Here is a 144,179-nt window from a genome sequence, read left to right as displayed (position 1 = left end):
ACTCGGGAAGCAACTCAAGCAAATCATCATGGACATTTCTATCCAAGTAGTTTATTGCACCTGAAAATCCCTTCTTCGGAGGCATCTTGGGCTATCTTTTTAGAACTTAAAAGCTTACGAAGATTATGGTAGTATTACTTACTTGAATTCTGTCTCTATTTTCCTCTGTATTCCTGCAAATTTTCTGCGAACAGACAACTTGACAATTTTTATCAGACCTTGGCATGCTTTTCTTTCAGTAATGGCTTCTGCACAAGAATGGCTCCAAATCTTTGCTCGTGTGAGATGAAACTGATGAAATCTCTCTGTATTATACTCTGTTTTTCCTCACGGACGAAGCTTTCTTGTCTAATTAATACAGAGAGTGGCACTACATTTTTCATTTAAAACTGCGTTGTCGATCTTCAAAGATCCTACAATCATGTGGTGCAGAGAGAACAACTAGGAGTTGTATTTGCCATGTCAGTTATTTTACCCAATGAGAACTTGCCATGTACAAAATTCTTTCTTTGATGGCACTTATATTTGGACCCACTGACGACTGAGAACACGTGTCAGCATGTCGCTACTTCGTTATGCATAAAGAACGAGCACCTTGCCATAGCAAAGCGGCGACAATCGTTGATCTGATCCAAAAATGATCGAAAGATATGCTACAAGGCTTCTTAAGAAGGAAGGCGGTGGGCCCAACTTGCTATGTCGCTATAATTATCTCCCTTGCAACTCTTCATAGCGATGAGATGACAGTCGTTGATTACTTACCAAATCAAAGGTGAGGAAAAATCACAGGATCTCCTAATTTATATTTGCTATGTCGCATGGCTTAACAAGCATGCAACTTGTCATAGCAAGGTAGCGAGCTCCATTGATCCATTTCAAGCTGACGTTCAGGATTTTTTGTACATTCAGTTGGATAGGCATTAATGAGAATCGGATCTCTGCATAGTTGGCACATGTCAAAATTTACCATAGTCATTTATCATTCCACGTCACCAAAAATCTTGCCGATCTTTTACCATTTTACGGGGCCTCGCTAACTCACTAACGGTGAAGCACCTGAATTTTTCGATAGCGAGGTAGCGAGCTCCGGCACTTAAAAGGATTTCGTGCCAGAAAATGCAAGGGTTACCCAGTAATCACTTCTATCAATTAAAACTGATTCTGACAACGGTATTTATGACTGGTCATGCCACCTGGTGTAATTATGATACAAGCAAGATGCAATGTCATCATCTTCAGATTTTCACGTGGCCTCGCTACTTCGCTAACGGTGAAGTGCCTAATTTTTCCGATAGCGAGGTGGCAGAACGTCTGGAAAAACCATCATTCCGGCTCTGATGTCAGATATTCTAGTGGGTCCCTATCCTTTTTGGACGGTAACTTGCAAAGTGTACCTGCACAATAAATCATTTAATAAGAAAATCTCTGATCGCCGTATCTTCACTTTACGGTCCCGCCTCTTAAAATACTCAACACTTGTTACCTCGCCATACTTAATAAGCATGCAACTTGTCATAGCGAGGTAACGACAACGGTAGATCTAGTCGGATCTGACGGTTGGGACAAATAGGAAGAAAGGTAACCTGGGAGAAAGGAAAAGGAATATGACAGCATATTCGTCTCTTTTGAAAATTCAAAATTTCGCGCCCAACAATTTATGAATAGAGATGATATAGGGTTTACATGATGATTATTTCTTATGGATGGATTATCCAAAACCCTATGCTTCACTTAGGAATAGAACATTTGACTTTTCTATGATTTAACAGAAAACTTCTACTACACAAAAATTCAGACCAACAGGCTACTCTTGAATTATTTATTTTGAATCTAATGTCGATTAAAATTAAATAATCTTCAATCAACCAGGTATTTTAGCAATACATTTTTTTTAATGAAGTACAAAAACTTGAACCCTAGTTGTTTAAATCAAAATCACATGTTTTCAAAACCAAACAAAATCTATGAAACTACATTGCTTTGTGGACGGGGGCCACAACCACCCCCCCCCCCCCCCCCCCCCACCCTTCTCCTCTTACAACAACCTTTAATGAGCTTGCGCGACAGTCCTACTACGATAGCAACAAGCTGCCATTATAGATTTATGGTCGATGAGCCTTAAACACTTGTTTAAATTTTTTTTTTTTAATCAATAGTTTTTTCATATTTTTTCATAGCTTGTACATGTGATTCAACATCATGGAACCCTTGGGAGATGTAATCTATTTGGATGGTTGTATGTATGTGAGTTATTGCTTCTGCTATATTTTATCTATTGTTGTTTAATTGTTATCTTTTAAAAAAAAAATTGGCAAACTTAGTGAAACTTTAGGTTAATTTCTTCTAGGTTCCCTGGCGGGGTTTTACATTTGGTATCAGAGGCCATGTTTCAACATTGGGAGCTCTGGGTATATTGGAACACCAGTAATTTTCAACTAGTTAAACTGAAACAAAACTTAAATAGTTTTATGTATCTATTGCAACTTGAACACTTTGAACTTCAAACTTGATTTCTTGAAACATAGAAAAGGAAAAACTTGTATAACTCTTAAGTTGGATTTTAGACATATATTCTTATGATTGTGCTTTATGGTGGCATACCTTTGTTGACTTTGTTGGCATTTTTGTTTTATTCTTGCTTGGGTATTGTTGTGGTATTCACAACACACAACCCATTCCTCACTAGGAATAGGGACCCCCTAATTTTTTTTGACTCCCAGACGCTTAGTTCGAGAGTCGGGAGAAAGAAATTTCTTTAAAGCCACCATTATTATGCAATAAAATTATGCTTTTGGTGCTCACATTTGGAGTGTAGTTATTCTTGCCTAAATGTGTCATTTCTTTGTGAATTTTATTCAAGAGATTGTGATTGAGCCAAAGGTTTATTGTGTTGTTTCTGGTTGTGTGATCTTTTAGTTTTGATGTTTTCTACAGATATATGAATTTTTTTGACATAATAAGCTTGAGAAGAGATCACCCGATTGTGTCTACATAGCTTTTTATCTTGCATGAGTGCACTTTTTGTGGCCTTGGGATTTGATGAAGAGTGAAACATCATTCGATTTGTTAAAGATTCTCACTGACGATTGCATCAATGGATTCTAGGAAGCACTACTCCTATTTTCATTGGTTTCCTTTCTTCAAAGGTTTAACTCACAGCGTGTTGTGTTTTGTAGCTTATGTCTGTTTAGGAATTTCAATTTTCAAGTCATTTGATTTCATGTTATTTGCTTTCAGTTTCGTTATTTGCTTTACTAACCCCCTGTTAGAATAGGACCTCATCGTAGCTACATTATTAGAGTTACATTCATTGAAAAATAGAAAATACAAAATATTGTTCTCTTTTGGTGTGATATTTTGAGACAGCGAATAGATTTACTTCAATTCTAAGATAAAAGAGTTTTAGAACTAGCAAAGGCCTCCTTGTGAACACTCACATTTATCTTCTACTGAGCGGATTTTGGTATGTCGCAAGACAAATACTGAACCTTGGAGCAGATCCTTTAAAAGATTTGCTTTTCAAGAGAGGAATTATGCAATGGATTCCTACCGTTGGCCTCCTGCAAAACGAATGCCCAACAGAAGTGGTGCTAGAAGGAGGGCCACTTACTAAAGAACATACTCCCAGGAATGAGGAAAATTTGACAAAGTTTCAAAAAAAAAATTTGCACCCTTGCAATAAATTGCATTCCATACAAGTGCAAAAAATACTTCTAAATTTTTTAGAAATTTAGGTACGTAGCTCTGTAGGTACGTAGATCTGCAAAACTCTGTGGTGCACAAAATCCAGAATGGTGAGAAAGTGTACTTCTACAGAGGTGCACTTTTCTCAAAAATTTGATGCAAGTTGGAGGATATTGATCCAAAATCCCCATTTTAGTGAGCATTAAGATCTATGCCAAGTACACACGAATTTCTCAAGCTTACCCATGTCCATAAACCACGTAGTGACAAGAGAACATCCTGAGTTCAACCACTCCCTTTCAAACTTTCATCATCTTCTTCAACTCCACCTCCACTCTAGCCACCTAGTGAACCACCACATACTTCGATAGCTATTCCCCAACAACCACTGTTAGGTCCACCAAATCCTCTCATGGCCTTCTTCGCAAACATTGTAGACTCACCAATAAACTTGAGAGGTGCACTCCATGACCTCCCAAAGAATCCTAAGAATTTTTTCCCAAGATTCATCTATGGTGAAACACGAATTACCGAAGATCATGTCAAAGTTTTCAAATAAATTTGCAATTGAAAGCAAGTGGCTAATGAGGACGTGGTTCTTCATTTATTTTCCTACTCTTTGGGGGAAATTGCCTTCAATTGGTATGTCAATTTGCCACTCAAATGCATTGGGGATTGGGATACATTCAAAAAATTATTTTTGGAACAATTCAAAACATTCATCAATCCAACAGTGATACATCAATAATTCATATCAATAAAAAGGGACCCAGCTGAGACAGTTTCATGCTTCAACCATCGCTTTCATATGGCCTATCGCAAGTTGGAAATACCATACACAATACCGGTTGAAGCTGCCATCCAGATTTATTTGAATGCTATGGAGCCTTTTACTACGATCTTTCTGAGAAGACTTCCTACAACAAATATTCAAACATTGGACAAAGTCTTTGCAGAAGCAATCATGTTCATGAAGAAAGCTAATCGTAATGGAGGAGGAATGATGCTTCCAGGACAAGCAGCTCCTACGATACCAACATACCCCATGGGAGCACCCACCATGCCTAGCTAGTTCATACCTATGAACCCAGTCCTATTACAGTAGGCACCCACTCCACAAACTCAAGTGATAATGTATCTAGGGTATGAGCCCCTAAAAATAGCTTTCTTTGAACAGAAAGCAACAATTCCTATGGAAGCAGATAACAATCTTCTTTTGGAAGTTGGTCAAATGAAGAAAACCATGTTACAAATGAACAAAGAGTTGACATGTCTTAGATTGTCACAAGGACAAAATAACAACTTCCAAAGAAATAATGTTGGCCCCTACAACAATAATTTTGGTCAAAATTACAACAAGAACTTCAACAATAATAATAACAATAATGTAGGAAACAATGGCGGAGGAAACAACTTCAATCTTTCTAATCACAACAATGGCTTCCAAAGGCAAAATTGACAATGGAATACTTGACCGAAATAATGGAAGCATTCATGCTAATAAAAACAACAACAACATGCAGTATGTTGATATCAATTAGTATGATGATAGCCAAAATGTACCTATCAACGATGGTTTGTACTATAATGATAATTAGGAGGTGAATCAAAACTCACAAGTGAATGACAATCCTCCTCCTGTTCAATTCAATGTGATGGTATTGGAATCTTATGATTCTACACAAAATGTACAAGTGGAACAACAAGCAAGTGAGGAATTCTCATTCTCGTTTAGTCAAGAACCTAATCTTCAACATGATGAGATGTTTGCCTTTCAAAATGAAAATCGAAATACATATAATCTCATAAATAAAAAGAATCCCTTCACAAATGGAATTCCTCCTAGTTTGAAACCAACTCCACCTGATCCAAAAGCAAACAAAAATCCACCACCGGTAAGGCCAACCCAAGGAGGACAACAGTATCAGAATCAAGTGAACATACCAACAATACTAAAGAACCCCACTTGGTCTACCAAAAATTATAATGCAATAGAAGATCTGAAGAAAACTAAAGCCAATATGTCCACGTTCAACATGTTGCAAAATTGTCCACAACAAAAAGAAGTGCTCATGAAGACATTGGATAATACAAAGGTTTCCCACAATACCAATTCAGTCCCTCAAAAGATGATGCCACAACAAGTAAATGTTGTAGAAGCAATGCCCACTGTATTCAAGGACAAGGTTGAGGTACCCCCATTTTTTCTAACCATAAGGAAATGTGGAAAGAATCTTCACAATTGCCTCATTGACTCAAGAGCTTCATCTAATGTAATGCCATTATCAATAGCCCAAAAGTTAGGAGTTAACCCTCAACCCTCTAACCAAGTGGTGATATAGTTGGATAAAATAGAGGTAAAAGTCATTGGAGTATTGAAAGATGTGCAGATACAGTTAACAGTTGATCCTTAGATCTAGGATATTATTGATATACATGTGGTTGATATCCCAAAGACATATGGATTACTCCTGAGTAGAGAATGGACAAAATGTCTTAGAGGATGGTTCTCTACAGACTTCACTCAATTATGGTTGCCATGGAAAGGATTGAACAATCAAATCAAGATAGATGCTAAGCCCAAATTGAAAACAATGATCACAAATTATAATGCCCCGAACGAGATAGCATTCTTACAATCAGATTTGGGTTCATACAAAGTGATGGTATTGAATATGGTTCCAAACAATACATCTCAAGATCAAAATGAAGAACCTAAGGTTTTGATACCCAAAAGTGAAACCATGACACAATTCATAGAGATTATGGTGACTAATCTACATTGTTTAGGAGAAGTTGACCCCAGCATCCTCCTCCTTCCAGGATTTTGTCGATTACACAAAGTTAGTCACTCTAAATTTGAATGTTCATCATGTCAAGAAGTAGTTGTGAAGGTATTGACCCACATGATGGAGAAAAAGGATACAAATAACTCAAAAGATGAACTCGCAAAAAGTCAACATTTAGTGAATTCATCCAACCTTATTGAACAGATTGAAGAAGAAAGTGAAGATTTAAATGTATCATACAGTGATACCTCTTCAGATGGTGGAGGTTTATCTTCTCCTCCTCCAGGGATGATTAAAGTTCAAAGAAGATGATATGTGAAAGGTAAAGGATGGACTTAAGTAGTCATTCATCCTGAACCTAAAGTTGAGGAAATCAAAGAGTTGATAGGGGAAATTCAAGAGAAACAATAAAAACACACATTTCCTCTATCCATAGGATATGAAGGGGACTCATCAATCCCTACACAAGGAAAGTTACAATGGGTCCTTAAGAAACAATCATTCAAAGCTCAGGTGAAAGAAAAGTTAAGGACAAATAAGCATAAAGTCAGAAAACCCAAGGAAAATGCAATTTGGATACTCTGTTTCGATGGTTCCAGGTGCAAGATGGGAGCTGGTGTGGGTATCAAATTAATCAACCCAAAAGTTAGATCTTTCCATGCCGCATATTGATTGCAATTCAAATGTACCAACAATGGTGCAGAATATGAGGTGTTAATCCGAGGACTCCTCTTTGCACTCGAAAATGGAGTCACAGCTCTTAAAATCGAGGGGGATTCCCAATTGGTTATACGACAAGTAAAATCCATATATTCCTGCAATGAAAAAAGATTACTGGCTTATAGGAAAAGGGTATGGGACATAGTGGATGACTTTGAGACCTTAAACATCAAATCCATTCCAAGAAGAAAGAACATGGTAGCAGATGCCTTGGCCATCTCAGCTAGTGCATTGCAACCAATTGAAAGCACCAAGTTGAAAAGATTTTTGATAGAATGAGTCACTGTCCCATCCATCCCTAATAATATCACAAACTTTCAGGTCTTTCAAGATGATCAACATATACTTGAGTTTATCATGTGTATTCATCATTTTGAGGGACAAGGAATTGATGATACACCAGATGACAGACCTGAAGATGATGGACTTGAAGATGAAAATGGGATTTTGAATTTAAAAACTAACACCATTCCAAAGGGGATGGTCGAACTTGAATGCATCTTTGACCATGATGAATTGGCACTCAATAGAAGGGAAACTCAAGAAAAGGGAATCAAAGAATGTGATTCATACAATTTGGGTACAAACGAAGAACCAAAAATGGTACAGATAGGAAAAGCGTGTACTTCACAAGAAAGGGAGGACATGCTTAAATTACTAACCGAGTACAAGGATGTCATTTCCTGGAGCTATGAAGAGTTGAAGACTTATGATCCTATGATTATCACACATGACATCCCGCTAAAACATGATGCAAAGCCATTTTGACAAAGACAAAGACTAGTAAATCCGATTATTGAACCACTGATTATGAAAGAAGTAAAGAAACTTCTGGATGCTAAGATCATATTTCCTATCCATCATTCCACATGGGTGGAAAATTTGGTTCTTGTATGAAAGAAGACCAGAGAGATTCATCTTTGTGTTGACTTTTGTAACTTGAATTTAGCATCTCAGAAGGATAACTATCCTCTACCCTCACTAGATGAGGTATTGAAAATTGTTATTGGTTCAAAGATGATGTCATTCTTGGATGGTTACTTGGGATATAATCAGGTGATGGTCAATGAAGAAGATAGGCTAAAGAATACTTTCACAACCAAGTGGGGAACGTTTACTTATAGAAGGATGCCTTTTGGATTGATTAATGTGGGAGCTACATTTCAATGAGCAATGGATGAAGCTTTCAAAGGATTGATAAATAGGTATATAGTCATCTATATGGACGACCTTATTGTCTTTTCAAAAGATTGAAGTACCCATATTGCTGATTTAAAGCAGGAATTCAATAGATGTCGTAAATATGGCATATCCCTCAATCCCAAGAAATGTTCATTTGGTGTTACTAAAGGAAAGCTCCTAGGACATGTCATTTCTGAAGTCAAAATTTCAATTGATCCAGATAGATTTGAGTCTATTTTGAAGTTAGCACCTCTACACAATCGGAAGGAATTGAAATCTTTCTTTGGAAAGATAAACTTTGTACGTAAATTCATAAGTGGTTTTGTAGAGATAGTTTGTCCCCTCAATGATTTGCTCAAAAAAGGGGCTAAAACAGAATGGGTACCAGAGATAAAGAAATCATTCGAAGATATTAAGATTGCCATTTCCATAGCCCCAATTTTGGTGAGTCCAGATTATGAGTTACCGTTCAAGATCTATTCCTTTGCTTCTGAACACTCTTGCGCAGGGATCTTGACACAAAAAAGAGAGAAGGAAGATGAGTGACCAATTGCTTTTATAAGTTGTCCATTGAAGAACATTGAGTTGAAATATTCAAATCTTGATAAATAGTCCTTTGCATTAATCAAGGCAGTAAAGAAGTTATGTCACTACATACTCAGAAGTAAGGTGTATGCAATTGTACCTGATCTAGCAATAAAGATGCTTTTGATGCAGAATGAACTTGGTGAAAGGAGGGGAAAGTGGATGGCCATACTTTAGGAATTTGATCTCAAAATTCAACCTATGAGATTATTCAGAGGCCAAGGGTTATCAAAAATGATAGCTAAAAACCAAGATGGAAATCAAAAGGAATCCAAGTTTGACGATGAAATAGATGAAGATGATCAAAAGAAGATGGTTATGTCATAAGTTGATATCAACCAAGTTGTGGTAACAGATTTGTGGTACCAAGACATTGTTTATTATCTCTTACAAGACCAATGCCCTCACTGGATGAATAGTTCACAACATAGGGGATTTAAGATGAAATATGAATCTTACATGTTATTTGATAACAAGTTGTAAAAGGGGAACTATGAAGGGATCTATCTCAAATGTTTAGGATGTGAAGAAGCTAAGGATGTCTTGGAACATTTCTATGACAAATATGGTATAGGACATGGTTCAGCAGAAGCAACCGCTCACATGATTCTAAGATCAGGTTACTTTTGGCCATCGATATTCAAGGATACTTTTCAACATGTGCACTCTTGTCATTTATGCCAAAATAGTGCTAACAAGGAGAGGCACCCAGTAATGCCATTACAACTGGTGTATGAGGTGCACCCCTTCACAAAATGGGGACTGGATTTCATAGGTCCAATCAATCCATCGTCATCAACTGGACATACATTTATCCTTACAGCTACAGATTATTGTACACAATGGACAGAGGCTAAGACATTCAGGAATTGCACTGCTAAGGTGGTGACTGACTTCTTGGAAGAACAAATTGTCACCAAGTTTGGAATGCTATTCACTCTTGTATGTGATAATGGGTCTACTTTTGCATCTGCATTCTTGACCTAGTGGGCATTTGAAAACAAAGTCATTATCAAGTTCTCCTCGAATTACTACCCGCAAGGAAATGGGGTAGCAAAGTCTACAAACAAGAACTTGATCACTATGATAAAATGATTGTTGAAAGAGAATCCTAGGGACAGATCGAGTCAGAGTTTTAAATGCCTTGGGGACTTCTCCATATTTTCTTGTTTACGGACAAGAACCAATATTCCCACTTAATCTTAAGATTCCTGTTTTGAAATTCATGAGTGGGTATGTTGATGATTCTGATAGAGTACAAATCCGATTAATGAATCTTCTAGAAATGGATGAGAAATGAACAGCTGCATTGGATCACATGACCAAACATCAAGTTGTTGGTCAAAGATGGTTCGACAAGAGAGTCGTGATCAAATCATTCAAGATCTCTGACCTTGACCTACTTTGGGATAAGGCAAAAGAAAAGCCGAGGAGTCATACCAAGTTTCAATGCTTGTGGACAGGCCCTTATCAAATTGTGAAGATTCTGGGAGAGAACACTTTTAGGATAAGTTCCTTACAAGGGAAATTTCTTCCTTTTCCCATAAATGGGAAATTTCTTCCTTTTTATTTTGAGGCCTAAAAGAAAAAAGAAATTATATATATATATATATATATATATATATATATATATATAGATATATATATATATGTTAGTTAGATTTCATTTCCGCATTTATCTTAGATTTTCATTCTTGTAAGTGTGTTTCTTTCCGCAAGTGTGTTTGCTTTCATGTTGTGTGTTTTCTTTTAGTCATGTGTTTCCTTTCAAAATTGCATCAGTCCTAGGGGGAAAGGTGTACTTGAAATTTTCTCTTAAAATTTCACTAACCACTTTTTGGTTTCAATTTTAGGAAGAGGTGTTTCTTTGTCAAAACATTTGGATGATTGTGTGTCTTATACCAACCAATTAGCGAATATTTCTTGTGGAAATAGGGGACTCTGAATGACCACCAAGTTCTCAACACTCTGCAAATTTAAAGATTTGATTATTTTAGGTGTTGTCCAATTTGAAGCCAAAGGTGACGAGAATTGATCCAAGCTTTGACTAATTCAAATAGGAGGGATCTCCTCAAAGGGTTGTTGAATGTCATTGTTTGGCATGGGAGTTTCCAAAGAAGTTCTAAAAGAGGAACGCAAGGGATGTTCATAAGAGATCAAATCCAAGAAATGACACCGATGTTCTGGCTACATAGTCCAAGCGTAGCTAGGACACAACAACAAAAAAAAATAAAAAAGGACAGTGTTAAGACTAAAGGATTCCAGAATCTAAAATGGTAAAACATACTTTCCCAAAACAAAGTATCTTAAATTCAAACTATCGCTTCATTAAAAAAAGTAATGTTTTAAATGATATGGAGCAATTACTCAAAAGCTAGAAATTAAAAGAATGTGGCATCCTGCCAAGAGCCCTCAAACTAATTCTCTCATCTAGTCAAGCAATTGATTGACAAAAGCTGTCATGGAGTTTCTGAATGAATGAGCTAGTAGGAATGGAAGATTGTTTTGAGTCGTCAAAAAACTTTGATTGACTACATTTTGACATATCAAAGAGAATGAATACACTATGCACACGCTGAGCTTAAGGGTTTTGAGTTTTGAAATTATGATTGAAGAAGTCATCTGAAAGATGCTTGAGGTGTTCAAAGACTAGTTGGTGTTTGACACATGTCAGAGAATGTTTGCTGATGAAAAAATGCCTTTGTCATTTCTTCCTTTTTTCGGGGCTATTTGTTGTGGTATTCACAACACGCGCCCCATTTCTCACTAGGAATGGGGACCCTCTAATTTTTTCGACTCCCAGACACTTAATTCAAAAGTTGGGAGAAAGAAATTTCTTTAAAGATGCATCAAAAAAAAAAAAAAACAACTCCCCTCTCCCGCGCACATACGCATCGAGGTGCGGCGCGCTTTACATTTTGTAAGAGGGAGAGAGAGAGAGGGTTATAAAACCCTCCCTCCCCCTTTGTTTCATTCATTTCTTACAAGAGAGCAAGGAGGGAGAGGTAAGAACATCCCCCCCCCCCCCCCCCCCCCCGCTTTCATGGTTTTTTGCGCGGTGCACCGCTATGGCGTGTGGCGCTGCAAGTGGCACCCTTTTTTGGGCACACATGCGACTCTCGCACCAATGCCCTTGTGGTGCTGAGCACAGTGCCTTGTGCAGCCCCCTTTGGGGTGTCAATTCGGCACTCATGCCTACACCCTCACGGCACTATGCACGCGTGGCACCTACATCCGTGCCCGCGCCCGCCTCAGCATGGTGCTTGTGCAACGCGCCTGCGCCCGCATGTTGGCACTCACGCCCGCGTCCATCATTCAAATGTTTTTTTTTTAATTATTTTTCTTTGCAAAAGGGTGTTAAAAGAATTTGAAAAATATATATATATATATATATATATATAGAAAAAAAAAAGAAATTATTTTTTTCAAATAAAATGAATAAGTCTCGAAAGGGGGACCCCTTTTTTTTTTTTCCTTGCTTATGTTTTTTGCTATCTGTTGACTAATCATGTTTTCTTTCTCATGATGTGCAGGTAATACAATCAGATAGCGTCTACATATGGATTAGCAGCAAAACTAGTTGTTTACAAATTTCAAGGCGTGACCCCAAAATCACAGTTATATGATGAGTACACTGAGATTAAAGACATGAACCTTGAGCACACAGACTTGGGAGAATTCTTGAGAGTTTGCAATAGTTTGACGGAAAGGTCCACATTAATTTGTTCTGGATTAGTGAATGCAGCATCACATCCAGGGACTGTACAGTTAGCTGAGTTGATCATGACCTTATTCCAGCATTTTGTTCATGATGAAAGGGTAGTAAAGAGTGTTACTGGAGAGGTGGTCTTAGATCTGTGACCTGATAACATTGAGAGAGTTTTCCATCTACCTAGAGCCAATTAGTTCATCAGACTCTCATATGAAACAGCTGAGAGATGGTATAAAGATCACCACCAGGAGGCCATCGACATCATACACTCCTTATACTTTATTGAGAAGCCACCTTGGAGAAAGGTCAACCTTAAGGTCTACATTAATTCGTTTTGAATTAGTGAATACAACATCACATCCAAGGATTGTACAATTAGCCGAGTTGATCATGACCTTATCCTGGCATTTTATTCCTAATGAAAGGGTAGTAAAGAGCGATACTAGAGAGGTGGTCTTAGATCTACGACCTGATAACATTGAGAGAGTTTTCCATCTGCCTAGAGCCAATCAATTCATTAGACTCTCATATGAAACAGCTGAGAGATGGTATAAAGATAACCACCAGGAGGCCATCAACATCATACACTCCTTATACTTTATTGAGAAGCCACCTCAGGGAAAGACAATTAGCAAAGTGGATATGACTCGAGGATACATGAACGATGACATTGGATATTCAATCATTCTCCTGAGTAGAGTCATGGGTTTGCTTGTAGCAAGTCATCTCGCTCCATTCACGGTCAACTTCATTGAGACCATCAGACATGCAAAGACGCCACTGAATTGGGCCACCACACTTAGCGAGAACTTGTGTGATCAGTTGCAAATGGTAAAGGAAAAGAAAAAGTTCTAAATGACTTCTTATGTGGTGTATCTACTTGTAGCAAGGGCAACCAACTATCCCAGGTTGAACAAAAAGGGCAATATGCAAGACCCTAATGCATGGCCGTATATAGTTTATCCTCAGCTGGTGAAGAAGAAGCTCTCACCGTAGAGCAAGGAGTAAAGAATTGTAAATGATGCCTTCATCTTTGCCATCATTCGATTCGTCAAAGGGGATTATGGGAAGAGATTGCCCGATGAAGCCAAGGTGCAAATCATAGCTCTTAGTGTGTATTTCATCCAGTTTTGGACATTCACATACATTCGAGTAGGTGGTGCATCCATCAATCTGAAGAAACTCCCAAGGTACCCAAGTGACAAGTTGGTCCTGATGGAAATATCCTATTAGATTGAGTCAGCTTATGAGAGGATCAAAAGACAATGAAGGTCTTGTTGGGATTGGCCTTTTGTAATAGGAGCATATCAAGTAAAGAGAAAGCAGGATATCTCGACTTTCGAGTGGGAATGGGAGAATTATCCTCTTGAAGAGTATAACTCTCCTCGGCCATTCTTTGACAATGTTGGTAAAGTGAAAAACCTGGCAGGAAAGGAGTTCTATCATGAGGACACCATTGAAGATTATTGGATGAATGCCACAAATGAATACGATGTCTGAATCAGAGACTATTGTAGGATGACTTTGTATCTAGCAAAGAAGGCTCTCCATTTGACTATCCTTGATGAGATAAGGCTATAGGACTCAAAAGAACTACTGGGTCCTTTATTCAATATAGATAAAGTTGGCAAGAGACCCATTCTGAATGTAGAAGTTGATAGAGAGGAAGGAGATAATATTAATCATCGAGTGATACATGTCATTCAATGACAAAGAGTTGGATCAAGAAACTATTTCTACTTGATCCAGTTCCAGATACAGTGATCTTCCATGCACATGCTTGCCCAGAAAGGGGTAAGGGAAGGAAAGTCACAGTTCCTATCTTTGCGCTCCAATCTCCTATCAGGCCTGAAATAGTCTACCAGCTTGATCATCTAATGGGATACTACCACCCTTCAAAGAGGAAAGGAAAGAGGAAGAGAGCCTCTCCTCAGAGGTTTCAGGTAGAGCATGTTGAAGAACAGGTCCCTTCCCAGCAATAAGAATCAAGTCCCCAAGAGCCCCAAGATGGTGGAGCTTCTCATATCCAGGTTGAATTTCTATTGCCTCTTGTTTTGTCAAGTCAACAAGAAGAGGGAGAAATTCCAGAGACCTCCATTCCTCCGGTGCGTGAAGAGCCTACTTCTCCTATGGTTCCACAGAAACAAAAGAGGATCAAGGTTAGAATGAACAAGAGGAAAATAGTTCGTAAAAGATTAGTGCCTAATCCATCTATTCCTAACACCATTCCAAATGAAGAATCAGATGAGGGGGAAAGGGAATCAGATGAAGAGGAGGAGCAAGTGCCTCTACAAAGGAGAACTTGGTTGGAAAAAGCTACAAAATTGGAAAGAAGGAAGAGTGCCACAAATACCCTACCACCCACCCAAGCAGAAAGGGTAGAACTCTCTTCTTGGAAGACGAAGTACAACGATGGGTGAATGAGAAAAGGGAGCAAGGTGATGATGTTCTCTCCATCCCCAATTTTGATTTCATGCATGTGTGTATGGATTTAGTTGGAGGTAAGATCAGAGATACCCCTACAGGTGAACTTCAACAACAAGATTAGATGCAGATGTCACCTGAGACACAAGGTCCTCATCTCACTCCTCCATCTCCACCTCAAGTCATGATGGTAGATAAGGGTTCAATAACACCTCCACCTCTGAGTTTAGAAGAACATGTTCAAAAGGAACCGTCATTACAAGGGCAACCAGAACCAAGGGTTACTGATGAGCCATCAAAAGAGGCATAGATAGTAGAATGTGTACAACAACCTTCTCAGGAAGTTGAGGATCAAACTATAGGATCTATAGAAACCAAGACTACAGAAGAAGAATCCTCACAACAGGAGACTCCAAGCAAAAGTGATAAAGGGAAGGAGGTAGTTGAACACATCCCTTCATCATCTAGAGCCAAGGCTATAGAAAGACATATCCCAAGATGGTTTCAGAAGGAAATAATGAGAAGTGTCAAGCATCAATTCTATCCTTCAGAGGATGATATTTGTGATATTACAGAGATTTTGAACAAACCTGAGTCTCCATTACATGATGTAATGCCATTTACGTTCGTCACTACTACACAGAACCAAGACTTATTTGCACAAGTGGATCACCCTCCTGAAGGTATAGATGCAAAAGTTGTTAGTCTTGAGGACTATGAAGTGAAAGATATTATGTTAGGAAAGCCTATATGGGATACATCCTGACAGATGATGACTATGGGAGTCAAGGAGGTTCTCAGCCACAAGGAATAGGATGAAATTGAAATCAAAACACTTTGAAGGCAAGTTGATATCTTAAAGGGATATCTAGCTAAAGTTATTGGTTCTCTTGATTCTGAACGCCCTAAGAGACTTTGAATACCATTCTTAGAGAAGGGGAAGGTGTACAGCTCAGTCCATTTTTGAGAGCTTGTAAGGATTGGCGAGATAGCCTTGGGGATAAGGGTGTCACCATAATTATAGGAAGCTTGAAGTTGCTACATGCTACGCAGGAGAATCTGAACAAGGTTGTGGCAATTTTGAGGTAGGACTTTAGTATCGTGGATGAGGTACGGGCATGGAGCAAGGATTTACAAACTCTACAAGCCATAAAAGGGCAAAGATACCGCATTCAGATTGGTGTATATACCAGAGAAGAGTTAGACATGATAGATGATTAGATAGAAAAGATTGCAGATGGAAATAAAGTGATGGAAACATTGCATGATGAGATACATAGGCTCAAGGACCAAGCCTGAGAGCAAATTTTGGAAGCAAAAAAGTTGTACAGTGATGCATGCTTGGACATTTTTGAAGATCAAGAATGAGAGAAGCTATTGCCAGTTGAGGTAGTCGTGGAAAATTTTAGGAAGACTTTGGAGGAAGCATCTAGTGATGAAGACATCAGACAAGCCTTTAGGACGGAGGAAGCACTATTAGAGTTGGATACCAAACTCAGAGATTTTACAGAGACTCAAATTGAGGTGGATAGCTATAGATAGAAGGTCAAGGACAAGTATGAGGCTTTGGATCTTCCAGACACTGCTAAGATTATTGAGATGATAGAGAAATTCAAGGGCAAACATCCAAACATAGCTTTAGGATGAAGATGAACAAAACCCAAATGCTAGAATTTCAATTTTGACACTCAGTAAAATATTGAGATTTTGACCTAGTTGAGGTCCACAAGTTTGTAGCTCCACAATTCAGAGGTGCACTGATAGTTAGCTGCCAGTTCCAAAAATAGAGCTTTCCATGCAATGGGAACACATTCTGATGGCAAGTTAACTCCGACACACGCCTAGTCAAGGGGTAGCTTCTATTTTGGTGTCTCCATGCACTTCCACCTCAACTAATGGCTTCCTCCTACTTTCTCTCTCATGCTTTCTTTATTTTTGACATGTAAAGGGCTCATGCATCTAATTAATGAATAAAATATGTATGGAGTACCTCTAAGCACTAGTTAGATTGTTAGTTTGTATATATTTAGTTTGTTTTAATATTTTAAAAGCATTTTATTGCATGAGGATATCTCTCACTCTCAACACAAATTGAGGAGATGATTTCTTATAAATACCCCATTGTAAAATGTAAGAAAGGTCGTCGTTATTAAGCAATAAAATTATGCTTTTGGTGCTCACATTTGGAGTGTAGTTATTTTTTCTTGAATGTGTCATTGTTTTGTGAATTTTATTCATGAGATTGTGATTGAGCCAAAAGTTTATTGTGTTGTTTCTAGTTGTGTGATCTTTTAGTTCTGGTGTTTTCTACAGATATATGAATTCTATTAATGTAACGAGCTTGAGAAGAGATCACCTGATTGTGTCTATTTAGCTTTTTGTCTTGCATGAGTGCACTTTTCGTGGCCTTGCAATTTGATGAAGAGTGAAACATCATTCGATTTGTGAAAGATTCTCACCGACGATTGCATCAGTGGATTCTAGGAAGCACTACTCCTATTTTCATTAGTTTCCTAATGATTTCTTCAAAGGTTTGACTTGCAGTGTGTTGTGTTCTGTAGCTTATGTCCATTTAGGAATTTCAATTTCAAGTCATTTGATTTCATGTTTTTTGCTTTCAGTTTCATTATTTGATTTACTAACCCCCTATTAGAATAGGACCTCATCGTAGCTACATTATTAGAGTTGCAGTCATTGAAAAATAGAAAATAGAAAATATTGTTCTCTTTTGGTGTGATATTTTGAGATAGCGAACAAATTTACTTCGATTCTGAGATAAAAGAGTTTTAGAACCAGCAAAGGCCTTCTTGTGAACACTCACATTTATCTTCTATTGAGTGGATTTTGGTACATCACAAGACAAATACTGAACCTTGGAGCGGATCCTTAAAAAGATTTTCTTTTCAAGAGAGGAATTACACAATGGATTCCTACTGTTGACCTCGTGCAAAATGAATGCCCAATAGGTATTTGCAATGGAGTCTTATCCTCCTACAGGGGGAAAGGGTCCAAGGGCACTGGCACAATGAGTGTTAGAGTTTTATTTTTCTTATAGGCTTCTAGAAGTAAGCCTAAGTCTTCGGGGGGTGGATGTAATGCCTACCCCTAGTTTAATTTTCTTATTGGATCATCAAATTCTTTTAGGCAAGTTTTATGATTATGATTTATGATTAGTGGCACTTGGTTACCATATTTGTTTAGATGCTATTACATACTTAGTTGATATACTTGATGAGCTACACGATACATGATTATTTCAAGTGTTTATGTTTTGTTGGAATTATAGATGGAGTAACTGAGAGGGGGGGGTGAATCAGTTACCACAAAAACAAATCCACAAATCTCTTAGATGTCTTAAATAACTAGTTAATGTTGATACTCGGTAGACATTCACAAAAATGTTGTAACTCGATAGATTAACTTGTTACTGATCTTTAAGCATTCACTATTATTAACATGCATGCAAAAGTAAATAACATGAACACAAGAGACACTAGATTTAACGTGGAAATCCAAAATGAGAAAAACCACCAAGAAACTAGCTACCAATTTTCACTCTTCTAAAGTGAGCCCTGTTAGGAGCCAACCCTGTTAAAGGTTACAAAACACACTATTAGGTGTGATCCTATTACAAGATTTAATCACCCTATTAAGAGTGGCCTTGCAAGAGGTCTTTAAAACAATTCAACTAAACTATCGCCTTGTTAGAGGATTTACAAAATGGCTACTAAACCAACTTTATTAAGAGATTTTGGAATCACTGCTACAATGGTTAGAAAGTAACAATGAATTAACCTGACTAAGATGCAACTAAATTTGTTGAATACAAATCTCTATTCTATACCATTAGATCCTCCTTGATCAAATATAGCTTTATTGCTCCTTAATGATCTCTGATCATCCTTCAAAATTTGCTCTCACAATAATCAGTCCACCTTTACATTCACATCACATCAAATCCACACACTTAAAATTCAGAACTTGACCTTTTATTTATACATTACAAATTGTCAAATTGGCTCAATTACAAGTTACATTTACCAATAAACCATACATAAGTCAGCTACAAATATTAGATTAAACAAATAAACTTTATTTACGAAAATAATAAAATCCTTCATTAGTTGACCCTACTCGGGAAACACTACTCAAGAAATAATTTCTTGAGTTAACCATCTCAACTCGGTTAACACTACAAATTCTGTGAAATCCTTTGGCTATCGAGTGAACTTGGTAAGAACTATGTTTCCTTCGCTGAACATGAGAGCTCGGTAACAACTGTATTTCCTACCACATTTTCCTTTGATGATCAAGTAAGCTCGGTAGACACTAAATTTCCTTTTGGTAACCTTGAAAGGTCGGTAACAACTGTAAATCTTCTTGTAAACCAACTGAGCTTGGTAGGCTATATCTTTTGCCTTGCTAATCAACTGAGCTTGGTAAACTCTATCTTTTGTCTTGCTGACCAACTAAGCTCGATAGACTCTGACTGATAACTAATATAACATTTGTGTAACATCAAAGACAACACACAATTGAACAATTGTATCCAACAATCTCCCTCTTTGGCATTGATGGCAACACAACATGTCATAGCAGAATGAAATTTGAAAACAAGTCTTTTATGACAAAATGCTTCTCCCTCTTACATTTCATTCCAAAAACTCATCAAATACAATAATCTCCCTCTTTTATAGTAATCTCTCCCTCTTGCATACACTCTCTTTTTCTTGCAAATTTCAGAAAGATATGACAGCAAACTCTCCGACAACACATGCCAAAGACAACACAACTCAAATGAATTTCAATGTACCTTAAGTACTAATTCATAGACAATGTCTTCATTACTTTTTTGCTTCAACTGATAGATAGGGGAATGACCCCTAACTTACCTCTTAGATACAAGAATGCATCCTTAGGTAAAAGCTTTGTGAATATGTCAGCAATTTGTTCCTTTGTATGGACATATTCCAATATGATCTCCTTATCTTGCACCAGTTCTCTAACAAAATGATACTTTATAGCAATATGTTTGGTTTTTGAATGCATCACTAGATTCTTGGATATGTTAATTGCACTTGTATTGTCACAAAACATAACAATAGGTTCTTTGATTTCTTCCTTCATACCTTCCAATAACTATTTGAACCAAACAATATTTGAATAGTTTACTGCTGCTGCAACATATTATGCCTCTGCTATGGAATGGGATGTACAATTTTGCTTTTTACTTGTCCAAGAAACCAACCTCTTTCCAAGAAAGAAAGCTTCTCCACTTGTACTCTTTCTGTCATCAATGTTTCCTACCCAATCTGCATCAATAAATACTTTTAAATCCATATTTCCTCTAGGTTTATACCATAATCCATAATCTTCAGTTCCTTTCAAATATCTCATGATCCTTTTGATTGCCATCATGTGATTTTCTTTTGGTTTTGCTGAAAATCTTGCTACAATACCAACTACAAGTGCAATGTTTGGTCTTGTATGCACTACATACTGCAACTTTTCAATCATAGATCTATACGATATCTGATCCATTTCCTTTGATTCATCATCCTTGGTAAGTTTCAATCCAGTACACATAGGAGTCCCAACTAGTTTGTAGTCTTCCATACCAAAAATTTTTAGTATCTCTTTGATGTATTTAGATTGAGTGATGTAGATGGCATTCTTATTCTACTGAATTTGAAGACCAACAAAGAATTTGATCTCACCAAACATTGACATTTTAAATTCTTTGTTCATTTGTTCTAAAAATTCTTTGCAAAGATCGTCATTTACTATGAACAAAGTATCATCTACAAATATTTTTGCCAAAACAATCTTATTATCTGGTCCTTCCTTGATATACAAGCTACTATTATCATTAGTTCTTTGAAAACCAATCTGAATAAGATAGTTATGTAGTCTTTCATACCATGCTCTAGGGGCTTGCTTCAGACCATACAATGCTTGATGTAATTTGCAGACCATGTCCTTCTTGTCTGCATCAACAAAACCTTCAGGTTGTCCAATGTAAACCTCTTCATCTAATATACCATTGAGAAATGCTGACTTGACATCCATCTGATAAACTTTGAATGCTTTGTATGCAACATATGCAAGTAAGGTTCTGACACCTTCCAATCTTGCAACAGGAGCAAAAGTCTCTCCATAGTCTACACCTTCTTCTTGAGAGTATCATTTGCATACCAGTCTAGCTTTGTTCCTTAACATCTTACCATCTTCATCTAATTTGTTTCTAAATACCCACTTAGTTCCAATCACATTTTTGTCTTTAGGCCTAGGTACAAGAGCCCATGTTTTGTTTTTCTCTATCTACTCTGTCTCTTCATTCATAGCTTCAATCCAACTTTCATTTTCTAATGCATCTTTGACATTTCTAGGTTCAAAATCAGCAAGTAAACAAGTGCCTTTTAACTTACTTCTTGTCATATTTCCTTCAGATTTATCTCCAATAATCTGATCTGGTGCATGATGCCTCCTAACATACTTGGCTAGCATAGGCTCCTTGCCTTTTGAATGACTTGTATTGTTATCTTCTTGTGTTTCAACTTCTGGTTCTAGTTGCTTGGGCTTGGTGGCTATTGATTTGGTAGCTTTTGTTTGCAACTCGGTAGGTATTAGCTCAGTTTGAACTTCTTGCAACTCGATTATAGAAGACTCTAAAGTAGAAGATTCCTAATTGACAAATGTATCTAGCACTGTATTAGGTTCAATGAAAACAAATCTCCTGTAGTCTTCTAGTTCTCTTTTGTTCTCTTCTTTAGTTCTCTTTACAAACTCATCAACTTTCACATGTGCACTTTCTATGACTTTGTGAGTAGACAAATTCAAACATCTATATGCTTTACTCTTGCAAGAATATCCTAAAAATATTCCTTCGTCACCCTTCACATCAAATTTACCTTTTCTAGATTCTTTCTAAATGTAACATTTGCTTCCAAATACTTTTAGGTAACTTACATTGGGTTTGTAGCCATACCATAACTCATAGGGGGTTTTGAATGAGTCCTTCTTTAGCTGTACTCAGTTCAAGGTATGAACTGTAGTGCTGATAGCTTCCTTAAAGTATTTGATAGCAATGCTCTTTTCAATCATTAAGGTTCTTGCACAGTCCATGATAGATCTATTCCTTCTTTCAACTATTCCATTTTGTTTAGGAGTTCCAGGTGCTAAAACCTGCCTTTTGATTCCTCTTTCAATGCAAAAGTTATTGAATTCATGGGAGATGAATTCACCACCTCTATTTGACCTCAAGCATTTCAATCTTTTGCCTATTTCCTTCTCTACTCTGGCCAAATACCATTTGAACTTCTCAAATACTTCTAATTTCTCTCTTAGGTACATGACAGTTGTAACGCCCCGCTCGGGAACCTAAGAGAATTAAACCTAACATGTTACAATGTTTACTGAACTATTTTTTTTTAAGTTTAAACAACATCAAGATAACATTAATGCGGAAGCAATATGAACATACACATCAAATACACATATGCAAATATAGATACAGTTTCAATTCCTCAAGAGTTCCTTTACGTTGAGTCACATTTAATAATTTTAAATTAATTAGTTTAAGTTCCAAGTACAATGTCTCAAGATCATAAAGAAATAATAGATACATAATCGCATAAGCAAAGCGTAACTAATACAATGAAAGTACATCCAATAAATAACATCCACTACACATGTCATAGGGTATGTGAAAATAGATACAATAAATCAGAATACATGATAACGTATATACATCATCTGAAAAGAAGTCTCTGAGATAAGAAATAAGAATGATAAAGGTACATCTTCTGCAACAAACATCCAATAGCTAGCAACGTGAGGGGAACCCAAATGGTAAGAAGGCACTACCTCCCGACCGCGTGGTTACCTACTACCTCCCGACCGCGTGGTTACCTAGTCAGGCTTCCACTCCCACCGTGCAGGAAAGATAATGAACGATCCACATACGGTTGTCAAACATACAACATTCCTAGGCAAGGTACCCCTAATAGTCAAAACTACCTCAAAGGTAACACATGCTACTCAAGAAGATAAAATAATCCAAAAGTAAGACCACTCAATCCAATACCAACACCTCATAATCAAACATCAATCATAAACCAAGTATAAAGCAAATACCAAAATCACAAGATAAAGTCAACAAAAGACAACCACCTCAAGTCAAAAGCCACATGTCAAAAGTACATCATCCATGAATCACCAATCATCATCAATGAAAATAAATAACCATAATAAACACATCCAACAATAAGTACACCACCAACAATAAGTACACCACCAGAGGTACACAAATCTACAGAGATCTACAGAGGAGACTCAGGCTACATACTAGGGAGTGTCATCACATGGCTGCTTGAGTTACCCTAGACTGATCTCTAAATAGACCCCGGACCCTCAAGCGTTGAGTTACCCTGGATTGGTTACTCTAAACTCCGAACCCTCAACATCACACATATGGAAACTAGAAAGCCTCTCAAGAAGACGAGGCACTCATCTCATTCCCATCCTTAGTCTATACAAGCACTCAAGGCATGGGTAGATCAAAAATCTCTAACTTATCTTTTTAGTGTGTTTTCCCTCCGAAAGTTTTAATTACTAGATTATCACTTATTACATAACTTGCATTAGGTTACCCTGGCACTGACCACTTTGGGTCTCGGACCCCTATGCAAGCCACTCCCAAGTCACGTACCTGGACAACCTCTCCTAAGCACATAAAAACACAGTTGTGTCCCATACCACAACACCCATAAAGATCAAACTCGGTTCCTTAACAGGTAACCTGATAACAAGATGGTTCTCCCATCCAAGTACACATAATTTCTCCACAAGATAAACCTCATAAATATAATCTCCAATATGAATCACAAAACACATCACAAAATCTAGTCCCATAAATAGTATACAAGAAATCTAACAAAGCCTCTGGTGTACATCCTAGACTAGTCAACACCTCATCAACACCAAAATTCCAAAGCATAGACAGTATAAGCAAAACAATATAGTTTCATAGTTTGCGTTTGATTTACAATAATACATAATAAGGTAAAAAGTAAAGTTTCAGTTTTGTGTTCAATGTATGTTTCAAGTGAATGAATTCTCAGTTTATTCCACAAGTCAACTCTATAAAATTACCCCCATTTATTTATTTGACTTAAATATGTAAAATTACCTTCATAATAATAGTCATTTTCCCAAAAGCATTATCTAAAGATAATCGATTATTTATTTAAGTTATAAAAATAACAATTGCTAAATTTAATAAAATCATTACAATCTTATTAAATTTACACATTTAATAAAATTATACATTGTTATATAATTTTCGTATTGATCATTCCTAATTAAATCAAAATTTAATTAGCTTAATTAATAATCATTTACTATATCTGACTCATTAATAATCCTTAATTAGATCCAATTTAATTAAGTCAATTATTAATATTATTATTATTATTATTTTTATTTTAAACATCTTTTAGTTATTAATAATTAATTTAGTAATAAAAATTAATGATAATATAAAATTTAATAATTTAATAATTAAAGTTGTATATAATTTAAATTTAATAACTTAAAAAAATTTAACACAATTTAAATTTATTAAATTATAATTAAATTACAAAAAAAAAATGCATAAATTAAAAAAAAGGACGTTTAAAGCCCACCGGCTTTTGGCCGCAGCCTTTGCTGAGCCGGCAGCAGCTCTGTCGTAGCAGGCTGCTGCCACAGCAACAAATTGCCGCATACGGAGGACACAGGGGTAGGGGGTGGGTAAAACCCGCCCCTCCCTAGATTTTTTTTATATAAAGTTTTTTTCATAATAATTAAATCGCTAACTTCCAGTGATAAATCCTTTCAAATTATTATATTTGAAAAATTTAACAACTATTTTTATAATTTGATAATTTTCTATTTCATTAAAATTTATGATTTTCATTTCAAATAAACTTTACAATAAAATTATTTAAAAGAGAAATATATATATATATATATATATATATATATATATATATATATATATATATATATATATATATATATATATATATATATATATATATATATATATATATATATATATATATATATATAATAACATTTACATTATTCATCTGATAGGAAAACTAAGTTTGACCATTCAAATTTCTAATTCAAATTTTTTTTTTTCAAACTTTTTCCCAATTAATTTTTGTTCTTAAAATCTATTGAAAGAGGATGTTTATCTTTTAAATCTCAAGTTTGATTTCAATGTCCAATAGATTCACGTATTTAATTAATTTCTTATTCAAATACCATCATCTAAAATAAACTCAATGAAGTATTCATCTAAGCTATGTACAGATATTTCTTAAACAAGAACAATATTGTATACCAGAAAAACAACACATGCAGAAGACACGGAGCAAACAGAAACTTGAAGAGAGAAACCCACTATACAGTCAAGCCACGAGATCCTACCTGGATCTGATGCTAACCTCTAACAACTAGATGCAATTTCCTACTGCAAGCAAAATCTTTCAAGCTACGTAAAATTCTTTTCTTTCCAAACCCTTTGAGTTGCTCTCCATAAACCTGTGTCTGCCTTGAAACCTCTGTCTCTAACAATGACCCGAAAACCCCTAATATAGAATCTAATTACCTTTTAGGGTTTCTGTCTCCAAAACTCTAAATTAGAATAATTATTTAATTTAATTAATTCATTCATGCACAATTAATTTTCTTTTTAAATTAAAATATTCTTTTATTATTCCTTCATGCACTTTAAGTGAATTGTTAAATTACTTTATTTAACTTTCCACTTTACTTTACTTTAAATTAATTTATTAACTTTAATCTCATGCGCACTATAATAAAATATCTTAATCAAGTTCACATATTTTATCTTTTAAATTAATCTCTAAAATTTTAAACTCATTCATGCGAACTTAAATCTTTTTCATAATTTAATATCTTTTCACTTCTTAATTTATTTTTGAACGTTTAATTTGATGAATATTTATTAACTTACATAACAATAATATTTAGCATTTATTTAAAAATGAACTCTAAATATATTATTATTAAATTAAATAAATATTATCACGTTCTAAATTTATTCTTAAAACTTTTATCTTCAAATTCAATTCTTTATATTTAATTAATTAAATATAATTAAATATTAAAACGTCATAATAATCTTCATTAAATTAAATCATTAATTTAATCTTTTAATTAGACTTAATTAACAGAAAATTCACCAAAGACTCACAAAACAACATACGCACAAAATACTCACGAGTTTAAAAAGGGTAGACAGTCTGTTACGAGTCCTCCTTGCAGGACAAGTATTTTAGGCTATGGCTAGGATTGGACCTGATCATTATCTTCCCATTCTCACCATTTGAGTATTTGTAATAGGGCACGCTCATCCTGGCAATTCAAGGAAGTCAATGCCCGGTACTTGCATCCTGCATAAAAGACGAGCATGTACATGTATATAATATATCTAAACTAAACAAACAATGGCAGGGAGTGGTTCATCGTGTAGATCCCGACTAGCAGGTGACTATGACTCCCTCCCTTAACCACATCAAACACGTCACACAAAAAGATAAAATAAACACACACACCATACACATGCAAGTATGGGGTAAGTATAAAAATCACAAGTCTAACCTCAAATTCGTACATATAATAATGCATCTCTATCAATACAACATAATCATCATTAAAGACATCATGTTAACATTGTTACAAAAGAAACCACATTTACTAATTAGGAATCATCAAAACATCATTAACGTCATGTGAAATGAAATCAACTAAATAATTATAATCAATATATTTGTAATTCAAGACATGAAATAATATCATAATATTGTAAATCCAGTATCTCTAAAACTAATCAAAGCATAAAATCAACCTAAAGCAAATTGACAATGATAACAGACATGTGAACTAGGGGCAGGCACTACATCCAACCCCCCTAGAATTAGGCTTACTCCTGGAAGCCCATTACAAAGAAACATGAATCAAACTCAGAAAACTCAAAACTAAGGTCCACGATCGGGGAAATTGGTCGCTCTATGACCATATTGTCCACAAAAGTAGCAATCTCCACTAAAGCCTCCCTGAGCTCCAGTGCACACGACTAATCAAAACTACCAACACTAGCATCCTCACTGAGAGTCTGAGGAACTCGATCCAACCTGTTGCGCACACTACGCTTCCAGTTGCGATAGTTCCCTGACTGTGAACCACCACTGTTACCATGAAAGAACTTTCTTCCTGGCTTCTCCTGATTACCTTTAGAGAAGTTAGGAGAATTTCTAGAACTTCCAGCCCCTTGAGACTGGTTATCCCTCAATGCTCCTGAATAAAGTGCCCCTCTAGCCTGAAAACCTGGTAGGCCACCTTGACCTGAAACCACACTCAACTCAACCAAAGTAGCTCGCAATATAGAATCCTTAAGGGTTTTAGGTTGGAAAACCTTAACACCCCCAATGATGTTAGCATTAAGTCCTCTAATGAAATGTTGGACCATCAATGGTGAACTATCACTAACTCCTGCATAAGACATAAGCTCGAAGAACTTATGCTCATACTCCATCACAATCTTGGTACCCTGTCTTAAGTCATGAAACTCATCTGCCCTCTGAAGTTGCCACTGCTCTGATATAAATCACTCATGGAAGTGTTCAAGGAACAACTCCCATGTAACAGTCTACATATTTATCTCAAGTTTCTTCTCCTCCATATTCCACCAATTCGCTGCGAAGAGCTCTAAGTGGGTGATGGCATATCTTGCTTTGACGTTGGACTCAAAGTCTTGCATGGAAAAACATCTATCTAGAGCAATCAACCAATTCTCAGCATCATATCTAGTACCTTCTCCATTAAAAGGTTTGATCTTGACCCGTAATAGGTCCTTCATCTGGATGGACTGGCTAGACCGCCTTATGCTCTCTAGGCTCCTCCCTCTAGGACTCATGGACCTATCTCTATCTCCATGCTCTGAATGATGAGCTCTATCCTGCAACGGTAGGCGTGCTAGGATCTCCTTGACCAAGTCTCTAGTGACCGGTCCTTCAGTCTCAGCGTGTTGCTTAACACTATCATCCTCTCTAGCCTCTTCCTGAATAGGGTCCCCTGAATGGACCAAGGAAGGAATATGGGGACTAACTCTTCCACGACTTCTACCACGTCCTGAGCTACGACCCCTAGCAATGGATCTAGAACCAGAAGTCATCTCTCCTACAACACTCAAACACAACAACGCCATCCAAGAATCCATCATAACCATAGGGTCATAACTAACTGACATAAAGCAATAATCCAAAAAGTTTTAATAAGTTTTCTAGTTCCAAGTTTAGAATCTGTATCATTTCAAAGTTTAATGTTCAACAGTTTGGTTTCAAGTTTGATGTCAATATAAGTTTGTCATTTAAATAAGTTGTAAGTTTACTAATTTCTCAAGTGATGGTGCACATAATGCCCAGAGTTCCCAATGTTGAAACTCGGGCTCTGATACCATATGTAACGCCCCGCTCGTGAACCCAAGAGAATTAAACCTAACATGTTATAATGTTTACTGAACTATTTTTTTTAAATTTTAAACAACATCAAGATAACATTAATGCAGAAGCAATATGAACATACACATCAAATACACATATGCAAATATAGATACAGTTTCAATTCCTCAAGAGTTCCTTTACGTTGAGACACATTTAATAATTTTAAATTAATTAGTTTAAGTTCCAAGTACAATGTCTCAAGATCATAAAAAAATAACAGATACATAATCGCATAAGCAAAGCATAACTAATACAATGAAAGTACATCCAATAAATAACATCCACTGCACATGTCGCAAGGTATGTGAAAATAGATACAATAAATCAGAATACATGATAACATATATACATCATCTGAAAAGAAGTCTCTGAGATAAGAAATAAGAATGATAAAGGTACATCTTCTGCAACGAACATCCAATAGCTAGCAACGTGAGGGGAACCCAAATGGTAAGAAGGCACTACCTCCCGACCGCGTGGTTACCTAGTCAGGCTTCCACTCCCACCGTGCAGGGAAGATAATGAACGATCCACATACGGCTGTCAAACATACAACATTCCTAGGCAAGGTACCCCTAATAGTCAAAACTACCTCAAAGGTAACACATGCTACTCAAGAAGATAAAATAATCCAAAAGTAAAACCACTCAATCTAATACCAACACCTCATAATCAAACATCAATCATAAACCAAGTATAAAGCAAATACCAAAATCACAAGATAAAGTCAACAAAAGACAACCACCTCAAGTCAAAATCCACATGTCAAAAGTACATCATTCATGAATCACCAATCATCATCAATGAAAATAAATAACCATAATAAACACATCCAACAATAAGTACACCACCAGAGGTACACAAATCTACAGAGATCTACAGAGGAGACTCAGGCTACATACTAGGGAGTGTCATCACATGGCTGCTTGAGTTACCCTGGACTGATCTCTAAATAGATCCTGGACCCTCAAGCGTTGAGTTACCCTGGACTGGTTACTCTGAACCCTAGACCCTCAACATCACACATATGGAAACTAGAAAGCCCTCTCAAGAAGACGAGGCACTCATCTCATTCCCATCCTTAGTCTATACAAGCACTCAAGGCATGGGTAGATCAAAAATCTCTAACTTATCTTTTTAGTGTGTTTTCCCCCCAAAAGTTTTAATTACTAGATTATCACTTATTACATAACTTGCATTAGGTTACCCTGGCACTGACCACTTTGGGTCTCGAACCCCTATGCAAGCCACTCCCAAGTCACGTACCTAGACAACCTCTCCTAAGCACATAAAAACACAGTTGTGTCCCATACCACAACACCCATAAAGATCAAACTCGGTTCCTTAACATGCAACCTGATAACAAGATGGTTCTCCCATCCAAGTACACATAATTTCTCCACAAGATAAACCTCATAAATATAATCTCCAATATGAATCACAAAACACATCACAACATCTAGTCCCATAAATAGTATACAAGAAATCTGACAAAGCCTCTGGTGTACATCCTAGACTGGTCAACACCTAATCAACACCAAAATTCCAAAGCATAGACAGTATAAGCAAAACAGTATAGTTTCATAGTTTGCGTTTGATTTACAATAATACACAATAAGGTAAAAAGTAAAGTTTCAGTTTTGTGTTCAATGTATGTTTCAAGTGAATGAATTCTCAGTTTATTCCACAAGTCAACTCTATAAAATTACCCCCATTTATTTATTTGACTTAAATATGTAAAATTACCTTCATAATAATAGTCATTTTCCCAAAAGCATTATCTGAAGATAATCGATTATTTATTTAAATTATAATAATAAAAATTTCTAAATTTAATAAAATCATTACAATCTTATTAAATTTACACATTTAATAAAATTATACATTGTTATATAATTTTCGTATTAATCATTCCTAATTAAATCAAAATTTAATTAGCTTAATTAATAATCATTTACTATATCTGACTCATTAATAATCCTTAATTAGATCCAATTTAATTAAGTCAATTATTAATATTATTATTATTTTATTTTTTATTTTTAAACATCTTTTAGTTATTAATAATTAATTTAGTTATAAAAATTAATGATAATATAAAATTTTAAAATTTAATAATTAAAGTTTTATATAATTTAAATTTAATAACTTAAAAAAATTTAACACAATTTAAATTTATTAAATTATAATTAAATTACAAAAAAAAAATGCATAAATTATAAAAAAGGACGTTTAAAGCCCGCTGGCTTTTGGCCGCAATCTTTGCTGAGCCGGCGGCAGCTCTGTCGTAGCAGGCTGCTGCCGCAGCAACAGTCACTGCTGCGACAACAACAGACTGTCGCATACGGAGGACACGGGGGTAGGGGGTGGGTAAAACCCGCCCCTCCCCAGATTTTTTTTATATAAAGTTTTTTTCATAATAATTAAATCGCTAACTTTCAGCGATAAATCCTTTCAAATTATTATATTTGAAAAATTTAACAACTATTTTTATAATTTGATAATTTCCTATTTCATTAAAATTTATGATTTTTATTTCAAATAAACTTTACAATAAAATTATTTAAAAGAGAAATATATATATATATATATATATATATATATATATATATATATAAAATAATGTTTACATTATTAATTTGATAGGAAAACTAAGTTTGACCATTCAAATTTCTAATTCAAATTTTCTTTTTATTTTCAAACTTTTTTCCAATTAATTTTTGTTCTTAGAATCTATTGAAAGAGGACGTTTATCTTTTAAATCTCAAGTTTGATTTCAATGTCCAATAGATTCATGTATTTAATTAATTTCTTATTCAAATACCATCCTCTAAAATAAACTCAACGAAGTATTCATCTAAGCTATGTACAGATATTTCTCAAACAAGAACAATATTGTATACCAGAAAAACAACACATGCAGAAGACATGGAGCAAACAGAAACTTGAAGAGAGAAACCCATTATACAATCAAGCCACGAGATCCTACCTAGATCTGATGCTAACCTCTGACAACTAGATGCAATTTCCTACTGCAAGCAAAATCTTTCAAGCTACGTAAAATTCTTTTCTTTCCAAACCCTTCGAGTTGCTCTCCGTAAACCTGTGTCTGCCTTGAAACCTCTGTCCCTAACAATGACCCGAAAACCCCTAATATAGAATCTAATTACCTTTTAGGGTTTCTCTCTCCACAACTCTAAATTAGAATAATTATTTAATTTAATTAATTCATTCATGCACAATTAATTTTCTTTTTAAATTAAAATATTCTTTTATTATTCCTTCATGCATTTTAAGTGAATTGTTAAATTACTTTATTTAACTTTCCACTTTACTTTACTTTAAATTAATTTATTAATTTTAATCTCATGCGCACTATAATAAAATATCTTAATCAAGTTCACATATTTTATCTTTTAAATTAATCTCTAAAATTTTAAACTCATTCATGCGAACTTAAATCTTTTTCATAATTTAATATCTTTTCACTTCTTAATTTATTTTTGAACGTTTAATTTGACAAATATTTATTAACTTAAATAACAATAATATTTAGCATTTATTTAAAAATGAACTCTAAATATATTATTATTAAATTAAATAAATATTATCACGTTCTAAATTTATTCTTAAAACTTTTATCTTCAAATTCAATTCTTTATATTTAATTAATTAAATATAATTAAATATTAAAACGTCATAATAATCTTCATTAAATTAAATCATTAATTTAATCTTTTAATTAGACTTAATTAACAAAAAATTCACCAAAGACTCACAAAACAACATACGCACAAAATACTCATGGGTTTAAAAAGGGTAGACAGTCTGTTATGAGTCCTCCTTACAGGACAAGTATTTTAGGCTATGGCTAGGTTTGGACCTGATCATTATCTTCCCATTCTCACCATTTGAGTATTTGTAATAGGGCACGCTCATCCTGGCAATTCAGGGAAGTCGATGCCCGATACCTGCATCTTGCATAAAAGACGAGCATGTACATGTATATAATATATCTAAACTAAACAGACAATGGCAGGGAGTGGTTCATCGTGTAGATCCCGACTAGCAGGTGACTATGACTCCTTCCCTTAACCACATCAAACACGTCAGACAGAAAGATAAAATAAACACGCACACCATACACATGCAAGTATGGGGTAAGTATAAAAATCACAAGTCTAACCTCAAATTCGTACATATAATAATGCATCTCTATCAATACAACATAATCATCATTAAAGACATCATGTTAACATTGTTACAAAAGAAACCACATTTACTAATTAGGAATCATCAAAACATCATTAACGTCATGTGAAATGAAATCAACTAAACAATTATAATCAATATATTTGTAATTCAAGATATGAAATAATATCATAATATTGTAGATCCAGTATCTCTAAAACTAATCAAAGCATAAAATCAACCTAAAGCAAATTGACAATGATAACGGAAACGCAAACTAGGGGCAGGCACTACAACAGTCATCATTCTTGAGTAATCATCAACAAAAAGAATGAAGAACTCTTCACCAGTATAACTTTCAATTCCAATAGGTCCACACAAATCAGTATGCACAATTTTTAAAACTTCTTCAGACTTTTTACTTTTAAAGCTAGTCTTTCCCATCTTGCCAATTTGACAATTCTTGCATAGACCAACCTCGAGTTTCTTTATGTTAAGAATGCCTCTTACTTTCTTGAATTTACTTATTTTCACCAATTTATCAAAGTTCACATGACACAACCTCCTATGCCATAACCAACTTTCTTCAACTTGAGCAATAAAGCATGAACATTCACCAAGTTCAAGATAAAAACAAGTTACCTTTTGTTTGAGTGCTTGATCCAATCAACTTTCCTTTGCCATCCAACAGTCTTGCTTTTCCATGCATGAATTCCACTTTGAATCCATTATTGAGTAGTTGTGCCACACTTAACAGATTGTGTTTTAGTCCTTCTACCCAATATGCATTATCACATAAATTTTTTTTGGTTAATGAGATCCTTCCTTTTCCTTTTATGCAGCAAGGTTCATTATTACCAAACCTCACATTGCCAACATCATAGTCTTCAAAATGTTCAAACTTAGTTTTATCACCAGTCATGTGATGAGAACAACCACTATCTATAATCCATGTATCATTTTTGCTTACATGAGAAATAAGTGTCATTTCCTCATCATTATCAAAATCATCCTTTACAACAATGTAAACAATTTCATCTTCTTCTTCATCGTCAGAATCGTTAGAATCTTTAGCCATGAAACATGTTTTCTTACCTTTGTCCTTGCACGATTTGAAATCTTTCTTGCCATTGCACTTGTGACCTTTCTTCTCGTCCTTATTCTGCTTATTTGGGCACCTAGCAGCAATATGTCCAATTTCTTCACAAGAAAAACAGATTAGAGGAACCTTACCTTTGTATTTCCCTTTGCCTCTTGAATATTTCCTTGCTAGCAGAGTTTCAACCACCTCAAGATCATTGTCTAAACTCTGTTCTGATTCTTCATCACTATCTGACTGAGAATCCTTTATCTTCTTGCCTTTCTCCTTGAGTGAAAGTTTGGCTTCAAATGCTGATTCAATGTTCTTGGCAACTGGAACATAATTATCATAGTTGTCTAGCTCGAATGTAGTCAATCTTCCAACTATGGCCTCTAAATTTATCTTATGATTTGCTTCACATCTTCTTTCTTGAATTGCAAAAACTCTAATTGCATAAATGGGAAGTAGTGTTTTAAGAACTTTACTTATAACTGTTTCCTCCTTGATATCTCCTCCAGATGCTTTGATTGCATTGACGCTTGCTTTAACCCTTTCAACATATTTTGTTATGTTTTCATCCTCTCTCATCCTCATTTGACCAAATTGACCTCTTAAACTTTTTCCTTTGGCTGGCTCTTCTTACATTATCATCACCTCCATAGATCTCTTTTAGCTTGTTCCACATTTCAAAGGCAATTTTGCAATCCTTGATATCATCAAATTTTTCATAGCTTAGGGCAGATACAATATCTATCATCATGTTGTTGTGAGCCTTCTTTTCAGCAATATCATTGACAGATAATGTACCAATAGGTTCTGCATATTTTTCATCAAGGTATTTCAGCCCTGTATCACCAATAGAAGCTAGATGAAGTCTCATCAATCCCTGCCATGCTAAGAAGTTGTCCCTGTTAAGTCTTGAAATTTCCCTCTTGTAAGATATCCTGATCTTTAGCTTAGATCCTTGAAATCTTTCCTGCAAGCACGAAAAGCTCTAATACCAATTGTTGGAATTATAGATGGAGTAACTGAGAGGGGGGGGGGGGGTTGGGGTGAATTCACAAATCCCTTAGATGTCTTAAATAACTAGTTACTGCTGATACTTAGTAGACATTCACAAAAATGTTGTAACTCGATAGATTAACTTGTTACTGATCTTTAAGCATTCACTATTATTAATATGCATGCAAAAGTAAATAACATGAACACAAGAGACACCAAATTTAACATGGAAATCCAATATGGAAAAACCCATCAAGTAACTAGCTACCAATTTTCACTCTTTTGAAGTGAGCCCTGTTAGGAGCCAACCTTGTCAAAGGTTACAAAACCCATTGTTAGGTGTGACCTTGTTAGAGGATTTAATCACCCTATTAAGAGTGGCCTTGCTAGAGGTCTTTAGAACAATTCAACTGAACTATCACCTTGTTAGAGGATATACAAAATGGTTTCTAAACCAACTCTATTAAGAGATTTTGGAAACACTACTACAATGGTTAGAAAGTAACAGTGAATTGACTTGAATAAGATGCAACTGAATTTGCTGAATATAGATCTCTATTATGTACCATTAGATCCTCATTGATCAAATATAGCTTTGCTGCTCCTTAATGATCTTTGATAATCCTTCAAAATTCACTCTCACAATAATTAGTCCACCTTTACATTCACATCACATCAAATCCACACATGGGGTTGGGGTGAATTCACAAATCCCTTAGATGTCTTAAATAACTAGTTACTGCTGATACTTAGTAGACATTCACAAAAATGTTGTAACTCGATAGATTAACTTGTTACTGATCTTTAAGCATTCACTATTATTAATATGCATGCAAAAGTAAATAACATGAACACAAGAGACACCAAATTTAACATGGAAATCCAATATGGAAAAACCCATCAAGTAACTAGCTACCAATTTTCACTCTTTTGAAGTGAGCCCTGTTAGGAGCCAACCTTGTCAAAGGTTACAAAACCCATTGTTAGGTGTGACCTTGTTAGAGGATTTAATCACCCTATTAAGAGTGGCCTTGCTAGAGGTCTTTAGAACAATTCAACTGAACTATCACCTTGTTAGAGGATATACAAAATGGTTTCTAAACCAACTCTATTAAGAGATTTTGGAAACACTACTACAATGGTTAGAAAGTAACAGTGAATTGACTTGAATAAGATGCAACTGAATTTGCTGAATATAGATCTCTATTATGTACCATTAGATCCTCATTGATCAAATATAGCTTTGCTGCTCCTTAATGATCTTTGATAATCCTTCAAAATTCACTCTCACAATAATTAGTCCACCTTTACATTCACATCACATCAAATCCACACACTTAAAATTCACAACTTGACCTTTAATTTATACATCACAAATTGTCAAGTTGGCTCAATTACAAGTTACATTTACCAATAAACCATACCTCAGTTCGCTACAAATATTAGATTAAACAAATAAACTTTATTTCCCAAAATAATGAAATCCTTCATTGGCCGACCTGCTCAATAAACACTACTCCAAAAATAATTTCCTGAGTTAACCATCTCAACTTGGTTAACACTGCAAATTCTGCGAAATCCTTTGGCTGCCGAATGAACTTGGTAAGAACTCTGTTTCCTTCGCTCACCATGAGAGCTCGGTAACAACTGTATTTCCTGCCACATTTTCCTTTGATGATCGAGTAAGCTCGGTAGACACTAAATTTCCTTTTGCTAACCTTGAAAGCTTGGTAACAACTATAAATCTTCTTGTAAACCAACTAAGCTCAATAAACTCTACCTTTTACCTTGTTGACCAACTGAGCTCAGTAGAATCTGTCTTTTGTCCTGCTGACCAATTGAGCTCGGTAGATTCTAACTGATAACTGATATGACATTTGTGTAACATCAAAGACAACACACAATTGAACAATTATATCCAACAATGTTTATCATTTCGATGATGATATATGTATGTTCATATAGTGATTTCAATTATTTCATGATTATAGATAGATGAATGTTTTATATGTAGTTTCTATGGTTACTTACCCCATACTTGCATGTGTATGGTGTACTTGTGTGTTTTACTTTATGTTTGACATTTATAATGTGGTTGAGGGAGGGAGTCATAGTCACCTACTAGTTGGAATCTATACGATGCATCACTTCCCACCATTGCTTATTTAGTTTAGATTATATGTCTACGTACATGCTCAGATTTTTTTAATGCAGATTACAAGTATCGGGTATTGACTTCTTTGAAGTGCTAAAAAGAGGGGAGATAGTCCTTGAGTCCAAATCCTAATCTTAAGCCAATATCCATGTTTTAACCTTTTGAATTCATTAAGTGACATGAAATCATGATTTTGACCCTTGAGTTTGATCTTGTACTTTGTTCTTTCTAATGGGTTTTCATATTTAGTTTTGTGGGTTTGTTGTAATTTTCACTTATAATTAAATCAATTAAAATATAATTTAATGAAATTTTTATAAAGAAGATTCAATATTTAATTATATTTAATTAATTGAGAAATTAATTAAATAAAAGAATTGAATTTAAAAGATTTAATTAAAGTTCTAATTTTGGTGAAATTATATTTATGTAGTTTAATAATAATTTATTTAAGAGTGAGAAAAAAATTATTTAAGAGTTTCATTTTTTTAATAAACTCTAAATATTATTATTATTTTAATTAATAAATATTTTATTAAAGATGTCTTGTGATTTAATAAGAGAGGGAAATAATTAATTTAATAAAGCTATTTTAATTAAATTGTAAAAAGGTTGCACGTGAAAATTAAAATATAATTAAATAATTAAGAAAAAGGTTTCACATGATTGCAAAATCGAAGCCCTAATTGGAGAAAGCTCTTTATTAAGAAATTAGAGCTCATTTCTCCATACACAGGTTTGGAGGAGCCAATTTCTGAGAATAAGGTTTCGAAAGAAAAAGAAATTTCTTGCGAGTTCTATGCATTCGATTGTTTAGCATCAAATCCAGGTATGATCTTATGGGTTGTATGCAATAGTTTCTTCTTTTGAATTTATTGTCTTCTCTGTGTTTGTTGTGGATTTGTATTCAAAATTTCAATTGGATTGAAACCCTTATTTGTGTATTTATTGTTTTTCATTTTGAAAATGTCTATAAACAATTTTAGATTGGAAAACCTTTGTTTGGTAAATTGGGTGATTCATGATGGATTTGATTTTAATTGGAATAAGGGTTCTGAAAAAGAGAAAACCATAATTATTTTATAAGTTTCGACTGTTTAATCCAGGTTGTTATACCAAGTTTATATTGGAAAAATATCTAAAAATATATATGTTTATATAATTACCACAGCAATTTATAATTACTATGATAACTATAAAAATATAATTTTAAAAAAATGTAAAATAATCTTCTCGAGATATATGTATATATATTGGTGGGCGGGGGCCACCACCCCTACCCCCCTTCTCCTCTTACGACGACCTTTAATGGGGATGCGTGACAGTCCTACTAGGACAACAACAGGTACTGCTAATGCAATACCCTGCTGCTGCAGTAGCAAGCCGCCGCGACAAACTTATGGCCGGCAGGCCTTAAATGCTTTTTTAAAATAAAAAGATTTTTGATATTTTTTTTTAATTAATAAATTTTGTAATAAAGTTTATTTTAATATTAAATTAAATTAGTTTAATTTAAATTTATTAGTAATGTTAAATATTAAATATATATTATTAGTAATAGCAATTGTAATTATTAATAAATTAATATTATTCTAATAATTAATAACACTTATTTAATTCAAATATATATATATGTATATATACATATATATCTATATATATGTATATACATATATACATATATACATATATATGTATATATGGATATGTATACATACATACATACATATATATGTATATATATATACATACATATATATGTATATATACATATATATACATATATATATGTATATATACATATATACATATACATATATACATATATATGTATATATGTATATATATGTATATATACATATATACATATATATATGTATATATATGTATATACACATATATATGTATACATATATACATATATATGTATATATATGTATGTATGTATATACATATATATGTGTATATACATATATATATACATATATATGTATACATATATATGTATATATACATATATATGTATATACATACATACATATATATACATATATGTATATATGTATATATGTATGTATGTATATACATACATATACATATATACATATATATATATATATATATACATATATGTATATATATATATGTATGTATATATGTATATATGTATATATATGTATACATATATACATACATATATATATATACATATATGTATATATATATATATATATATATATATATATATATATTCAAATTGTGTTTAGTTAAATAAATTTCAAGTTTTTGGAAATAGATTCTAGTTTTAAATCAACTACATACTATTGACTTATTTATTTTGAATCTAATGTTGATTAAAATTAAATAATCTTCAATTTGTAAAAAGGGAAAATTGTACACTTTCATAAATGGACTTTAGGGATAAAATGAACTACGAAAACTTGAACCTAGTTGTTTAAATCAAAAGCGTATGTTTTCTTGTGTTGAGTTTCGGGTTTGACATAGTACTTTGACCAATCAGGATGTTTACCACAGGCTTGTGGGTTTTATTCTATAATGATGTTATGTATATGATCTTTTATACCTAACCATGGTGATGTGTCACGTGTTTTCTATGATGAGTTTTGATCAATGTTTATTAGTGATTTACAGTTTCTTGTATAGAACTGAGGTGATGATTGTGACTTTCTTCTTATAACCTTTAAGTTTTTGATTGATTCGTTTGGTGCTTTCCAGTTGCTTGTATGGGACTGAGGTGATTATTGTGATTTGGTCTTTAGGTGCTTTCTATTTGCTTGTAAAGGACTAGGGTGAATACTATGTTTTATCTATAGGTGCTTTCCAGTTGCTTGTAAAGGATTGAGGTGAAAAATTGTGATTTTATGAGTTGTACATTTATGAGCCGAGGGTTGGTAAATTGTGTGTATGTTGGGAAGTGGCTTGCAATGGAGGTTGGAGCCCTAAAGAGGTTGCTTAGGTAACCCATTGTATGTTGTTTTAATAAGTGATAACATTTCATTAAATGAGAGTAAAATAAATTACTAAGAGTCATTTTTTTCCTCGTCCATGCCTCAAGTGCTAGTACATGCTAGGATAGGAGTAGAAAGGATGCTTGGTTGCGACCTTGCTTTGTTAATATGTCTTGTCTGTGCGAAAGAATACTGGTGTCACATAGAGACACTAGGGAGCCGGAGTCTAGAGAGGCTGCCAGGGTAACCTTAGAGTTGGCTCATGCAATGATACATTCCCACTTGCATAGTGGATTTTCTACGTGTCTTTGTTACCTCTGGTATTAGATGATACTTGTATCTCAGTACCCTTTGAGATAGATTGCTATCAGGATTTCCTTGACCTAGATGTTGGTTAAGACTTATGGATTGATATTCATATGAGACTTTAGATTATCTCCTCAGCACAGTGGGAGTGGGCCATTTAGGTTCCATGAGGTTGGGTGGTAGTGCATTTTTCTTATACCATTGAGATCTAACAACTAGATACCATTGCTAGATGTACCTGTGTAGTTGTTTCTTTCTTTCTGATCTTGTATTTTTGTTGGATGGTAATACTCTATTATAGTCTACATGATGATATATTTATTTATAATGTATATTCTTTGAGCTTTTCATATCTTGTGACTTGTATAATGGATGATTATGCATTCTAGTTATGTCAAGTGGCATCATATGTAATCACATATATTTTAATTGAATTCATACTTGTGGTTATTCCATTATGTGGGTTTTAAAAATGTGTTACATCTAATGTTAATAAACTTATACATGTGATTCAATGTCATGGAACCCTTAGGAGATGTAATTTATTTGGATGGTTGTATGTATGTGAGTTATTGCTTCCACTATATTTTATCTGTTGTTGTTTAATTGTTATCTTTTTAAAAAAATGATTGGCAAACTTAGTGAAATTTTAGGTTAATTTCTTTTGGGTTCCCTCGTGGGGCATTATAGGTTACCTCAATGCCTTGATGCAAAAATTTGAGGCACTGATGACATGTAGATGGAACATCCTTCGTTAGATGATTCCAAGGTCGACCGAGGAGGATGTTAAATGGTAGATTTAGATCAACCACATGACACATTGTTTCCTGAATAACTAAACCAACTTTGATAGGTAATCTGATGGTTCCTTCTGATTTTATTTCAATGTTATCATATGCCTTGCTTGTGATTACTTTGTCCATGATGTTATCCTTGGTGTACCCTGCTTGTTTAATGAATTTTAGAGTACATAAGTTGAGGGTTGAACCATTATCTATCATGACTCTTTTGATGGTAAAATTAGAGACCATGATGGTTATGCGAAGTGGAAGAATATGATCTGGCTCTGCTATAGGAACGTCAAATGGCTTGAAAGAGAGTATACATGGTGCAGATAGGTGTCCTACAAGATTTATGAATTTGGTGGCATTTATGTCTGTAGGGACATGAGATTCATGGAGGGTATTATTTAGGATCTCTTGATGAAGTGGGCTTGTATGTAGAAGATCCAAGATGGAGATTTGGGCTGGTGTGTTTCCAAGGTGTTTCAAGATGTTGTATTGGGCTCCTAAGGTGGCACTCATAGATGGACCTTGGGCTCTTGAGGTGGTAGTCGTATTTGGTCCTGCAACATTCACAAGGCCACGCTGAGTTGTGACAACACATAGCGCTCAACACGTTTGAGATGGATGACATTAATTGAAGGCTCTTCTTTGGATATACAACCAATAAGATTGTCATAATTGATGTAACATGCAATGTAATTCTTGTTATCTCAAAAGTTACCTTGCTTGTACGTGTTATTGTTTTTTTTGTTATTGGGTTTGTTGTTGTTGTTAGTGTTTTTTATAGGTTTATTTCCCATGTTATTGTTGTGGGGTGCAAAATCATTTTGGTAGATTTGTAGTTTTGCATTTTGGGAGGTTTGTGCGTTTCTTCCTACTGTGATTTGCTTGTGATCAATAAGGTCTTGTATGTAGTCTTTGAGGCTCATGTACTTAAGGGTGGTATGCACTTTTAATCTATGATAAGCATAGTATTCATTGTCTTTGAACCAATGTGGCTTAGGGGTGTCGTTGTCCATTTATTGTGTACATGGGAAGATTGCTAGATCTTTCCTTACCATTTTGTCAAATATAAAATCCAAAGTTTCACTAAGGGGAGTATAAATTTGTTTAGGCTCAATTTGGATGTGTGGTCTTTGTCTTGGTGTGATAGATAGGGCATTTGTTTGATTTGTGAGGACCTGTTATTGGTTTTCCCATGTATTTTATTGGTACCCTTGTTGATATGGTTGTTTTTGATGATAGTATTGTTGTTGTTAGTACTATTTTTGTTGTCGAGGTGGTTGTTGTTGGTAAGACTATTGTGGTTGATAAGTGGTGTTGTGTTGATTTTGAGCAATGCCTACCACATGAGTGTGCTTTGTATCGGTAACGCCATTAGTTACCATATTTTTGTTTTTGTTCCACTGCGTAGACTTGTCACTAGGATAACTATGATAGATGATATTTTCCTTGTATAGTTTTATGATGCCAACGTTGATGAGTCCCTACTCTAGTTCCATAACTCTTTCTCCAACATCCTTGTATGTTTGTAGGTAATTCATGCACATGTGGTGCGCAAGTTTAGGATGTGTGTTGTTGATGAATATTTAAACAATTTATTTTTTAGTTAGGTTGCATGCTACTCTAGTGGTGAGGGTTTGCCACCTCTGTAAGAAGTCAACAAGGCTTTCGCTCCCCTTCTATTTGGTGTGGACTAAGTCCACTACTAATAGCTCTGTCTCAATTAGGTGAGTTTACTATAGAAAAAATGTTTTAGAAAGTTTAGCAAAGGTATTCAAAGTCCCATAAGGTATACAATAGAACCATTCTAGAGTAGGACCCCAAGACTTTTAGGGAATATACACATAAAGAACACATTACTATATGCTACTTCCTGACAATTCATTTAGAATTCTTTGACATGTATTACAAGAGCTCCCTTCCCCTAAATTGGTCAAACTTGGGTATCTCAAAATGCTTGGGAAAGGATATAGTTATGATAAATTTGTCAAATAGATAGGGGCATATAGTCTCAAATTTGGAAGTCTCTGATTCATTACCTGCCTTGAGCTCTTTAAGGGCCTTTCTCATTTCTTCCCACTCTAGATTTACTGGTAGTGTGGGGAGTGTCCCCATTTCAAGTACCCATGGTATATGATATAGATCTGATAGAGCAGGAGAATATGATGAGTTTTGCGGCATGAATGGTAGTGGTTGAGATGAGGATTGTCCCATGACTTGAAGAAGATTTGGTGTTGGCTAAGGATGTGTTGGGACATACTATTGTGATAGATTCTTCACATATTGTGGTACAAAGGAAATGGGTGGTTGTTGCATAGATGGATGAGTTTATATTGACACATATGACATGTATTGTTGTTGTAGGTTTTGTTGCAATGGATGAAGCCACAGATTGGTTTGGGTGACTATAGTTTTCCCATTGTATGACAGTAGTGTGTTTCTATGAGGAGGTATATGGGTAAACAGTGGTATAACATAGTTGATAGGGGGTTACCCTTTTATATTGGTAGTACAGTGGGTGAGCGGTGCAACTGCTTCCAAGTGGTGACATCGTGAAGTATTCAAGGATAGGTTTAACAACACTTGCCAATGGTGGAGTTGGCACAATGGGGGTGAAGTTAGGGTGCTTTGTTCAAGCTCCATGAGGTAGACAAAAATGATGTTGACACACTTAGATTTGTTATAGATGGAGTGGAAGTAGTAATAGGTAGTGGGGTGGTTTGAGTAATGGGCCTCATTGATGGCATTCGTGTAGTGTATTGAGGTTCAGATTATGAACCTTGTTGGGCTCGTGTTGGCAGAATTGCTAGTGGGCATAATGACAGATGCATATAGAGTTTGTTGGGTGGTAATATTTTGGCTAGGTGTTTGAGAAGTGACAGGCCATGAAATGTTTAAAGGCATAGATATGGGTTGTGCGATAGCAGCAATAGTGATGGAGATGCTAGTGGATAGAACTGGCCATGTGGTGGTTGGTTGTGGCATTGTGTGAACTTCAGATGGTGTGATGGGTGATGATTCTCTTTAGGGGATGGGAGCACTAATTTGGGTAGATGCAACAAAAGGGTCTATTAGTGGTTGTATCAATGGCTGACTTTCATTTATGAGTTGTTCTAGATCTAAGGGTTCCCATGATGTGGGCATTTTGAAAAGTGGATGGTTGGGATTTGTGATAGTGTTGGATGGTGGCATTCGCCCAAAGTCGAAACTTCCAATGTCTTCTCTTCAAAATTGGCCTTGATGGTATTTTTATTATTTTTAATGATGGTGCTAACCAATGATGCATTCCCAAGGCAACTCATAAATGCATCTATGGCAAAATTTGTTTGTTGTAAAGTCATGATGTTTTTGGTTTTTGGTTTTGGATCTTGAGATGTTGGGTCTTGCATGTTTGTTATTAATATGTGTGCTAGTTCTTGTGTGGAGAGGATATGGAGCAGTTTCCATTTTCTTCCTTTTGCTAATATATGTGGTTGGTGGCATGAAATGATAGTGGATGCAAATTAGGAGACAAATTCTATGATCTTTCTGAAGTGCACATATTTTCTAAGAGGCTAAAGGTGGTGACCAATGGTGGAAGATAGCCTAATGGTGGAGGATTAGTCCAAGGATGTGATGCCTATAGGATCATGAGGATTATCTTGGTATCAAAGGTGGATATAATGTAATATGTGTGGGAGATGTAGGATGATGATAGATAATCAAGTGTGGAGCACAAATTTTTGATCAAGGTGGTGAGGGACACAAACAATGACATAAACTACATTGGACAAGTGTGTTAGCCAAGGAATAGTAATAGTGCTATGTGGATGTGAGATATAAGATATGCAGTCACTGGGATGATGATACCAAAGACAAGATGTGATAGAGGATGTGGATCAAGATATAATTGGGCAAGGATTCTGGATTTGATCCTAAGGGATGATGAAACTAACAATGTTGAAGAGGATAAGCTATATAATGGCTCTAAGAAAGGACTCTAGGGTAAACAAAGTGCAAAATGTGTGAGGAAGAAGCTGGACCTAATCATAATAATCGTAAGTAGTGATCTTGATAAGGGTATAATTAACTCCACAATGGGCTCTCAGTCTATTGATATTGCACTCCCATTCTACTTGTAATATGCTTTCGATGCCCTCTCTCTCAATTCAATCTAATTGAAAAATTCTTGGATTGAGTGCTACTTTTTTGTGCTTGGCTTCTATTTCTCTGTATACTTGGGATGGTTGGAGCTTATCCTTTTTGAACTTGGATTTGGATTATTTTAACATGAGGAATCAACTTTTTTTTTAATAGATTTTCTCAGTATAACAACTTTTAGATCAGGTAGTGATTGCAATAAGAATATATTAGCTTTGTTTGAATAACTGATTTCTTTGAAACAAATCCTAGGGTTGTTGCGAATAGACTGGCTAACAACCTTTCAGTACTTAATGATCAAGATCTCAGTAACAAAGTACATGATGTGTGATGAGGCTAAAAGGAATCATGATGGTTGATGGATCAATGGTCAATAAGCCTGTGGTTTACTCCTTTCCTAAGGATTAAATTGTTGACTTTGTTATCCTGCTTAGTTTGTAATGTTGTTTCAACTCCTTTCTCAATTTATAGTTCCTTCACAAGTCTAGGATTGGAGGGTGCTAGTTTTTGGTGTGTTGACTCTCTTTCTCTACATGCTAATGATGGTTTAAACTTGATTTTTGTAAACTTGGTCTTTGGTTGGTCAGACATGAGGACTCAATATCTTTATGCACAAATAAATAATTGCAATAATAAATAGGACAAGTAATCTTTAAAATAGATAAAGCAATGATATGATTTTATAATTTAAACCAAAACAATCCTAGGGTTGTTGTGAATGAACTTGCTAACAACTTGTCAATACCCAAAGATAGATTTCTTAACAATAAATAAGATATATGAATAAACAGTCTCTTAAAGGACATAGCAACTTTGAGAGAGACAAGTATGCAGTCTTTTTTGGAAAATGATTTGTGGAAAATAGAACCAAGAACTATGTATGTTCAACAAATATATTTATGAGGTCGAATTACAATGCAAGCACTTCAAAAACAAATTATTGCTAAGGTCAAATTGGATTTTAGAATATGGCTAAAAAGGTAACTACTAAGTTGGTTTGTAACTAGATCCGTGGAGTCCTCCCAAACAGTTGTTAAATGCGTGACCCACTTAAGAGTCTATTCTAACCATTCTGAAATCATAAGAAAGTTTTTCTACCTAGACTACCATCATAAATGCATTGCCCAAACTTCCATGGGTATAAAGTGAGGATTTTTTTCAGTGCCTTGTTTCTATACCGACTGGGGAATTTACTGGTGTGAGGTTGTTCTTCGATGGGGTGACACTTCCCAATGGATAGGCCTCTCTATAAGTGCTCCTAGGGTTATTGCAGATGATCTTGTTAACAACCTTTCAGTACACATGTTGCTTAATTAACATGATTCCAAGGTGCAAGAAAATAATGAGCCCACTGAAGTGTTGTAGTAGAAACACTCATAGAAACACATAAAGCACTCATTTTTTCCCAACATGCAATTTTATATTATCAATCTAGAACAAAAGACACATGTGTTTAAGATGCAATATTCATTATTCCAACTTTGAAAAATGTGTACGGTCAACTTAATAAATCATTAGTCAACATAGCAAATCATTCAGGGGTCAACTTAATAACTTAAATCATGAAAACTTGAAAGAGAAGGGAATGCGGGTATTTTAACCTTAATCATTCAAGATTTATGTATTCATTTTAAGCCCAAATCTAAGTGTTTAGTTTGCAATATTCTTTAATTATTATGTATTCAAGAATTGTGACTCTTTCTAACAATCCAAATTAAAGTGTTTATTCCCTCGTTCAAATCCTTTGACCATTCAAGATTGACATGAGATGAGAGCATATGTTATTAATTTTAAAGCTACCTAATAAAGTGTGAGTTCAATTTTATCCAAACAAAATCAAATGACGTCAACAACATCCTGCACAATGAACAAACATGTCAAAAATTACATAGCAGTGATCTCGCAAGTCAAAAATGTGTTCTTGCGATCGTAGGTTTGCGTTCTAGTAGCTTTGGGAATCATGCCAAAAATTGGTAAAAGAAAAACAATGGATGAAAATTGGGATGGCTGAATTTATAATAGAGTGATCTCACAGAGGCTCGATCCCATTGGTCAAACATGCATTCCTGCAAAGGCAAGAATGTGAAAAAGAACTTTGGCATCAAAAAAGGTGAGATTTGGCGCATGTCTTAATTTTTTTAGGCTTAAAATTATGTTCCTATGGTTATAGAATCACGTTCTCGCAAAATATTATTATTTTCAGAAGTCAAAAATATAGAAAGAGAAAGTGACTTGAAATATCATTTGAGGATCTCGAGTTTTTGTTCGTAATAAAGCATTTTTTTTTGCAGGAACACATTTTTGCTTCCACGATCGCTTTTTTTGCTTCTAGGATCATGTCGTGTAAAAATTGATTATAAGACTAGTGTCACCATAGTCTCCTCTTTCACTTCCAACCTGCAAAAACTAAAAAAAACACCTTTGCAAAACACTCAAACAACATAAAACATTAGATTAATTGTTAGTCTTTTACCAAAGAAAAATAATAGAATAAACCTATTGTGGGGTCCCACCAGGCGTACCAAAATATATGTTAGAATTAGTGTGCTTAAGGATATAAAATTGAAACCAAACATCCACATACTAATAACAAAGCAACAATAAGATTAACTAGAAGGAAACCAAAAACAATAGAAGTGCAAATTTGTGTCTCCATGTAGCCTCCTTGATGTGTCTATATGGTCGCGACGTGCAAATGTGTGCTCAATGGATGCTCAATATTTCAAGCAATGGTTGAATTGGGGATGAATGTATAGAAATTTGAATAGAGCCTTAGCTCTCAAAACAATATAATAAGTTTACTCAAAAGGGGTGGTGATTTTTGAGGAGCACAAGGTTTATTTTATAGGCAACTGAGTGAGGAGGAGATACAGATTCTTGATAGATACTTAATTGAGAAAGGTGTGAGATAGGCTTGAGTTAACCGAGATAGGTGGAGGAGACAGACTTATGTGCTTAGAGGTGGATGCGAGAGACGTGACATAAGAGTGGACTTGGGCTTGCGTCAGAAGGAACAAATCATGCCTTAATTTATGCAAGTGACATGTAGAGGGATTTTAGACATGGAAGAGGAGGTGATGTGTTTCAGTTAAGATGGGTGAGGTGGATCATTTAATTGAAGGATGTGGGAGGTGGATGGATTTGTTAGAGAAAAAGGTTGGTGGGTGAGCTTAATTAAATAAATGAATTATTTAATTAAAAAGAGGAATTATCAGTGCATGAGACTTAATTAAATAAATGAATTATTTAATTAAAAGAAAAATTATTAGTGCACGAGACTTAATTAAATAAATGAATTATTTAATTAAAAGATGAATTATTGGTACATGATATTTAATTAAATAAATGAATTATTTAATTAAAATATGAATATTTGGTACATAGGACTTAATTATATAAAAAAGATATTTAATTAAAAGAGGAATTATTGGTGCATGAGATTTAATTAATTAAATACATTATTTAATTAAAAGAAGAATATTTAGTGCATTAGATTCAATTAATTAAATAAATTAAATAGAGAGGGGTTTTGGAGATTAAATTAAGTGGGGTTTGCACTTATTTAATTTAATAGAGGAAGGAGGATTTTATTAATAAATTAGACTATTAATTGTCTCTTAATTTATTAATTGGGCTCTAATTAATTAATTAGGAAATAGTGCTAAAATAATTATTATGTTTAATCTTTAATTAAAATATGTTTTAGAAAATGACTAAATTTGATTATGAATTTATGTGATCAAATTTAGGTGTCTACAACACTAGTCAAAGACAAAGCAAATATCCATCAAGTACCATTTTCTAAGGGAGCAGGTGCAAGACAAATAATTTAGGTTGGTTTATGGTACCATTTTCTGAGGGAGCAGGCGCAAGACAATGAATTTAGGTTGGTTTATGTACCAACCAAAGAGCAACTGGTTGGTATCCTTACAAAGCCTCTTCAAAAAGATATTTTTGAGTATCTAAGAGAAAGGTTAGGGGTTTTACACCTATCTAGCCTGAACTAAGAGTAGACACGCATATATCAATCCATGATCAAGGAACCAAGAAGTGGATTGATGAGAACAAGGGACTACTCCATAGGGTAAGTAGTCAAGAGAATAAAAGAAAAGAGAAGATGTTTGCCTTTAACATTATTGTCAAAGGGGGAGAAGTTGAGAGGAGTGAAAGAAGAGAAACAAAGGGGTTTTCGAGAGGAGCAGAAGAAGAGAAACAAAGGGGGAGCACATAAACAAAAGGGGTTGAAAAGAGAAAGTGTGATAAGAATATGAGAATGAAGATGAGAGCAGCCACAAAAAATCAAAATATGTGGATGTATTATCTCTGGGGGAGATGTTGAAAGAAGCAAATAAAGTGAAGGTAACACACCAAAATAGTGAGTGATAAAACAATAAAGTGAAGGTAATACACCAAAATAATGAGTGACAAAATGTCTAAGCGTTGCCATCAATGCCAAAGGGGGAGATTGTTGGCATAATTGTCTCGAACCCTAAAGATTGACCGATAGAAAGATCGACATACTCGATTATCAAAGGTGTTGTCGTTGATGTAAAGGCATGTGAGGAATCAAGAGCAGTAGGGAGCAATGACCAAAAAAACATGTTGATGTGCAACTCTAGTTTACAAGGGTGATCATAGAAGAGAAGTACGGGCCCAACAGAGGCGATGATAGAGGTGATCCACTTAGATGAATCATGCTAAGTGAAGCCTATGTAGGAAGAAGGATGCCAAGCATAAATGAAAGCATGGAGCATGGTACCCATTACTGCTATGTCATGGAGAAGGGTAGGAGTGTACTCATCGTTGCACTTAATGGTGATAGGTTACCATATCGAGAAAAAGTTAAAATAATTTAAATTTGAATTTTTTCCAACAAGAGCAAGTCATCGAGGACACATACCACCTGTGACTCTTGTACAAACATGCTACATTTGTCAAAAGTGATGCACTATTGCAATAAGAAGTTGAGCTAGTAGTAGGGATGAGAATTCAAATTTTGAAATAACATATTACAAATTATGAGCGAAGCAAGATGAAAGCATAAAAAAGGACATAGTCAAAAGAAAAAAGGTTAGATTGTCAAGTGATTAGCTAAAGAGCCAGAAGAGCTAAGCTAAGTGTAATCTCAAGGTGTGAAAGAGAGTGACAAGAGACAAGTAATCTTTGTAGAGATAATGTGCTAAGGAGAAGCAGGTAACCCTGAATAACAAAAGGTTTATCATGTGCAAGAGCAAGGAAAGCCAAGCGCACAAGTGATCGAGGTCTAAAGTTGCAGAACCAAGAGAAGGAAAATCATAGTTCTAGATGGGTCAAGAGAAATGAAGAAGGATCTATTTCAAGCTAAGTGTAATAGCTACTTGTTAGATCATTCCCTGTTGTTTACTGATCTTTACAATAAATGAATCCCATTAAGGGTGGACCCTAGTAGGTTCTTTATACAAAATTCCCTAATAGGGTAACACATTAACTTGTATTTTAAAGTCCTTTAACTAGGTTGCTCCTAATAGGGCAAAAATTTAACACATCTTAACAAAATCCCTTAACTGAGTGATACCTAATAATGTCTTTGTAATCTTCTAACAAAGATAAGCTCTTGACTAGGCACACTTCAAGAGAGTTCAAGCTTTGTGAGGATTGACTCACACACCATGGGTTTTACCCTAGTTGGGTTTCCACAAGATAAATATTGTGTCATGTGTTGCTATTTTCATGTTCTTTATTTTTGTTCAACCTCGATCGATTCAATTATAACTAGCACAAAACTATAGACAAGTGCGAAGTGTGATAGAAAGTGAAAAGTTTGAACTACCGAGTATACTAATTCACCCCCCTCTTAGTATACTAACTTGTGGTAGGAACAACAATAGACTTTCACATTTCATGATTACAAGTAACATGAACAATTTTTTAGTGACATTTTTGTGAACTATTATGTATTTTTTTGATTTCTAAGAAAAAAGATGGCTTCTTTTAATCTCTTTTATTTAACCGATGGAAGATAAATGTAGATTCTAATAGCATTTATTATGCCCATCAATATTTTACATTTTATGCAAAAAGTGAAATTTCTAATGTGTTATGCTTCTTCTTTAGATTTAACATTTGTTTTAACTTTACAGGTCATTGCTAATCCTTTGCAACCTATTTAGATAATTAATATTTCAAGCACTATGTCAAAGATAAATGGTCCACTTCCATCTATTGTGATGACTTGGGATGGGTTTTATGAAATAAAAATCCATAATCTTGCAATCTATGTTTTGTTAGCTTTAGTTAACATGTTTAACAATTGAAATTGACAAGTGCATGTACATGTGAAATTAAATATTTCAAAATCCTTGCAATGGAAGAAACTTTGCATTAAATCCATGTAAATTGTTTGAACTTTTTTGGCTTTTCTACTTAGCTTAGGGAAATGTACGTGGATGAGTATTATGAAGAAGGAAATGCTCCAAATATTCAACATTCATTCCAAACCTATCTAAATTGTACATAGTACATGCTCCACTTGCGTAGTCCCCCATTGTTGTTTATTAATGACTTCTCTTATACCACTCTTACAAAAATAGAGGTTTTTGGAGTTTCAGATCTCTTGCAATCAATGAGCTACCTAGATCCTTGCTCCAATGGTGCACCCAATGTTGATACAAGTTTAGTTTGTAAAATCCAATTCTATTTTAAATGAATATGCACATTATTTATATTTTTATTAATTTTACATTTATCTTCTCCCTTCATCCCTACATTTGTATGCTTATTAAAAAGAGTGAGTACAACTATTTAACCACTATGGTTTGTGTTTGTAGCACAACTATTTCTAATCAATATGCTTCTCTTCAACAAATGGAACCCCCTCTGAATGAAAGGTCCTACTAAATATAATCATTATATAAAATTACTCTCAATTGGGTACTAAAAAACTCCTACACCAAACAAACACCATGAGCTATAAATCATTAAAGAATATTTACAAATGGAAAAGGACATTGATGACATGGTTATGGCCACCTATAAGTTCAACCCCCGTTAACAACTACACTACTAAGGGTTTGTTTGACATGGCATTTATCAGTCTCTTCCCAAATAGAATTGCACTACCCATGCAACCTCGAGCTAGAGAAGTACATGTTTGTGAATATGCATTGCATCTTATGCATTTCTACAATAATAAATTTGGCCAATAACCATGGTTTAGATACTTTCTTTTGAACCTTATGATGTGTCATCGTAGCCATTTGTTTGCACCCATTATCATTAATTGAAAAATTAATGACGATATACTAAGGTCACTATTGAAGATCTACACTCACACTTAACTAACCTTCGAAAGAATCGTCTGAAAGAAAATGTCATACATAATAAAATACAATAGTCCACTTTTGCAATTTAAGATCCTCCTAAAAAATTACTACCATAATTTCTATGTTCCTACAATAGTAATAATAGTAATACATCAGGTTACTTGAAGAAGCGAGCTTAGAGGCCGGGGTTTCTCTTCCACCGACAGTTGCTTCTACTGCGGGAGCAGGGTGAGCTAACAACGAGAAACGCACCAGAAGCAAAGGCATAGGCACCTGAAGCAGAACCAGTTGATCAAACAATTTGAATTTAGGGGAGGAAAGAGTTCAAATATCAAGCAAACGGGGCACTAGGCAGACAACAGACACAGTGGGACCAAGGCATCACATCGAAGCATCACAGTGGGACTAGGGCAGTAGACACAATACCAGACAGGGTTCAGATCCTAGGTAGGCCCATTTCCAAGGGTAAAACGAAGACTGGGGCCCAGCCCACAGCAAGATAGTGGTAGGCCTTAAGCCAGGGGTTTCAAGGTGCACTTTTCGGTTTTGTTTTATATATTTTCTCTTGTTAGCTTTTGTTTCGCCCTTCTTTCTTTTGATCAATGGAAAAACAAATTGAGGATACACAAATGAGAAAACAAATGGGGGATATGCAAACCATGGAAAAACAAACCATCTCATTGGTAAAAAACGGTCAAGAAATTATGGTACACTTTGAAACTAACCATTTAGGGCAAGTCAAAATGGCATCACTTGGCAAGACAGGAAAATATATTTGGGTCAATGTTAAAAAGTTCAAGGGCATTTTAAAACGTAGACTTGCTCGTATGAAAGGGTCACATGAAAAGCAGAAACACGGGCAGAGATTGCATAAACAAGTCAAAATGTACCCTCCTCCACACTTAAGAGGTGACAGTCATCTGTATGGTAGCAATAACTTCGGTGAGTCTGTCAGTTACAGCCCTACCTCCACACCTCTCGCTTGGTGCCCAGATCTTTATGTGCAAGAACTTTTGAGGGCCAAGAGGAGGTTGGAGCTCCTAGAGGCTAAGGAGCAAGAAAGTTACCGCAATATACAGGTGCTAATTGCAGCAAATAAAACTCTTACAGATAATAACAACGCTTTAAAAGCTCAAATCTCAACGTTGCAAGAAACACTTTTAGCCGGGAAGCTTGAATGGCAGAATATGAAGGATGAATGGAAAAACTTGAATGTGACATTGGAAACAAACAAGGTCACAACAAATACCGAGTCATCTCATAATAAGGAGAAAACGATTCTTCACACTAGTTCGCTAGGAAAGGCGGATTGTGAAGAGAAGAGAAGAAGTTTTGTAGAAGTCACCAAAACTTGGGACAAAAAAAGAAAACACCCTGATATGGCAAGAGAAGAGGCAAAGATTCGTGTGAACATGCAAGACAGAGAGGTCAAGGAAAGGCAGCTTAGGGCATCCAATATAATTATCAAGGGGATAAAAGACTATGGGGAAGGCGAACATACCCTTGACCTAACGAGGGATTTCCTACAAGATGTGCTATTGTGGCAAGGACAAATCTGCTAAGCTTGGAGGGTTGGCAAACCACACGTTGAGAGAAATAGGCCAATCAAGGTAGTCATGCTCAGCATTAGCGACAAACAAAATCTACTTAACAAAAAATAGCTCTTGAGGGGTTCTCGCTTCGTTTTAGAGGAGGATTTAACTATGAGACAACAAGTAGAAAGAAGGATGGAAATGGAAAAAATCAGAACAGCTAGAAATGAAGGCAAAAGAGCTTGGATGTTCAAGGGAAAAGCAGTTATTGCTCATTTTTGCCACCGCTACAATGAAGGGCAGCAAGAAGGCAACAAAGGTGCAACAACAAACACCTTAACAGGCAGCGATACAACAAGATCCATAATCACACCTAGTGATAATAACTCAACTTCGAGTCTTTCACATCAAAATAAATAGCAATCAAGCTTAACCCAGGTGTCCTTAAGTTTAGTTTGTTGGAATTGCAGAGGTTATCTGTGGAGGCGTGGGCCAGGGTTAGGGCCTATTGCAGAAGGCAAAGATATTATTTGTCTCATAGAGACACATGAGCATGAGGGATGTAAGACCCCATTGTTTGAAGGCTACTGGAAGATGGTAGTGTGGAATGAGGCAACGGGAAATGGTAAAGGTCATGGAGGTATAATGGTTCTAGTAAAAGAAAGAGAAGGTCGTGTCATTCAGCTGGAAAATACTGATTCTAATAAACAATTTATATGGCTCAAAATTGTGGAAAATAACACTCTTCTCAGGATTGCAGCTTGTTACTTTGCTCCACAAGTATCTAAAATTTATAAAAAGTGTGGTTTAGATCACAATGACCCTTATGCTACATTAAAGAAAGATGTTGCTATTTTTTCACAACGTGGGGATGTCCTTCTTGTTGGAGATTTCAATGCTAGGACAACAAATTGGCAAGCAAGTATTTTCAGCTCCAAAGTAAACGATAACCCTATTTGGCTCACAGAAGAGAGAAATCATCAATGGGATAGAATATCTGAAGATGCTAAAGGCTGCAATCATTTTGGGGAAGAATTGATCACTTTGTGTGGCACATTTGATCTAATAATCTGTAATGGTTTGGCTAGATGGGCTAAGTCGGGCAATTTCACTTGCAACACATACAACGGGGTGAGTGTGGTAGATTATGTAATTTGTTCGCAGCATTTGTATAGCAATATTAAAGAAGTTGAAATTGGAGAGCACATTTGGGATCTCAAATCAGATCATAGACCGTTGTACGTAAATTTGTATTGGGCAAAGGATAGGAGGATTGGGGCAAAAATCCAAGGCCCTCAACACCCACCTTCTCAGGGCAGAATTTTGTTAACTTCAGAAAATAGTAACACTTTCAGGGTTACTCTTGAGGAACTTTGTATGGGACACCCTATGTATAAGCATGGTGTTAACAGTCATGATTTATCGAATCTGATTCACGAGGCTCTTTCAAAATGCAAGAGAGCAAAAAATAGAAAATCTGAAACTAATTGTTTTCCAGCCAATGCATGGTTTGATAAGGAATGCAAGAGGGCTAGGAGAAATCTAAGGGAGTCAAATAAAACTAACCTTGACATTAAGACCTACAAACAGATCCTAAAGAAGAAAAAAATCGATTTTATGTCCACAAGGAGAGAGGAGCTAATTTTCTTGGGCAGAAATAACCCCAAACATTTTTGGAAAGAACTCCAACCAAGGAGGAAGCAAACTGAAAATAATATTACTGCCACCCAATGGTTTGATTATGCTAAGAAACTTTATGAACAAGAGGGTGGAGTGGGACAGCCACCTTTTGTCAATGATACCACAAATATTTTTACTGTGTAAGAGATAGAGATAGGGATTAAGAAGTTGGGTGGAGGCAAAGCAAAAGACCTTGTTGCGCTTCAAGCTAAATATTTGAAGTGGGGTATGAAAACTCTTGCACCGCACATCAGTGAAATCTTCAACAAAATCTGCCAGGAAGGGTTTTCGAAAGATTGGACAATCAGCCTTGCAATACCACTTTTTAAGAGTGGTGATGTTAACAATCCCTCCAACTATAGGACTATAATGATCAATCCCCTCTTTGCTAAACTTTTTGGCAGTATGATAGAAACTAGGATTAGCAAATGGGCAGAAGAAAATCATAAACGTGCTAAAGGACAAGCTGATTTTAGGCCAAAGCACTCGACAGTGGATCACTGTGTCACTCTGAGACACATTATTGAAAAAGAGTGGGAGAAAAAGGAAGAGGTTTTTTGTTGCTTTGTTGACTTCAAAAAAGCTTTAGATACCGTTCCGAGAGACAAGCTTTGGTTGAGGATGGAAGAATTGGGGATTCCTAGGCATCTCAGAGCTGCTGCTCATAGGATGTACAAAGAGGTGAAAGTCAAAATCAGAACTTCAGATGGCATTTCAGAATGTTTTAGGAGCAATATTGGGGTCAAACAGGGCTGCCCTTTATCCCCTACTTTATTTGGTTTATATATTGACAAACTGGAAGAGTGGTTAAACACGCAAAAGCGTGAAGGCATTCAGCTAGGAGAATTTTTTATAAAGCTACTCCTATATGCGGACGACCTCATTTTAATTGCCAAATCTGCTTGTGGTTTGCAAGACCATCTATCTTCTCTTGAGTGCTTTTGTAGAATGGTGGGGATGCAGGTCAATATCAGCAAAACCAAGGTTATGATTTTCTCTAATAATAAAAAACAACATCAACATGAATTTTATTACAATGGAAATGTTCTCAAAGAAGTTGCGGAATATAAATGCCTTGGCATCGATTTCAACAAAAAACTAAGCTGGTCTAGCTACAGGTATAAAAGGACATTAGGTGGATGGAAGGCTTTCTACGCTCTTCAGAATAGGTGCCATGAAGCGGAGTTGTGGGATTGGAAAACTATTCAAACCTTGTTCGGTCTTCTTGTGCTGCCAGTTGTTCTTTATGGGTGTGAATTATGGGCCAGCAACACTACTATAGCACAATGGAAACAAATCGAAGGAATCCAAAAGCGCTTGATTACAAGCAAGTTTAAAATTAAAAGCACTGTTCCATATGACATCATGCTAAGTGAAATGGGGGCTACGTCTATTGAGGCACTTGCTATGGTTCGCCTTTTAAGCTATCTAAAAAGAATAAAAAAAATGGAAGAGGATAGATGGCCGAAAGTTGTCTTTAGGGACACACTATGTAAGCGAAAAAGGACATGGATGCAACAAAACATCAAGTGGATGAGTAAATGGAATATTCATTTCAATATGTGCCCCACAAATAATAAAGAAATAAAGGTCTTTGTTATGGAGAAATTCTACAAGAGAAATTGGGGAAGCGAGATTGGGAGGAAGAAACTATATTATATAAATGAGTTCAACCCCACTTGTGATCAACTCGAAAAAGCGTACGTAGGAGCCAACATTTCTTGGAGAGCTAAAATTCTTATTGCTCAGCTGAGAACCAACTCTCACCAACATCGTTGTGAGACCGGGCGTTGGAAGAGGCCAAAGGAGGTTTGGGAAGAGAGAATTTGCAGATTTTGCAACTCTGGGAAAGTGGAAACTGAACAACACTTTATTCTAGAATGTGAGGCCTACAAGGATAGCAGGGATAAGTTTGCGGATACTATATGTGACAATTCTTGGCATAACCTGTTCAATGAAGAGTACATTGAGCAATTGGGGGGGCTCATCATTAGTCTACACAAGAGGCGAACATCGCTACTTAAGTCTGCTTGAGTTGTCTTGCTGTCCCATAGGCTATTTTTAGCCTCGTGGACGTTAAATTTTTATCTATCTATCTAATATCAATCACTCCTATAATTTCTATGTTACATAGATGTCGAGTTTCACTTCAAATGAAAAATCTATCAATGTCCACCTTGCACCTCCTTTTGGTGCTCAGTGCTAGTCCAATGCAACACAACACACATCGAATTGAACGAGAGTAAATTTCAACGACACTCAAATACAAATACCCTAAATATACTTAGCCGAGAGACACTACTGTGTTTTGGTTCGGGTTATTTACAGAGAGAAATTTGCTCTGGGGTTTTTGTAGGGTTTTTCTAACTTTTTCTTTGTAAACTCTCACTATTTTTTATTGTCGGCGTTGTTGACAGTGCTCCCAGTTCGCATTTAATCTTGAGGTAAGTCGCTTGCTATAGTTTCAGGGAGTTTTTTTTGTAGGTTTGATCATGTGTTTTAAGGAGCGAGTTTTATTGTATGTTCAGTCACGTGTTTTAATTTTTTTTGGGTTTCCTTATAGTTGAATCCGTCGGAATTGTCACCGTGAGCGTACAGTTAGCCCTAAATTAATGAACACATCTGATCAAACTAATGTTCAGGTTGTTTTCCAAGAGATTGTTCTGTGCATTTTCATAGCCCCCTTTTCAGAATTTAAACTTTCTTGCTTTAGTTTGCCTTGATACTGCTGCGATTTTTCTTTTGGAAGGGGTGCGGCTGTTTCCCTTGCAATTGGGTGTAGTCCCTGGGTTGCTGTTCGACCTTATGTTCAGAGGTGTATGCCCTCTTGGCGGTTTTTTTTTTTTAAACATTCTAGCTCTGAACTTGGCTCCTAAATAAGTGTGTTTTAGGGTTTGATTTATGTGCACGCGCTCCTTATAACTAAATTAATATTGTGTTCAAATGCCTCCATCTGATTTTAAAATTACGAAAGCGCTTGTGCATTATTTGCTTTTGCAAGCCTATAATCTCCCATTAGAATGTTTAGTTACACTACTGGCCCTTTCATGGCTTGATTATGGTCAGTCCCCTTGTGGTTTGGAATATGGATTGTTCTCCCAATTCTCCGATTGAGACACACTTCTTTTCCTGGGGCATTTAGTCTGATTCTGTACCACTTTACTTTTCGTGGACTGGCTAGTTGGTCCTAGGACCATCCATTAGTATGCAGGGACACCCTACCTATTAGTCAGGGTTCACATTTGAAGTTTGAACATAAAGACCAACCTTGCGGTAATGTTAGCAGCCTTAGTGTGTTGTCTGAATCTTAATTGTTGCTGCATAAATGAACAAAAAGGATACTCTGGTCATGTCAATTTTATGCACGTTGATACTTGGTATCTAAGGCCATGATTTCAAGATTCAGTTTCTTTGTCTTTGTTATTAGTTATTATCTGTTCCCCGAAAACATTTAGGTTAATTTATATTAAGTGAATGTTACCCTATTATTATTTCACTATTTAGTGTTCTATTTTTGTGAATTTTGGTGTCTTTGAAAGAGTTTTCAAAAAGTGACAATGTTGGAAGTTTTTGAACTTCTAATGGTAAAGATTTTTCTTTTGATTGTGATAATTATTGATTTGTTATAACTTTTTCACTTAGTGTGAGTTTAGCAATGAAATCAGTTAATATTTTGAGAAATGTGCATCTTTTTCCTCTAACAATTTAAGTAATGTTAATCAGGAGAACACACAATGAATTTCAATAATGTAAAGGTTCCGAAGGTCCCTGGAGGGGGTCCTGCTGGGTCATTGGCAAAAGTTGTAGTGATAGGCGGTCTTGGTATTTATGCTGCTCTAAATAGTCTTTACAACGTGGATGGTGGTCATCGAGCAATTGTATTTAATCGAATTGTCGGTGTCAAGGACAAGGTACCTTCTTTTCATATTTATCTCAACATTAATGTTTAAGTGATTTCATTTGATTTAATATACAATACTGTGCCTGTTTCTATACATTCTCTTTAATTGGTATTGCTATCTGAGTTTGCATTGTCAGTTGTAATTAGTCTTCACCCTGCAATGTCAAGGGTGTTCTGGAGCTCTTGTCAAGCTTGGTTGAAATATTTGTAATTAAATGTTTGGTATTGTTATGTAGGTGATTTTTTTTGATTTGATTTGTTTGGTTGTAAATAATGATAGACTCACCTTATGCTTGCCGTCATAACTCCATCAATAAGCATCACCTTAGTTGTTACAAATTTGAAATAGTTTCTATCAATATTCTGTTTCCACTTTCTGGTTAATAATATTGGTGCCTCAGATATATAGGGTAGGTGGGCTTCCAGATGATTTGGAGCCCATAATACTGGGACAATTCATACAGTGATGTTTATCAATGCCTTCGGAAAGATGGTATTTTCCATTTTTCCAAGCATTTTGTTGCCGCAAAAGTGCATGTTTTCTCTCACATTGCTGGCAATTATTTGTGTGCTATATTTCTGGTGTGCTTCTTTTTAATGTAGAATGCAGATTAAAGTTGAATTAAACATATATACATTGTTAGCGTACACCATTGCTTCTATTTGTTTGGTTAAAATTACTGTTACAAACTGTTTTAATGATGAAAAGAAACAAGAAGTTGCTAAAGACCCTTTGTGTTCTATAGAGATGTTTTGGACAACTCTTTAATGCACACTATATCAATGGAGTTTTTAGGATATTGGTGAACTATGTGCACATGCCCTAATTTTTGATCTTCAAACCATCAGGAATGATGCACGTCACAATTTTGAATCAAGAATACTAATAGGTTTGTTACAAATGAATTGTTCACGTCTTTTCTTCTTGGCCAACTATGTGGTGTATACCTTTTCATAGTCAAGTCAGGCTTCATTGTTTTGTTTCACCATTTTTTACTAGTATGGTCATATTACATGGTTGAGTTGTAGCTCATTATTGTAAATGCCTCCGTTGCTATCTGCAGGTCCGAGTTGCCGGGCCTCTGGACATTGCAAACTAGTTTTGTGGTTTTGTTTGGGTCTGCTGTGGTTCTGGACATGGTTTGTGGGACCAACCTCAGTAGACCATGGCACATTTCATCACATCACTTGTTAGATTGCTGAATTCGGTTGTTTTCTAGAAGAATTGACCTTTGTTTAATTGTCCCCAGTGTCAAGATCCTTTTCTATTTTTTTCTCAATTTATTTTCAAAGTTTGAAGAATGAAATGTGTGATTGTTTGTTTTTGTACTTTTTGCATTTTTCAGTTTAACTTTGCATTAAATCTATAAAAAACATGAACAGCAATTTGAATAGTATTAGTGGTGACAATGAGGTAGAGGAAATTGGAGGAAGAATAAAATGCCTGATTTTTTTTATTTTACTTTTTTACAATTTTCAGTTCAACGTTGCATTAAATCTCAAAAAAAATGAACAGCAGTTTTAATGGTTTTAGCAGTGACAATTGTCAAAGTTTTGTGCAGAAATAATGATAGACAGCAATAATCAGAAGTAGAACAAAATAAGTACAAAAGACAAAATGACTTTATCTTGGGAAAACCCTTGGAATAGTGGGAAAAACCCCACTCACACCAGAAAAAATCTCTTTTATTGATATAATTTTTTTCAAGTACAATGCTTTCACTTAATATCTATATATCTACAAAGCAATCTTTTTCCACACCAGAAAAAATCTCTTTTGTTGATATAATTTTTTTCAAGTACAATGCTTTCACTTAATATCTATATATCTACAAAGCAATCTCATGTATATAGGGAATTGAGAGACTCTTCTTATCACAACTGAAGGTACCTGCAATTTCTAAAAACAACTCTCGTTATATTTCAATATGCAAGCCTCTTCTCATGACAGGTCTCGACATCATATTATCTCGAATATTACTATAATTACCTTTTTCAGCTGAAGATGACCATAACGATCATATTTCTTTTTCATAAATATAAAGATAAAGATCTCTATCACAGCTACAATCTTCAACACTCTCTCTTAGCAAGATAGAGATCTTTAGTATGGCAGGCACACATAGCTACAACCAAAGATGTCAATGCTAAATTCTCATCACAAAAAACATGTTATGTCAGCATAACATAATTTACCATGGTTACTTCATAAGCACATAAAATTAAAGTCATGGAGTCACACACATGACTTCTACCATGCCTACTTGTAGATAGTGGCCCACCATGTCTACTCACATAGGGTGGAATGATGGCTTTCACCTTAGACTTCTCCTAGAGAAGAAAGCATTTCCACCATGCCTACTCATAGAGGGTGGTCCACCATACCTATTGACAAAGGGTGGAACGAGGGTTTTCACCTCAAACTTTTCCTAGAGAAGAATGCATTTCCACCCTGCTAACTCGTAGAGGGTGGAACAGTGGATTTCACCTCAAACTTCTCTCATAGAGAAAAAACACATTAACATGTGTAAGAATGGCTGAGTTTCTCTCTCAACAAGGAGAGCTTTGATCCCCAAAATAAGATAGCTGATTCCAATTGTTTTACTGTCACGTAAGCTTGCTGCCATGTAACGTCCCTCTGAAGCTGAATATAATTTCTTTGAAATTTCTGTATCATCAATTCAGTCCCATGACTGCATGCAGCATCCTTGTTCATGAATCTCTCCTCATTTCATTGATGCATCCTACAAAGAGATTAATAAAAATTCATAAAATCAATCATCGTTAAGAGATATGTAATAATTAATGCTCAAAGAAAACATTATTCCCAGTGCTGTAACAAAAATGCAATATTGAAGATTTAATCATGGGATACTTATTTCTTTGACATAGACTCATTTCCATGTAAATTCACCAATGTTTTCAACTCAACTCTGCGAAAGAAAGCGGCATGTCCTTTGCCCTAGGACAAGTCTAAGAGCTTTACCTAACAACTGGAAAACAGATCCAAACAAGCACACGAATCACAAATGCCACTTTAGTGTTAAGTTTTATGCCCATAAATTAGGTAAACAACATAAGAAAAGTAATTAAAATGCATAAAAGGCACAAGATTTATCTTGGGAAAATCGTTCCACTTGAAGGGAAAAACCCAACCACACCAGCAAAATATCTCTTTTATTGATAATAGAAAATGTTTGAGTACAAGGCTTTTCACTTTATTGATTTACCAAAACCAAGTAATCACATAAATAGATTGCATAAGACTCTTCATCTTTCATACGGTGGTCTCTTTGAGTCCCAAAAATAAGACCCTTCATATTTCCACATATTCAACACTTTATATTTCCATATGCATGCCTCTTCACGTGACATATGACACGTGTCTGTTTACATAATATTAACTTAAATATAATCGCAAATATCTCTTCAGCCGAAGATGAGCATAATGGTCATAACAAACATCTTTCTATCTCATAGAATTAGAGATAACGATCTCTATTGTAGCTGTAATCTTCAACACTTTGTCTTAGCAAGAGGGAGATCTTTAGTTTGGCATGCACACATAGCTGTAAACAAATATGATAAATTTACATATGTTATCTCAGCATAACATAATACACCATAGTTACTTCATAAGCACATAGAGTGGAGCCACACACATGACTTTCACCACGCCTACTCGCAGAGGGTAGATCGAGGGCTTTCACCTCAAACTTTTCCTAGAGAAGAATGTATTAATGATTGAGATTTTTTTCTTAACAAAGACTCCATCTCAGCAGGGACAACTTTGAATACCCATTTAAAAGAAGTTGATTCCAAGTGTTTTACTGTTACACATGCTTCGCAAGGGGTTGGGCATCTCCCTTTGTCGCGTAACCTCCCTCTGATGCTTAATAATTTCTCCCTAAACATTAATTTCCTCTTTTAATGAAGATAACGTGCCACCAATTTAGTTCTCAAGACTGCAAACAACGTTTTCAAAATTTCTCACTATACCATTGCACCCGACAATCAAGAGATTTATAACATCTCATAAGATCCACTTATCATAGAGATCAAAGCAAAGGTATACTCTCTTAAAAGTTAGATACAAAAATCATGGAATACTTATCTCTTTGAAGTTTGATCTCAACACACATACATAAGAAATGAAACCCAACATTTATATGAACAAAATGTATTACTCAATAAGAATGTTACCATAAAAAATGAGAACTAGGATTTGCCAGTCTAACCTCAAGTTTTTGCACAAAGTCAAGTTAGCATACACATGATACAATCATAAGTGATGGCACAGAACATAAAAACCTCTTATGTATGGTTTATCATTCAATCGATCATCAACACCTTGCAATCAATACCATATAATAATATCTTATAGCACATGTGCACAACGATGAAGATGCACAAACTACACACAAGTAATGTTTGATACTCATCCATCAAAACTTACATGGCGATAGTCAACACAACATGATACTTATATCAATTAACAAAGAAGAAACATCATCAAGTTAATAACATCACCTCATCACATGACTTCTTGTTGCATCCTACAACCAAAAGAGGTTAATCAACCTTCCATAAACTATATAGAGATTAATGTTCTACACTATTTCCAATGATAAAATAAGGATTCAAAAAAAAAAGTGAAAGATTCATCTCTGAGTTTTCTTCTTGTTGCATCTTGCAATGTTTCGATTTGTTGGCATCAACATAATTAGTTACCATTTTTGCAGCATCTGAAGCCCATTCACGATGCAACGAAGTCCAATCATGATCCATAATACATGCTGAAAAGTTTGGCAATAGATGTTTTGTCGGCTGATAGAGAGTTCATATAAGCAAAAGCCGTGATTGTTTGTTTGAATTATGTCCAAGTCATGTATTCAACCAAATGAAGAAAACATCCTCTCCAGGTCGTCACCTGTAACTGAAGCTACCAATCCCTGACCAGGTGACCAAAGCCAATATGTGAGAAAACACCTTTTTTGAAGGCTTCAATAATGTGAAAACATTTCCCAGAAACGATTCATAGTTTTATTCACATCCAAAAAATGCAGGCAACTGGTTGTACAGCCAAACAATCTCACCATGAAGAACACCAAAACACCCTCCAAATACATACTTGAGTCTAAAATATGACTTTACTTTCTCATCCCATCTCTACCAAGAGCGAAATCTACTGTAATTAGTTTCACTTATGTTCTTCTTACAGATCTTCAATGAATTTACCCCTTCCTGTAAAATATTTGACGCTGACCTTAAGCAGGAATGCATTTACAGTGTGTCTCCATGCTCAGAGGATTTCTTCTCCAGTTCAAACCTCGTCAATACAAGGAGACATTTAAACAATTTACATATATCATCACAATATACTTCAATTTTCATGATAAGAAATGTTTGAAAGAGTTTTGGGAAGTTGAATACTGGAAACATACTAACAGTCATCCGATATAACGAAATTAGACCTGACAAGTTGCCTTGAATCATACCCAATTCATAGCTTGTGTTTACTCAGCAAAAATTTGCAATACACGAACAGAGTCTCCATTGGCTGTAACAGAGGCGTGTCTAGAGAATTCCCACCAGGTGCGAGTGAGATACAAACAACTCATGGAAGGAATTCACTGCTCGAGCAGGCTAGAGAAGAATCCGGAAATGTCATAGAGCTTATAACAGAAAACCAATCTCATTAAGCACTGCTACAGACAATTACGGTTGTCTTTTTTTTTGATCGGTAAATATGGTTGTCTTTTTATAAAAATGTCTCCACTTCATATGCCATAACATCTGCGATGTTTTCTTTTCCTGGATGAAACAAGCTTCTTCCGATTTCTTTGAGATGCCCAACCATATTGAAATCAGAAGCTCAAGTGCCCAGAAATTTCTGCTCAAAACAACAATTGCCTGAACTCCAAACATCCCAATTTTTGAAGAGCCTTGAGGCTTTGTGTGCGACAGGAGTCTCATAAGGCTACAACCTCCCCAGTAATTTCCAAGAAGTGTGCACAATACTTTCTCCAGACAGAAAAGTCTTTAAGTTGTCCTAGGAAAAGAACCAATGGCAGCTATGCAATCTACAACCCAGTGTACATGTGTTTCCGGCCACCTCATACAAATGCACCATCTCATACAAATGCAGACACACCCAGCAGATATGATGGTAAAGAATGGATATAACAGTAGTAATGTTTCTATTGCTCCCTAACGCCACCAGCTAATGTCTGCGATGGCAGATAAAGCTCCTGGTCAACATGCAGTTGTATTCATGAAAGACGATGACGATGAAGACAATACTGCTACGAATAGAATTGGCAAGAGAAATAAAAAATGCTCGAATCCTCCTTAATAAAAGATTTTCCCTGGGCACGATGAAGATAATAAAACCAAGTCATAGAGTGCGTGAACATACATGAAAGATGAAGCTAGATTGTGATAATTCCCTCCCAACTTATGGAGCTGCAAAAATTACTTCTCGATAAATTGCCATCAAAGGAGTAAATTTCTTCTGGGGCATGCGCAACAGCCTTGTCCGAGAACATGACAAATCCAATGCTCTGTTTTAAAGCAAATTTGATGAAGACTGGGGTAACTGAGCAAAATTTGTGCAAGAGACTGAAAGAAATTGCAACTTCATGCAGACGAGGTCTCATATAAAACTGTTAATTGGTCGAGGAAAATTCTACACTCATGTGAAAAGAGGTGAATAACCTGTTACTAAATTTCTATGTATGCTGAAATTTAGTCGTAGAGCAGTAACATTGCACAAAGCTTCATACAATCTACTCATTTCTTGTATATTTGCATTCTACACTCATGTGAAAAGAGGTGAATAACCTGTTACTAAATTTCTATGTATGCTGAAATTTAGTCGTAGAGCAGTAACATTGCACAAAGCTTCATACAATCTACTCATTTCTTGTATATTTGCATTCAGCCTATACTATCGCAAATCTTGTTTCATTCTGAACAGAAGTGAAAGAATAAATGTTCATTGTATAAATCATCAACTGATATGTACAATATTTGTTTACAACTGATAAAATGAAATAAACATGCTGAAAGTAAATATCTCTCACACAAGTGGCTGTGAGAGTAGCCCCTAATATGCTGATATACATATCCCTATTCTATGAAGCATATAATCATGAAAGAGGAAAACAATGTAAATGAGAGGGTCAAAGGGAACCGGTCATTGCCTGTAATGACTGGTCATGTTGTCTTGCTCCAAATCTCGCTTGTCTGCTGTCCTGGTCCATGGCCCGTACAAGCGTCTGAACCTGCATATATAAAGAAATGTGTTAGATCCAATGGATCTAAACAATGACGGAAACACCTCACCTCATGCAAATATTCTATGCCACCGTCATATCATACACTTGCATAAAACAGACCTAGATACCAGCATATCAGAGGCAATGTGATCACAACAAATTTTATTGCTAACATGTTTGCTTCCTATGCAGAATCTTATCTCTTATAGGTACGCAGATTTCATACTGTATTTTCCTATGAGGGCTATTGAGCCTGGCGTGCCTATAAGAGACAAAATCGAAGAAGGTGATTAAAAGATACAACAGAAGATTTAAATGGACATATTAATTTATGAAACCTTTTGCTTTTACTTCAGAACTATGCTGCAACAATTTTAAACCAGATTGACAGAAGCATTAAAGGGACAGAATTTTATTATTTTGAAACCTTTGTTTCAATATCCATTTGAGAATAAAGTTCAAAGGTATACATCATACACGAGATGATAAATATGTGTGCAAATTTCTGAACTTAGCATGGCAGAGTTTCCAAGCTCTGATATAATGGAAATGTCAGAATTCTGAACAGAAGTATGTCATAACAGCTAGAGGGGTGGAAAATGGAAAGTGATGCTAGATACTCCTGGGCATACGTGAGGTGTTAGAAAGCAATATCAATGCAATGACAAGTTTTAAACATATTTTTTGGCTATGGCTGTTCATTTAGGTGTCAGTCCTTGCTTCATATGAGAAAGATGGACGAACAGGGTAAAAGGCTCTTCTAAAATAATGCATAGTTGTTTTCATAACTACAGAACCTTCTGTCTGATCATTACAGAAAGAAAATTCTTTTCAACACTGAGTTATACAGCAGCAAAGAGAGTTTCCTTTATACATAACAGAGAGCAACAGTATGTACATGTATGAAGAGAAAATGCTAATCCTGAGCAGAAGTAAGGGTAATAGGCTCTAATAGCTGAAAGAAAAAGCCCAATCTATTCTATGTCTAAAATTTCAAGGATAAAATATGCAAAGATGGGCAAATGCTGGATAGGACACTGAAAGGTTTAGTAAGACTGCAATATGAGCAAGTGTGTAGAAAATAGAGAAAAGCATTCTGGATAAGAAGAACAGCTTGTACAGGTGTCTAAGAATGCAAAGAGAAGAAAACCCAGAAAGTTTTTTGACAAGTTTGTTCTAACAATTCAAAGAGAAGATAAAAACCCATAAATGGAAGACCCATTTCGGAATACTTCTGCAGATAGGAACCATAAATAAGCCTCTTATGCCTGTTATAAAGAGAGAATATAGAAAATGGCTTACCCAATAAAGTAACAGTGATGACTCATTCACAGCAATTATTTTCTCCAGTTCGAGCAGAGGAAAATGGCTCTTACAGCAGTAAGGAATGATGGTTTGAACATTAGATTGTTCTCAGCAAATAGCAAGACAAGTAACGACACAGAAAGCTGCCATGTAAGAAGAGAAAATTGCAGACAAAACTCTAGATCTCCACTCCAAACAGCAAAAATGCTATGAATGGGCAAAGATAAAATGCTAAACACCATGTTCATCAGCAGAAAACACAGAGATAGCCTCCAAAACGGCAAGAAGATTGCAGAACTAGCATAAGGCCATCAGTCCAAGTAGAGGATGATAGCAAACAGCAGATGGTGGCAAGTTTGGAACTGTGGAATTGACAGGTGCAATAAAAAAAATCAGACAGCAACCTCCAGTTTTCTTCCTGCGGCTAGGGTTTTCAAACTCTCTTTCTCTTCTTTCTTCCTTATTCACCAAATGTCGAATGAAGAGTTTAGAAGCTTCTGGGTCTTTAAGAGTTTCCTCAAGTGTTTTTAAGACTTATCATGTCCGAGCTTGAGTTTAATGTTTTGGTCGACCTCCTAGGTTTTTAGATGCCTTTAGAGAGTCCGCCTAAAGTTTAGTTTTTAATATAATAATGTGTTTTGTTTTAAAAACATTGTTATATTAAGAAAACTTATATATGCTCATAATATGGTTTTTATCATTGTTAAAAATAATAATATATTACCCAAGTATCATGTTTGAGTAGTATATTTATTATGTTAATGGCCATGTAATTATTATTGCATTTAATCTTTATGTTGTAACTATTATTAATTATTTGATGATGTATAAATCAATTAATTAATAATAAAATTGAAATGCATTTATAAGTGAGGAGACAGTTATTTGTTGACTGAGTTACAAGGGGGTGGGTGGCGACTTTGGGAGAAATCTTTGGGTGTGTGTTGAAGTCATTTCTGGGGCACAATCTGCAGATATTTTGCACCTGTCTGCACTCGACGGTCTCTTAAATCCGTTTTTATTAAAATTGTGGTTTTCCTTTTCTGATTTTTGACCCTAATCATGCTAGTTTTATGCCCTATAGAGTCGTCTAGGGTTTGTATAAACCCGTGTCTTAGCTTTGCTCCCAGCAGTATTTTGTCTGCTGAATCCATCATTGTTTTGAAGCTTTTTTCAGCCCAGGACTTTTTTGTCTGAACCCCTAAATTTCTCTACCAAATCCAAAGTTTCTTGCATATTCTTGGTGGATTTTTTGAGAGCTCCACTATGTTGTCCGTTTCTTCTAGGAATTCTTTTCAAAAGAGTGGAGTTCTTCATAATGATCTGGAGTTTTGTTGTTGAGGAGCAGAATATTTCAGTGAGTCCTCGAGTCTTTTTAGGGGCTTCTATTAGTTCTGTTGAGTTCTCACCATGGACACTTGGCAGAGATAGAGTTTTGTGACGTTTAACTTTTTCAGAGACTTATGTTTCCTCTTTTGGAGGGATTCTTCCAAAATCCTAGTTGCAGATTCCTATTTTTCAGTGGATTTGGTTGAGATCAGAGATTGTTATGTACTTCTCATTTTAATGAGAAAGGGTTCTGTATTTGGAGCATTTTTTATGCATATTTGATTGACATTTGTCCTTGGGATTATTCTTCATTTTCTGAATTGTTCATGTGATGATCTATTGTTCTTTTGGCCTTTGAGCATAATACAGTTTCTTGTACATGTTTTTTCGAGAGATATTTGGTTGTATACTTTATATTGTTTTTGAAAAGGTTGTTGAGACTAGAATTCATATTATTTATTCCTCCCATCTTATTACGATAATATATAATCATCTATTATTAGTTAATGGTAATTTATTCTAAATATCTACTGAGCTTTAATTTAGCTTTCGCTTTTTTAGCTCTCTGTTAGAATAGAATGTTTTTATTCTTTACGATCGTTAAACATCGTTTTATTCTTCTGTATATATTGACCTTTCGGTCTTGTTAATAACAAGTAAGTATTTTACCAATTACTTTGTAATACGGTATCAGAGCATAGTTGGATTTTTTTCAAAAATAATATTTTCTTATTAAAATTTTTGGATTTTTATTTTTGAAATTAATTCTTACTTGGATTTACCTTCTTCCTATTACCTAGTCATGGCTAGAGTTTCAGAGACCAAGATCTACAAATTCATCCCATAAATCACAAACTTCAACTACAGTGTCCAATAATCTGATATCAAGTTTGCTTGTGATTTCCTCTGCAAATCACGTCTACAAAAGTTGCATTTTTTCAGCTTGAACTCGTGGTTTTCCGTGTGATTTCTTGAGCGTTCTTGGTGCTGTTTCCTTGACGTCTTCCTGTGACGCTTCAACAAGCCCCACCAATTCCTATGAAAAATCGGGCATTATCTCCATCAATCACCAATTTTTTGCAACAAATACCTTCATTGGCTGCTGGCTAGGGTTTTGCTCGAAACCCTAATTTATGAGCTCGATTTTTTTTTGATTTTAGATTCTTGTTAGGTATTTCAAGAGCTCAATTGGGTGGTTGTTCGTTTTTTTGGGTGCCTTGTTTTTTGAGCTAGTGGATCCAAAAAATGACAACAATATTCCTTCTGGGTTTTTCGAGCTCACTTTTGGGTCACTCTCTGAATTTTTCGGGTCTTCCATTTTTTTTTGCCTCGAAGAACATGCTTTCATAGATCGTCACATTTTTCATTGAAAAACATGCCATGGCATCTCTGACAAACATTTTGCTCAAGCATAACTCCAAATTCAAGTTGAAATTATGGCACTTGGAAGCAATGTATCATCGCCATATTTGAATAAGGGAACATCAATCAACTTGTATTGGATGTTACGAAGCGTCTAATTGCTCCTGGTTTTGATCAGGATACATGTGATCTGAATGATCAAGAGGCAGTGATGCTTCTCAAATTATCCGTCATTGATGATCACCTTTCTTAGATTCCATTCGGCAAGATAGTTTTCGAGATCTTGATAGATTTCAAAGGTGTTCATGAGACTTCTAACAGAAGCAGAGTTTTTTGTCTTTTGAAAAACACTTTGTTTCTATTGTCATGGATGAGCGCACCTCGCTCTAGGCACACCCTGAATCGGATTCGGGAAATCTGGGATCAGTTACTTGCCATCGGTCGGAAGATGGAGGAAGAGGATATTGTGGTTATCACTCATCAAAGTTTACCAAAGTCCTTTGAGCATTTTATCGAGACTCTCAACATCACGTCTTTTGGTGTTGATTTGAAGTTCATTGATCTCTGTAAATTGTTGCTTCAACAAGATTGGTGGAAGTAACAATTCGGTAGTAGCTCCAGTTCCACCTCCAAAAAGCAAACCTTTGTTGCGAAATCCTTTGAGAAGGATAAAGACAAGTTTCAACAACCATCTCAGTAGAAGTCTTTTGCTCCAACATCAGATGGTTCTTGAAAGAAGAACATTCAATGCAACTACTGCCACAAGTTCAAACACATGAAGGTTGAATGTTGGAGGCACTTAGTTGCACAATCTAAGCAATCAGGTTTGCAACCCAAAGCGAAAGTGCAGAGCACAGTGAGTAGGCAAAATTTGCCTTTGACGCCTTAATGGCTAAAAGACCTGTAGATCATGTGAAATCATTTGCCTGGTACATTCATTCAGGTGCCTTTTGTCATTTCACTCATCATAGAGACTGGTTTTGTCATGCCTTAGAATTATAGGGCAATTTTTGTTGTTGTTGTTGTTTTGTTTCTGTTTTTAAGATAAACTTTTTTCGAGTAGCAGTTATGTTCATAAGGTTTTAGCATACTTACATCTCTTTAAATCAATTGATCCTTACTACTGTGGTGGAGGTTCATCTCACTTCCTTATCATTGAAATCAGGAAGGTAGCTTTGATGGTTTTGACATCATAATTATATAATAATTAAGTCGATCCTTAAGCCCTCTATGCTAATATGTATTAGGGTTGCTAGTTGTTGTAACATGCCATTCAACTTTGTATGAACTTGTATTTTGCATTAGGGTAGGGTTACTTATTATAGGTGAAATGAATTCGTGACATATCACTGACGCAAGCAAAGGTTGAATAACTAGGGCCAAAGGCTCACCCAGCTATCCAAACCACCCTGCAAGAGTTAACAAAACGGAAGCAAACACAAAAAACAACCAAAGGAGGAAGAAGAGTGAAATATTTTTATTGATTCATCAAAATATCTTCATACATGCCCAACTGTAAGGCCTTCTGGGTTACGACCAATTACAAATACATTCATATTCAAAGATCCAACTGCAAATTCGCACTTTTAGTTCCGATCTCTAATCTTCTTCCCCAAAACTTACCTAACTCTAAGCCTAAACGCTCTATATATACTTGCCAAAATGGCTTATAGATTATTCTAGAAGATTACATAAGAGGAAGGATGACTCAACAATGGTTTGGATGCATCCTAAGAAAAGATCTTAACATAAATGTCATGATCAAAATAAATCCCGCAAGTCGGCTCGCAGAAATCACGTCCAAATCTTGACACTTGGCATACATTGGGTAACTCGGCACATGAAGAGTGACTCGGCATGCACTGGGTAACTCGGCACATGAAGAGTCACTCGGCATGCACTAGGTAACTCGGCACATGAAGAGTCACTTGGCATACACTGGGTAACTTGGCACATGAACTCAGCGAATGAAGAGTCACTTGGCATACATCGGGTAACTCAGCGAATGAATAGTCACTTGGCATACACTGGGTAACTCGACATATATTGGAGCTACAGTAACTCGACATCAACATGCAGAATGAACAAAATGAGTAGGATAATAAGGCAACCCAAGGTGCTCCTGCATCAGACAATCGGGGTTGAAAGAAATGGTTCTCCTAAATCATTGAGATGGCACAATCTGAGTGGAATCTAACTCAGATTGAGAAATGCATGAAGCATCTTCAATAGGCCTGTTTTTCCGCTTCACCAAATATTCATAGTAAGCTTTTCCTCTTGTGCTCCTACCAACTCTTTGATCTAATATTTGTTCAACTTCTTCAATTTGCTTCTTAGGATAATCTTCTAATACAACAACTTCATCCTCTGACTCATGATACTTATACAAATCAACAATATTGAATATAGGAGATATATCCATGTCATCAGGTAACTCAACTTCATAAGCATTACCACTGTCAAATTTCTTCAAGATCTTACAAGGTACAAATTTTTTCATCTTCAGCTTATTGTATGTTCCAACTGGGAATCTTCCTTTCTTTAGATGAACCATCACCTCATCACCAACTTGAAAATCATGGTGTCTTCTAGACTGACCAGCATTCTCCTTATACTTCTGATTACTTTGTTCCAACCTCAACTTCACTTCTTTATGCAAAGACTCCATAAAATCAGCAAATTCTTCTCTTGCAACGCTTTTCTTTTTTTCACCAGCAATATTTCTCAAATCTGATATACCTCTAGGATGCATTCCAGTAACAATCTCAAAAGGTGTCTTCCCTATACTCCTATTCACAGAATTGTTATATGCAAATTCAGCTTGTGCCAATACCATCTCCCAATTACTTGGCTTATTCCCAACTAAACATCTCAACAAATTACCTAAGCTTCTATTCACAATCTCTGTCTGTCCATTTGTCTGTGGATGGAATGTAGAACGAAACTTCAGCCAATACCCATCTTCTTCCACCACGTCTTCCAAAAATAACCAACAAATTTACTGTCTCTGTTTGAAATAATACTTCTTGGTAATCCATGCAATCTCACAATCTCTTTAAAGAAAAGTTCAACAACATGCTCAACATTTGATGTCTTCTTACATGGTATGAAATGAGCCATCTTAGAAAATCTGTTCACTACAAAAAATATAGAATCATGCTCCTTCACTGTCTTAGGCAATCCAAAAACAAAATCCATACTGATGTCAGTCCAAGATTTCTCAATAACAGTAATATGTGTATACAAACCATTATTTTGACTCACCCCTTTTGCAACTTGACAAACTCCACAACTCTTTACAAATTTTTGAACATCGTTATACATTTGTGGCCAATAATACTTCTCTTTTAGCAAACTCAATGTCTTATCAATTCCAAAATGTGCAGCTAATCCATCACTATGCTTTTCCTTAATCAGATTCAACCTCATAGGACTTTTAGGAATACAGAACTGAATACCTTTGAACAACATACCTTTTGAATGAAATATTCATCATACTTATGTGGTCTGTCAGATTTGGTGCTCTGCACTCTGTCCACGCCTTAGAAAAATTAAGATCAGCATCATACAACTCTTTCATTTCATCAAAACCAAGAACTTCAACCTTCATTTTAGTCAACAAAGAACGTCTTTCACTTAATGCATCAACAACTCTGTTAGTAACTCAACTCTTATGCTTGATTACAAATGTAAAACTCTACAAATACTCAACTTACTTCATATGTCTCTGATTCAATTTATGTTGACTTCCCAAGTATTGTAAAGCTATATGATCAGTATACAACACAAACTCTTTAGGAATCAAATAATGTCTCCACTTCTTCAAGGCTTGAACAATAATATAAAACTCTTGATCATACGGAAAATATTTCTTTTTAGCATTATTCAACTTTTCGCTAAAGAAAGCAATGGGTTTACCTTCTTGACTTAATACAACTCTTATTGCATTACCACTTGCATCACATTCAACTGAGAATACTTTGTTGAAATCAGGCAAAGCCAATACAGGTAATTTAGCAACCTTTTGTTGCAAAGTCCCAAAACTCTTATCAGCTCCATATGTCCACTTGAATTCCTTTTTATCTCCCCTCATTGTTTCAGTCATAGCATTACAAACAACACTGAAATTCTTTATAAACTTTTTGTAAAAACTAGCCAAACTATGAAATGATCTTACCTCACCCACATTCTCAGGTGTAGGCCATTCCAAAATTGCTTTAACCTTTTCAGGATCCATCTTCAATCCATTAGTTGAAATCACAGATCCCAAATACACAATCTCCTCTTGCATAAAAGAACACTTTTTCAGATTAATCAGCAATGTTTTCTCTTTCAGCCTTTGCAATACTTCTCTAATATGCTCAAGATGTTCTTCCTTAGTCTTGCTGAATATCAAAATATCATCCAAATAAACAATCACAAACTTACCCAAGAATCTTTTCAGAACTTCATTCATCAACCTCATGAAAGTACTAGGTGCATTAGTCAAACCAAAAGGCATAACCAACCATTCATACAAACCATCTTTTGTCTTGAAAGTAGTTTTCTATTCATCACCTTCTTTGATTTTGATCTGATTATAGCCACTCTTCAAATCAATCTTGGTAAAATACTTTGCTCCACTCAAACAATCCATTATGTCATTCATCTTCGGCATAGGAAACCTATATTTCACTGTGATTTTATTAATAGCTTTGGAATCGGTACACATTTTTCATTCTCCATTCTTTTTAGGTGCTAATACAGCAAGTACAACACATGGACTCAAGCTTTCTCTGATCAAATCTTTCTGCAACAACTCATGCACTTGTTTGTTAAGCTCTTCATTCTTTGTAGGTGTCAATCTATATGGTGCTTGGTTTGGCAAACTAGCTTCAGGAATCAGATCCATACAATGATTTATACTTCTTACTGGAGGTAAACCAGCAGGAGTATCAGTAGCAATAATGTCTTTATACTCATTCAGCAATTCTATAATTTCTACTAGTACTTGGCTATCACTATTTGCTGTCACTCAGTCATTACTAGCTTCTGCTGCTTGATCATTACTACTAACACTCGGTGCTCTAGGAACTATGGCAAAACAAACTTGATTCTTTTCCATTTCCTTTTCAAATTGTTTCCCATTAACTATGCAAATTTTTACAGTAGTACAATTAACCTCATCTGGATTTTCGATCAAAGGCAGCAATGTTTGTTTCTTCCATTTACCCAAAGAGTATATTGATTCAATCTTCCATCATGTACAACATATTTATCATATTGCCAAGGTCTATCCAACAAAATATGACAACAATCCATGGGCATAATATCACACAAAACTTCATCAAAGTAATGTCCAATTTTGAACTTCACAAGGCATTGTTCACTTACCAATATTTTATGCTCATCTTTGATCCATGAAACATGATAAGGTTTGGGATGTTTCAGCCTCTGCAACTGCAACTTGGTAACTAGCTCTTCTGATGCCAAATTTGTAGAACTTCCATTGTCAATGATCACCTTGCAGCATTTTCCAGCCATCTTACATCTGGTCTTGAAAAGACTTCTGCTTAAAACATGTTTCTCATCACTTCCCTTATTACATAAGGTTCTTCTCACAATCGGATTTTCTCCAGCCTCAAGTCCACTTGGTGTACCCTCATCATGTTCTTGAATCACAAAATTTCTGTTACCTTGCCTAATTTCAGAGGATCTACATTCAAAAGCTCTATGTCCCTCTTTACCACATTTAAAACAATTACCATGAAATTCACCTCTAGAATATGAATTACCTCTTCCTCGGTAAGAATTAGCGCCTTCTTGATAAGAATTACCACTTTTCCATTCAGTCTTGCCTTTGTCATCATTCTTCCATTCAGATTTGCCTTTATCCTGCATAGAATTGTTAGATTTGCCACTTTCTCCATAAGATCTACCTCTACCTCTCTAGAATCTACCACCTCTACCTCTTTGTCTTTGTTTATGCTTCTTTGTTAAGATCTCATCCTTAAAGGCATATTGGTATGCTTCTTCCACACTTTCCAACTTCACAAAACTTATTTCATCTTGTATTTCAGATCTCAATCCATTAATGTACTTTGCAATTTTCTCATCACCATCCACATGTCCAGATCTGATGTCCAATCTATAGAATTCTTCGGTATATTCTTTCATTGTCATGTCCTTTTGTTTCAAATTTTGCATTTTTCTCAAGAAGCTAACTTGGTAATTAGCAGGGAGGAATTTGTTCTTTACCTTGTTCACCATCTTTGGCCAAGCTCTGATCTTCTCCTTTCCTCTCCTTTGTCTATCAATTTGCAAGTGCTCCCACCATAGTGATGCATGACCTTTCAACTAGTAACTGCAATCTTCACCTCTCTATTATCAGGAGTGGTTTCATACTCAAAGAACTTCTCAATATCAGAGATCCAATCCAACACAGCATTGGTATCTAATTTTCCATCATAAGGAACAACTTCTACAGGAGGCTTTGAATTTTCCCTAGACAATATTTGCAACAATCTTTTCTCATCTTGATTTTCTTCAGGTTCTGGATTATGGTTTGTTGCTGCTGCTTCATCATCACTTACATCATCAATATGTGCTCCTCTCCTCTGGGCTGTCTCCAGAGCATCTAATCTGGCTGCAATTTGTCTCAACTGATCCAATATAGCATCATCGACATTTCTTATACCATGAACCATCTTTACAAATCAGATTCCTGCAAGATCGTAACTCTCTGCAAGTTATAGGTCAAATCCGCAGATCATAACTGACGTAGGCAAAGGTTGAATAACTAGGGCCAAAGGCTCACCTAGCTATCCAAACCACCCTGCAAGAGTTAATACAACATAAGAAAACACAAAGAACAACAACCAAAGGAGGAAGAAGAGTGAAATACTTTTATTGATTCATCAAAATATCTTCATACATGCCCAATTGTAAGGCCTTCTAGGTTATGGCCAATTACAAATACATTCATATTCAAAGATCCAACTGCAAATTTGCACTTTTAGTTTTGCTCTTTAACCTTCTTCCCAAAAACTTACCTAACTCTAAGCCTAAACACTCTATATATACTTGCCAAAATGACTTACAGATTATTCTAGAGCATTACATAAGAGGAAGGCTGACCCAACAATGGTTTGAACGCATCCCAAGAAAAGATCTTAACATAAATGTTGCGATCAAAATAAATCTTGCAAGTCGGCTCGTAGAAATTATGTCCAAATGTTGACACTTGGCATACACTGGGTAACTCAGCATATGAAGAGTTATTTGGCATACACTAGGTAACTCGGCACATGAAGAGTCACTTGGCATGCACTGGGTAACTTGGCACATGAAGAGTCACTTGGCATGCATTGGGTAACTCGACACATGAAGAGTCACTTGGCATACACTGGGTAATTCGGCACATGAAGATTCACTTGGCATACACTGGGTAACTCGACATATGAAGAGTCACTTGGCATACACTAGGTAACTCGGCACATGAAGAGACACTTGGCATACACTAGGTAACTCGGCACATGAAGAGACACTTGGCATACACTAGGTAACTTGACGAATGAAGAGACACTTGGCACATGAAGAGTCACTTGGCATACATTGGTTAACTCGACGAATGAAGAGTCACTTGGCATACACTGGGTAACTCGGCGAATAAAGAGTCACTTGGCATACATCGGGTAATTGGGCGAATGAAGAGTCACTTGGCATACACTGGGTAACTCGGCAAATGAAGAGTTGTTTGGCATACATTGGGTAACTTGGGGAATGAAGTCACTTGGCATACACAGGAGCTACAGTAACTCGGCATCAACATGCAAAATGAACAAAATGAGCAGGATAACAAGGCAACCCAGGATGCTCTTGCATCAATCACGATTATGGTTCGTGGTTAGAACATCGAACACTAGCCTGAAGGAGTTTTATCAAATTGTAATCTTTGACTGCACACTGCTGCTTTCTTAAAACTTACATCTGGATAGCTTTTCTACTGCCCTCAAAACATATTTCATTTAAACATTACATTTAATTCATTTACAATATGATAATTCCCTAAGCAAAATTGTGTAAACATTAATGTTACAAATGTAAATGACAGAATACTTTCTTATTAATCAGAGATCAAAATGATCTATATATACAAAGAGGAGAGTTGCATAGAATAGAAACATTCTATTCTACACTACACTTAAATATTAGAAACATTCTAATATTTACAGAGATATAATAAGATACGATAGTGAGCATTAAAAAGAAACATAAAGATTATTTTAATACCCCCTCTTAATGCTCAATTTATTTATTACACCAATAGATTCCCTGAATTTAACAAACTTGTCAGGACCAAAGGGTTTTGTGAAAATATCTGCTAGTTGCTTTGAGGTAGGGACATAGAGTAACTGAATAGATCCATCTTCTACTAATTGTTGGATGTAATGGCAATGAAGTGCTATGTGCTTGATTCGTTCATGAAACATTGGGTTCTTGGCGAGTTTGAGTACTCCCTGATTGTCTGAAAACAAAGAAGTCGGACCTGCTTGAGGAATATGCATATTTGCAAGCATCTGATGGAGCCAAATTGCTTCACAAGTTGCCTTGACAACTCCTCCAAACTCTGTTTTTGTAGAGGAGAGTGCATGTGCTTGTTGCTTCTTACTGGTCCAAGTAACTGTTGCAGAGCCGATACTAAACTCCCAGTAATGATCAAATCATCCACATAGACAACAAGAAAAAGAATATCATTACCAAAGTGTTTAATATACAGATTATTGTCTAACGGGCTATGCTGAAATCCCAGAGCAACCAAGTACTGATCAATCTTTATGTACCAAGCTCTAGGGGCTTCTTTAAGACCATAGAGGACCTTCTGGAGCCTACATACTTTTGGTTATGAACTGGCAACCTTGAAACCTGGGGGCTCCGTCATGTAGACTTCTTCCTGTAATTCATCATTGAGAAAAGCACTCTTCACATCCCTTTGATAAACTTTCCAACCATACTGAGCTGCAATGGCAAGAAGAATGCGAATAGTGCTCATCTTGGCTGTTGGAGCAAAGATCTCTTCATAGTCAATGCCTTCGTGCTGGGTGAATCCTCGAGCAACATGTCTGGCTTTGTATTTGTCCAAGGTGCCATCTGCATGGTACTTGACCTTATAGACCCATTTATAGCTAATAGGTTTCTTTGCAGGAGGGAGATCTGAAAGAACCCAGGTGTGGTTCTTTTGAAGACTCTGAAGCTCAGCGTCCATTGCCTGTTCCCATTCTGGAATTTCTTTGGCCTCTGCATATGTCTGGGGCTCAGGGATACTATGGATGTTGGCCATAAGAGCAATATGAACCGTGTTGTGCTGAATGCTCTTATTTCTAGAGGTTCTACCCTCAATGAGTTCATCAGGATGAAGATCACTAATCGTTTGAGCCCACCATTTTGGCTGAAGAGTTGAGGAGCCAATATCAAATGCTGTCGGAATAGATGGATGAGGGGTAGGAGCAGGAGCAGCAGTAGTATTATTTGGAAGTGGTTGAGGTGGTGTATCAGTAGCATCAGATGACTCATATAAAATAGAAGAACCCCAAGTCAGAGATGGTTGAAGACTGAATCTCAGAATGCGGCGGGGAGGCAGAGAGTGGAAATGCTCTGAGTTCCTCATCAAACACAACATCACCACTGAAGATTAAACGATCAGTATTTACATCAATAAGTTTGTAGGCCTTATGTGTGTGACTGTATCCTATAAACGTGAGTTTCTAGCTTTTGGAATCCAACTTAGTGCGTTTGGCATCAGGAATCCATACATATGCTAGATAGTCAAAAACTTTCAAATGATTGGTCCTAGGTTTGTGACCAGACCAGGCTTCTTAGGAGTCTTATGGTTAACTGCAAGGGTGGTTGGCCGGTTAAGAAGGTAGACAGTTGTGGATATTGCTTCTGCCCAATATTTTTTGGGAACATTTCTATGTTCTAGAATAACCCTAGCCATTTCTGTGATGGTATGGTTTTGAAGCTCTACACCACCTTTTTGTTGAGGGGTGTGAGGTGTGGTGAATTGACGTCTAATGCCATGAGTAGTATAGAAGGCAGAAGAACAGAATTCCCCACCCCCCATTATCGGTCCTAAGAGTACGAATGGAGGAACTAGACTATTTTTCTACTAGAGCTTTAAACTGCTGAAATACAAGAAAAGCATTTGATTTTTGCTTAAGAAAATATACTCACATTTTGCGACTGAAATCATCCACAAAGAGTAAGTAGCTGTTCCCAGTAATAGGAGGAGTATTCATAGGACCACATACATTAGCATGGACCAGCTGGAGTACTTTAGATGACCGCCATGATTCACCATCCTTAAATGGTGTCCTATGTTGCTTCCCTGCTTGGCAAGCTCCGCAAATGTGATGGTTCTGGGTTTGGATATCAGGTAGGCCATGGACTAAATTATCCTGAGCAAGCTGTGCTAGATATTGAATGTTCAGGTGACCATATCGTTGATGCCAGAGGCTGTTGAGAGCGGATGGTTTGGCGATGAAGGCATGCTCAAGGGAATCGCCTGAATCTACAAGCCTATAAATACCATGATCTTCAAGACCGACAACAAGTGTAGTGCGAGAAGCATGATCAATAATTGAACACTTATTTCCACTGAAAACGACATCCAACTGAGGGGAGTGCTTTATAATTTGACTAACAGATAAAAGATTATGTTTCATGCCAGGAACATAACATACATTGAGGAACATGAGTCTTTTTCCTTCGGATTGAATCTAAACATTGCCCTTGTTGACAATATTGTATTCTTCGCCACCTCCAAAGATTACTGGGTCAGAATAGGGAATGAATTCAACAAACCAATCACGCCTGTGAGTGAAATTTCGGGAGGTACCTGAATCTATGTACCAAGCAGAAGATTTCACATGATCTGCAGGTATGCTGGCCATAAAGGCATGGTAGATAGATTCTTTCTGCTTTGAGTGTTGGGCAGCAATGGCTTGCCTTTTACTTGACTCTGACTTTTGATGCTGCTGATACAGATGCTCATAATATGCAAATATCTCAAATGGCACAAACTTCGAGGTGAGAAAATGAAAGACCCAAAAAAATCGGAGTACATAGACGAGAGCTCGAAAAACCTAGAAATAATACGTTGTTGGAATCCGGATCTGTTGGCTCAAAAATTAAGGCACCCACAAAAAATTGATGAAGACCCATTTGAGATCTTGAAAAACTCACGAAGAATTTGAAAACAATTTTTTTTTCCAATGTCAAAAACTAGGGTTTCAAAGAAAACCATAGTTGGCAGCAATGGAAGAAGAAAATTGCAGAAAAATGGTAATTTCTTGGAAAAAATGCCAATTTTTGTCACAGATTGCGACTACAGGCTGATGTGGCATGGAAGATTATTGTGTTGACTCCAAAAAATGATGGAATGTGCAGTCACGAGCGTTTAAAAAAAGGCAGAGCTGTCCAAAAAAAAGGATGCGAGTTGTGCAGATACGATTTGGTAAAACCTTGGTTTACAGACAAGAAGCAACCAAAAATGGATTCGGGTTGTGTAGACACGATTTGGTAAAGTACTTGCTTGGAAAAAAATGGTGATTTGATGCTGTGATTTTTCAAACAAAACCCATGTTTTTCCAAAATCGGACGCCAAAAAAGTGCGATTCTCAGATTCGACTAGAATTGGACCATGATTTGTAGAAACCCTAGCCGAGTTCTTGGTGAAATCTCGGAAATAATTTCGAAAAATCATAATAAATAATTTCAATAGAAATTATAAATTTTTCAAAATTTTTTGAAGAATTAGCTCTGATACCATGTTACAAATGTAAATGACAGAATACTTTCTTATTAATCAGAGATCAAAATGATTTATATATACAAAGAGGAGAGTCAAATAGAATAGAAACATTCTATTCTAGAGTAGACCTAAATATTAGAAACATTCTAATATTTACAAAGATATAATAAGATACAATAGTGAGCATTAAAAATAAACATAAAGATTATTTTAATAATTACATGTGATCTCACAATTACACACAACAAATGTATCATTATTATTTGCTTAATTACATTGACATTGAATGTAGTCTAGTAATGTGTTAACTATCCCTTACCTCCAATTAACAAAATTGTACAATACGTAATTCTACACTCTTCTCAATTCTACCTACCCATTCGTCTATCATTCTGTAATCTATTCTATACATATTGTATTACACATTAATATTCATTGCATCTTACTATTATTTTTAGTGTGTTCTACTCATTATATTATAGACTATGCTCTATTGCATACTACATAGTATATCTCAAATAAAATTGATATATCGAAATTATCTTATGCAACAATCCTTTAGATATAATGTGTTTATGTATATTTTCCATTAATTTTGATCATATATTAAATTAGACAATATTCATCCTTTCTATAACATTAACACCCAAACTACATTAACTAACAATTTAATTTACTAATAGAAATTACTTGCTGAACAATATGGTCAACCTACATACTAAAACTTTATATAGATTGATTTCTCAAGAATTTAGTAATTTCACTACTATACTAGTTTATTTAAAATAACAAATAACTACCACCTAACCTTATTACTAACCCATTTTCCATACCATCTAAATATATTCCAAACTAATTCCCAAGTTGTCCCGTAAATCTTCTAACCCCTTACCAACTCGTGGGCTTCGTGAGGCCTTCTAAGCTCTCATGCTGATCAAAGCAATTTCTCGGCATAGGAAGTTGGAACTGCAGCTTTATGACTCCCTTCAGTATGTGGGCCCCCAACATAAGTGTTACACTCATTGACATATGTGAAGGTGGTTGGGCTGCCTAGGGAGTGGGGTCAAACCTTTTTCCATACGTAAAACAACTTATCTCCCTAATCACGTGACCCCAAGTGCATGATGTACCATCGAGTTGGAAGGCTAATAGCAATGTGTTGGGCCATGGTATGTAAATAGTTTTTTTTTCTTAAATTACTATTTATTATTTTATGTGCCTCCTTATTACTTGGTCGACCCCCTCCCTTACATGGCTGAACTATCTGATTTACTTTTATTATTATATGTGTGTCTTCTCATTGATCATTGATGTCCTAGGGAGAGGTGTGACACTTGTTTAAAGTTTTATTTTGCCATGCTAATTCCCCGTTGACCTATCATCTCCCCCTAGGCATGTGATTATTATTTACTTTTATTATTATATGTGTGTCCTCTCATTGATCATCGATGTCCTAGGGAGAGGTGTGACACTTGTTTAAAGTTTTATTTTGCCATGCTAATTCCCCGTTGACCTATCATCTTCCGCTAGGCATGTGATTGCTTAAGCTAGTACATTTCCTTTTAAATGATTATGATTTTGTTCCTCGTTATTTGTTTTCTCTAAAAAATAAAACTATTATTTTATGGTCATCCTATGAAACAAGATACCAAGAATATTCCTTGATTATAATATTAGACTGTATTAGCTGAGAGTCACATCTCTTACTTCCATACAAATTCCAGAAGCTAAATATGCATGTACGGGCTTGCTTTTTATGGAGGCTCATCTATTTGCTTCTTCCTTTTAATTAACTATGATGTTAAGGATATTGGTTTGGTAATGGTTGTAGCATTATTATTATTTTTTTCTTCTTCAACATTACAATGCAAATGTCTAATAAACAATCCATTCATAATCACTTGAGGCATAAATTTTAACCCATGAAATGTATGTAGAAGAGGGTCAAACATGAACTAATTGATTAATCTATTCTTTCAATGATAAAACTTTGATTGACATTTCTTATTCCTCTAATGCATAACTATGAGCAACCTATTTTAAATACAATCTCTTGAATCGTTTCATAATTTCCAAGGAACATGATACCAACAATGCATGGTTCATTTCATGAGTATCAAAAGAAATAGACTATTCTTGAAGAGAGATTCTTTTACATTCCACCTCAGAATATTATGATACATAAATTCTTTCCATTGCAATCCATCTAGTTGCCTTCTAATGAAACTACAATACAAATATATATGATTGTATCCCAAGTCCTTCATTTCTTCCACAAGACCATATTCACAATAATATATATATTTAAATGAAGACCCTCATTTACAACACACTACAAAGAAAGAACAACAATGGAAACTTTGCCCTTACAAATAGAATGTTTAATGACATGGACAAAGATTTCTCCTTCCAAATGCATTACATAATTACATATCCCTTTTTTGCTACTACACAATCATACATTGCTACAACATGAATAAGGTGGGGAGAGATCCTCCAATACATGTAAGATGCACATTGACAAGTTTCTCTTTCAAGCAACATCTACGTCATCCTAAGCATTCTTTCCATTACTCCCTTGAGCACAAAACTTGCAACACGACACAACAAACAAACAAGAACCATGGAGGCTCACCTCCCATACTAGGCTTCTAAGAAGCCACCCACCGAGCAGGGGAAACAAGACTCAAACGAGTTACACTCCAACATTTCATAATGCATGCAAACCTCAATATCACAATACATTTACAATCCTGCCAAGGATTAACACAATGATTCACCATTTGAATCTTGAAACAATGGGTGAAGGTGGGCTCTCCAAAGAGGAGAATGCCATATCCATATACACATATACATTTGCAATTGCACAATGCCTCTTCCAGGCTATCAAAATACATCCGCCTCATCACATCAATACACTTATACCTCCCATGATACAAATGCCCCTTCAAGGCTATCAAACAAGGCATATGGCTTCAATGTGGCCCATACTCCATGAACAACAAAACCCTCTCCAAGAGGAGAATCTCTCAACTTCAATGTTGAGCCCAACTAACCCCTTCCCCCAAGGCATCTCTTCCCTCCCCAGGGTGAGTGAAGCCTTCACACTCATAACCATATCATACACAAAATCAAGAGAAATTCATCAGAATATTTACATATAACAACAATTACAACACAACGTACATTACATATTTCTATTCACAATATGAACAAGTATTCTACACAATGAACAAGTGCAAATCAAGATTATGGAATGGGCACCAACTTTTGTCCAAGCTAATGGCAATGAAAGTTGTTGAAGAGCTCCCTATTTCCTTAGCGTCCTCTCCAAACCCTAATTGTCTCTAAACTTAGAGAGTGGGTGAACACCTTCCTAGTTTGTTCAAGTCCACTAATAAGACTATCCTGCTATCTCTTTTTGGCAAAAACATCAAGCCACTATATCTTACAACTTTGTCCTACCAAATTTGTTACTTTTGACTAAGAGGGAAGATGGGGATGGATTGATGGGATAAGTCAATTTTTCGAATTAGTGGAAGAATGCATTGGTTAAGGCACCCCTTGGTCTAGCTAAGCAATAAAATGGTCAAATTTAGGCCCCTAACATGTTATGCTAACATATGGGTAGCTTATTTTCACAAAAAAGGCACTTTGGGACCACCTATTGACCCTCTAAAATCCTTGTCAAGTTTGAATTCGAAATTCCCCTTGATGGTGACCCATCCCGTTCTCTCTCCAAGTGGATTTGATTAAATCTTTTGAAGGGCATTTAGTTTAAGGTTAAGTGTTGCCATGACCAAGACCCTAGGTGACATGTCATCAACAAATAAACAATTTACGAGTGTCGAGTGACACATTAAGACACATTACACATCACAATGACATGTCCCTAATTCATTCATGAATATATATTTACTACACATGCAATTTACATTTACGAAATAAACACATCACAATGAGGCTTTGAATCTTCCAAAGATTCGCCTTGGGTATACTATGTCCACATAAGTTTGGGCCTTGTTTCCCCAATAGAATTCCATGGTTCAATTGCCTACACACTAAACTTGAACATCAATAGCCCAATGAAAAATCGTATAAAACGCATGTGTATAGGTGCATGACAAATTTCATATTGAATAATTCACATTAGCATACTCAATTATCCTAATCAATTTTATTTTCTAATCATTTTCATATAAAGCATCTAAAACATTAAAATATCAAAATTTGCATATCATTATTACTATCTAGTCAAATGATCTGACTGACATTCTGAAGCACATTATAATCCATTTCCAATCGTATTGATGAAATGTTGAATCTATACTATTAAATCAGCCAACATGAAAATTAGTTCCAAATACATATTTTAGGTCAAAATCAATCAAAATGTAAACATCTCCACTAATATCCTTTGATTCAATTAAATATAATTGGTTACAATATCCCATTATCATTATGAGATAATTATAAAGTGTTTCAATTATGTCAGGTAAACAAGATGTTTGCATAGTCATGTCACATAGTTTCAGAATTCAACATAGAATAAATTGATTATATTTTATTGGTTCATAAAATCTTTCCTTGTAAATATCGAGATATCCACCTAATTGACTTATCACATTACATCATATCGAATTCTATCGTTGCTTAGGGAATTATTATTTTGTAAATGAATTAAATGTAATGTTTAAATGAAATATGTTTTGAGGCCAGTAGGAAAGCTATCTAGATGTAAGTTTTGAGAAAAGAGCATTGTGCAGTTAGAGATTACAATTTGATAAAGCTCCTTCGGGCTAGTGTTTGATGTTCTAACCACAAACCATAATCGTGATGCATGTCACAAATTCATTTCACCTACAATAAGTAACCTATTATATTGCAAATGAATTAAATGTAATGTTTAAATGAAATATGTTTTGAGGGCAGTAGGAAAGCTATCCAGATGTAAGTTTTGAGAAAAGAGTAGTGTGCAGTTAGAGATTAGAATTTGATAAAACTCCTTTGGGCTAGTGTTTGATGTTCTAACCATGAATCATAATCGTGATGCATATCATGAATTCATTTCATGTACAATAAGTAACCCTACCCTAATGCAGAAGGAAGAGGATATTGTGGTTATCACTCTTTAGAGTTTACCAAAGTGCTATGAGCATTTTATCAAGACTCTCAACATCACATCTTTTGGGGTTGATTTGAAGTTCACTGATCTTTGCACATTGCTGCTTCAACAAGATTGGTGGAAACAACAGTTCGGTAGTAGCTCCAGTTCCACCTCCACAAAGCAAGCCTTTGCTGCAAAATCCTTTGAGAAGGATAAAGGCAAGTTTCAGCGGCCATCTCAGTAGAAGTCTTCTGCTCCAACATCAGAGGGTTCTTGAAAGAAGAACATTCAATGTAACTACTGCCACAAGTTCAGACGCATGAAGGTTGAATGTCGGAAGCACTTAGCTGCACAATCTAAGCAATCCGGTTTGTAAACCAAAGCGAACAGTGCAGAGCATAGTGAGTAGGTGAAATTTGGCTTTTACGCCTTCATAGCTAAAAGACCTGCAGATCATGTGAAGTCATTTGCCTGGTACATTGATTCGGATTTAGGTGCCTCTCGTCATTTTGTTCATTGCAGACACTGGTTTATCGACTACCAGCTTTATTTAGACTCTGTTAGTTTTGGTGGTGGATGAGAGTACACGATTGTCGGCAAAGGCAACATTTAGATTCAGTCTACTGGGAGGAATCTTATATTTCTCGATGTGTACTATGTTCCAGGCATGGTATTAAATCTACTCTCATACTTTCTCCACACTAGGATGTCACCTTTAGTTCACATCAGTGCACCATCATTGATCGGGTGACTCAGTCTACTGTTGCAGTGGGTCTTGAGGATCATGGTCTTTTTAGATTTATTGATTTTGGTGATTCTCGAGACTTAGCTATGGCTGCTCAATGATCTTTTGTCAGCATACTTTGGCATAATGATATGAGCACTTAAATGTGCATTATCTCTCATAGCTTGCTTGGGATGAGCATGTTCTTGGATTGCCAGAGATTTAGACTCAATAGCTTGGAGTTTGTGATGCATGCCAGGTTGGGAAGCAACATTGCACACCTTTCACTAGTGGTGATTCATGATGAGCTTCTCAGGTACTTCAGCTTGTTCATGCTGATATCTGTGGCCCTATGGCCACTCCTTTTGTTCTTGGGTCTAGGTATTTTCTGTTGTTTGTTAATGATTTCAGTAGAAAAATGTGGGTGTATTTTCCTTAAAAAGAAATCAGATGCATTTCTTGTATTTCAGATGTTTAAACCTTTAGTTGAAAAAGAGTCTGGGAAATTTATTATTACTCTTGGATCAGACAAGGGGGGGGGGGAATTTCGTTCTAATGTTTTCTCTAGCCATCTTGGTGATTGTTCTTCAGATGGCTCGATACATGCTCGAAAATAGACATTTTTCGAAGAAGTTTTGGGCAGAATCAGTCAACACTACAATTTATCTGTTGAACCTGTCACCCACAGTGGTGGTCAAAGATAAAACTCCAGAAGAGGCCTGGTTAGGACGCAAGTCCAGAATTAGTCACCTAAAGGTCTTTGGCTCCCTTGTTTTTGTTTGGATCCCTGATGCGTTGTGCACCAAGTTGGATGCCAAGAGTCAGAAACTCATGCTTGCTGGATACAACAGTCTTCACAAAACCTATTGCTTGATAGATGTTGAGACATTTGTCTCATCTATAGTTGAGATGTACTTTGATGAGCAACGAGGACCATTCATGTTTGTTTCTCCTATTTTTGATCCAACAAACCAACCTATGAAGGCTCATGATTTGGGAGTTCGGCTTCCATTAGGTCCACTTGATGGGATGGCTCTAGTAGCTGCTACAACTTCAGTTATACCAGCGATATTATACAGACACCTCCGACTTCTCGTGTAGGATCACCTCGCTTTGTAGATGCTTCACCTGAGTTTGATCTAGATTCTTCTAATGAGGAACTTGATGATCACGCATCTCCTAATACTAATGTTGGTCATTCTCCTATCCAGCGTAAGTGGTGGGCTAAGACACTTGCTGATCTTCGTGATGATGAGCTCATTGATGGGAGAACTGCTCAGAAAAAGAGCAAACTTATAGAGTCTGTTAACTTTGCTCTCATGGCCAACTTTCACAATGTGTTTGAACCTCAAACATACTTTGAGGCTAACGGAATTCCAGAGTGGGAACAGGCCATGACATCTGAACACTAGAGCCTGTTGAAGAACATCACTTGGGTCCTTTTTGACCTTCCACTAGGGAAGAAATCCATTGGCTGCAAATGGGTTTACAAAATCAAATACAAATTGGATGGTACTATGGATAAGTACAAAGCTCGTTTAGTTGCGAAGGGCTTCTCTCAGTGTCAGGGCATTGATTATGAGTAGACCTTTTCTTTTACTGCAAAGATGAGCACCATCAGATTAGTCCTAGCCATGGTAGCACAGTTTGGCTAGAAGGTCCATCAGACGAACGTCAAGAATTTCCAGAATGATGATCTCCATTAAGAGGTCTACATGACGTAGCCTCCTGGTTTCAAGGTTGATGGTAAAGACCATCAGGTTCTTAGATTGGTAAAAGATCTCTACGGCTTGAAGCAGGCCCCTCGGGCATGGTACATAAAAATTGATAAGTACCTCAGTGATCAAGGCTTCAAGAGGAGTTTTTTAGACTCAAATTTGTATATCAAGACTACTGATAGTGACATCATCTCTTTGGTTATTTATGTGGATGATTCGATCACCACTGGCAGTTCGACATCTTTGATTTAGGGAATCAAATAGAATTTATGCCAGTCTTTTGATATGATTGACCTTGAGCTCATGCATTATTGCCTAGGTGTTGAAGTTTGGCAACAGTTTTCTGGTATATTCATCTCTCAGTTCAAATATGCTAGGGCCCTGTTAGACAAATTTCGTATGCAAGATTGCAAGCTTTCATCTACACCTATGGAGAAAGGTCTCAAGTTATCCGCAAAGTCTAATTCTCCTTCCGTTGATGATACTACATACAAGCAACTAATAGGTAGCCTCATCTACCTCTCTGCTACTAGGTCTGATATCAGCTTTGCAATCAGCTATATCTCACGCTTTATGACAGCTCCTAAGGCTGATCATCGGATGGCAGCAAAGTGTGTGCTTTGTTATGTGAAGGGCACTTTAGATTATGGACTTTTGTACTCTTGAAGTTCTTATCCTAAACTCAGTGGGTTCACAAATTCGGATTGGGCAGGCTCTATTGATGATAAAAAGTCAACTCTTGGATGTGTGTTCAGATTGGGATCTGGTGCAGTTACATGGACCAATAAGAAGCAGGTAGTTTCTCTCTCCTCTATAGAGGCCAAATACAAAGGGATTGTTAAGGCAAGATGTGAAGTTGTTTGGCTTCATCGAATGTTTGGGGATGCTGTTTGGCTTTGTCGGATGCTTGGGGATATGCAGATGTCACTAGCAGGACTGTCTACCTTGCTTGTTGATAACGAAGGTTTTATCAAGTTAGCATGAAATCTAGTCTTCCATGAACGAACCAAGCATGTGGATGTTCACTGTTATTACATACGACAACTGGTTGAAGACAGGACTATAGATTTGCAGTATGTTCCTAGCACGGATCAAACTGCAAACATTCTTACCAAGCCTCTTGGTCCTGATAAGTTTGTCAAATTTAAAGGACAGCTTGGTGTTCTAGATAGATTAACCATTAAGGGAGGGTATTAAGAAAATTGGTACTCGTCTATTATTAGTTAATGGTAATCTATTGTAAATATCTAGTTAGCTTTAATTTAGCTTTCACTTTTTTAGCTTTCTCTGTTAGAAAGCAAGTATTTAACCAATTACTTTGTAATATATCTGAAGTTGGAACTCAACTCTGATAATGAGAATGGAGTATTATCTTGACAAATAATGAGTGATCCATGGCTGCATTGGAACTTCCGTACTTTCAAATTTGGTGCTTAACACTTTTATTTATTTGTTTTTGCTCTTTTGTCATACTCGCCTTTGCTCAAAATTATTAGAATGTTGCAATGTTTCTTTAATTGTCATCTTAGTTAGTCTTTAGTCTATTAGTTAGTTTCTATTTTCACTCTTAGTTACCATTTGTTTCATTTAGCAACTGTCTTTGTAAATCTATATAGGGAAACTACTACTCCATTTCTAATTACTGGTTTTTTGAATAATGAATATTGTACCAAAAATCAGTAGTCATAAAAGTTTAAAACACCAGTAGACACCATCTCTTTACTTTTATATTCAATGCTTACCGCTTTATTTTATTTTTGGTCTTTTTCCCTTTCCTTTGCTTGTCTAGCTTGGTATACATTGGGATCTGTTGTTTTTGCTTCCTACCTGCCGGAAAAACCAACAATAGAAATAATATTAATATGCTCTTTTGATTTCACATTTAACAGTTGGCATCAATTTATTGGTTATCAGCAATATTTTGTGGAAATTATATCTTTTGGTACAGCTATACCCAGGCTATACTAAATCTGGGTTAAAAAAAAGTTGAACAGACATAGCTGAACCCTGAACCATGGGAATCTCAACCCAAGTTTGCTGACCAAAATAGATGGAGACATTTGTCACATGTCTTAATAATGAATTTGGACTCCCAGAAATTCAACAATATAATTGTTTCCTTGCACTGGGTCTATGGAAGGGTACAGGATGCTTTTCTTTTGTTCCAAGCAAAGTGATCTAAAAAAATAGTCCCCGAGTCTTAGTTTTGCTAACTCAAGTCTTAGTTTTGCTGGCTCATTGGGGTGTTGCCAATAAGCATATAGGAGGAATCTTTCATTTTACCACCACACTAGAGATGTGGAAAAGACTCAGTGGAATCGTGATGAAAAGGGACATCTCTGAGAAGCCTGCATTTAAAGGGGCAGACCCTGAAATGAAATGGGAAAACAAGTTCGATGATCTTAATGGTTGGTGCAGGCATTGAAAATGTGTTCTCGCAGCAAAGTTGCCAAATGTTATGGCAACCTTTTGTGAGAATTCTAGACATTGCATACTGGTTCTTTAGAGTGATTAATCTGGCTCTCTGTGGTTAGTGAGGAGGAATGTGAAACATTTGATGTTTCAATTTCAGTTTGAACTTCTGATTTTTTCATCTCCTTGTGTTTGGGAGTTGAGGGAAAGTGATTGGTTGTTTCTCAATGTTGAGAAAGGGTTAGCTCACATCTTATTGTGTAAAACCATAACTATTGGCCATGCAAGTTTGTGTGTAATTGGGAGTCAATTGCTGGTGTAGTTCGGGGTCTACAAGGTGTCTTGGAGCCTATTGATGCTAAGCTGCTCTTTTAAAACATTTGCAATATCATTTCTAGTAGTCAAATGGGGAGTTTGTGTTTGATTCGTGGTTATTTATGCATTTGTGTGTGTAGGGCTCTTTTAAGTTGATTTACACATTTCTTAATTTGGTACAATATCCAATAAAGATAGCAATTTTCCACAACCCATGGTATTTCTGTTGTTGTTTCTGGAATGATTGTGTTCTGTTTTGCATCAGCATTTCAGATCACACTCTGCGATCCATCATCAGGATGACAGAGCTGAAGGAGAAAATCATTTCAGAAAAGAACACTTCTTAAGGGTGCTAATCATGTTAATGGATTGTAAGATTTTTTTGCAAAGTAGAAGTGTTTTCTAGTAGCAGTGTATGACATGACCAACCTGTTTATGGATCACAAAGAGCTGCCATTCTAAGCCTCAGAATGGTGGGGCCTACTTGAGGGGGTGTCTGTCCATTGAGGACTTTATCCTATCCTGTTTATGTTTGTTTCATTCTTGTCTCTATATTGTCCATTTATTCCCACTCCAAGAGGTGGGAGCTTTAATGGCTTCTCTTTTATTTTTTTCACTTTCTCCAATAGTTGCATGCATGGATGAATAGCAGGACATATCTCCATTTGCCTCTGGCACTGGCATTGACTCCTTGTCTGAGTCATCCTTCTCCTTAATGTTATCCGATGTGAAATCCAATCCACCCTTTTCCTCCTCCATGGCTTGCCTTTCCAAATCAGTGATGTCATCCTTTGTAAACAATGGACGCTGCTCGTGTGACATCCACAGATAAAGGAATGTGGACTTTCTTGCAAAACCAGTTGAAATCTACCTTAAATTCACTCGTATCTGCCTTCAAAAGCTTGCAATCAGCTAGCAAGGGCTTGGAAGCCTTTTTTCCTCCTCTACCCAAAGGCCAAAGCGCTGCAAATGAAAAACTGGCATAAAAAATGCCATTTTTGTGTGTTTAAAGCCTGATTTCACCGCACAGGCAAGTTTTTACCAAAAACTCGGTCTCCAATTCCACTTAGCTAAAAAAACTCGGCCATTAGTTGCATTAGTTGGCAAGTTTTCCATCTACGGACTTACATGCATTAAGAACTCTGTAGAGGCAAATGTGTTGCTTTCTTCCTGGCACTTAGTCAAAAGTTCTTGGATCTTTGTGTATCGTATGCAGTAGCAAGAATCCTGGGCTTTTTCCTTGTAAACAATGGATGCTTCTCCTGTGACATCCACAGATAAAGGAATGTGGACTTTCTTGCAAATCCGGTTGAAATCTACCTTAAATTCACTCGTATCTGCCTTAAAAAGCTTGCAATCAGCTAGCAAGGGCTTGGAAGCCTTTTTTCCTCCTCTACCCAAAGGCCAAAGTGCTGCAAATGAAAAACTGGCATAAAAAATGCCATTTTTGTGTGTTTAAAGCCTGATTTTGCCGCACAGGCAAGTTTTTACCAAAAACTCGGCCTCCAATTCCACTTAGCTAAAAAACTCGGCCATTAGTTGCATTAGTTGTCGAGTTTTCCATCTATAGACTTGCATGCATTAAGAACTCTGTAGAGGCAAATGTGTTGCTCTTTTCCTGGCACTTAGTCAAAAGTTCTTGGATCTTTGTGTATGGTATGCAGTAGCCAAGAATCCTGGGCCTTTTCCTTGTTAGCAGAGCTACCAAAAATAAAGGTAAAAAACATTCACCAAAGCTTGATCCTATTTTCATGTTGTGGCTGTTAGCCGGCACACACATCCTGAACTGGTACTTTAACAATAAAATCAATTATTCCTCTCTGAGTTGTGACTTTATTTCAGTTTCTCTTCATTATGGATTTTGGTGAACACATGGGAACAAAGAGAAATAATACAGAATCACCAAGGGAGTGATTTTATTTGATCTACCGACCATTCTACCTAGTGACTATCATTTTCTGATCTGAATTGTCCACACTTTGCCAGTACTGAAATACTGTACAGGTTAACTGTTAAACATCTGATCTACAGCTTTAATGGGCAGTGAGATGAAAAAAGATCTTTACTGAAATCAGTGATTTATAGAAGGCCACGTTGATGTCGTTCCATTTCGTGTTTGTCCTTTTTAGCCTCTTTTTGTATCTATGGAAGAGAGGATAAATCTATTGTAAGATGAGATGGGAAAGAAATGGACATGGAAGTATTTTTCACCTTTGTACAGGGTGATTAGTTACTAGCAACCATTGTACAGGGTGATTAGTTACTAGCAGATCTACAGACTGCATGGCTGAAATCTTTTTATAAATATATTGAGTGGGGGAAGAAGGTTATGGTGGTTGACTGACTGTTGCATTCCTTATCTTGGAAGCTACTGGGGTGAAGGAGATTTCTATTGCTAGTCATGTTTTTGTTTTATGTCTCCGTAATTTCATAGAGGTAATTGGAAGGTGGTCTTAAGAGATCAACAGGATAAAAGGGGAACAAATGAGAATGGATCAGGGATATTCTGCTGGATCTTTGCTGGTAAAAGATCCAAGGAAATATATCTTGCCCAATTATCTTGTTGAACAATTTAAAAAAATGAAGAAATGAAGGGACACAGTGAAAATGATGGAAACGTGGAGCTCATCTATTCTCCCTTTGTTTCTATAGCAGAGCTGAATTTATTTGGAGTGAACAGGTGATCTCTTTTTGATGTTTTCATCAATACTGGATGTCCAAACTTTCAATTTTTTTTGGTACTTATAATTAAACACCTCCATGTAGTCTCCATTTGGGGCATGCATTCTATAGTCTAGTTGTTAATTTCAACTTGTCAATTCTATTAAATTATCTTGGAGTAAGGTCCAGTTGAAGACCACTTATTGATGAGTAGACTATAGAATAAATATACTAAATGGAGATATTGACTGCATAGATGGATTTTTCTTAGTTGCTGATTCGTGACAGGAATCCAATTTGGGCATGTGAATTGGATCCATGGATTTGGGATATTTTTTTCCCAATTATGATTCGTGGAGGATTTGTGCATATTTATATATGTATGCATTATATATACTAAAAAATAAGAGAAATATACATGATTATAACACTAAATCATTTCATAGTATGAATTTATGATTGTAGTATGCATCTATGAATCTAGTATACTTGATCAATGATAAGTAATCTATTTTCACGATTATAAAGAAAATCAACACATTCACATTGAATTACTGAAAGTGAAAGTCCGTAACATTCAAAATATAGATCAATAAGCTTAAAGTTTGTAACATGATTTACTCATAAGAGAGTCAAGAGTCAAGACTAAAGTTTTTGATTTAATCATCAAATGGATTTTCAAGAAAATCCGCATCAGAGGGGTACTGATGAGCAGCGAGTGCTGCATCTGTATCAGTAGAGGAACCCAAACCCCTCTTCATCATCCACATCAATCAAAGTGGATCTAGCAAGATCCTGAATGGTCATATCTAAATCAGGAGTCTCGGGTGCTACATCACAACGCTTTTCGGGCCCCTTTTTGTACATTGGATCCTTCCGTGACAACAAATGCAAATTTTTGTGAATGAACTCAAGGTCATATTTTTTTTGGAGCCAACCGGTTGCATTTGACTGAGTGGATAAAGGAGTAAGTACTCCAATTTCGCTCGGCTGCAGAAGAGTTGGCAACCTAAAGAGAGATTAAAAATTATCAATACAACAATCAAGATAAATAAATTAAATAATAAATTCAAGGAATTGAGAGTGTAAACTTTAAGCTTAATAAATCAACTTTAGGGGATAAATTTTACAAACTTACTTGGGATACGACCTTTATGGCAAGAGGTTGGAGGTACATGGAGGCTTGCCCATGAAGGTACCACCATTTGATGGCATCTATCCTACTTTGGTTTGCTATGGCAATAGGGTGGAAATTCTGACTTGAGATGAAGGCAGCAAATTCACTCCTCACAATTGCCCCAATCTCTGGATCTTGGATATTTTAGCTAGTGCCCTCTTGGGTATTTGCAACCTTTGCATCTCTAAATGGTGGCACTCTTCCTAGAAGGCGAAGTGCATCTGCACTATAGTACTTGGGGATAACAAAAGACAATTGAACACTATCAAATATCAATAGCACAAACATTGGGTAAAATAAGCACAAGCATTTGATAAGAACTACAGTACCTCGGGGATAGAGCATGCAAGAAGGTGCAAAGGTGTGGTCATCTTGTTCCATCGATGATGAACAATTTTTTCCACCTTGTAAAGGGTGTCCTCAGGATCATTCTCTCTCCTCTATATGACCTAGGATATGAGATATGAATAATAATTATAATTAGTGAATATGTCAATTTAAACTTTAGAATCTAGATACCTCTCAAATAAAAAATTGTTGTAAAATAGCGTAGAACTTACCATTTTAATTTTTTCTAGCATAGTGTCCATGGAATCATAAATATCCCCAAGGCATGACTCATCACTATCTGCAAAGCGAAGCATTGCCATTATTGGATTTGTTACTTCCAACACGTAAGTCACAAGACCCCACCAATCCTCATCGCCCGTGGCTAAAAGAGGATCATTTTGTGTTTGCACTTCCTTTCCATTGTTTTTTCTAACTTTTTAAAAAATCAACCAAGTCCTCTCCTTCGTATGGAAGTGCATTTTCGTGGCTGTATAGATGTTGCCATCCTCATCTAGTATCATTCTTCTCACATTTAAGGCCCTTGCTGTATTGGAATTCTTCCAAATGCCCCATTGGGGGCTAATGACCATATGTTTCAATGCTTCTTTTACCTTCACACGTCATCTCAAGATGATTGTGTGAGAGGCAAAGTGGGTTTCAGCAACCTAAGAACATGTTAAACTCAAGTTAGTAATACATTAAAAAATTAAAACATGTTAATGTAAAGATCAAAAAAATTTATGAAATCCAATAATATTCAATTATATATTAAATATACAAATTTACCTTCAATAAATCCAAGTCCGAGAAACTCCTAAAATTGCTTGTGACATGTGTGATTTGACACAAACATTTGAATCTCTTCAGCTTCCTCATATATCTTTTTCGCCATATCTTTTTCAATGCCAATTGCTTTCATCACCAAATTGAGAGAGTGGACCGTGCACGGTGTCCAAAAGATATGATCATATTTAGAGTCTACAATTATCCCTGCAGCCCTGCAAACTTTTGCATTGTTTGTGACCACTTGGACAACATTATCAGGACCCATTGACTCTATGGCATCAATGAGAATGCGTGACATAAATTCTGAATTTTTCACTTGCCCTTCACAATCAACTACCTTCAAAAACATTGCCCCCTTAGGGCATACAACAATAACATTGATCAATGGACGGTTTCTACAATCTTTTCACCCATTCGAAATAATACACACACTCGATTGAACCCAAAAATCTCTTATTGGTTGAAGTTCAGCCTCCACAAATTTCCTCTTATCATGTAACATGGTAGTGCACAACTTCTCATTACCAGGTGGTTTGTAACCACGGGGTGCTTCATTTATTGCTTCCACCATCTCTCTAGAATAGGGTGATCTCACAAAATTAAATGGAACACCGTTTGCAATTAAACAATGTCCAATTTTGTGATTAGCAATGTCTCTCTTTTCATTTTGGAATGCCCTATCTAGTGGGCCCCCCTTGTGGGTGAGTAGAGATGGGTCTTCATTTTCATCATTTGTAGTTGGCATAGGCAAAAAAGGATGTGTTCTTGTGCTTGTTCGATTGGATGATGTTATTAGTGTATTTGCTCTTTTGGAAGCACCACGTTTTGCTTTTGGAGCTGCTCTATTAGCATCATCTTGCTCTTTTGCAAATGCTGCTATTTGTGCAACTAGTAATCCCTTCTTATCACTGCCCTGACACATGTTAATTCCTACTCCCCCAGGGTTCAAAAAATGTAGTTTCACTTGGAAATAGGAGCTTCTATATTGTATATTGCAATAATTACATTTCCATATGCATGCCCCACCCCAGGACATTGTATGACTCTTTTTGTGTGTCTCCATAAAGGAGACTCCTTATCAATTTTGAAGCTTGGTGATGCAGCCCCACCCCCACCCACTAAGCCTTGATTGTTCATTGTTCTATTCTTACAATCCAAAAAAAAAAAAAATGAAATAAAACCATGCTTCACACTTAAAAAACTTGAAAATTTGGAAAATTAAAAATAAATCAATAATTTATGAAAGAACTCAAGAATATGGTTGAAATGGATACCTTAAACACTTCTTGCAAGGTGTTTGGAGCTCCACAACCGATCTCCTTTGAATCCAAGCACTTTACTTAAAACTAGCAAGTATGAGAGCAAAATGAGAGAGCAAAATAGAGAGTAAATGAACTTGCATTATGACTTAAGAGGGTCGTTTTTAGGGTTTAGAAAAAAAAAACACATTAAAAAAATTGAATGGGCCTACTTTTTACAACTTTTTGTGCCTCCTTTGGCGCGGGTTCGCGAGGAACCGTAATCTTGCCTGTGGATTTGTCAGGATCTGTGGCATGAGAGCAAAGTAGAGAGTAAATGAAGTTGCATTATGACTTAAAGAGGGTCGTTTTTAGGGTTTAGGAAAAAAAACACATTAAAAAAATTGAATGGGCCTACTTTTTACAAATTTTTCGTGGCTCCTTTGGCACGGGTTCGTGTGGATCTGTAATTTTGTTTGTGGATTTGTCAGGATCCGTGGCATGCGGATCCTGACGGATCCATAGGTAGGGTTACGGATCTTGCGTGGATCCCAATCCGCACTCCGAATCTTGATGGATCCACAGGTAGGATTACGGATCTTACCTGAATCCTCACAGATCCACACGTGGATCCAGATCCGGATCGGACTTGAATCGGCCTGCGCATCTTGACGATCCGGATCTGCACTGCGGATCCACAGTTAGGATTATGATTTAAGAGGGTTGTTTTTAGGGTTAAGGAAAAAAAAAACACATTAAAAAAATTGAATGGGCCTACTTTTTACAACTTTTCGTGCCTTCTTTGGCACGGGTTCACATGGATCCGTAATCTTGCCTGTGAATTTGTTAGACGGATCCACAGGTAGGGTTATGGATCCTGCTTGGATCCGAATATGCGCCACGGATCTTGACGGATCCACAGGTAGGATTACGGATCCTACCTGAATCCTCACGGATCCACACGCGGATCTAGATCCGGATCGGACCTGAATCGGCCCGCGCATCTTGACGATGACGGATCCATAAGTAGGATTACGGATCCTACCCGAATCCTCACGGATCCGCGCGCGGATCCAGATCTGGATTGGACCTGAATCGGCCTGTGGATCCTAACGGATCCACAAGTAGTATTACGGATCTTGCTCGAATCCAGATCCTGTAAGGAAACTTCGCAAGAAAGAATATAACCACCGTTTCCACATAACCCATAATAGATCTAAAATAAATACAGAATTAAAATTCACATGCAAGAGAATAGACAACATACCCACAAAAATTGTGACACAAGATATACCTTGGGAAACCCTCATTGAGGGAAAAAACCCAGCCTCCAAAAGCATCCATCACCATATATTATTCAGCAAAAATACCGTTGCCATACAACCATGGAAGCCTTCATGGCCATAGCCACAACCGAGCAAACTATGTGAACAAGCATGAATCCACACATCCCATGCCATGCTTTCAACCTTAACAAATGCTCCCTTGGCTAACTTGTCAAGCCTTGTCCCACTTGACTCTTGCGTTTTGTCTTCTCCTTGTCACTCTCTTTATCTCTCTCTCTACAACAACTACCCTTGTGGCTGCTTATATAGTAGCAAGTCCCACAAAACCACCAAGTGGTATTACATAAACCATGTGCTAAAACCATGTGCTACCTAAATCACTGACCCCACATTTAATATTGGGCATTTAATTCTTTTCCCCAATATTAAATAATTACATAAAATATTATCACAATGTTACAATACAACTCATCAAGTATATCCCATGGAAATCTTTACATGTTGCACGTCCATCTAGGTACAACATTACATAATAAAATAAAATAATAAAATAACAATATTATGCAATGTGTGCAACACCCATTATCTCAACAATCTCCCACTTGTTGTATACATTGCATAAGGTCAATCCGTAGCCACATAAATAAACAAGGGAACAATCCCTCCCAGCACATCCACCATCATGGATCAAAATACACCAAGTGCTCCATCCTGGTACCCGCGACAAAATCAAAGTATCCAGCATCTCAAACATGAATGATCTCACCTCCTATTATGCCACTCCCACTGGACATACATAGAAGCCATCCAAAGAGAAAGCCACCCAACCTGTCACATTCTGAAATTCCAAGCACAAATAACTTGATCCAAAGGTAATCACATGTATCTGTAGTTGTCAAAATATCCATAGCTGAAATAGCACCCACAGCAAGTGCCAAACCCATCCAACTATCCATACCTCAAAGGTATAACAAGTGAATCTTATATCACCGACATATCCAATCTGCGACCTGCAATCACAAGCCTCAAGAGCAATACCTATCACATATATACCAAGAAGCTCCCACTGCAAAAGATAATGTCAAATCTATAACCAATCCACTCAACACATCTCAAAGAAGTGAATCCATGTAGTATTAAGGACATCCACAATACATAAATTGATATCCTGCAAGAACAACTCTCATAAAAAGTCTCCAATGCTCTCTCAAGTTCACCACAACCAACAGAGGAAAGAGATAAAGTAATAACCATGTCATCTCTCACATGACATACATGAGCACAAACCAGTGATCACAATCTCCAACCAATCTCAAATCCAATGTAGGCAAAACTGAACATCCAGGAAGATAACCAAGACCAGAGAAACCATGCAAATCATAACCTATATCATGTCCTTTTACACACACCTCTAGATGTAAACTGTGCAAGTATGATCTCCTCCATTAAACCCCAACAAGAAGCCTCAACAACACCCAAACCATACCATATAACTAATCATGGATGTAAGCCTCTCACAAGAAGATCAAACTCATAAAACCATTCCTAAACCAAGGAATAACCATTCCTAATCCAAGGAATATGCCCAATATAAAACCATCTCCCAAACTCAACCAACATAACAACATATACACATGGAGATAACCAATGCTAAGCCATCTCTCAAATGAACCCTCCAGAACTAACTCATGTACCATAGCTCAAGATCCATATCCATGAAAGACAAGCATAAATATAATGCAACTGAGAGAAAATAATGGGCTATACCTCTCAAGTAGCAAACCGTCTAGTAGACCAAGAGTGGGGTATGAGAATGCTCATCAAGATACCCAAGTATCCAACCAAGACTCATCTAAGAACAATCTCTTCTCAAGTCCATATCAGGTGACTGCCCCTCGGACTTCCTGCTGAAACCATCAACCATCCCAACAAATACTTCTCTAATCCAAAAGAAAACAGCATCACCACCGTCTCTAAGTATCCATGAGCACCTGTAACGAATCAATCCATGCCAACTCCAAATGCAACATAGCAATATCATGAAGTATTCAGCTTATGATCAGTGTACTCAATACCAAGAAACTAAACCAAGATCAATGTCCAAGTTCCAACCATGGCCTCAAGAACATAAACATGACAACATGATCTTACCATCTCAACTAAATAGATAACATGCTCCACATGAACATACTATAACATGTCACAACTCTAAACGTGTATCAAGAGTATACCATGACATAATAATAAAAACATCCTCATACCAAGGATAACATGCCAAATAAAAGATATAAACCACACCTTTGCCAAGAACCCTGTGAGTCCTCAAGATGCAACCATCTCCACATACCAGGAAGAACCATCTCCACATACCATGAAGATAATAAAGAACTCCATGAGTCCTCAAGATCTAACCATCTTCAAACATCATGAAGATAACAAGTGCACCATGCAAATGTAAAAGATGCTTCTGCAGCAATAGGATCTAAGACAAACCTCCAACATCTGCAAACACTCAATAAATATATCAATGCCAACAACTCCCACTCAACCGTGGTACCAAGTCACCTATGGCATCATAAAATCCATCCTCTCCAAACCAAGAAGATATAAACCAAATCAGGAACTAATCTTGCACTGTCACCCCATCACTGTCACAAGCTCCCACTAAACCGTATATCTAAGCTATCCATGACATCATGATGAAAAAAAAAAAATCCATCCTCTAACCATGAGAATCAACCAAGGCATCAAACCATCAAAGAACTCAAAGTGCACATCATGAGCTCCTCAAAAGAAACTAAATAACTATGATCCTTAATCAAGAAGATATATCGCCATAACTGAATCAGAAATCCAAGCTAATGAACATCAAGGATGTACCTGTATAACCAATCATGTCATGCCAAAATCCATGGCACCATGATCACATCCATGAACTGAGCATCTGGCTCTCAAAGTGTCTAACTTGTCAGCATAAAATAGTCAACCACAATCCTCCACCATGACTGTATCTGGTAACAACATCTCATCCCTTCTACATGAAGATAAAATCATGTGACTTAGGGCATAGACAATCCAAATCCAAGCCACCAATCTGAATATGCATCAATAATGAAAGATCAATGGGCAAAGACAACCCATAACCAAGCCATAAATGCAACCTATAAATATAGACCGCTTACAACACTGCACAACTTGTAGATCCAACAAGTCATCATGCATATCCAAACCAAACATTGATAACCATATCATCATGAGACCAATCTGAAATATGAACTGAGTATACAATGACATCAAATTTTAAATCTCCAATGCCATAAACTCACAATGTTACCATAGTCAAAATATACCTATAAACTGTTCAGATCAATATATCAACAAATAAATCATGCCAAACCTGCACCAAATTTGAACCAATTTGTAGTCCTCTCCAAGAGCTTTCCGTTGACTACTTGAAGTCCAAAATCCAACTCTGTATGCCCAAGTTATGCTCCAATTTGTGCTCAAAATAAATAACATCTGACTTTAGGGCTCTGAAAACCTGACAAAATTTCAAAATCATAAAACCAAACCTACACCATCTTGTAGTGCTCTGAATTAGCTTTCCAACGCCTATAAGAACTTTGAAATCCGATATTCTGAGAGAAAGTTATGGCCGTTTTACTAAGACAATTTTTTTACCATTTTCAGTACGATTTTTCATTTTTTATTTTTTTTCAGTGACGAAAATTTCGATGGGATTAAATTTGACGGCCATCATGGGCTGAAACCAAAAACCTCTTTTATTTCCTCTGAACATGGCCAAACTAGGGCATATTATATATCAAAATTTATGGAAATGTCAACCCGAATCCAATGGTGAGGTCTGTTTTTATTCAGAGGTCATTTCTGCAAGCTACCCCCCAAAACCCTCATTTAAATGAAACATTCGAAAAAATCTTTTTCTCCAACAATTTCACATGCCCAAATCTTTTAACATCCCATCATAACAACAAACTCAAAACCCTCAGATCTGCAATAAATCATTCATATATCTTGCCCTTTCTTTTATCCTCTCATGCATTCCCATGGATTCAATCTAGGGTTACAATAATAAAACCATAACTCTGATACCACTTGTAAGGAAACTTGGCAAGAAAGAATATAACCACCGTTTCCACATAAACCATAATAGATCTAAAATAAATACGGAATTAAAATTCACATGCAAGAGAATAGACAACATACCCACAAAAATTGTGACACAAGATATACCTTGGGAAACCTTCATTGAGGGAAAAAAACCCAGCCTCCAAAAGCATCCATCACCATATATTATTCAGCAAAAATACCGTTTCCATACAACCATGGAAGCCTTCATGGCCATAGCCACAACCGAGCAAACTATGTGAACAAGCATGAATCCACACATCCCATGCCATGCTTTCAACCTTAACAAATGCTCCCTTGGCTAACTTGTCAAGCCTTGTCCCATTTGACTCTTGCCTTTTGTCTTCTCCTTGTCACTCTCTCTATCTCTCTCTCTACAACAACTACTCTTGTGGCTGCTTATATAGTAGCAAGTCCCACAAAACCACCAAGTGGTATTACATAAACCATGTGCTAAAACCATGTGCTACCTAAATCACTGACCCCACATTTAATATTGGGCATTTAATTCTTTTCCCCAATATTAAATAATTACATAAAATATTATCACAATGTTACAATACAACTCATCAAGTATATCCCATGGAAATCTTTACATGTTGCACGTCCATCTAGGTACAACATTACATAATAAAATAAAATAATAAAATAACAATATTATGCAATGTGTGCAACACCCATTATCTCAACAGATCCACGTTGTGGGATCCACAGGTAGGATTACGGATCCTACTTGAATCCTCACGGATCCAGATCCGGATCGGACCTGAATCGGCCCGCGCATCTTGACGATGACGGATCCACAGGTAGGATTACGGATCCTACCCGAATCCTCATGGATCCACGCGTGGGTCCAAATCCGGATTGGACCTAAATCAGCCTGTAGATCCTAATGGATCCATAGGTAGGATTATTGATCTTGCTCGGATCCGGATCCACGCTGTGGATCTTGATGGATCCACAAATAGGATTATAGATCCTACCCGGATCCTCATGGATCCGGATCTAGATCGGACGTGAATCTGGATCTGGTGTTTGATACGCGAATCTAGAAACTAAGGGATTTTGTAATGAGTGACAAGAAATAAATTAAAAGTTTTTGACATCCAGTATTGATGAAAAGAGACCAAGTATAACGTCCCACTTCTGACACTACTAAATTCTCTTGGACTGAGACCTCTTTACATTTTCTGTATTTTCTGGTCAATTTTTGTGATTAAAATTATTTGTTCACTATAATTACACCACAAGCAAAAACTCAATTTTAATTATAGATTATAACAAATGAAAGATCAACAAGGCCTATGTATTTGAAAGGTGAACTTGACGTGTTCTGAGCTGTGTATGTTATCTTGTAGATTACTACTTTAAAAGTCTCTGACTATCAATAATTTATTGCTTTAAAATCATATGGAAGCCATTCTAATAAACAGCTAGAATTAAAAAAGGCCTTTTATAAATGTTGCAAGATATTTTGGTTGTTAGTAGTGGTCTGACGTGTTTGTAAGATGGAAGATCTGAAAAGACCCGATCCTTCGAATAGATGGATATGTTTGAAAACCATTTTGACATTTAATGCAACTCTCCACCAAATTGATGTGGGCTGAATGGTTTGGTAGTTGCAAATTTAATATTTTATTGTGACTTGCAGGTTTATCCAGAAGGAACACATCTCATGATCCCTTGGTTTGACCGTCCTGTAATTTATGATGTCAGAGCTCGACCTCATCTTGTAGAAAGTACTTCGGGTAGTCGTGATCTTCAGATGGTAATTTTTCTTCCAGTGAGCAATATATGCTTGTAATTTAAAAAAAAAAGACTAGAGACATTATCAATCTGTTTATAGCAGCTTATGATATTTGCAGTATCATTCATCTGTTCCAAGGGCTGACTAATATCAAATTTTAGGTGCTTTTCTGGACACAATTATGTTCTATCTTTCTTATATGACTGGCAATCTCATTCTTCTAGCTAATGATTGTTTCTACAATGTTTTTCACTTTCTTATATGTGTTATTGAGAATATAGAAAGCTAATCCTTTGTTTATTGTCCTAAAGAGTTGTCCTTACAAGCATGAATGAATACTGAGTATTGTTTCTTCAATTTCTGTACAAATGTCGTCTGTATACAGTCTTTTTTCAGAATAAGTGCAGTATAGTATGTTACTGCTTGAAGGTATTGCTTTTAAAGCCTTAAGAGTAGCAAGAGCATGTGGCTTCTCAAGCATAGGAAATTGTTTTTTCTTTGTAACTTTTGGCTTCTATGGATTGCTATTTCATCTCACTAAAAAACATGAAAAAAGAACTTATTACATTGCTGCAATTACTTCTGTGCACCATTTCACCCAAACAATGGTAATTTTTTTGCCAATTACGTTCTTTCGTATATGTCTATAATAGATTTGGTCTTGGATATTCATTTTACCAATTATATTGCATCTTATCCTCTACCATAGATGACAATCAAGAAGCATTTTAGTTTTATATTTGTTTGGAATATTATATAGTGCCACTGGATGATGTAAATTTGGCAGTATTCATCAATATCTCTCTCTTGTGGTGTGATAGGTTAAAATTGGCCTTCGTGTTCTGACAAGGCCTCTACCTGATCAGCTCCCAACCATTTATCGGGCACTCGGAGAGAACTATAATGAGAGAGTTTTGCCTTCTATCATTCACGAAACTTTGAAAGCAGTGGTTGCTCAGTACAATGCAAGTCAGCTGATCACTCAACGAGAGGTAGCATATGAATTCATTGTTATTATCATTTTTTCACATTTTACTGCCTATTAGTTATTTAATACAGTTCAGTGAAGGAATTGGTGTTGCAGCTTATTAAATATATGTTGTTAACTTTTCTCCTACAAATATTTTGTTAAACTTTAGGCTGTAAGTAGGGAGATAAGGCGTATTTTGACTGAACGAGCTGCAAATTTCAACATTGCTTTGGATGATGTTTCCATAACAAGCCTTACGTTTGGAAAAGAATTTACTGCTGCCATTGAAGCAAAGCAAGTTGCAGCACAAGAAGCTGAACGTGCCAAGTTTGTTGTGGAAAAGGCAGAGCAAGACAAGAAAAGTGCTATCATTAGAGCTCAGGTATGCGTGCTAGAATGCTAAACTATTGGTAAAAGTCCTATTTGAAAGTGTCAACTGCTAAGGTGATTTCTGGTTACAGGGAGAAGCCAAGAGTGCACAGCTTATTGGTGATGCCATTTCAAACAATCCAGCATTTATTACATTGAGAAAGATTGAAGCTAGTAGGGAGATAGCACACACTATTTCGAACTCTGCAAACCGAGTATTTTTGAGCTCTGATTCATTGTTGCTCAACTTGCAAGACATGGATGTGGAGGAAATTGTGCCACCGAAGCCCAAAAAATGATACCGATTGTCTTAAGACCATTCCTTTTAAAAATTTCTCAGTAAAGAGCCTGTTTCTGCCTAGAAGCTTTTGAGGTGTTTGTATTCTTTCCATTGTTTGCTTGCCTAATTTTGATCAGCTTCTGGAACCGATAATTGTTTTCTTATTTAATAAATGGTATAAAACCTTTCAGCAAACTGGTTGGGGCATCTTTAGACATTACAGCGAACCTGGATTCTTAAACATTTAAGTATTTTTCATTAGATTATGAGACAGGCATAATTGCACGTAATATGCGTTTCTAATTGTCTTTGACAGCTCCCAAATAGTCTAAAATGGATATGACCATGCTATTGAGTCCATTATAAAATTGCATGGTTGTATAAGAGACGTGTGTTTACTCGTACAAATCTCCGAGGTGAATGCGATGATAAAAGGTTGTTCTAATCTCTGGGTAGCTTTGCCATTTGATTGGAGATAATATTGGTAACACCAATTTCTACTATTGTCTTGTACCCTGAGAAAGTTTCCGGGAAATTATTTAGTAGAGAGTGAGTTATTGGTAGAACGAAAGAGAGTACATTGAAGTTTCAATTTGACAAGGGTTTTAGCCAATGCTATGAAATGTTTTGATCCATTCCTGTTTAGCGTCCATATAATTTTTTTTTTTCCCGTAAGTAGCTGTCGAGTACGTATCTTATTCAATCCCTTAATGTCTATAAAATGCATTCGTATATTGTTTCTCATACTGAAATTTATGTATGATAGTTTTTACACCTTTTTGTAATGCATTGTTACTAGTACGTGTTACTTTTTAAATTTTATGAAATGTTTTGATCCATTCCTATTATTATTATTATTTTTTTGGGTAAGTAGCTGTCGATTACTCATCTTATTCAATCCTTTAATGTCTATAAAATGCATTCGTATATTGTTTCTCATATTGAAATTTATGTATGAGTCTTTACATCTTTTTGTAATGCATTGTTACTAATACGTGTCACTTTTTAAATTCTATGAAATGTTTTGATCCATTTCTAGTTAGCGTCCATATAATTTTCTTTTTTTTGGGCAAGTAGCTGTCGATTGCTTATCTTATTCGATCCCTTAATGTCTATAAAATGCATTCGTATATTGTTTCTCATAATGAAATTTATGTATGATAGTCTTTACATCTTTTTGTAATGCATTGTTACTAATATGCGTCATTTTTTAAATTTAGTCAAAGTGTGTACAATTTAACAAGTTACATGCATTACTAACAACACATTATAAATAATAATTTAATAAAAGTTTATTAATTCTTAACAAGAGACACAATGCATTTTATTATTATAAATAATAATATAATTGAAAAGTAAGAAAAATAGAGATTTATAGATAGAAAGTAAGGATCGAAAGAGAGAACTAAAAGAGAGAATGATATGATATTATAAGGACGAGTAAAGGTAGAATGATAGAGTTGATAAAATAATAAGATAATTTTATAAATGTCCAATGAAAGACCAACAAAGGTCTATGTGATTGAGAACATACAACCAAGAAAGCAACAAATAGGAGAATACCAAACGGTGTCTGCGAAAGAACTAGAACAAAAACCAAAAGAAGCGAGCAAGAACCACCTCAACAAGGAGTAGGGATCAAAGAAAGAAAGAGAAAGAATGATAGAAGTGTTGCCACTTAGGAAATGTTTGTAGCCTTTAGGACCTATTTCGATGTAAACTCTCAACCAGTAGGGAAAGTGTCTCGAATCATAGCTTTGAGGTTTCTGATCACTGCCCATTTATTCTCATGTTTGGTAGCCACAACAAGAGTTCCAGCCTCCTTAAGTTCTATTAATAATTAATAATTAAAAATAGAGATTTATAGATGGAAAAGAAGGATAGGAAGAGAGAGCCAAAAGAGAGTGATATGTTATAAGGACAAGTAAAGGTAGAATGATAGAGTTGAAGGGAATTTTAAAAATATTAATAATAATATTATTTTTATTAAAAATAAATAAATTGTTGATTACTTAATTCAAACTATCAAAATGTCTAAGAAGTTTTGAGGGGTAGTATTAATTTTATAATTGTAAAATAGTATTAAAAAAATTAGAGTAAGATTGTGAAATAGTAACTAGTAAAAGATAGTGTAAACTTAAAGAAATAACATTTTACAATTGACAAAAATATATATCAATATAAAATTAATAAATATATTTAAAATAAGAAATATAAAATATTTAACTCTACATTTAATCTTGGTAAGAAAAATAAATTGTGATAATTAATATTGATTAAACATTCATTTTTGTTCAAAGTGGTGTGAGGTGGAAGATAAAAATATTACTTTTTTGAAAATCTAATCAACTTGTCACAAATGTGGAAAAGATAAAGTTGTAATTAATGCATGATATAGTTGTTAGAAAGTATTTGTATTTTTGTTGAAGAAAATTTAATTTTCTTATTGCTAAAAATAATATGGTTCAATAGAATGAATGAAAAATGTGATTTATAAAATAATGAAAAATTAAAAAAAAAATATAAACATTGTAAGTTTCTTTTGATCTTTTAAATCTTATGAATTGATTGATTAATTGAATTGAAAAATTGAATTGAATGAAAGCAATAACTTATTTTTCTATACGTAATACTAACACATAAGCCAGTAATCTACCCTCTTAGGTAATATAGCTATATGATGTGAAATATTTTATTAGATATATATTTTAAGACTATCTATTGTACTGAAATGTAATTTTTTAAGCTTTAGCTATAAGTATTGTGATCTATTAAGGTTGCACGCGCAAGTAAATGGAATTGTTAATGTGTAAAAATAAAATAAAATAAAATCATTTGAATTATATATTTTTGTAGTTATTGTTACCTATTTTGCCCTGCCAAAATTTGAATTCAAATGCAAGCCCACCCAACGGTCTCTTCCCCACTTTTATATTATTTTAATGCCTAGGAAATATCGAAAAAATTAAACGACAAAACCTTATAGTATTTCTTCATTTCCTAATTTGTTTTTGCTTCCCCACGACCTTCTGCGCTGTCAAATCTTGCACAGATCTATGGTGGGCACTTTTTCACATTTTGAATATGCACTACCTTTACGTAATGCGGGGAAGCCCCTTTGCGACACGTGGAAAAGTGGGTCAAGGTTCTTGTGGGCCGTAGGTCGAGAGGTTGCTGACTGAGTTGGCAATTTGATTGGTGCTTGCATTTTCGCATTTTGCCTTTCGTCAAACTTTTTGACAATGCGGGCAAGCGCCTTGGTGACACGCGTCCATGTGACATCACGAAGGATATCTACGCAGGTTCAGAGAGCACGTGTTATGAGCACCATCAGATCTCCCAAGATCAGTGGTTGGCGCATGCCTGCAATGTGAAGATGCGAGGAGATTAAAGATTGTAGACAAGCCCTTCGTGACAGTAGCTGATAATGACATCATGCATCCATTCTTCCCAAAGCAAGATCCATCATCCAATGCAAGTTGATCGAGGGCTGGTGCTTGCCCGCAATATGAAGTTGCAAAAAGATTTAAGTAATGCGGGAAAGCGCCCTAGTGACACCTGTCCCACGACGTCACATGTTCCCAGTTATACCTTCCACCGTCAGATCTTCAAGGATCAACGGCTGGCGCATGCCCGCAATAAGGAGTTGCGAGGAAATTAAACAATGCTGGTATATGCCCTTGTGACGCGTGGCATGGTGTGATGTCATGGGCCCACTTTTCTCAGAAGGTAATGACAACTCATCTTCTGTGGCCATTGTTAGGTGAGTCGGAGTACGAAGAGGGCATTTCATTGGTCCGTCCAGTTGACTAGGCATGCAGTCGTATAGGATTTTGATTGCCGTAGATTCAAATCAAATCAAGCGTTGGTGCTTCCTCGCAAGAAGATTAAGGAATGCGGGCAAGTGCCTTGTTGTCGCATGTCCTCGTGGGGCCAGGCTTGTTTCATATGCTGTAGGGTGATGCCAGGGTGGTGCCAGGTGTATGCTGAGTGTTCATGGGCCTAGAAATTTCGAAGGGGGCAAACATAGTATTATAAGGATCTTTCGCGATCGTCGATCTTGTAGAGATTGACGATCAACGCTTCCCCGCAATATTGAGATGCGAGGTAATTAAACAATGCGGGAAAGCGCCTGAAGGACACGTGCCCTTGCAGGCCTGGGGAGATACATTACAATTAAGGTAGTGCAGTTAGGGCTGACGGTTGGCAGTTACATCGCGCTCAGGGTTTTGAGGAGGTGGCGTGGTTAGTTAGATAATGTGGTCAATCGCGTGCAGATTTTGTGGGGTGGTGAAATGAAATGAGATCATTGGTCCACATGGCTCATCCTGGCGCCAGAATTCAGTTGACTGTTTGACCTTGCTGATTCACAAGCTAGAAATGAAGGAGATCAAATTTTCCTGCGCGATCTGATCCTTGTGATCAATGCCAACCACTCTTGGATGAATGCTGAACTTAGCGAATGAAGAACACTCCACCTCCCCAGTTTATCTATCTACCTTGGTCAGAATGGTTTAATGTCACTGTTTCTCTCTTCTCAGGGCTCTGTTCCAACAAAGATTAGATATCATTGCATCTGGATCTGTGCTCAAATCAGATTTTCTTTAGATGTCCATGATTATTCTCTGTAGGCATTAATGGCAGTGGTTGTAGAGTAATTTCAGTTGGAAAATATCTCAGTTATGCCTAAGCTATAAAGGCGAATTTTGTAGATTTTGAAAAGGTTGACTCTTCTCTGACTTCTCTGATATTGCTCTGCAATTTCATGTGTAAATTCCCTTTGCCTCTGAACTGTATGACATTCTACCTTATCTCCTCCAGCCATTGATGTAAAGTGCAAGAATTATTTGCCTCCCATTGATGTATTGTAGAGATCTGCAATCTTGCATGACTATATCTCTTTTGACTTGTGAATGATATATAAGTGAATCCTCTCTTTCCTTGTGTCATTCATTTGGGTTTTCTGATCTGCATGTGATTGTCAGATTAAAGCAAGTTTGGATGTGTATATCTTTGGTGTCACGATGGTTCAATAGTGCATGTATGGGCAGAGATTGGTTTGAACACTCTATTTTGGTGCATCACCCCCTTAGGCTAGAGTAGGTAGATTTGTTTTCATGCATTCCTTCTCCCTTTTCCTCTCTAAGAGTAGTTAGGTGCACCCTAATAGTAAATGAAGTTGACCTTCTTTAGAGACTCAACCTCACAGTTCAAGTCCCACATCTTGGAGGTTGTTTCCATGTTTCACAAGGTTGTCCTTAGGTAAAAACTTTGGACAAGGGTGCAAACCTCTGTGACAACAGTTACCAACGTTCGAGTGAACACAAATAGCTTTTAAACTAAAAGATAAAAGTATTGTAAATGACAGAAAATAGTTTAGTGTAATTATTTTCATGAATTAGATAATCTAGATATTATTTGTAACTATTTACCACATCTCTTATCATGAATATTTGCTTTTTTCTTCAGTAGTTTTAACTTTCGTAAGTTATTCGGTAGCTTCATTGATGACTAGTTTAACTAAATGAAATTTACGGTATATTATGAATTTGTGATTTATATCGTAATGTAATTAAAATTTAGTGAGAATGAATGGATTTTTTTTTTTTTTTTGTGGGGGTGTGTGTGTGTGTGTGTGTGTTTGGGAGGGGGCATTTTAATATTTGCATAAGTATGTGTTGGGATAAACGTTTTGATAAAATAATTGAAACATGTATAATAGAAAATAAGTATTGCTCCTTGTAAAATATCGAGTTTGTTATACAAGATAAAGAATGATATTTATGATATTAGTTTTTTTTGGCCTTCTGCATCAAGTTATTATTCACATAACTTGGATGTTAATTTTTTTAAAATAAATTAGTTGTGATATATTAGTCTATTTGTATGCCAAGTTTGCACATTAATGACAAAGTCATTATATATATACGTCAAGTAGTGTTGAACTTGGACAAAGTTGAGTTGAGGTGAAGTCAGAAGTAAGGCATTCTTGGGAGTAGTTGGTCGAAGTGGTTCAAAGTTTGGAGAAGGTGAAAGGTGTTAATTGACAATATTTGTTATAGGTAATTGAAGAAGATTTTGAAGCATGGTTGTCATTGTTGGCAAATTATGACAAGGTAAAAGATCAATAGTGAAAGTTAAGTCCATAGGTAAACATGTTTAGCAAAAAGTTAAATAGACAAGTCTCATCGGAGAACAAACAGTAAAAGGTGGTAAGGACTCAATATCTAACACTACTGGTACAAAGGAGCACTATTGACGAACAACAAATAGGATGAATAGGTAAAAGAAGGAATAATTTGGTCAATTAGATGTGCGATCATCAAGGAGAGAGATTTATTGAATTTGTGGACACAAGATAAAGTGAAGTACACAAGTCAAAGAATCAAAGAAACAATTTATGCAGAAATGTGGAAAGATAAGTGTTGAATGCATTTAGTGAATGAAAGTTAAATTAGTTTTATTGGGAACAACAAAGCAAGATTTGATGGAGCCGATCTATGGTCATAATGTGTTATAGAAGATTTGAGAGGAAGTCATAAGGAACCCTAATTAGGTTTAGACAAGTAAAATAGGCAAAAGACAAGTCAGGTTAAATAGAGACAAAATAGAGGTAAGATAGAGATGCCAAAGAAAAGAAAAGAAGACTTAAGAGTTACAAAATTGGTAGAGAAATTATAGAGTGAAGGAAGAGCTTAAAGTATTTGACAAGCCTTTGGAGAAAGCAATTATAGGTCAAACCCTTGTTGATTTATTCTTAACAATTTAGTAACAAGACTGTGAAATCCTTTAACTGGGTAGTTCTTAACAGCATTGGAAGTCTTTTATATGAGATTGTAAATTCTCTAATAAGGTGAACACAAGTATAAGTGGGATAAAATCTCTTAACAGAGTAGTCTCTAATAGGACTATAGCTACTTCTAACAGGGTATTAGTCACTCCTAACATGGCCAGTCATTTAGAAGATGACAATATTGTAAGCTCTTAGCTAGACAACCTTATTATTGCAGTGATGAGTTGTGAGTACCATCCTCATTGTAGTTTTTCCCCCTAACCAAGGGTTTTTTGTGAGACTAGATAATGTGCTATCAACTATTTGTGTGATTGTTTATGGTACGAGGTTAATTACTTTACATTTCAGTAATATCTAACAAGCTATTTCATATCAATAACTTTATTAGTTTATGGTCAAAAGTTTAAATAGGTGGAAAAGTTGGAGGTACTGATTCACCCCCCTCCCCTTAGTACCTTACCTAACTTTTCAACACAAAGTTTGTCGTTGGTCTTCATCCATGAGTTAAGCCTATAGGTAAAAATGGAAAAAGAGGAGGTAAGAGCCCCTCGTTTGTTTCCTTGGTTATCAAGCCTAATTTCCTAATGTTTGAAGTTATTGAAAAGGGAAAGTAGCTTAAGTAATGTTCCATACTTTTTAGTGGCACATGACACTACCAAGTTACCCTTTGGAATATGCATGAATGATTGGATGCTCAACATTTGGTCTAGAAAACTAGGGTTCCATTACATTTCTTGTAGAATGATATAGAGAGCTCAATTTCTAATCTTTTATCCAATCCCCTTCTAGCCGACATGAGGTTAAAAGAAAAGTTTGGAATATAGGTTCCTATGCATTTAGGGAACTAGCTAGGTTGATAGATGCCAATCAATATTTGGTTCTAGCTCTTTGAAACCCTAGGCAAGTTACAATCAAGAATATACCCCTCTTCCTATGAAGCCTACTGCCAAAAACTATAGAGGTATTAGGCAAAGTTATTAAAATGAAACAATCCAATACCCTTCTTCGCCATTTGGATGCTCAACTTCTTTTGGTTGTTAACCTTGGCATGGATATACCAGACTTTTTGAAGGTAGACACGGATAAAGAATCTTTGAGTTGCCCTCTCAAAATTTTGGGTGGTTTAAATGCACGTTTTTATTGCCATAAAGAAGGGCATCACAAGAAGAATTGCTTGCTGATTATTGATGAAAATGGCTTTGTTAAGGTACATGCCTCAAACTCTAGGTTTGAGTCTCCTAGAGGTTTAGGTAAGGTAGTTCACAATGGGAAAAGTATAACTGGTAATTTGAAGCCGCTAGATAAACCACCAGATAAGCCTACTATTACCTACTTTCCTTGATGGATGATTTTCATTGAAATCTTTGACCGAGAAACTTGAAAATTTGAAAAAGGATCTTGGAAATGTTTCCCAACATGGTGAAGTCATTTTTTTGTCAAGTCCAATTCCATCCCTACCCTCTAGCTTCTTTGATTCCAAACTCGAACATAAGACCATCAATGTTTGACAATTAGCCATTGCTAAGTTAGAACACTGTCTGACCCTAAAGTTGGTTTTGCTTTCGAATGACTTCCTAAAATTTCTTGGTGGAGGGTGAGGAGTTTGTGGTTAGGCATGGGTAATGCTAGGAGTAAAATCAAGAACATTATACCTAGAAACTTCTGTAAGGAAGTTGCACCCGTACTTAGCAGAGATGTTACACTTGAGGAAACCGGTTTGCCATTAAGACCCTGGCCAAAGACAAGGTCCTTGAGTATGATGGGCTTCCTACAAAATTCTAAAATGTTAATAGTAGTTGGTTGGAAAGGAGCTCCTATAAGTATATGGTGAAGCAATATTGAAAGGGTCTTTAGGGAAAGAAGTCAATATTGGAATGATTAAGCTTATACATATAGAAGGGGATAAAACACTCATTAAGAACTAGAGACCAATTAGCCTTTTAATATTTCATATAAGATCTTGGCCGTAAGCCAAAAGGTTTGAAAACGCCCTTCCTAAGATCATTAACTCCACATAGAATAGGTTAGTGAAGGGGAGATACATTTTTGAAAACTTTATTACTTGCTAGGAATCAATGAATTGGGCCAAAGACCCAGGAAAAGATGTGAATATGCTTTTGATTGATTATGAAAAGACACATGATAAGATTAAATGGGGTTTTATCTTACTCATGTTGGACTGTCATGACTTTTGCTCTTTGTTCTTACAAATGATTAAGACACTAATGGTTAATGGTAATGCGATAATAGAAGAGAATGACTGCTAATTAGAGGATATCATATTATCTTGCTCCACCAGACAGGGTTGTCCTCTCGCCCCTACCTTGTTTGTAATAACTACAAATGCTCTATACTATTTATTGAGATATAGTTCTATATCCCCAATAAAAGAAGACATCACCCTCCCCAATGGAGAGAACCTTAACTAATGCATAGTTTGCTAATGATACAACAATAACGACAGAGTTCACTTAAAATAATGTTGACAATTCAATGTTCAAACTTGATATTTTTTGCAAAGCTTCTAGAAGTATAATTTCTCTCTCAAAATCAACTACGTTGGAATGGAGGAAGCTCCCTCCACTTGGCATAGTTTTTTGGAATTTCTTGGGGTGGGGGATCTACCATCAGGCTAGGTACCTAGGCATCCCTTTTGTAGTATCCCTCAAGTTGAGGAATATGTGGGAATGGGTAAGATGCAAAACTGAGAAAAAATTAAACTAGTAGGATAAATACTACCTTTTTTGGCAATAAGATACCACATTTGTCAAAAAATAGTATTTTCCTATAATATTTATATATCTTTGCTTGGTTATTCACCTACTACGGATTCAATCGTTGACATAAGAAAATAAGATACTATCCCTAGTTAGATGGTAAAAGGGGCAAAATAAGTATGCTGTAAGATGGCAACGATGCTCAATGAGCAAACATCATAGGGGACTAGGTCTCAAAGACCTTAGATCTCAAGGAATTTTATCTAGTATCAAAGCACGTGGTAAAGGCTCTATAGAGTCAAGAACCTTGGAAAGTATTAGCCAAGGATAATATTACAAGAGGCCACCCCCCTCAAAAGAACATCCTAGAAAGTCTCACCTTGTGGCTAACTCTTTTCATGTTAAAGCACTTGGCTTAAATGTTTTTAAAGCTTTATAAAAAGGGTGGGAACATATTAGACATCTCATTCCTCATGACAATATGGCCTCAAGTCACAAACAAGGTTCATGATAATGGGTCTATTTGGTGGAACCTTACACATAAACCACTTGCTCTTATTCATGCCCACTATGCTAAAAGATGACCAATAAAAGGAATGTCTAAATTGAAAGATATCATACACAATGGTCATTTAATGGAACAGGAAGAGTTGTCTCAATCGTTAGGCCTTCCTAAGTCTTAATGGAGGACTTTTTCCATCCTTAGAAAAGCTACTCATCTCTCCCTCCCCAAATATTGTATCACTAATTTTGATGATTTTCATTCCTACACTTGGTGTGATGGCTCTCATTTTTGCACTGTGAAGTATAAATACATTTAATCCATTTTGACTATAAATGATGGCATCATTGAACATCTAAAGTGTTGCTAGATATCAACATGGATCTTCCTTCATGGTAAAAACACTTTGATTTGTTATGGGACAAAGCTGTAGAGCCACAAGAAAATTCTTTCTATGTTCTCCACAAACTTCTCCTTAAGAAACCTAATGGAGAATATGACCATTCTTGATGTAGGATTATCTAGGGATAGTTGGCAATCTTTCATCACCAAAAAAAGATTTCATTTTTGTGTGTCTGCATTCTATTCCAGTTGGGCAATTTTCTATGTTTTAGGTAGTGATTGGTCCAATTAGCTCATTATCTTATGCGATCCTTGTTCAAATGCTTCCACTCAGTCAACAGGATAAACCAAAGGATCAACTCAATTAATTGGTCATGGATCTATAAGGACTAGATCAACGGGCTACGCCTCTATGTCTTGATTCTAAAATGGATCTGTCTCTTACATGGAATGGTGTGATCTAGGCATCCTAGAGATCCACACCATTCAAAGCCTAATGACATATTATTCTATGTTGTCTGTACACATGGTAGACCTCCTTGTTTTTGTACATCCTAATGTATATACTTGGGATTATTCTAATGGATTTGGGACCTGACCTATATTTTATAAAATGTTTCTTTGTCTTGGAGATTATTGATTGGATAAGTTGACTTGTGGGTGGTGATCTTTTATATAAGTAGAATATTAGTTCTTGTTTAGTAGTAGCATTCAAGCAGTGAAATTGGTAATGAGGAGAGCCAATACATCTATTTGTGAAGATTGGTAAAAGGCTAAGTTTATTGTGATGGGGCATGTTAATTGAATAATCTATAATATACACTTGCATGCCAACTTGATGATAATTGAAGATCATAATTCCTTATTTTGTTCTTCTTTGTGTCATTTTTGCTATGGTTTTACTGCAAGGTTGGACATATCTTTTGGAGACCTCTTCTCCCTTGACTACACCAAATGGTATTAGAGAACAATTGTGATTCTTGTGATTATAGGTATGTGATTATAAGCTTGTGAAGTTGAAGATTTGTTGTTTTCAAGTTGGTCAAACCATGAATCTAACCTACATCATCGAAGGACTTGCACAAGGTTCTTTGAGATAGGATTTGTTACTGAGAGTGCATGCCAATAGAGTTCTGACAAAAAGGATTGATCATATTGAGTTTTGAAGATTGTGAAGCCTAAAGATCCTAGCTATAGGGTGAAAAAAGGTGGATCTGACCTACAATTGTAGAGGATTGCATAAGGAAGAGTTAGTGGATCAGTTGAAGGGCAAGTTGGTGGTTTTTAAAGAAACCACTCACAAATTGTTGAGACAGATTGAATGTGTTGGTATTGGAGATTGTTGACATTTGTATGGAGTTGCATGAACACTGTTAGTTAAGAATGATGATGCAATATTTATTATTGATGCCAAAATATATAAGGAAACTTCATTGTCCCGATACACATACTCATTATCAGTATTACTATGGAAAAGTTACAATTAGAGAAGATTTCAAGAGAAGTGTATGAATGGTATTATTGGAAGCTTGTGAAAGAAGTTTTCAAGTCAACAATAAGATGGAGAATGAGATTAACCCTAAGATCCATGGTCAAGATTGTGTTTAGGATTAGAAAGAAAAGTGTGAGATAATAAAAGGGACTAAGACACATAAAGAAAGAGAGAGAAATGATAAAGAGGTTACCACAAAGAGAGGACATGGGAACAAAGGGATCTGATAATCTTAAGGGAGAAGCATTGAATAGGTCAAGTTATCTTGTACAAATACTTAGTTTTCTACAAGATTTGTAAATTCTTTTACAAGACTAGTTAAGTTTGTGTATGCACTTTTGTCAAATCCTCTAACAAGGTGAATGCCTCAATAGGCATGATCAAATCCCTTATCTAAGTAGTCTTAATAGTCCAATGATACAATTAACATTGTATCAATGACTCCTCATAGGGTGAGTTTCTCAGAAGGAAGCACTATTGTATGCCTAATTGAATTTTTTTTCATTGCAGCAAAAATGTTGTGGGTTCCATCCCCATTGTAGTTTTTCCCTTAGACCAAGGATTTTTTGTGACACCAAGTCCATGTGTTATGTGTGTGTTAATTTCTTTCATGTGTTGTTATTTACTTTCATGCATCTAAATTGTTAATGGTTAATGATTATGCTATTAGTTATATCTATGGGTTATCAGATTAATGTTGGAATTGGACATCAGTTAAAAAATTGATAGAAAAATAAAAAAAGTTTCTTAAGTACTTGATTCAACCCACCCCCTCCCCCTCTTATCACTTAACCTTTCCTATCTATAATTAACTATTGGTATCAAATTCTAGTTCTCTTGAAATAAGTTTGACAACTTGAGAATAGATTTGGGAAAATGGAAAGGTACAAGAAGGAAAAATCACTTGAAGAAGCCTTAAATGAAGCCATAGCCCAAAATTATAAACTAAAGAGGAAATTAAAGGTTTAATTTACAAAGAGGAAGGAACTGTCAGAAAGATTGCAAACAAGTCTTGAGGATCTTGAAGAAATTTTCCAAAATAGTACAAGTTTTGAAGAAATTGATGCTGTAGTAGCTGATCTATTAGACAAAAAAACTATCTTGGAAGAAAATGTACAAAAAGAAAAAAGGGGACTTGAATGTCAAGCTGTAAAGATGACTAAATTGTTAGAAAGAATGAAGACTACCAAAGATGAAAAAGGAAAACTAGAAGCTGATAAGAAAAATCTAGAAAAAGGGATTAAAGATAAGGACAATGCCATCCTACAGCTACAACATACAAAGAATATACTAAATGGTTACATGAGTGATAAAAATGAGGAAAAATGATAAATCCTTGCCAAGAATGAGAAATTGAGAAAGGAAGTAGAAGATTTGACAAACAAATTTTAAAGATAGAATAAGAGGTGAATGAAAAACTTACCAAGTTTGATCCAAGCATGAAGAAGATTTATGAATAATTAAAATGGAAAGGAAATCAAGTGATATACTAGACTTGATTATACCGATAACAACAAATTTGAAATTGATGAATAATCCAAAATAGTCATAGAAAAGACATCTCAACCAAACAACAACCATCATAAGAAACCTACATGTTACAACTATGGAAAACCAGGACATACAATAAATGTGTAGAAGTAGTTCATCAAATGTATCATTGAAAGCATCATTTAATGGTTACTACTACAATTGTTACAAATTTGGACATACAATAAGAGATTTCAAAATGAGAGCACCAAGCACTTCAACTGAAAGAAGCTTTATAGGTCACTGTTATACTTGCAATATATTTAGTCACAAAGTTAAACATTAAAGGAATGAAATGTCACCAATAAGAAAACCAAGAAACACACAATGCAATAATTGTGGACATATAAAAAGAGAGTGCAGGTTTATAGATGGAAGCATGAGTATACAATTGACTAGTACACCATGTTATGTCTATCATAAATATGGTCATGCAACACAAGCCTATAGATACTGACAAACTATGGATAGGAACTTTATGGGTATTGGAACACCAAAGACCAATGTTAAACAATTGTGGATCAAGAAGGAAAACAAGAGTGTATCCAACAATATATCACCAAATTTAAGTCAAGAAGGAAAGTCCTCAAACTAAGACAACATAAGTATTGCTCAGGGATTGCTAATAATTACAAAATTCTATTGCGCCCCCTACAAGATAAAGAAGTGTGATGAATAAGAAAGTACAATGCTATCGGTATGTAAAAGGAATTTTTTGTTGGTTTGAAGACTATTAGAGAAAAGTTACTATTTTAATTGCATTAATTACATAATTAACCATTTACTTACTTTTTGGATTATAAGTACATGCAAAGGGTAATTCATTTGACACCTTGCTTTCTAAAAGTTACTACATGTAAAAGAACTCTGAAGCAATCAGCTACAAGTGTTGCAAAGCAAGACATTGCATAGAGAAATTTGTACCCTAACTTTTTTAGTAGGAAAATTACTTTCCTTGGTGCATACATTAAAACAAGAAAATTTATGAAGAAATGGTAGCTATTGTTAAAACACCTTTAGTTGTGAGTGTCAATGAGAGATCAAAGCTGGAATGCAAAATTTATCTAGTAGATTTGAGCAGATGAGATGATGTTGGATCTTTATCATCTCTGCCATCGAGAGTGATATTGACTAAGGATATTACTACTTTTATCCATAACAAGATTTTGGTATTGGGTAATGCAGGAATTAAAGAGATGTATAACAAGGTATTGTGCGTAGATGGGGTACTGAAAGATGACTACAAGTATCTAGAAGCTTAGGGCCTTATGTATATGGCATGTATGCCCAAGGATTTCAATGATGAATGGATTAGATATGAACTAAGTCGAGTACATGACAGATCACTTTGGATGGACGAGGAAGAACTAGTAAAGATTGTAAAGGAAATTGTCAACAAAGTCGTGGGCCTATTGACACAAGGAAAGGAATATCCATTAAGAGTAAGTGATATGAACAAGTTGAGACAAATAACAAAGACTACATATGATAAGAGAGTCATGAAGGTAGACAAGGTGAAACATGAAGGCACACAATTTGTTGGGATGATAATCAGGTATAAGATATATCAATCGAGCTGCCCCAATAGTGCACTAGGAACAACTATCTAGACAACACACAAGATCACCACAAGGGTAAAGCATATGATTTATTAGGTATGGTTGTTAATCAATAAGTGTGAATATGAATTTTTTGAAGGACCAACAACAAGATATAATGTAGAGCTTTACTTGTATGTATTTATTTCCATGTTAAGAAGTCTTTAATTGATATAGGAGTGGTAGAATGGAATGAAAATAGACCCATTACTTATTAAATTAACAAGCATGTTGAGAAATTAGGAGGATAATTAAATACAATTATGTGGAATTACTTCAAAGAATTTCAACTAAGAATACGGGAGCACTATCAGATTCCAAGCTCCATAGTACAAGGGTATAAAGACACTTAATTTTTTTGCTAATATTGACAATTGTAGGATTCAACTAGTAGACCCAAGAACTTCTTGGGTTCCATATCTAGACTATGAGGTCTTAGAAGAGGAGTTGTTCAACTATGTTGATTATATACTGATCTTGCCAAAGGGTACCTTATCCACATGATTTGGGACTTATGAGGAAGTTTTTAGTAGCAAAGCTTTAGAGGCCCCAATTGTCAAGAAATAAAAGAGGGTGAAGAAAAAATTTGATATTGCACATGAGGCATCTAACAACCTATTGGTATTAGATGTCACACAAGAAACATTGAAACTTTAACTATCTACATCAGTAAGGAAGGAAAAAGACACAGATAGTCAACCTACTAGAGAGGCTATTGTTACTATTTTGGAACATGATGAAAAAGGCAATGGAGAATAAATTGAGATGATCACACTTGGGGAAGAAACTGGGGAAAGTGTTATAAAAACCAATAAGGGAAAAGTGTTCAAGAGAAGAAAAATCAACCTATTACCGCTGATAGAAATATTACTTGGAATCAAGTGAAGTCTCCACTAGTGTCAAAGAAATCACAAGTTGAACTGGAGAAATAAATGAGTTCATGGGGTAGGAAATCTGGTAGGAGAATGTATAAGATTCCTTCTAACTTCAAGGAACTAGCAAAATGTATCACATAAACAAGTTTAGTTGAGAAGATAGATCCTAATGCATTTTCTAATCTAATCAAAGAAGAAAAGGAAATGATTGAAAATTCATTAGTTAAGAATTTTAGAGAAGCTTCCAACTATCCTAGAAATGTGAAGGATAAAGTGCCACATGAATTATACACAACTTTTCTAGCAAGATGGCATTCTGCAAGTTAGAGAGTAGAAAAACTGGGAAAGTAAATACTGCAAGAACTACATCTTGATCTATCGGTCAATGATACAAAAGTTTGGATGGAAAAATATCACAAGGCTTTTAAAACAAAGGTATTGAATTATATGGTGTTAGTTGATGAGGAATATGTTTTTATTCAAAATGTTAGAGAGGTATGGATTGAGAAGTTGCATAAAGAGAAGAATCAAGCTTATGAAGATGCAAGACCCTCAAATATTAATGATGTATTCACTATTAGTTAGTTAATAGGATTTTCCACTCTAGAAACTAAGAAGAAGTCTGAAGAAAAATATGTTACTATTAAATATACTATCAAAAGACAAGGAGGATGAGATTCTAAGGGTGATAATTAGAAAGATTTGGCACAAGTATAGATGAGTACACATGGAACAAGCACAAAGACTATGACTAATATTGAAAAAAGTGGAGTAAATATAGTAGACAAGGCTACAACAAGCTAGCATATAATTTTAGCAATAAGTAGTGTTGGTTTTCCATCACTTGACCTAACTACTCAATCACTGATATCTACAGAAGAAGTACTGAACACTATGATTAGACAAGAAGAAAAGAATCCTATATCTGTTGAACAACAACACTCAACACACACAACAAAGGCACCAATAATTGAAGTAAAGATTAATGATCAGAAAGATAATGGTGATGGAGTGAGTCAATCTAAAGACTTTGGAATTCAACAAGAACAAGGGAAGAGTGATAGCACTTAAATCCAAGGTCCTAACACATTTAATTTGATAACTATTAGCTTAGAGAAGACAACTAATAAAGACAAAGATGATGATGATGATAAGGATAAATCAAAATATTGGAAGAAGGATTACAAAAAATTGATGCTAAAGGCAAGAGGAAACACGAAGAAGAAGAAGAGGAGGAGGAGGAGGACAATGAACTACCTAGCGATGACCCCCAATTTGATGTACTAAAAAAAACTATGTTTACTTTGAAGAAGAAAGAGAAAAATTCAAGTGAGTCCTAGATCTAAAGATTGAGACTGATCAAAGGAGATAAAAAAAATTAAAAGAAAAGTATAAAAAAAAAACTCTACTTGTGTTTGAATGAATTATGCCAGATTTTACTATGGATAAGGAGAAACAAGTCCAAATAAAATTAAAAGTTTAATTGGACACCATGGAAGAAACACAAACAAATCTTGATGGACAATTATGGAAGAGCAAACAAAGAAAAATATGTTGGCCAAGCTTACAAATTTAAAAGGGAAATTATAAAAAGATATTGTTGTAGTACATATGACTTTGAATACATCAATGAGGAAATATACTAATTTGTGTAATCATGACACATTTACTATAGTTATAGACATCTATATTATTGGAATTCAAAATGAGAGACTGAGTCATATTAGACGATTAGAATCATCAATAAATATTACAAAATACTCATTAAGAATTAAGAAGTTAGTTGCACAAGAATTAGATCTCATAGTAGAATAAGCTAAACTGATTGCAAGAGTTTTGGAGTTGCAAGGTATGCTAAATTTACATATTGATGTTATGAAGAAAAATCTATTGGAAGCACAAAACATTACACATGCACCAAAGGAAAATATAATGAGTGGATGGAGAATACAACTATAGAATTTCAAAATAATATTTTCACTCTTCAATCTTTGAAGAAGGCATGGGAAACACTAATGCAACTTGTTGATTCTAAATATTCTTGAACTATTATGAGTAAATTGTAGCTAATTATTAACTTTTTAGTGCATTTTTTTGGGTCATGTTTACTGGCATTAACTTAAAAAAAAAGGTGGAGATGATGTAGATATCTCAAGTGAAGAAAGAAATCATCGAAAAAAGGAAAGAGTCCTAGAGAACAATGCAGAACAGAGGATATCGATGATAACATGTGTGGGGGAGTACAATTTACAAAAAGAAGTTTTTTGTTTTTGTTTTTGTCATGAATGCAAAGGGGGGAGATTGTTGACATTTGCATGAACATTTTTAGTTAAGAATTATGATGCATTATTTATCATTGATGCCAAAATATCTAAGAAAAAATCATTATCCTGATAAGCATATTCATTATCAATATTAGTAAGGAAAAGTTACTATCAGAGAAGATTAGAAGAGAAGTGTATAATTGATTTATTAGAAGCTTGAGAAATAACTTTTGAAGTTAACAATAAAATAAAAAATGAGATTAACCCTAAGATCTATGTTTAGGATTATCTTTAGGGTTAGCAAGCAAAGTGTGAGATAATTGAAAGGGACTAAGACACACAAAGAAAGAGAGAGATACGATAAATGGTAAAAAAAGAGAGAGAACAATGAAAGAGGTGATCATAGAGAGAGGAAATAGGAACAAAGGGATATGATAAGCTTAAGGGAGAAGCATTGAAAAAGTCAAGTTATCTTGTATAAATACTTCATCAATTTTCTACAAGATTTGTAAAGTATTTAATAGGACTAGTTAAGTTCATGTCTAAACTTTTATCATATCCTCTAATAAGGTGAATGCCGAGACAAGCATGATAAAATCTCTTAGCCAAGTAGTCTTAATAGGATAATGATACAATAAACACTATATCAATCACTCCTCACTGGGTGAATTTCTTAGAAGGAAGCACTTTTGTAAGCCTAATCGACAAACCTTTTTGACTATAGTGAAAAATTTGTAGGTCCCATCCACACCACAATTTTTCCCTTTGGCCAAGGGTTTTTTGTGATATCAAATCCATGTGTTATGTGTGTGTTAATTTCTTTCATGTGTTGTTATTTACTTTCAAGCATTAGAACTATTAATGGTTAATGATTATGCTATCAATTATATCTATGGGTTATCAGATAATTAATGTTGGAATTGGCTATTAGTTAAAATATTGATAAAAAAGAAAAAAAGTTTCTTAAGTATTGATTTACCCCACTTCTCAATACTTAACCTTTCCTATCTATGATTAATAGTTGGTATATTACTTGATTGTGTTGGGAAAATTAATACTAGTGATCAGATCACCAAGGTTGAGGAAGTTGATAAGAAGATTCCTAAAGTTTGCAAGGATGCTGCCTAGAAGAATGAACCATTGAAGGATAGAGAAAATGGAGGAATAAAAAATGAGATATGTACTAATATTTGAAATGCTTTGAATGGGGTTAGGAGGACTGAAGATGAACTTGAGGAAGTTGTTGAAGATCTTGAAATAACTCAAGTAAATATCCCTACATATCAAGAAAGATTATTGAGAGCTATGACACAAATAAGAGAGTTGTAGAATATATGTTTCTTTCTTTGTTGGTTTATTACATCCTAAGGAATTGATAGATTGAATTAAAGAATTAGAGGATTAATTTGATCTTGAAGATGTTAAGGATCCAAAAAAAGGTTAGGTTAGCACAAACTAAGTTGAAGGGTCCAATGGAAGAATTGTCATTAATGTCAAATGGTTTCATAAGATTTAATAAACACATAAGCATAACCATAATCAATGTCAAAGGATAAATGAGCAGACATATAAATTAGTGACAGAGATTACCAACAATGAAGGTATAAAGGATTGAAGCATGGGTATAAAAAATTATTCAAAATGAATCCAAGTTGTATGTACATAACCAACAAGCTAATGATATCTAAACACCCTCGCAAGTTCCAATATTGAAAACTATGATTAAATATGGAGATTAGATTCAGTTACTATTTTGATGTATATCCTACCATGCAAAAATCATAAAGAAAAAATCTAATAAACATAATGAAAGACATTACATATGAAGAATAATTTATAGTTGCAGTGACATTATATAATTATAATTATAATTACAATAGTATATAGCACTTGAACATGGAGCAACAATGACATCTAACAGATATCACAGTGATGAGTCATGCATTAATATATTGGTCAAGGATGTGATATATATTATGAAAATATTTGAATGAAACAACAATAAAAAACACAAGGAAGGGAGAAAAAACTAATAAACTTGATGATATAGATATAAAATGATTATTTATTAGTTGGTTGAAATGTTCAGGACATACAACAATACATAGACTGAATGAAATAAATTGCTATTTAGAGATATGATAAGGAAACTTGGGTTGTGTTGATAATTTGAACATCCACATCAACATTCAAAAGGTGTCAATTTGATTTCCTGGCTTTTATGTAAATACTAGAAGAAGACACAAAGTTTGTATAATATAATCTTCTCAAAGCATGATAAAACAAAGCTAGTTGTATTGAAGGATTGAATCTGAAAGATAAGGCATCAAAAATAAGTAAGGAACAATGGTCATATATGTTAATCTTAGATTGGTTTTGACATATGAGTGACAATATACTTAAGTCATTTACTTAGTTCATGTCAAACAATTAATGTATGTCGAGGATAAGTTGTCAGATAGTATATGCCGAAAAAGAGATACACAATTTATGCCAAGTAACTAGTAAGTGCCGAGTCAAGCATTGAGCAGATAGTAAGCATTGAGTTATTTAGATGCCAAGTGATTAGTGGATGCCTAGCATTAGACACTTCAAGTGTCGAGTAATATAGTTTTGACATAGTTTTTTGTATTGTCACAAACTACTATGTAAACCATTTTGGAGCTGACTTAAGGACTATTTTGTGATCTTAGATGATAAGGATAATTCTTTATTGAGAATCCCTATGTATTACATGAAAACAATAAAAAAAAGGGAAGGATTAAGTAACAATATGGGTGAATCACAATTGTTGATTCATACCTAACCCTAAGTCACTTAGGTCTTCTTAAGGAGGACAAAACCTAAACTTTTTTTGGCTATGGAAGGAGAAAAGAGAGAAGTTTGCATGTGCAAATAGAGCATTCATGGTGACTAAGGTATGGTGATATAAGATACATTGCAAAATCAGTTAAAGGAGAACATAGGAAAGGAGTTAGAGGACAAAAGATATACATATGATTAGTGAGGATCAAGCACACATGAGGAAAGAGGTGATCTGCTATCTAGCAGCAGAGTGCTAACCGTAGGATCATTGTTGAGACATGCTAACAGGTGAATCAGTTAAATCTCTTAATAGAGTAGTCTTAATAAGATGTTGTAAATCCTTTAACAGGGTGTTTACTTCATTGTAAATTAAAGTCCTTTTACTAGCACACTTCTAACAGGGTGTTGAAATCCTTTAACATGATAAGATCGACTAACAATCTTGTAAGCCTTTAACAGGGTAGATCATGTTTCATGATCAAACATTATAACCTTCATTGGATACATTTTATTACTATAGTAGTAGAGATTTGTGGGTGTCATCCCCACCCCAATTTTATCTTCTCATTGGAGGGTTTTTGGGTAACCAAATATGTTGTGTCATACATGTGTTGAATGTTATTTGCTTTCATACTATGGATGCACATGTTTAGCTAACTATTTCAGTTTACATGCAAATTGTTAGATAGATATGTGGTGAATGAATTCATGGTTAAAGTTTTGAAGGAATGATTCCCCCCTTCTTAGAGTTTAATTTCCCTATTGTATTTCCAATAATTGGTATCAGAGCGAAGGTTCTCTAGAAAGGAAAGCTTTGCAATTTTAAGGAAAAATATTGAAGATGGAAGTCTACAAGTTGGGAAAAATTATTGAGAACTAGCAGATTGAAATACAAATTTCCCTACATCAATTGAATGAAGCAAGAGATGAGTTCAAATGATCATTGGAAAGAAGGAAAGAGATAGAAATTGAAGAGAATGACATACATTATGAAGAGATTGACACTATTGGATTATTTGCAGATGGAAACAAAAGTGAATTTGATGTAGTAGTTGTAGATCTTATGGAAAAGAATGAATCCCTAACTGAAGAGGTTAGAAATCTCAAAATAGAACAAGAAATCCAATTAGTATTTCTATGTGAGGTGATTGAGTAGAAAATAAAGCTGAAGAAGACAAAGTCATGATTGAAGATAACAAAAAAAATTGACCAACAAACTAAAAGAGAAGACAACAGAGGTGAATAGGATTGCTCACATGTAGTTGGAAAGATTGAATCAAATGATGATTGCAAGTCATGAATTAAATGAAAAATATATTAAAATCACAACACTAAAGTTGTAGAATGAACAACTAAGAAAAGATCTGAAAAGAGAAAAGGAATTTGCTGAAAGTTTCAATAGACCTAGTGAAGCCATCAAGTATTTTGAGCAACTGATGAGATCTCCTAGATCCAAAAATGATACTATTGGATTGGGTTACTCTAGTATTGAAGAAGGAGAATCATCTAAAAGTGGTGAAAAAAGTAATGTCAATGGTAAGAACTCCAAACCTACTTGTCATAATTGTGGAAAATTAGGACATACTACTAACTTTTGCAGAAGCAAGACTACAAATCAAATTTCTAAGAAGTTTGTGGGTAACTACCACAAATACAACAAGCAAGGACATTAGGCACATGAATGTAAAAAAAATACCATAAGCACAAAAATATTTGAAGGATACTACTATAACTATTAGAAGTATGGACATAGAGCATATGAGTAGAAATCTAAGCCCAAGTGGTCATCAAACAAGTAAATAGAGGTAAAGTACAATGGAAACTCTTATAATTGGGATTATAATTCAAGGTATAGTTGTCACTATTGTCAAGAGTATGGACATGTTGCTAAAAATTGCATTAGAATACATTTTAGAAGTGACTACAAAAGATGGTTGAGTCAAACTACATGTTTTAGTTGTTTGAAGATTGGTCACATAACCAGGAATTTTCCAACAAGGTCAAAAGCACCTAGCAGTGAGTTCAATAAAGGAAAAGGAAAGGTTAGTATTGAAGAAGTCAGAGTGAAGATTAACAAGTCATAGAAGAAGAAGGAAGATTGTAGCACATCAAGTTTAGATGGGATCACTTCATCCAATGGATCAGGTGATCACACCATCCCCAACTAGGCAATTAAGAGGTACACATGGGACTGATATTTCAAAATTCAAATTATACATCAATTCTAAGGATTGAGTTCTAAAAAGATCATATATGCACAAAGTAAGATGCAAAGTATTAGTTAGAACTTAGAAGAAATCTATAAGTTTTCATGTTGCTATCGAGCATGAAAAGTTTCACTATGGTTGTTGAGTGAAATTAAGTTGATGCTAAGCTATCGAAGGTGATAGTGTTGGCCAAGATCATAGTGATCTTTAAGCATGAAGGAAATTACATGGAAGCTGAGTGAGTTAGAATCGCTATTGGAGGTGAGCTTACAACTGTGTAAGCACTAAGCATTTATTGTAAATTTTTAAGGGCTATGTGGTCAATTTTTGACTCATTTGCAATCATTCAAATTTGGAGAGAGCACAATGTACTGAAGGTGAATTAGAAAGTAAGACTCAAGCATTTTCAAACCAAATTCAACTACTACTCAACACCATTCATCATATTTGAGAAGGTATTTATCGTGTGCCAAGCTATGCTATTTGAAATTTTGCAAACCCTAGTTAGTTATTATGGCATCCAGTTCCTAGTTGCTATGGTTAAGGAAGGAAAGGAAGTTTTGAATGTTTAATTAATAATTAATGAGATCAAATAACCACATTTTTGGGCAATTACTAGCATTGCATATATAGGAAACCCATCTGCTGCGTTATTGATGATACCACCACAAGTTTTGATGATACAAGATGTAAGGCATTACTACACTTATAAGTCAGAAGAATTGGAGACATGGAGATAAGAGAGTTGTAAGGAATATTACTTGAGAATGAAGTATTAATAGATGAATTCAAGGTTGTAGAGAGAAAAGGGTTAACTCGTGCCCTAGATTTTCCAAATGTATTTAAAACTGAATGGACTAAGATTGTTCTTAGTAGAATTCATGACAATTCTATATGGTTGGAGGTGTTGGTCATGTGTTCACTTTGTGCCTTTACAAATATATATTGAAGTGAATATTCTAGTTTTTCTTTGTAAAATTAGGGTTTGACGTTCTAAATTTCCTTAACCCTAGAAAAACCCTAATTTTGTTTAAAACTGAAATGTGTTGCCCTACAATTTTTTTTGAATTAATGCTTTTTCATATTATTTTCAAGTAGGAGAATATTTTAATTTTCCCCTTTGTATTCTCAAGAGCCTTTTAAGGTGGGCCACATCAATTTCTAAAGTTCTCAAAACACTCTTTACTGTCAGATCTCTCCAAGATCGATGGTGGTTGAATTGTTGCTATGAGAAATAGCATGCCTTTTAATGTTAGTGACATAGAGACCAAAGGATGATTACAAGCAAGACCTAGTTGGTGAATAAGCAATGATTTCAAGATGAATTTTTTGCCGTCAAATCTCCTTGAGATCAATGGTGGTCGTGTTGTCACTACCAAAAGTTGTAGGAACTTTACTGATTGTGACATAGTGACCTCCTGTGAAAGGAGAATACAAAAAGTCCAAGTTTAAATGAAGCACTATAAAGATTACACACCATTAATGGCTATGTCAGAATATCAAAATTATATGATGTAATATGCCACTAAGGATCTACTTGCTGATTTGTGCCATTAGATCTCTTCAAGATCGATAGTGGTCTCCATGTCATTATGGAAACTTGCTCGACCTTTACTATTGTGACATGGCTACTAAAGAAAAGTTATGTGGACCCACCACATCTACAATGAAATGATCATAGAGTATTCACCATCTAATCAAGATGTCATTAATGATGGTCGCTATGTCGCTATGAGAAGTTGCTCGATGTTTATGCTTAGTGACATAGCAAGAGTGTGACACGTGTCCAATGGCACAAGTGGGTCTAGTGTAATTTTTCCATAGTGAAAATAAAAGCTTATATGGATGGATTCAATTAGTTTGACCTCCAATTTGGAAGGTAAAAGCTGAGCCACTAAAGTTTTAATCCCTCAATTGTCAATTTTTTCACAAATTGATGACTTATTTTTAAATTTGAAAATGATGCCACCCTGTGTTCTCTAGAATCCATTTATGAGAATTAAGGTTCCCTATGCAAAGAATAACTAGGGATATAATGCATGATTTTGAGTTTTTATTAACATAAACAAATTTTAAATTTTTTAAGAGCCAAGAACTTGAAGAAGAGTTTTTTCCGCCTGGTTGAATTGTGAAAGAATTTTCTGTGTCAGTGATTTATTGTAGTATTCAAAAAGAAGATAGCAAAGAGCCAACTAAGTATCTTAATCTATCATATATCTCAAAGCATTCTGGCATTCTGCATTTTTATCAAATATGCCTCTAAAGAAGAGTTTTTCGGGGAAGGTAGAATATGGTAGTAGGAACATACATGATGATTTTATAGAACAATTAATTGAGTCCACGAATGAGTTAGCCTAGATAAAAAAGCTAATTCCTGTGAACCATAGCCTCAAAATTGCAGATGGTTTATATAGTAAAGGGAATTGGGTTAGGGATGCTATTACTTACAAAATAGGGCTCCATCTTTTAAAGAAATGGTTTTCAGAAAGGAAGTTGTTTGTCACCCATGGAAATATTTGAAATTTTGATTTGGGTAAACTAGTGGTCCTTAGGGTTTTCATGGATTCAGACCTTCTAACAACCATTGCCCAAAATTATGATCTAATAGCCAAGATAGTGAGAAGAGTAGATGGGGAATGCCTGATAAGGATTAATGCTGAAGAAATTCAAGAGGTTTTTGGGTTGGAGCACTCATAGACTACCATGAGATCATTGATTTTCTAGGATTGGAGAAGGAATATTTGTCTAAAAAGGATTAGGTTAGGTAAGGTGCAGTGAGAGAGCACCTGGAAATAATAGGGAATATGACCTTTGTTACAACATCAATTAAAGAGTCCTTTAAGAAGGAATTTTTTACTAGTAGGGCCATGTTAGAAACAATAGTCCACCAAGATAGCTGGGGGGGGGGGGGTGTGAATAAGTTATCTAATACTTATTTTCATTTAATAAGCTTAACCATTCAATCCAAGTAAACAACAACCATACAAAGATGCACATAGACAATTACACCAGATATGTTGACTAGGGAAATGCTTGATCATAGGGAAAACTCTAGTGGGAATGATGCCCACAAGATGATGTACTAATATAAATATTCTTTGTTATAGGATAGACCCTATTAGGAGTTTGTTACAACATTTAGTATAATAAGTCCCTATTAGGAGACTTTGAATCCCTATTAGGAGTTGTGATATAATGTATGCAAGAAGAACCCACTACCCAAACATGCAATTTCAACTAGAAGAAGAGCTCACTGCTCAAACAAGTAATTCATTGGTATCTTCTTCATTCCTCTATACTTTCCTGTATCTTGTCAACTAGACCAATCATTTCCAAACCTTGTAGACTAGGTCACAAACCTTGGATCCAAATACCAAACCTTAGATCACTTAGAAAAACCTCAGAAATGAAGTTTCCTTCACTTTTGCACTGCTTTTCTCAACTTTGAATTCCGTACTGCTCTACTACTTTCTAGATATTTAAAAGTCACATATATCCATATTATGATAAAGGAAAATATCCTTTCTTTATAAAAAGTCCATAAAACAATTCTTGAGTTAGCCACTAGTCCTTCTCAACTAATTATTATGGGACCTCATTAAGAACATGTTACACTTAGTGATAACATAAATCTTCCAATTTGCAACTTGAATAAATTTATATACACTCAATATTATGATGAAAAAGATTAGCCATGTCATCTCCAACATGTCTTCTTCATGTCCTCAACCTCAATCATCAAGATATCAACTTTGTTAAGAGATATAATTAGTTTATCAGAACATACATCTGTAAACTCTATCTCAGAACAGATATCACCAAAACTTACATAACTTCTTCTAGACTTGTCTTTTCTACTTCTAACATTAATTGTATATATTAGATACTTAGAAATATCTCTCATAACCTTGGGTGGTTATTATGCTCAACTAGCTATCTTTATTGACTTAATCTTTTCGTTGTTCTTCTGTTAGATACCACAAAAGACATCAAACATGCTATGTTGACATCAATGAAAAACTCAGTCATGAATGTAACATATCATCATCAAACCAATCTTCTAACAATCTTGCTAATCTTCCAACAATCTCTTCCTTTTGGATTAATGGAAACATAGATGAAAAACATCTAGTTCCAAGAATACCGACAAAAGATAATGATGTAACACACCAATTTGAATTCATAGAAAACTTAATAACTCATGACAAAACTCAATATAGATTCAAACTCTGAATTGTTCATTACTTAAAGCTGCTTCTACATGGATCTCTAACTCCATTAAATAACAACTGACTCTCAAAAGAGAAAACATGAAATTTCCTAATTTGGCAGATTTTGACAACTAGAAAAATATGCCATTTTTGGTAACTTCTAAAAAACCTCTGAAAGAAAATCTAAAGTTTCCTATATCTACCCTTTAAACTAAAACTGCAAATAGCCAACTTATGTATGAAATTTAGAAAGAAATTTTGAAGTTATTACAAAGCAGAAAAAAATAAAAAAACACCTAAGATATTTTAAAACTAAAATTTGGAGGTCAAGATGGAATTTTTGGCTCTTGAAAAATATATCAAAATGGCCCTAACAGAGTTGGCCTAGTTGGAATTCACCTCAACTATAGATCTCAAAAAAACCCAGAGAAATTTAAGAAAACCCAGATTCGAGTCAAAAGTTATGACTCTCTGAACTCCCTGCATCAGATAAACATTCTTCAAATCCTCTTCATCAATTATACTCCCCCATTGATATACCTCAATGTGCTCTATACCAAACTATTATTTCATATTCATGCCACATTCTCCCATACTCATGCAAAACATATTCTTAGCATAATTTTTTCCTACAATACTTCTCCCCCATAGTATAATACCAAACTCTCCTATAGTATGATGTTTTTCATGCCAAACTCTCCCCCATTGACATCAATGTCAAAGGTTTCTGTAACCAACATCTCTACATCAAACTCTGTAAAAATTGGTACTTACTTAGCTCAAGTGTCAAAAGACATTATTCAACAACATCAACAACATCGATAAGAGTCCTAAGTGACTCTATCCATCATAGATACTCCCCCATATAGGAAGCATCAACATCCAGTCCAGAAAAATAATGGTGCCCTCTTATCCTGGATTGATGCACTCTTACATCTTCTTACTTTGATGTTGGAAGGGGCATAACCCCAAGCATACCTCACAAATACTCAAAAGTCTCTTTTGGAAGAGGCTTAGTGAATATATCTACAATCAGTTATTTTGTGCTCACGTACTCCAATCTAATTTCCTTTTCTGCAACTTTTTCTCTCAACATATGATACTTAATAGAAATGTGCTTAGTCTTTGGATGTAGTAATTGTCACAATGTATAACAATAGGTTCATTGATTTCTATCCTTATATACTTCAGCATCTACTTCATCTAGATTACTTGATTACAATTATTTTCCACTACAACATACTTTGTTTCTGCTATAATTTGAGATGTACAATCCTACTTCTTGCTTAACCAAGATACCAATCTTCCTCCAAGAAAGAAAGATCCTCCACTGGTACTCTTTCTGTCATCCATGCTGCTTGACCAATCTGCAATAGTATAAGCACTTAAACTAAAATCATTAGATCTCTCATACCATAATCCAAATTATGAAGTTCCTTTTAGATATTTGAATATTCTTTTCACTACTGCATAATGTGCTTCTCTGGGATCAACCTAGAATCTTGCAACAATTCCAACTATATTCTCTATATTTGACCTTGTGTGAGTTACATATTGCAAACCTTTGATCATAGATATGTACTTCTTTTGCTTAATAATAGACGCCTCATCCTTTGTAGATAACTTGTGTCTAGTTACCATAGGTGTTCCAATAGGTTTACATGTTTCCAACCAAACCTTTTTAGTAAATCCTTCAAGTACTTAATCTAAGAAATAAAGATTCCTTCTTTATTCTATACTATCTACAATCCTAGTTAATATTTCATCTCCCCTATCATACTCATCTCAAATTCCTTCTTCATTTCTTCATAAAACTTCTTACTTTCTTCATCATTTCCTCCAAATATGATATCATCAACAAATATTACCAAGATCATCAAACCATTATCAGTTTCTTTCCAATACAGAGTGCTATCTTCCATACCTTTACTATATCCAAGCTTTGTCAGATGCTTATCCAACCTTGCATACTAGGTTTTGGATGCTTTCTTTAATCCATACAATGCTTTTCTTAGTTTGCATACTATGTCCTTGTCATCAATCAAAGGACATCCTTCAAGCTACTCAATGTATAGCTCTTCTTCAAGTTCTCCATTTAGAAATGGTGACTTGTAATGTCCCCATCTCTTTAGCCTCTCAATAGATTTCTTAGCTTTTCATCCTTTGAAGGCTAAGTGGAAATAATTAAATTGATTTCTTATAAAGTCATTAAATAATTTAAAAATTAAAAGAGATGAATTTATATTCAATTATTTAATATTAGGGAATCGTTGAGAAGCATAGCTCATCTATTGTTGGAAAGGAGGAAGCTTCTAGAATGGTGTGATAAGATAACACTTATGATTCTTCTAGAAAGGGGGGTAAGGAATAATATAAATAGAGGAGAGAGCCTCAAGGGAAGGCATATAGATTTGTTATTGACATTTTCCTATGTATTTGTGGAGCCAAGAGCTTGCAGATAATCAATTTGTCTTTGGGAACAAAAACTCCCAATGATAGCAATTTTGAGGGTGTGAAACATCACCTAAATTATTGTAGATTGGAGGTGATATTTTAGTCACTTCATTGTGCTGAATTTGTGGCCAAGGGCCAAGCGTGGAGAGGAAAAATAAGCTGGGGGTTTGCTACAGGAACCTGTTGTAGGAACATGCTATTACTTGTCATTAGGGTATCATTTAGGGCACATCATTTGGAGCTATTCAACAACCTCATTTTGAAGAATCAAATACTTTAAAGAGGCTGCAACATAACCAGGTTTCCCTTATTTATTCATGTATGTTATATGCTACTATTGTAGGTGGAGATCTTGTTAGTTTTAAGCATTCATTCATACATATATTACCAGAGTCTTGGGTTTGAAATTGGCATTGTATTGGATGAGGAAAATTAGTAGATTGTTACAAATATTAGTTTAATATTCAGATCTTGTAAAGATTTATTGGCTGTAGATGTTTCATATTCTCTTAGTTGTTGCTTGCATAGTAATTGTAGAACTATTTAAAAGTAACAAACTAAGCAATAGGTGATCAGATTTTAGCAAGGCTCATTACATGACTTGACATCGATCTGATATACTTTGAATTTCTTCTATGTTGCATAGGATAAGAATAATCTTACTACTTCTATTCTAGCCACTGGAGCATAAGTCTCCTCATAATTTATTCCTTCTTGCTATGAATAACCTTTACATACCAATCTTGCTTTATTTCTTACAACTTCTCCTTGCTTATTCATGTTGTTTATGAATACCCATTTGGTTAATATCACATTCTTATCTATTGGTCTAGGGACCAATTCCCATGTCTCATTCTTTACTATTTGATCCAATTCTTCTTTCATGGCTCGTTTCTAGCAATCATCTTTACATGCTTCATTTGCATTCTTTGGTTCAACTTGAGATATCAAGCATAGTTCTTCATTAACTCTACTTCTTGTCATAACACCTTTGTCTTTGCTTTCGATAATCTGTTCAGATGGGTGATTCTTTATCATGTTCTTTCCTGAAGTAGGAGTTGTTATCTCAACTCTTGGTTCTACTGAATGTTCCAAGCTTTGTTCCTACCTTTGACTCCTTCATTTTGAAAATCATTGTTAGTCTTAAGAAATGCCTCATAATTCCTTGGCTTAGAAACAACATCATCATCTGAATTGTAATCAGTTATTCTCTCTTATACTCTGAACTTCTCATCAGTTCTTACATTAGCACTTTCCATAATAGTCTTAGTTCTTTGATTGTAACATCTATAAGCCTTGCTTTTAAATGAATAACCAAGAAAAATACCTTCATTACTTCTAGCATCAAACTTACCAATGCCATCATCTCTCTTAATGTAACACTTTCAAATATTCTAAAATATTTAACTGTAGGTGAGTGACCAAACCACAGTTCATTAGGCGTCTTGTTTGTATCCTTCCTGACTTGAACTCTATTCATAGTGTAGATTGCTATATTCACTGCTTCCCTCTAAAATGTCTTCGATATAATATTTTTTGCTAACATAGCTCTAGTTTCTTTTGTTATAGACTTGTTTCTTCTCTCTGTAATGCCATTCTATTTAGGGGTTCTTGGAGTGGATAGCTATATTTTAATTCCATTTTCCTCAAAAAATATGTTAAACTCATTTGAAGTAAATTCTCCTCCTCTATCTATTCTTAAACATTTAATATTTACACCAGATTCATTCTCAACTCTATTCTTGAATATCTTAAACTTGTTAAATGCCTCATATTTCTCTTCAAATCCACATCATTCTAGAAAAATCATCAAGAAGAATCATAAAATGCCTTTCACCATAGAATCCTCTTGTCTTTGTAGGACCACTAAGATTTGTGTGTACAATCTCCAACTTTACTCTAGTGGTAAACTTCTTGTTGGGAAAAGAGGTTCTATTATGCTTTGCCAAAACACACTCCTTATAAATTGTGTTAGTAGGCTTTGTAATCTTGGACAAATCTATAACAAAAAACATTTTTCTAGTCCTCACAATACTATCAAAGTTTATATGATAGAATCTCTTATGCCATAACCAACTATCATCTACCTTTGCAACCAAACATGTCATTTCAATAGGATTCAACTAAAATACATTACCTCTAGATCTGGTTCCTATACCAATTATCTTTCCATATTTATTTTTGATCATGCATGTCTTTTCTATGAATTGCAATTGATAACCTTTGTCTACTAATTGTCCAACACTCAAAATATTGTGTTTTAAACCATCAACAAAGTATACATCATTAGTATTAGTTTTACCATCAAAAGTTATAGATCCAATACCTTTAACTTGGCATATTGCATTGTTTCCCACTCTGACAATTCCTCCATCTTGACTTTTGAAATCAACAAACTTGTTCATAACACAAGTCATATGATGTGAACAACCACTATCAATTATCCAATTAGATTTCTTCTCAACCTATGATACCAAAGATATCTTCTCTAGAATTTCCTCTTTAATTGCCACAAATCCAATTTCATCATCACCAACACTTAATGCTTGATCATTAGAATAATTATCTTCATTTGCATACAAACATTCTCTATCTTTTCTAGGCTTATGATGTCCCTTATACTTTTTCTCCCTTTTTGGATACTTAGATGCATAATGACCATATTCATTGCAAGTCAAACACTAAAGATTTTCTTACCTCCATTTTCTCTTCTTACTAGAAGGGCTATTGCTTCATATCTTTCTTTCTTCTTCAATTTTTTTGCTACTAGCAAAATCTTCTCTAGCACTTGTGCTCCTTGATAGGTTAGGTTGAATGTTCAAGGTACTAAACATTGTTTCTATTTTGGTTGGTTCTTGAAATTGTCTAAGTTCATTCTCAACTAATTCAAGTCTTCCAAGAAATGTCTCCTTTGTGAAATCTTTGGTACATGATATCAACAACTATATCATCTAAACTACTGGCTTGAACTCCTTGAGCCTTAATAAATGTAGTAATTTCTAATATCTTGCCTATATATGTTCTTACAGATTCATCTTCCATCATCTTAGCATCTTGAAATGCATAAATCCAACCTTGTAGCCTCAACTTTTTAGAATGTGCATCACCTTCAAAACTATTTTCCAAAGCTTTCCAAATCAAATGTGAAGTAGGAAGTGATTTTACTTGATTGTACTCAATTTTAGGAAGTGTAGTCAATAGTGCTTCTCTATCTCTCATGTCACACATGAAAAGATCTCTTTTTGTCTTGGTGTAGGTTTCCAAATATTTTTCTTCAATTATTGTCTTTGCCAATTTTGTCAAGATCCAATATCTTGGATCCATACACAAAAAATGTGTCTTCATCTTTTCCTTCCAGCTATCATAGTTTGTTCCATTAAACTTCAAACTATCTTTCCCAAACATGTTTGCTCTAATACCAGGACCTGAGGCTCTAATACCAATTGTTAGAAATAATAGTCCACCAAGATAACTCGGGGGGGGGTGGGTGGGGGGGGGGGGGGGGGGGGGTGAATCAGTTATCCAATACTTATTAAGTAAACAAAAACCATACAAAGATGCATATAGACAATTATGCTAGATATGTTGACTAGGGAAACCATTGATCGGAGGGAAAACCCCAGTGGGAATGATGCCCACAAGATGATGTACTAATATAAATATTTCTTGTTAGAGGATAGACCCTGTTAGGAGACTGTTACAATGTTTAGTATAATAAGTCCCTCTTAGGAGAGTTTGAATCCCTCTTATGAGAGTCCAACCTTGTTAGGAGTTCTGATATAATGTGTGCAAGAAGAGCTCACTGCCCAAACATGCAATTTTAGCTACAAGAAGAGTTCACTGATCAAACAAGTAATTTACTAGTATCTTCTTAATTCTTCTATACTTTCCTCTATCCTATCGATGGGACCAATCACTGTTAGACCTTGTAGACTAGGTCATGAACCTTGAATCCAAATACCAAACCTTAGATCACTTAAGAAAACCTCAGCAATGAGGTTTCCTTCACTTCCACACTACTCTACTCAACTTTGCATTCTGTACTACTCTACTACTTTTTGAACATTTAAAAGTCACATATATCCATATTATGATAAAGGAAAATATCCTTCCTTTATACCGAGTCCATAAAATAATTCTTGAGTCAACTATTAGTCCTTCTCAACTAATTATTATGTGACCTCATTAAGAACACATTACACTTAGCAATAACATAAATCTTTCACCTTGCAACTTGAATAAATTTTTGTACACTCAATATTATGAAAAATGACCTTAGCCACATGATCAACAAAATTTATTCTTCATGTTCTCAACCTTGATCATCAAGATATTAACTCTATTAAGAGATATAACTAGTTTACTAGAACATGCCTTTGTAAACTCTATCTCAGAATATATATCACCAAAACTTACATAACTTCTTCTAGACTTGTCTTTTCTACTTCTAGTGTTAACTACATATACCAGATATTTAGAAGTATTTTTGATAACCTCAAGTGGTTATTATGCTCAACTAGCCATCAATATTGACCTAATATTTTTGTCGTTCTTCTATCATATACCACAAAAGACATCAAACATGCTCTTTTGACATCAATGACAAACTCAATCATGAATGCAACATATCATCATCAAACCAATCTTCCAAAAATCTTGCTAATCTTCCAATAGACCATAGATATTTACATTGACTGTGTAGGGATTTTGGTGAGGATGAACAAAATTTTATGCCCATGAAGTTCATGTAAATGATGACACATATTTATTATTTTGGTGTGGATATCATCTTTGATTTTTCATCTTATATAGCAGAGGAAATCCACATAGGTCTAAATGGGATTACAAAGAGTAAGGTGGAGAAAAGATTTAGTCATTATTCATTAGTGATGCACATGTTCTTATTTAAAGGGGTTACCTATTTTGAAAAAGAGATGGTTTTGAATAAAGAATATGAGGGAGAAGCTTTGCCAATCTAGTTATGGAGTGTAGATATGACTTGGGATGTACAGGAGGCTAGCTTTGTTAGATTTGATAGGTATTTCACATCCAGGTTGAGAAGCCTCATATTATGGGACAATCCCATAATTCCTAAGGCACTGCTGGATTTTATCAAGCCTATGGACAATCCTTCTAGTTTGAAGGTATCCCACAACTAGGCAGATATTATACCTTACACTATTTCTACTATTTTTAGGGTATATTTTTTCCAAGGGACTCCTCATGTACTTCTTTACCAAGTCTCTCTAAAGGTAGGGATAGCTAAAATGCTATGGCAGATAGGTGGATTGGAGGAAGCACAATTGGCTGGTAGGTCTCCGAGCTCAATTTTCCCCACTTGTACTATTGCTCACCAATTCATAATCACTAAGGGTGGTTGGGTGTTCCTATATAAATTTTTGAACCAATATAAAATGGCTATCTCCCATGCCCATTTTTGTGGTAGTGAGGTATTTTTTAATGTATTCAGATGAAGTGCTAAGACTGGTGCAAAGGATCATCAACCCCACTTCCTTGAAGACATAATAAGGAATGAGTTCTCTTTGCAAGAGCAAGAGATCAAAAAGGAGAAGTGGAGAGTTTAATCAGGGGTTTGGAATTCATTAATTATTTTGGTAATAGGTATAAGCCTCTAGATAATGCAAAAATAGAGGTAGATAAATTAAATAAACTGATGATTTCTTTTCCTAAGATTATGGAAGTTATGAATGAGAAAAAACTATTCTTTATTAATTATTATCCTAATAGGGCCTAAGAGGTCAAGAGGAGGTTGTCTTTCACCCCTGTAGTAGGATTAGGGCAATTGGTTATTCAAAGAAGACCTGGCTACAATATAATCCAGAATGAAAGGCCCACAATTGATAAAGGAAAATAAATAATAGGGTCAACTAGTGCTATTCTAGAGGAGATACCTAATGGGCCTATGCCCAAGAGGCAAAAAGTAAAAAATGAACAAGTGCCTCAAATAAAGGAGCATTCACCCACTCAATCCCCATTACACATAGGAGATGAACAACTCACCAAGGAGTAGGTGGAATAGTTGGGATCCCAAGGGGGAGTTTTCATTACTACATCAAAAGTGGAAGAGGGAAATCCTCAGGAACCTCCTATGCCAAGCCTTGATTTAACTATTGCTAATTATAGAGGAAGGGAGTTGGACCCTATGGTGGGATAGGCCAACCAAGAGTTCATTTTTGATGACAATTTTGTTAATTCTAGAACCTTTTATCAATTTTCTTAGAGAAAAAACATTGAAATTTTTGAAGAGAGATGTAATAAAATGAAAATAAGCCATCCTGAGATAGAGGAGGTAGATCTGTAAAACCAAATAAAT

General features: G+C 35.4%; 1 protein-coding gene across 1 annotated transcript; it reads left to right on the top strand.

The window, feature by feature from the left end:
- Positions 1 to 58,113: 58,113 nt before the first annotated feature.
- On the top strand, positions 58,114 to 108,345 carry LOC149580421 (prohibitin-1, mitochondrial). Its single transcript, XM_089790839.1, has 6 exons — positions 58,114 to 58,262; positions 59,542 to 59,729; positions 106,341 to 106,457; positions 107,258 to 107,428; positions 107,576 to 107,788; positions 107,868 to 108,345. The coding sequence occupies exons 2-6, from the start codon at positions 59,553 to 59,555 to the stop codon at positions 108,072 to 108,074; spliced, it is 885 nt and encodes a 294-aa protein (XP_089646965.1). The 5' UTR covers positions 58,114 to 58,262; positions 59,542 to 59,552; the 3' UTR covers positions 108,075 to 108,345.
- Positions 108,346 to 144,179: the final 35,834 nt, after the last annotated feature.

Source organism: Cupressus sempervirens, chromosome 1, assembly GCF_028749045.1.
Source record: "Cupressus sempervirens isolate cs-2001-9-10 chromosome 1, ASM2874904v1, whole genome shotgun sequence".
NCBI lineage: Eukaryota > Viridiplantae > Streptophyta > Pinopsida > Cupressales > Cupressaceae > Cupressus > Cupressus sempervirens.
The sequence above is the reverse complement of the archived record's forward strand: the minus strand, read 5'-3'. Positions and strand labels throughout refer to the sequence as shown.

Bases quoted from the DNA above. Each gene is read 5' to 3' on its own strand.
- LOC149580421 (XM_089790839.1), top strand. From the start codon at position 59,553: ATGAATTTCAATAATGTAAAGGTTCCGAAGGTCCCTGGAGGGGGTCCT. The intron at 59,730-106,340 runs GTACCTTCTTTT...TGTGACTTGCAG, and splicing joins TTGTCGGTGTCAAGGACAAG to GTTTATCCAGAAGGAACACA. The intron at 106,458-107,257 runs GTAATTTTTCTT...GTGGTGTGATAG, and splicing joins GTAGTCGTGATCTTCAGATG to GTTAAAATTGGCCTTCGTGT.